This window comes from Lithobates pipiens, unplaced genomic scaffold (assembly GCF_037356315.1).
Source record: "Lithobates pipiens isolate NorthernLeopardFrog02 unplaced genomic scaffold, aLitPip1_a1.2 Scaffold_27, whole genome shotgun sequence".
Classification (NCBI taxonomy): Eukaryota; Metazoa; Chordata; class Amphibia; order Anura; family Ranidae; genus Lithobates; species Lithobates pipiens.
This window is the reverse complement of record NW_027507788.1, coordinates 87,798,088-87,919,983: the sequence shown is the minus strand read 5'-3', so window position 1 is coordinate 87,919,983 and position 121,896 is coordinate 87,798,088. Positions and strand designations below refer to the sequence as shown.

General features: G+C 43.3%; 1 protein-coding gene across 1 annotated transcript; it reads right to left on the bottom strand.

The window, feature by feature from the left end:
• Positions 1 to 8,253: 8,253 nt before the first annotated feature.
• Positions 8,254 to 91,783, bottom strand: RRAS (RAS related). The gene is made up of 6 exons (XM_077457186.1): positions 91,567 to 91,783; positions 43,419 to 43,506; positions 27,082 to 27,184; positions 19,939 to 20,047; positions 19,466 to 19,584; positions 8,254 to 12,069 (listed from the first exon to the last, which is right to left on the bottom strand). The coding sequence occupies exons 1-6, from the start codon at positions 91,666 to 91,668 to the stop codon at positions 11,982 to 11,984; spliced, it is 609 nt and encodes a 202-aa protein (XP_077313312.1). The 5' UTR covers positions 91,669 to 91,783; the 3' UTR covers positions 8,254 to 11,981.
• Positions 91,784 to 121,896: the final 30,113 nt, after the last annotated feature.

Below are 121,896 nucleotides of genomic sequence, written 5' to 3'. Positions count from 1 at the left end.
TGCACCAGATGTTGACATTTTTTTTTTTTTAGCAAATTTCAACACCATTCGGGCTTTCCTGTCTGCTTTTTTTTTTTTTGCCTACATGGCTCTCACTTATGCCTAGTACACACGATCAGAAAGTCGGACAAAAAATACAGTTTTCAAAGCAATTTGTACGATATCATCGCTCGTATGCAACTTTCGAGAGCCGGTCGCGACCGTTCATCTAAACTTATCCAAAGGAGCAAACATAAAAATCTTTTTCGTATGATATGAGAACATACAGTTTTTGTTTAATCACTACAGTATTTGTCTGAAAAAAATGCAAAGAGCAATACTATGCGTTCTCAGAAATTAAATAATACAATACTACACATTACATCGCTTCTAAAGTTGCACTCTTTCGTATGAAAATTTTTGTAAATTTAGTAACGTCTTCATTTCAATATGAGATGCAACGAAAAAAAGAAAAGGAACGATCATTCATCAGATATTCTCATCGTGTGTACGAGGCTTTACTATCCTGCAAGTGCAACATTTTTCAGAAGCATGCAACTAAATGTGCCCTTTGTTTCCTTGATTTTAAAAATACTTCATACTTGTTCCTGGTTAGTGACTCAAACCTTACTGGCCCAAGGTGTTCATAGTACGAGCCAGACAACTAGCATCTTCACAAGAGGATTGGCAATGGTAGTCCCAATGAAAATCTGAACAGCTGCCTCTTGTACTGTAAGCAAGTCTTTGTGATGTCTAAGATTTCAGACCTGTCAGGGGTATTTACTAAAGGGCCAAGAAACCACAAAAGAAAACTCTGACTGCTACGGGCAACACAAGCAGCCTTGTCTAGTACAGCCTTGGACAGAGTAGTAATCTAGTTAATAGTCCGATATTAGATTACTGCAAATATGATTGTTGGTTTGGGGTTTCTACATATTACTTTTCTTTTCCATAAAAGTGATCTTCTCACCTGCATTAGTGAAAGCAAAGCTGGAATCCGTCAGCAATGGACACCATTTTTCTTTTTCGGTCACATCATGATCTTTGCTCGTTGCTCAGCCAGGCTGTTCGTGACCTCATGTTCTTCCCTAGCCACAGGTCATTTTAAGACCATGAGACAGATTTGTAACAACAAAGTTATATCAACCTGATTCATTCTCTAGAAAGCTAAAGGATAAAAGCTGACAGATTGCTATGAGCAACAGTTCTACTTTTGCTCTCGTAATGAAATAACTCTGTAATGAACTCTGTAATGAACTTTTCCATTTCTGTTAATAGTCTTCGTTTTTATGTGCAGCAATTTCAAAGAGCCACTGTGCCCAAATTACAATTTATTTACAACTGGTTCATGTAAGATGTGTTTTAACCCCTAGTGATAAATATATAAAAAGTTTCAGGAGCTTATCAGTACAGAGGATATTTATAACCAAGATGGCGCGGGGGAAGAGGGTGATATTTTTCAATAGACTGTTCTTTGTAAGATGCCAATGACATGGCAATATCCCTATCTCTGTATAAATTTGATCCCCTGCTTCATCTTGAGAATCTGATAAATTCCTGGAAACTCTTCATATTCATCAATGAGTGTTTTTATGTAGAACAGATTGCATGAATTATATTTTTTAAAAGTGTCCCTTTAAATACAGGAAACTGACATCTTTTTCTCAGTTGGCATTAACTTGGCAAAGGTTTAGTGTGCCTTTGTTTTTGGGTGTTGATTGTAATTGAATGGCGGCATTAGCCAAAATATGGACCCCCATTTATGGGGTGAGGGAAACTACACCTCCCAGCTTGAAGCCAGTTCTGAGACCTGTAGTTCCTCAGCCGCTGGAGGCATTTGGGTTTCCCTAATTCTGCTGGGCTCTAATCTTAGTTGCAATAATCATATGAATGACTTTTGTATCATAGTGTAAAGTAAAAAAAAAAAAAACACTTTGAGACAGTGCTGGGAGATTATGACCATACGGTGACAACATTGTATCTGAAACATTTTGGTTTTAATAAGCAAACTGACTTTGTAAGTAGAAAAATATGGGTGTATAAATTATTTAAGTGAAATAAAAAAAATAAAAAAATAAAAACTAGCCAAATTTCCATGGAATAATTATTACCCCTACTGTAGGGGTGTGTTTTATTTTGAATTCATTAGCTTGGTTTAAAGAAAAAAAATAAAAATTGTAGAGGAAATAATGTAAATTCTATTTCTCTGTCCATGTTACCAAATGTATTTCTGAACTAAAAAACTCATAACCGCTCTCTGGCGCCCCCTATCACTTGCTCCTTTTTATGTGTCCTAATCTAGAACTTTTTTACACTGTGTACTGCGTGTAACTTGTTCTTGCCTCAAAGGTATTGTTACAATATTTGAATTTGTGTTCCTGTATGGATGTTATTATATATTTTTATCGTTAATTAGTGTCTGTTTTTTCCCTCAATATGTACAACTCACATTGTATAATGTGTACACAAAAGAAAAAAAAAAACACTTTTTCTTTGCATACAGTTTGTGCTCGTTTTCTTTCTTTGTGTTTTTTTTTTCTCTGTGACATCGCAGTAGACTTTCTAATTACCAACTTTTTTTGGCGTTTGTCTTTGGGCAAATAGGTACTTAGATATTCTAGAGTAAAATGGCAGCCAAAACTTTTTCTTTTTTTTCCGTTTTCAGGCATCGTAGGGAAGATTTAGAACCTCCGGTAGGTATTTTTTCTTTCTGGTATTTGTGTCCCTGTTGGAGTGAGTGATTTTCTGTTCCAGTGACACCCTGTAAGCAGTTGTTTTGGATGAGTTGGGCAACGTGTAGATTTGAATTGTTGAGAAGAATCAGTAAAGCATACTTTTGGTCATTTTTTTTTTTTTTTCCCATCTATGAAATCTTCTACCTTTGTTTTGTTTAAACTTTGTATATAAAAAAAAAAAAAATGCCAGTAAATACATTTTATACAGCCCACTTCCTGTTTCTTGTCTGGTAAAAAGCCTAGGCTTATGACAACATGCACAGCTCTCTCTCTCGTTTGCCAGGAAGGGAGGGGAGATGAGTTGTAAGAGGGCCAATGAAAGCTGCAGAGCTGGAGGTGTGTGTCTGCGTGAATCCAGGACGTGAACAGACAGCCACTTCAGCTGCCCACAGTTAAAATGGATGCAGCCAGACTCCGTGGAGGGAGATTTCTACAACATATTTGGCAAGTACACAATCACGGTATATATACAATAATATGCAAAGTGGTTGGAGGGAAGCTTCAGAATGGCAAAGATGTTTATATTACAAATGTGAGCAGACTGCAGTTCCTCTTTAAGCAGCTTGTTGTTATAACGAGCAAATATAACTTACTTTTTTTTTTTTTATGGACAGTGCTACAATACCCTTGCTTACACACCTCGTTTACATGAAGATTAACTTTGTAAAGGAAATTTTTTAATAAAATGCAGTGGGCTGCTCCCACAGTACAAGGGGGTTCATTAGCTCATTTTGTTTGGGGATGAGAAGCAGCAGAATTTAAGCTTTTTTTTTTTGTAGAAAAAATTGCAGGTATGAAGAAAAAAAACGTGCATTTATTTTATTACAATGGAGCCTGTCTAAAGCATTGTATCCACAATCAGCAGATCACGGGTGCAATGCCAGGATCCTGCAGACGAACTGCACACTGTCTGCCCATACTGCAGTTAATGAATTGCAGGAAGAATTATTGAACCACTAGAGTGTGAGTTCAGTGAGAACTACAAGCAGTCGGCTACAGTGGCTGACGGTACGTGTAGTTGGTCTATTCACAAAATCGCATGAACTAATGATGTAGCCACGTGGAAGGAGCCCTTGTGTGGTTGCACTGCTTTTAAATTGTGATGGTGGGTACAGGTAGAAGAGCCCCTGCCTGGAGGAGGCAGCAGCAGATGTAACATGTTCCAAAGCTGAACTTAGCCTTTAACCACTTGAGATCCGCGCTATAGCCAAATGACGGCTACAGGGCGGATCTCCTTTTCCGGGACTACGTCTATTGACGTAGTCCCGTGTACGAGCGGCCGCGCTTCCCCCGAGGGGCGCGCGCGGCGCGCTCTGTGATCGGCGAGTCCATGAGACTCGCCTGATCACCGATCCGTGCAAGGGGTCGATCCCGACCCCCTATCATGTGATCAGCTGTCAGCCAATGACAGCTGATCAGGTGACATAACGGAGCCGGTAATCGGCTAGTATTCCTCCTCGCGCTGACAGCGCGAGGAGAAAAAAAAAGCCGATCACGGCCAGCAATGCAAGCGCCCACCTGCCCCCTGCCAGTGCCCACCTGCCCCCTGCAGTGCCACCCTAATAAAAAGTAAGTGCCCCCCGTCAGTACCACCCAGCAGTGCCCACAATCTGCCTCAAAGGTGCTGCACCCCAGTGCCGCCCAGCAGTGCCACCTATCAGAGCCACCTATCAGTGGTACCTATCAGTGCCCATCCGTGCCATCTTATCTGTGCCCATCAGTGCCGCCTTATCTGTGCCCATCAGTGCTGCCTTATCTGTGCCTATTAGTGCCGCCTTAACTGTGCCCACCAGTGCAGCCCATCAGTGCCCACCAATGCAGCCCATCAGTGCCCACCAATGCAGCCCATCAGTGCCGCCTAATCAGCGCACTTCAATGAAGGAGAAAAATGACCCGTTTGCAAAATTTTATAACAAACTATTAAAACATGATTTCTTTTTATTTTATTTTTTTTTGCATCTTTTTTTGTTTGTTTAGCAAAAAATAAAACTCCGAGCTGTAACTAAATACCACCAAAAGAAAGCTCTATTTGTGGGAAAAAAAATGATAAAAATTTCATTTGGGTACAGTGTTGTATGCCCGCGCAATTGTCATTCAAAGTGCATCAGCGCTGAAAGCTGAAAATTGGTCTGGGACTGAGGGGGGTTTAAGTGCCCAGTAAGCAAGTGGTTAAAGTAGAAATCTAGGCTAGAACTAACATAGCTTCAATGGCTCCTACCCCCCTTCTAACTCCTATACTAAAAACCTTGTAGAAGGAAGGTGCATATATTTAAAGTGAGTCTAAAGCAGGGATATGCAATTAGCGTACCTCCAGCTGTTGCAAAACTACACGTCCCATGAGGCATAGCAAGACTCGGACAGCCACAAGCATGACCCCCAGAGGCATGATGGGAGTTGTAGTTTTGCAACAGCTGGAGGTCTGAAATTTGCATATGCCTGGTCTAAAGGCTCAATGTTTTACCTTTTATGCATTCCTATACATAAAGGTAAAAAAAAAAACCTCTATGTGCAGCCTGGAGGCTAGATTTATGCTATTTCAAGTGCATAGCAACACACAGGTATGAACAGGCCCATGACATTTCTCTTTCAGACTGGTGCAGAGATGTGAGCAAATTGCATAAACAATGGAATTTCTACTTGACATGCATTTTAATGCAGCAAAATTAAGGTTTTGCTGCATCCAAACTTGCAAGTTTTAAATGGTGTTTTAGGGTATATTTCATTCTCTTATTTTTTTGGCCTGCACCAATAATACTCTTCGGGCGTGGTGCTTACAGCAGGGGATAAACTAAAGGCAAAAAGACTGATAACGTTTTCTCCTGAGCTAAGTGAATGTGGTGAAAATTCACTTTGCAAAGGAATACACAATCACAACCAAGAAAACGAATTAAAAAATAATTTTTTTTTTTTATTATGGACATGTTTGGATGATTGAATTCAGTAGCGCTTGACCTCATTCAATGAACTCTGGGGAAAATTCTCTAGTTAATGAACAGCCTTATTTGCCTTCAGTAAATTAACCCCAGAAAATAGTTTAGAAATACGCCTTGCTACACCAATACCTTAAGCTGGCGCTACATTATCCAATTTACCTTCAACGATGTAGTGCAAAGGCCTGTCTGATTGCATATAAATGGTTTGCCCTCATAATTGTACAGTTTTTGTAAATCTAAAAGGAAGACTAAACACGAAAATTGTATAATATATATAGCAAGCTTTAGAGATCCTATTACCAGAGAATTCAAATTCTCCCATAAGATTATATAGACTTGCCAAATCTTATGGATGTGATTTACCTGTAAAAAAAAAAAAATAAAAAAAAAAAAGTCTCTTGCGTTGACATCCTGAGACTGCTGCTGGGTGCCCTTGTCTTCGATGTGAGGTCAGTAGCCCTAGCTGACTAAAGCTGCCACTTAAAACCGTATTAAATCCAAAAACAAAAATGTATTGTGGTTTACTAATTCTTAGATGTAGCGAAGGCATTTGTTTTCTTTTCTTAGGCTTTATAAGGCTAAATTTTGAGATGGTAAGCTAGCCATAAGTGTTATTTTTTTCGCTTTAAGGCAGGGATATGCAATTAGTGGACCTCCAGCTGTTGCAGAACTACAAGTCCCATGAGGCATAACAGGACTGAAAGCCACAAGCATGACACCCAGAGGCATGATGGGAGTTGTAGTTTTGCAAAACCTGGAGGTCCGCTAATTGCATATCCCTGCTTTAAGGGATCAAGCTGTCTAGCATAAGTGGCAGTTAAAGGGTTGAGATCAACAATTTGATAAGTGCTTAAATTTGTCACTTTTAATTAACTTATTTAAAACCTGTATTCACAAAAAAAAAAGCGCTACTGTCAAAATGGTTTATCTGGAGTATGGCTTTAGGCTCCAAATACACTTGCGAATGGGGCTGTGTGTGTTTTGGTGTAGAGGGAAGCTCCAAGGAAAGTAATGGATAGTTGACAGCATCTACTTGTAATCGCTCATGGAGTGATTAACTGCAAATGATTAGCCCTGGACACAGACAGACAGTCTGTGACCAAGGCCTCTGCATGAAGATGGTGTCCAGGATGCCTTAACAGCCAGGCAGACCTTGTTCTACTTTTTGGGGGTGAAAGGGGTTTCCCGACTTTAGCATTGGATTTGAAAGCCACACTGTCAGGCCCTGCAGGTTAGATGGAGAGTTCTGGCTGTTGCATGCAGACCGAATACTAAACTGCAATTCTCTGATATGAAACTGAGCGTTCAGTATTGCCTTAGCGGTGGCCACCCTCTGAACCAGAATCCTTATGCTGGAGCAAATTGTGGGATGGCTCTGGGACTGTAGCATTGGAGCATGTAAGCAGATTTTCAAGAGTTTGTGTGAGCTGGGAAAATGCTGGATGGGGCCATGACTAATATCAGGCCTAATTATGCCAAGTGATGGGTTGGGTCCAGTGATGGCACTCGAACTTGAGGGTCCATCTAAAACCCTGAAGACCTACACAGTTCACTGGAAAAAGGGGGCAGGGTCTGCACATTAACTCTGGATACTCAAAATGTAATGTAGATTTAATACTGGGGTGAAGAGCCAGGGTTCCATGGACAAACAACAATTGGTAATGTTTTGTGTCTACAGCAAAACACGGATAGCATAACGAAGGTAGGAAAATGGGGATGTGGAAGTAAGCATCTCTGATGTTTCTAGTAGAAGGAAGCTCATGACTCAGCTTGCAGAATCCATGCAGAACACTTAAACCCCCAGGCACAAGTTGAGTCTGCAGATTCAGAATGGAGGGAAGGTCCTACATTTGTCCTGAGAACAGTGAACCAGTTCACGTGAAACTCTAGCATCATGCCTCATATAGAAAGAGGTCGAACACCAAGCAAAGCTGCTAAGCAGATGAATATGCACCATCGCAGGAGCTGGGAACAATGGTATACACAAGAACGTACCCAAGGTGGTGCTAGTGTACCATGTGATTTTTTATTTATTTATTTTTCCCAGGAAGATCTGCCACGGAGAGCTTGGGGAGCGGGCCCAACCCTGCTGCAGGGGAGGTGTACTGCACATTCCTCCAAACCTTCCTGTCAAGGCTGAGTACTAAAAAAAAAAAGCTTACCAGCCTATGCATTCTTACTGGCCAAAAAAAGCTGTTCATCATAGTAACTGACTAACAGGAAGGGCGAGGGGTAGCACTTTGTGGCAAGCTCCGCCACTGGCAAAAAAATAAAAATAAAAGTCAGAACCTTGCTCGTCAGAAGAACCAGGGTTTCAACCTTGATTTTGCTCCAGGCACATGCAGTATTTATAGATGTTGCAACGTTTCCGATGAGCTGAGGAGGGGGGTTATAGAAATCACGAAGGGTAAAGAGTTGAGTTCTTTATAATCCATCAGGGGCAAAAAAAAAACAAGAAGAGTTAAGGCTGACACCATGAACTTTGGCATTCGGAACTGTATAATAGCAAATAGTAGCAGACTATTTCTGGCACATCAGCAGTTATTTTTCAGTACTTGCAGTTGATATATAGATAGATATATATATATAAAAAAAAAAAAGCTGAATTTTGAACAGATTTACCGAGTTTTTTTATTTTGCATTGAAATATGTTTTAAGTAAATTCATCCCTAATGCCTGGTACCCAGGATGAGATTATCGGATAACAAAAATGAAGAGTTTACTAAAGTGATAAATTCTCGTACAACAGAACAAAAATTCAGACATTATGTAATGTGTTGTAGTGCATGTGTATTGTATTTTGTCTTTGACAAGTGTACTGACTCATATAAGAAACATTTTTGTGCTTGTCCCATCGGCTGAACTGTCACGCTCAGTTCTGGAAAGCTGTGTACGAACGATCAGATTATTGTACGTTCACTTTCAAAGTGGTATCTTTCGTATGATTTGCTGATCGTGTGTACGGGCCATAAGAGGATATGCTGGCCACACAAACACATAACTAATCTGTTGACTTTAATACCTTGACCAAGAACAAAGCATGAAATGCATGAGTTATGACCTTGCTTTCACTTTCAAATCGGCATCATTGTTCTCTCATTAATAACTAAAGCCAGAGACAGCCAGGCAACCTGTACTGCTAGGAGAAAATGAAAGAGGCGCTCCAGTCAATTATGAAAAAAATTAAGTCAGCAGCTACAAATACCGTAGTTGCTGACTTTATAAAAGGACACTTAACTGTCCTGGGATCTCACAATGTCAGCACCTCAAGCCAATGCTTCAATCGGCTTTCGGGTGCAGACGTTGTACGTAAGGGGACCTGGCAGTGAAACCTTCATGCTTTACAGCCAGTTTGCCACTGCCCATGCACGAGTCACACTATGCTTTCTGAGTAGTCCTGCCCTCTTCTGGAAACCTGTGCATTGCCCAGATGATAGCAGGGGGAAGAAAGTGGGGCTGGAAATGTCATAGATTGTGAATCTTACCCAGAAGTAGGAGCAAGTACCCACTCTCTCTTCTCCCCTTGGCTGGAGCTCCACTTTAACAAGGAGAACCTGATTTTCTCTGGCAAAGCTTATGTTAATAGGAATGCCCACACCTTTCAACCAAGCTTTAAGTAGTGTGCTACAGGTTAGGTTAAAAGCTAGAGCCAAAACTCACATCATGTGGAATATAATATTTGAGACAGAAACTGAATGCTGCTTTGATGGCTTCAAGAAATCTGCTGAAGGCTCATTGAAGCTGGTGAGTGTTAATAAAGGAATGCTGATGGCTGTAGGGGAGTAGAGGTGTTTCACTAAACTCCCTTTCCCCCTGCACTGCAGATGTAAAGTTTTTATAGCGTTACACACAGAAATGTGTAGGCTGCCAAGAAAGATACAAATATGTAATGAAACGCATAAAAACCGGGATGTTTTAGGGAATATTCCATCCATTTCTTGCCTACGTGGAATGTTCCCCAAAAGTAAATATATCACAAACTTGCACAGCTAAATGCTACAGACAAAAAGGATACATAAACAGACATTAAAACGTCACCCTAAACAATGTCAGAATTAGCAGCAGCTAAAGTTATATAGAAATTGTGCTTGCCCCTCTACACATACCAAACCTCCATCCTAGAGCTTTCATGGGATATGCAAACTAATTAGGAGCTATGAAAAGATGACCAGGCTTAGGCTCCGATTTAACATAACAAAAGAAAAAAAAAGTCAACTTTTCATATACGGTCAGGTTCTACAACTCCAGCCCTGGCAATTTTTATGGCACCTCTACTTACACACTTTTCTCCATTTCAGGGTGAATTTGAATGGGTTTACATGAATCCTATTCTTGCTGCAAGATGTGTTTATACCACTTATATACTTGTCAGTCCAGACTTTTTTGGTAAGAGCAAACTAAACAGTTTAAAGACTATTCAAACGCAGAAGATTAAAGTGGTCCTCAACACAAAAAGCAAAGATGGGGATAGGTTAGAGGGAGCAAGAACCCTCGAAGATATACTTTTCTTAGAATTCTTATAAAAAGTAATACTTTACTACCCGCAACATTAAAACTATATATCTTCAGTGTGAGATCATCCACAGCACTATCCTAGGTGATTAATGATGTCATCACAAGGGGGTAGCCAGTCCATTAAAGGCACCGCAGCATACACTCCCCATCCATGCATCCAGCCCCTTTTAGGAAAGTGTAGCATGGGCGTTTTTTTTTTTTTTTTTTGAAGCACTGATTAGAGCCAGAAGCTCTAATGAGCATTAAAATAGGGTGAGCTCGGGGTACAGAGAATGTGCTCAGAGCCTACCCAGGTGTGTGAGAATAATGAATGAATATTCACTATTCTAACACTGGTGCAGAGGAGAATCAGTCAGAAAGGAAAAGCTTTCTGTCCGACTGCCAAGGGGGAGGAGACTGAAGCCACCAAACAGGGGAAGGAGAAGCTGCTTGTGATGCCAGCGGAGGAGAGCAGGGGAAGCTGCCCGTGATTGCCTGCCATGGATGGGGTAAGTGCACCCACCAACCAGCCTGGGGGGGGGTTTGCTGGTGCACTGTTGGCCAAACAATTACCACCACTCATCACCATACTGCCCACTGTTATCCTTGCTGAAGAGGAAGCTGTACCTATGGAATTGTAGTGCAAGGATCTCCCTGTCTCCACCTCTGCTTCTGTGTCTTAACATTAGTCAGCAGGGGGCAGCTCTAGGATGAGGAACCCTGCTACTCTAATATGACCATAACCAGACAGACACAGCATGGAGCTACACACAGTTGTAGGCTGCCTGCAGCTGATGCTTTTTTTAGTTACTGACAATTAAATTGTTTAATGATTGTTTGCATTTTTGGCACAGCAGCCAGTTTTAATCCTTTGCTTCAGTGTGGTGTACAAGGTGGATGAAATAGGAAAAAAAAAAAAACAACCATCCTCCAATAAAACACGTCTTAGGTAGTTCTATTTCACGACCAACAAAAAACATGTAGAGATCAGGGATTGACAACAATCTAGTTTTAGCCGTTTTGTAGTGTAACTGACACTGCTAGGTAAAGAGGCAGTGGGAAGCAAAAGTACAAAAAAAAATTATATATAATACAGTCAACCATTACCGCTAACAAAGTAATTAAAGGGTCAGTCCACCCAATGACACAGGCTTTTTTTTTTTTTGCTTTTCTGAGATCACTGTTCAGAATCAGACATTTGCAGCTTCCAGCCCCTCCCCTCAAAGTAAACAGCCATAATCATGGCTGCACCAGGAGGAGACAGCTAAAACTACCAGTGCAGAGATCACAGCACTGGAGTTCCCATGAATATAAAACACTTATGGGTGATTCAGCTGATTAATAACTAAAATACTGGTTTGAGTGGAATGGCCCTAAAGAAAAAGTGTGTCTGTATGATTAAAGCTCAGATAATAGGCAGGAGACTCTCCAATATTGTCTCCAGCAGGTAAGTTCAGCACGTAGATAAAGCTTGTGGAACACTAAAATAAACATAAAATATATATATAAAATATATATACAGAATATATATTTACATGCAGATTCCCAGCATTAAAAACATATTGAAGCATCGGCACAGATGAAAGGAGTGTGTGCAAACTGCATTTCTTTGTAGTAGAATAAAGCATCTGTCCCCGCTGCCGTCACAGCTACTGCCCAGGATGATGGGAGAAAGTAATGTGATGTCTCCAGGTTTCAGCAGGATTGGCCTGGATCAGGGACCAATCATGGGCAGGCTGATGGCATAAACGCTGCGTGCTATCCACAAGTGGCTTAAACTTTCCCATCCTTTTGCTGTGTCTCTGTTGAGGACATCTGGGGAGGGTAATGGGCCAAATGGTTACAGAATCACACATGGGCAGCTCTTGGATTCTTTCTTCTTGGGGTTAACAGCTGGGGTTGGTGGGCTTTCAGATTCTTGAAATTTTCTGCAAAAGGCAATGACAACAAGTTAGCACCATATAAAAGATATCGGTTAGAAATCACCACCCATTTTTTTGTGACATGTTGACTTCAAGTCACTCATTAAACTGGAGACTAGCTTAATACACAACAAAACGGGGTGACAGATAGGGGTTCAGTCAATTACAGTACATACATTACACAAATCTATAAACAGCTTTCAGTACCCATGTGTGATCAGTAGCAAGGTTTCAATATAAAATGGTTGATATGCAGCATAACCATTCTTATTAAAGTCAATTTAACCACTGTAAGACCTACGTTTTCCCTGCAGGACTTCAGATTAACCCTCCAGTGTGTATCTAGTAGAAACAACTCCTGCTAAGAACCTTTATTTCCTTTTTACAGTTAAAAAGAACTCTATAAATCTCTCATAGTAGAGTGTGGAAATAGAAATACAAGCGATATGTAAAAGGGAGCAAATTAAGAGATGTTCATATACTGTAAGTAGAAGTCCACCCCAACAATAAAATCCCTGCATCTACAGGCAGCCATAATCTAACACTAACCTACCTATCCCTGTAAAGAAGAAATCGGTATACAGTGCCTTGCAAAAGTATTCACCACCCCCCATCATTTGTGTTTTTGATGCCCCACAACCTGAAATTAACATGGACTGTTTGAGGATTTGCCTTTTTTAACCACTTGCCAACAGCCGATATACATCTTTACTTTTAGGACAGATATCGTCGTTATGGCAGAAGCTAGCTTCCATAACCCCCGGTATCCTTGCATTCAACTACAAGATAAAAGTGGTCTCTGCAGTGGATTCGCCACAAGATCACTTTTATGGGCAGCGAGAGAGGGCACAAGAGCAATAAGCCTTGCCCTAGAACTCCTCTAAAAAATTCTACAGGTTGCATGTTTTGAGTTTAACGTCACTGATGGAGATTAAGGGTAAAAGTTATTCCACAAGAGGGCGCAATTTTGAAGCGTGACATGTTGGGTATAAATTTACTCAGCCTAACATTCTTCACAATATAAAAATAAAATTTGGGCTAACTTTATTGTTGTAGTGCGCTTGTAAGACCAATGTGCAAATAAGGTATGACAGACAGTATTGCAATGACCAGCATTTTATTCTCTAGTGTTAAAAAAAATAAATAATATGTTTGGGGGTAATTTTCTAGCAAAAAAAAACTAAGTTTTTAGACTGTAAACATATCTAAAAAAATAGGCCCAGTCCTTACGTGGTTAATTTACAGAACATGCCCACAACTTTAAAGTTTTTTTTATAGTGAAGCAAACAGAAAAAGTCAATGTGCATAACTATTCACCCCCCTAAAGTCAATTCTTTGTAGAGCCACCTTTTTGCGGCTATCACAGCTCCAAGTCGCTTTGGATAAGTCTCTATGAGCTTGCCACAGCTTACCCCTGGGATTTTTGCCCATTCGTCTTTGAAAAACTGTTCCAGCTCCTTCAAGTTGGATGGTTTACACTTGTGAACAGCAATCTAAGTCTGACCACAGATTTTCTGTTGTATTGAGGTCCGGGCTTTGACTAGGCCATTCTTACACTTTTACATGTTTCCCCTTAAACCACTCAAGTGTTGCTTTAGCAGTGTGTTTGGGGTCATTGTCCTGCTGGAAGGTGATCTCCATCCTAGCCTCAAATCACACACAGAGTGGTACAGGTTTTGCTCAAGAATATCCCTGTATTTATCACCATTCATCTTTCCCTCAACTCTAACCAGTTTCCTAGTCCCGACTGCTGAAAAACATCCCACAGCATGATGCTGCCACCACCATGTTTCACTGTGGGGATGGTGTTCTTTGGGTGATGTAGTGTGGGGTTTGCACCAGACATAGCGTTTTCCTTGATGGCCAAAAAGTTCAATTTTAGTCTCACCAGACCAGAGCACCTTCCTCCATACATTTAGGCAGTTTCCCACATGCCTTTATACAAACTCAAAAACCTGGCATTTTGTTTTTTTTGGTGAAAGTAATGGCTTTCTTCTGGCCACTCTGCCATAAAGCCCAACTCTCTGGAGCGTACGGCTTATTGTCGTCCTATGTACAGATACTCCAGTCTCTGCTGTGGAACTCTGCAGCTCATCCAGGGTTACGTTAAATCTCTGTGCTGCCTCTCTGATTAAGGCTGGATTCACATCTATGGCATTTTTAGTGCTTTTTGCATTGTGCAGATTTGAAGTACAGAACATGGTCCATAGGAAACGGACTGCAGTGCAAATCTGCAAAAAGCACTAAAAATGCATCGGTGTGAATCCAGCCTAATGCCCTCCTTGCCTGGTCTGTGAGTTTTGGTGTTGTGCCATGTTCTTTCCATTTGGTTATGATAAATTTGATGGTGCTCCTAGGGATCAAAGATTGATATTTTTTTATAACCTAACTGACTTGTACTTCTCAACAACATTGTCCCTTACTTGTTTGCAGAGTTCCTTGGTCTTCATGGCAGCTTTTGGTTAGTGGTGGCTCTTGCTTAGGTGTTGCAGCCTCTAAGGGGGCCTCTGGGGCCTTGCAAAAAGGTGTGTGTATGCAATGACAGATCATGTGACACTACTTTTTCACTAATTATGTGACTTCTGAAGGTAATTGGTTGCACCAGAGCTTTTTTATGGGCTTCATACACACGTTCCAATTATTTTTTTATTTCTGAAAAATAGTTATGTATATATTTTCTTCACCAACTTAGACTATTGTGTTCTGATCCATCACATATAATTGTTCGCTATGTCCTCTGCACCCGCCTCCACAGCGAAGCCACACTGACAGCCCAGCATGGGGGTTGGATCGGCTGTAGAAAAGTTATGTATACCGATTTCTTTTTTTTTTCTTTACAGGGCTAGATAGGTTAATGTTAGATCGTGGATGTCTGTAGATGCAGGGGTTTTATTGTTTGGGTGGACTCGAAGTCTAGTGACCCAAAGCATGCAGCCAGTGAAGTGCCTTGCGCTTACTCATTCCAGGTCAGCAAGCAAACAAGCCAGGAAGAGGATGATAGAAGCGCTTGCACCTTCCAAAACAAATAGGCAGTGGCCTATATTCACCCTGGCACAGTGATAAAGAGAAGCCAGCTAAAGTCTCGATTCAAATATGAATAACAGAGGAACCACACCGCATTCTTGTGCGGATCAAGTTGCACCAATGACATGCATGCACTTTTTTGGAGCTACACTGCAACCAAATCACACGTTGATTTTGTACTATGTGATCTGGTGCAGGCAAAAGCACTGCATTTGGGGCATCACTGACTTTGTAATGACACCAGAGAATTGCAAGGGCAATGTGATTGGAATGCAGTGCCAGAAATGCAAACGGATTACAGCATTTCCCGCATTCCATTAGTGTACACCTAAACTAAAGCAGAAGTCTTAAATATTTCCTCTACAGGGCAATTAGAATGGGGATGGGAGCAGATGTGTATGTTTACCTATCTCAGGGTGCTCCAGTCCGGGTCAAGTGATCGGCTTCCAGGGCCAGCTTCAGGGGATGGGAGGGACAGCAGACAATAGATGCCCCATAGTAAATATATCAGTGATGTCACCACATAGGCATTGCAGCTCTTATTTCTGCTCTCCTCTACCCCCTGAAACCTGCCGGCTTAGAGACCATATGACTGGACCAGAGTGCCCTGGGAATAGGAAAGTATAGAAATCTTTCTTCTACAGGACAGTTGGTATAGGCCAGTGATGGCTAACCTTGGCACTCCAGATGTTTTGGAACTACATTTCCCATGATGCTCAACTACACTGCAGGGTGCAAGAGCATCATGGGAAATGTAGCTCCAAAACATCTGGGGTGCCAAGGTTCGCCATCACTGGTATAGGCGTTAGGACTGGGGTGGGAGCAGATTTAGCCGTGGTTAACAACAGTGTTTTGAAGTTAGGCTACTTCAGAGCAGTGTGATTTCATGTGCAGCTTGCCGATATCTGTGGGACTTCATATAACAGATATCAATGCAAATCACACTGAAATTACACAGAGAGTGCAGGAACCTTTTTCTGAGTGGCAGCATATTAAATGGTTCCATTGCCGCGAATTGAGTGACTTGGAACTGTCAAGTCACATGACAAGTCACACTGGTGTGAACCAGAGCTTAAGATCAGAAAAAATGCTTATACTTTATATTAGTAGAGGATACAGACTAATGGGAAGGTTAGATTTGGATAGAGTTAGAACCCGTCAGGTTTGTTCTACTGGGTGTCTCAGTTTGGTAGATCTGCTCTAATGGTCCTGATCACTGCTGTGGACAGGAAAGTGAGACTAACTCCAAAGTTTTGAGCAGACACCAGAACATGAATAGGAGGGGGAATCTTCCAGTAGGGACAGTGGTTTTAATCCTCCAAAAATGTAAAAAATAAAATTGGCTTTAGATATATTTTAATTTAGCTCGGTATATATTGGAGGAGTGTCTCTGGGGGTTAAACTGATCTAGTGAACTTAACAAGCTCTGAGCAGAGCATACCATAGCTATGAGGTGAGGTCACTGTGGTCTACAGCCAGAGGGTGGAGAGGGAGATTGCAGGAACATGTTCTGCTTTTCTGCGCTCTCATTACAACATGAAGGCCTTGCTTTGCTCCCTGCTCACCTTCCCATTCTACTTCCTAAACCATCAATTCTCACATCCCGTTTCAAACTTAACCTTTTACAGCAAGATGCATACTGAGAATACATTTGGATTTAACAAAAAAAAAAAACACAACAACAACCTCTTTCCCCCCACCCTAGTATTTGGATAAAAGGAGGAACAAATAAAATCCTCATTTTATAAGTTTTTATTGCTGCCTGTGTCCCCACTAGGAAGACCATCATCACCGGGAAAGTCCGGGTCCAAGAGTTGTAATAAAACTGAAGGCAAGGAGGAATCCTCAAAATGGTGACACTTGATCTGGTAGGAATATGCTTTAGTCTAATTCACATCTAGCCAGGATGCTGCCTGCGATTCCAAATCGCAATGCTGGCAAACCGCAGAACGGGTGTCATTCATTTTCAAATGGCACCTAAACGAGGTGCAGTTTTGCCATTATAATTCGTGCTCCAATCTCAGCAAACCGCGTCCAGCGAAGCTTGTTGCCCAAAAAGGAGCAGCGGCTTCTTTTGAGGGACAACCTTCGCACAATGCAGTCTGCCTCGATCGATTTATCTCACTGCATTTAGGTGCCATTGAAAATGAATGGCATACAAACACGCATGCTTCATTTTGTCAGCATTGCAGTGCGATTTGTAATCATGGACATTGCGCCCAAATCGCGAGATGTAAATGGGGCCTAGGAGTTTTCCCTTGAGAGATTTTCTTTCCTGTAGGATACAAAGTAAAGGGAATCTTTCTGATGGGACAAACTGCACTAAAGTAACCTGACGGGGGCCTTAAAGCTCATTCCCACCATATGTGTTGGGTAGAGTTGTCCAACAAAGACAAGGCAATTTGCTTTATGCCCCAATTAGTTAATTTCATGCCAATGCGGTGTGTTGGTATGCAATGAAAAAGGCAAAGAATTTTTATGCAGCGTATTACACTGCACCATGCTGCGGTGCATACAAATGAATAAAAAAGGTAATTTTTTTTTAATGCATTTGTATGTAAACTGTGCAGATCTTAGCAGCAGTCTGCAGGAACCATCTGACAACGGTCAAAGTGTTTACATTTATAATCCATACCTTCTAAACGTATATGTGTTCTAAGGGCCAATAGACATGGGTTTTAGTTTGATTTCTACAGGCAACTAGTGCAGCTCAGATACAGTGTGATTGTAAAAGCAACTTGAAGCAGTTTGGTATAACTCAGAAGCAGACCTCTCTTCATGCATCTCTTTAAACAATATGATTACAGTCTTTTATGTGTATTTGAGCTGCGGTCTGCGATGTTTGGGAATTTATTTTTTATAAGCATCATACTTAGATAGATAGATGCAGAATCTGTCCCCCACCAGCTCTAACACCTAGAGCCGAGCAATCCAAGGCAGTGGATTGCTCGGTTCTCAGAGCTAGGTGAACTGTCAGTCAGTGGCTCTCTGCTCTGCCCACTCCTTGCACTCACTGGTGCGCTGGGCTGTGGAGGGGGTGGGACCGGATGGCTCGGGCTCCCAACATCCACCCAGGAGCCTGGACTGGCACCCGGGTTCAGCGAGAGGCTGAGCCGGGTGATGATCCAGGCTCCTGGGTGGATACCAACCATATGGTCACGATCTTTCCCCAGCCTGGACCGGCTCTGTGACATCAGTGGGCTTCAGCCCTCTGTCTGCTAAAAACGAGTCACAGGAGTGCAGAACAAACTGCTCTGATCCACAGGAGCTTTAGCTGTACTTTAAGTTAAAGCAGAACTTCACTCTCAGTCAACATGGACTATTTTTAATTCTATACACATACAGTCAGTCTGTCAGCTCATGGCTATTAGTCACAGATTCTTTCATAAAGGTCAGTAATAACTGGTTCTCTTTAACCGATTGCCAACCAATCGCCATAGCTAAACATCAGTCCCTTTAACAGCTACAGCAGGTACGTGCTCCTGCTGCATGGCGGGGGAGCTGATGTGCATGGCCAGCGGCCACGATATCCGCTGGCCACCAGCAATCGCTCCACAGAAAGCCAGAATGGGAATCTGTCAATGTAAACAGACAGATCCCCCATTCTGACAGGGAAGTACAGAGTGATCGTCTGTTCCTAGTGATTAGGAAGAGCAATCTCTCTGTACTCCCAGTCAGTCTCCCCAGGGAACACATTTAACTCCTTGATCGCCCCCTAGTGTTAACCCCTTCCCTGCCAGTCTCATTTATACAGTAATGTGTAAATTTTTTATAGCACTGATCGCTGTATAAATGTCACTGGTCCCAAAATAGTGTCCGTTGCTGGTCCCAATATTGCTAGTAAAATTAAAAGTTAAGACATAAATCTATTCCCTATTTTGTAGACGCTATAACTTTTGCACAAACAAATCAATTGCGCTTTTTTTTTTTTCACCAAAAATTTGTAGAAGAATATATATTGGCCTAAAACTGATGAAGAAATTTGTTTAATTTTTTTGAATATTTATTATAGCAAAAAATATTGTCTTTTGTTTATAGCACACAAAAAATAAAAAAAATAAAAATAAAAAAAAAGGTCAAACGCAGATGTGATCAAATATCACCAAAAGAAAGCTCTATTTATGGGGGGGGGGGGGGGGGATGCCGGTAAAGCGGCACACGATCGTGCAATTGTCAGTTAAATGTACATAATGCCATATTACAAAAATTTTCATGGTCATTATGGGGGAAAATCTCCTGGGGGGCTGAAGTTGTTAAGCTCTCAGATAGAACTCAGCATTCACACACACCTCATTGGAAAGAGACATCTGGACGCAATGACTCAAAGCTCCCTATAGGTCCAATCAGTGCTTTTAGTTATTAACAACCCCCATATTACCTGATTGCCCTGACCAGCTCATGGAAAGACTCATCTACGTTTAGTCGGATCTTGGCTGAGGCTTCCATATAAGGAATTCGGTTTTCCCGTGCAAAGTTCAGGGCTTCCTCTTTGGTCACCTGTTTATGGGAAGCAGAAGTAGTAAGCTACTAGTTCCAGTCAGTAAGGGGAAATACGCATTAATACTTCCTTAATATGAAGGCCACAAAACCACAAATAATAATCTTCGCCAAAGTACATTTCCATTTTAAGATGATAATATTTCTACTGACAATAACCAGAAAACTCTTTTTTTACTATTTATGATCTGTTAAAATGTCAGTCTATAAATGAATACATACAGTAAATAATCATACAAATCTTTACTTGCACCTGCCTACTATATTACTAGAATCAAAGTATAAGAAATAAGTTATTGGTGTTGCTCTTTCTGTAGATATGAACTGTATGATGCGTCTCATGGCTTTTATTACCTGTCTTTGAAGATCCAAATCTGCTTTATTGCCAACCAGAATCATTGGAAACTCATCTCTGTCTTTAACGCGGAGGATCTGCGTGTGGAACTTGCTGATCTCATTGAAGCTGAGTAAAAAAGAGAAGCAGAAATGTTTTTTGAAGCAGTACATTATCTCTGAGAGAGCACATTATTATAGAGCTGGACACACACTATACAGTGGACTGTACAATTGCCTTCAGATGTAACTATGTTATGTTAGGAGCTAGCCAACTGGATATCAATGAAATGGGCTGTAGAGGTGGGACCTTGCATGTCAATCCAGACATTGTACATAGGTGATGTATGGGCAGATTCACAGTACCCCATGACACTCTGGAACCAGGGCCATGGTTTGCCATCATCGGTGGGACATGGACAATGCAGACATTGATTGGACTAGATTTACTTAGGGAGTAGTTATAACATTTTAATAAAAATGCCTATTACTGCACTACACGGCACTTCACTTCACTTTCTTCACTTTGTACACACGCACGCACACACGCACGCACACACGCAGCGCGGGGGGGGGAAAAAAATCGCATGAGATTCGGATGAGAATTGCACTGCATTCCTGTTTAAAAATTGCATGTGTTTCTTTGCAGTGCGATTTGCGGTCATTTTGTACAGGCGCATATCGCACTGCAAAGTAATGGTTTCAGTATTGGAAGCATATTTACGAGTACTGAAAATTCTCGGTATCATCACAGATACCGGTATCGGTGCATCCCTATTTTATATACAATAAATTCTGCTAATCAGTCTTCCAATTACTTCAGTAGCAGCACTGCCTGGTGGGACATAACTTTGAGCAATGGTGGCTCCACAGCCTTGCTGTCATTGGTAATCACATATTATTAAAAAGGCACAAGAGGTGCAGCTACACTCAGCCCTGAAAGACTCAAAGGAGGTACATGCTGCGCTCCCTATTACTTCCCTCCACCAAGTAGGAATTAGCTTGTTTCCACACTTCCACCAGAAGTCTCCAGCTGCATATTAGTGAGGTCATCAGAGATACAGTATGACATCATCCTGCTAGTTCCACAATAATATTATAGCCTGAGCAGAGAGAAAGGATGCTAAAGAAAACAAAATCTAAATAGCAAACAGCCATTCTCATCCCCATCTATTATACCACAAGACCAATTAGTGCTCATAAAATTCTAGGAAGCAGCTATTTAAAGCATCCAGACAATGCAGCCGCCAAACCTTATTACCGCCCCTTAACATCAACAAAAATTAGGTACCAGAATATTCTCAGAACGGGAATATCTCCTCCACAACCATGCCAAAATATGATATCCTCCCATAGCTTCAGTCTAATTTCTGCCCTTTAAATCACAGATAACTAAAGAAGCCTATGGACTTTGTTCTTTTTATTAGAGATACAGTATATGAGAACAACCTAAGGTATTTTTTTCTTAAATAATAAATATTTGAAAATGGCATTTATTGTATAGTTTGCTTGCATCCTGGTGATAAGGTGGTGCTGTGCATGGGGTGAGACTCGCTGCTGGTCTCCCTCATTGCAGCTCAGATTGAACATGACTAATGTCAACAGACCCTCTATAAATGGAGCACATCAAACAGAAATTAGGCTTCACATTCCATGATGTACAGATCATAAATTCTTTGATGTGTACCAAGGAGTGCCTAGTGCAAAAGTTCACATTACTAAAAAAGGTCTTTTTGAAATGTTTTTGGTTAAGAGCATCAAATGCATTTTGGGGTAGAAGGGCCTCCCCCTTCTTCAGGGCTTGAGCAGTAGAGGTTATTAGAATCATGATGGGGATGTACTAGAGGACCTATATTAACCACTTCCGGACCACTGCACGCCGATGTACGTCCTCACTTTGAAGACGGGATATCGTTGTTATGGCAGCAGCTAGCTGCCATAACCCCAGTATCGCGGGGGTTTAAATTTTAATCAGCGGCGGGAGAGGGCCCCCACGATCCGGAGGAGGCAATTGGATCCTTCCTGTGGCTGTGCATGGAGATGAGGGGAAGATGGCCCCCACCCATCTCCATGAAACTGCAGGGCGGAAGCAACGTTAAAACATCACTTCTGCCCATTGTTCTTAAAAAAGGGCAATTTAAAAAAAAAAAAAAATTGAGACAATTTTTTATTTTATTTTTTTGCATTTTTGTGTAAATATGAGATCAGGTCTTTTTGACCCCAGATCTCATGTTTAAGAGGTTCTGTCATGTTTTTTTTTCTATTACAAGGCATGTTTACATGCCTTGTAATAGGAATAAAAGTGACAATTTATTTTTATTTTTTTTAAAACAAAAAATAAAAAAAAAAGGTAAAATAAGAAGAAAAAAAAAAACCTAATTTTTAAATGCACCCCATCCTGCCGAGCTCGCGTGCAGAAGTGAACGCATAATAAGTAGCACCCACATATGAAAATGGTGTTCAAACCACACGTGAGGTATCGCCGCGATCGGTAGCGCAAGAGAAATAATTCTAGACCTCCTCTAACGCAAAACATGCAACCTGTAGAATTTTTTAACTGTCGCCTATGTAGGTTTTTAAGGGTAAAAGTTTGTCGCCATTCCACGTGTGGGCGCAATTTTGAAGCGTGACATGTTGGGTATCAATTTACTCGGCATAACATTATCTTTCACAATATTAAAAAAAAAAACCTATTGAAAGATTTCCCTTCAATTCCTGTTTTGGTAGCAACCTAAAATGTTGGGGTTTCCCACACTTTTAGTACCAGCTGCTGACAAGGTCTGTGCTTGTAATCACACTGCAAGAAATACCATTAAAGGTCCATTTAACTTCTAGTCCATCCACATTGTTTTCAATCTCAAGCCCTGAACTGGACCCCCGAAACATGTTGAGTACTATTTGGATCGTCCCCCTGACTTTTATCGGAATAAAGTCATATTTAGCCGTAGTGTGGCGCTTAAATTTACATTTTTGTAACAGTAAAAACCTGACAGGAGCTCTAACCATCCCCACTTGTTTCAAAAGAAAAAACTAAAGTTTTTCTTTTGCCTAAGATGCACTCTAAAAAAAGAGGCTGCCATTGCTAAACTGTATCTGAACATCGTCTCCGATTTCAATATTTTCTTCTGTACTGCCCAGGCAAGCATGCAGCATTTAAATTCAATACTTGAAGGCAGTAAAGGGGCACTCACCAATGACCTCACAGTAGTAAAAAATGTTACAATGACAAAGTTATTTGCCACCATTTTACTGTTTAAAATAAAAAATAAAAAAGTAAGACCGCTGAACAAATACAGTGTGACAGAAAGTATTGCAACGACTGCCATTTTAGTCTCTGGATGTTAGGGGGAAAAAAAAAAAAAAAAATGGAAAAAATGTTTTTTTTAATTTTCTAGCAAAAAAAAAACTTTAACTTGTAAACACATCTTAACAAGTAGATCGGTCCTTAAGTGGTTACCTTAAGTGGTTAAAAGGCATGAAAAATCCTAGTGTTACCTAACAGCACTAAGCACAGCCTTAATATAGGTCCTTTAATTTGTACTGAAATGCTAAAATACTCTGCATGTGGCTGGGTGTCACTTTGGGGCACAGGGGATCTGAGAGGGGGTTGGGGACTCTACAGGATACCAGGTTGTTTTGTGGGGGGGGCATGGGAGCTAGGGGTAATTGTAGGGGACTTTGGAGGGGGCTGTCAATGTTTCCAGGAGGCTCAGGCCTATCAGGGGCACTGTGGTAGACTGTAATGCACTGTAGGGACTGGGCGCACTGGGAGACACTGCTAGAGCTGGGGGCACTATTCTGGGATGAAGGGCTTGATTATGGACACTGACACGCATACACCTCTACACAGGTTGAACTGGATGGACAATTGTCTTTATTCAACTCTACTATGAAACTATGAAAGGGCTCTACAGCAAGCAACTTCTTGGGGTAGAGGGGAGGTTGTGAGTGGCATAATGGACCACTATGGGAGACTGGGTGGCACTAATGGGAGCTGGGAAACACAGTGGGAGGTGAGGCAATCTGCAGGTGGCTAGAGACCCTAGAGAGGGAGTCAACAGCCTGGCAGGGTGCCACAGCCCAGTGTTTAGGAACCACTGCTCTAGTGCAGGGTAGTGATGCACCGAAATTTCGGCCGCCGAAACATATCGGCCGAAAATGCCCTTTTCGGCAATTTGCCGAAAGAGAAAAACGGCCGATAATGGAGCGTGGCCTGGGTGGGGGCGGGGCTCCGCCCCCTGCCCCTGGTGATGCCCATCATGGGGGGTGTATAGCACAGGAGAGCCGCCTGTTTGATCACAGCGCCGGGAACATCACAGCTTTCATTTCAATAGTTGTGTGTTCCCGGCCGCGCGCCGTCACACGCAGCCCCCCCCCCCCTTGTCTGGGCACTTAGATTATCCGTCCAATCCTGCGGATGATCTGTCTATCAAAGTGCCCGGACAAGGGGGAGGGGCTGCGTGTGACGGCGCGCGGCCGGGAACACACAGCTATTGAAATGAAAGCTGTGATGTTCCCGGCGCTGTGATCAAACAGGAGGCGGAGGCGGCTCTCTTCCCTGCACAGGCTGGCTGCAAAATTACACACTGGCTGCAATGGGACACACTGGCTGCAATGGGACACACTGGCTGCAATGGGCTGCAAAATGGCACACACTGGCCTGCAATGGGGGGACACTGGCCTGCAATGGGGAATGCCTCCTGTACCAAGTCACCAGTCTCTGACCACCTCCTGTACCACGTCGCCAGGCTCTGACCACCTCCTGTACCACGTCGCCAGGCTCTGACCACCTCCTGTACCACGTCGCCAGGCTCTGACCACCTCCTGTACCACGTCGCCAGGCTCTGACCACCTCCTGTACCACGTCCCCAGGCTCTGACCACCTCCTGTACCATGTCCCCAGTCTCTGACCACCTCCTGTATAAAAATATTTTTTTAAAACAGTCATTTTCAGTATTGGTGTGGTTTCGGTATCGGTTTTCGGCCTAGTGTATTTTTCATTTTCGGTATCGGTTTCGGCACCAAAAAACCCATTCGGTGCATCCCTAGTGCAGGGGCCTCCAAACTTTTCTAAAACTAAGGGCAGGTTTACCGTCATTCAAACTTTAGGGGGGCTGGACAATGGCCATTGGAAGTAGAAATTGTCCTGGTTTCAGTGGGAGTAAACAATGCATCTTTGTTATTGGTGGGGAATGGTGCCCAAACGCCAAATGTTATCAGCAGGAGGGATATTGCCCCATCATTGGTGTCAAGTTTGGTAAACAGCTTCCCATTGTTAGCGTCAATGTGAGAAATGGTGCCCCATTGTTGGTGTCAGTGGGAGGAAAGGTGCCCCAAAGGGGAGTCAGAAGTCCTCATCATGCATCTTCCTTCAGAGATGATTTGTGATATCAAATGATATGCTCTTGAATGTGTAGTGTGGAGTCAGAAGTCTTCATCAATAAAAGCTTTTTGAAATGTTTAAATCAAATACAGCCTTTAAAAGGACAAGCAAAGTGCTACATTAAGCCCCCAGGCAAGTTTGCAGACCAACTGCTCTGGTGCATTGCAGCTTGAAGGGGGGGGGACCTTACCCCAAAAAGGGCTGTATTTGATGAAACATTTACATTTCAAAAAGCTTTGTTGGGTGATGAGGACTTCTCACTACACATTCAAGAGCATTTCATTTTATATACTATACTTCCATCACAGATCATATTTGAAGGAAGATGCATTTCATTGTATATCCATCAGAACCAATTCACACTTCTATGGGCTCAGCGCCATCACACACACACACAGACATGATACATTTATAGGATATACAGTAATCAAAATATGGAACATCAAGAAAGTAAAAATATGAATTATAAACACAAAATGTGTACCTAATGAAACTATCCATAGTTTAACAAACTGAGGGGAACATAAGGGCTGCCATTGCATTCTTCTAAACATGCTAGCTACCTGGCTGTCTCTGGCTGTAAAGAGACACTGTCACTTTGCACATTCAAGCAAGTCTGTAAAACGACCTACTGATACTCACCTGAGATCCCTCTCCGATTAAAAAAAAAAAAAAACCCTGGGAGGCATTTATGTCCAGCCTGGCCACACGCTTCAATTTCTCCATTCATCTAATTGTGTGGATGGAGAAATCTTCCCTGGTAGCCATAGCCCCGATAGCTACCAACAACCTACAACTATCAGAATACTAGAACAGAGACTGCATCTGTTAGAAAGTAGTCACTGTTCGGCCGACAATTTGTTTTGCACAGAGTGGCCCCGATCATCCTCTTCTGCAGTCCCTTGGTGGCTCTCGTGGCTCCTCCCCGCATCAGAGAACCCCCTAGGATAAGCGCTCTGAGGGGGGTTATCTTGCAGGCGTGCTCCCGAGTCCAGCATTTGCGTCCCTAGTCATGAATGCTGGACTCGGCCCCAGCGCCCGCATCATTGGATGTGATTGACAGCAGCGGGAGCCAATGGCTGCACTGCCATCAATCCATCCAATCAAGAGGTGGACAGTTCTTCCCCGCCAAGGCGATGAAGGGGCTCAGGTAAGTAAAATGGGGGGGGCTTGGGGGGCCGGTGACTGCCAGGGTGTTTTTCACCTTAATGCATAGGATGCATTAAGGTGAAAAAAATTGTGGGTTTACAACCCCTTTAACCACTTGATGACTACCTACTGCACTTTTACTGTGGCAGGTCGGCTCTATTGCGTGAAACTACATACCTGTATGTCATTTCGTGCAATAGACATGGGGGGGGCGCTTGCGCAGGATGCCTATCAGCAGGTACAGCGGACCCGATGTCTGCCGGCCACCCGTAATCATTTCCCAGAGAGGCAGAACAATGATATGCCTATGTAAACTAAGCAGATCTCCTTTCTAAACAGGGAAGAAGAGAGAGATCTTGGGTTCCTGCTAAGCCACAACACCGATCTCTGTCTTCAACCAGTCATAGCAACCCCCACACAGATAGCAAGCACCAGCTAGGCACACATTTAACCCTTTGATCGCCCCTGATGTTAAATAAGTGCCTGTAATTACTAGTATAATTAAAGCTATGAATGGAAGAAGCGTGTACCGGAGAGGAACATTTGTTGATATCCTTTACAACGTGTTTATGTTTATACAGACTTCCTACATTATGAAAAAAGAATGAAGGATTCCTTTTTTATTACTGTACCTTCCTCTGTCATTAATTGCATATATAAGGAGAAAACCTTCTCCCGTCCTCATGTACTGCTCTCTCATCGCTCCAAACTCCTCTTGTCCGGCTGTGTCCAGAACTAGAGAGAAAAAAAGATTAAAAAATATATGTTATATACAAGCATTGAGTAGGTGATACTAGAGAACACACACAAAAATCTTATGTAAAACAATTAAAACATTTTGTAACCAACCTATATGCATGTAGCTCTGGGATTTGTGGGCATGAGCCCAGTGCGGCATTGGTAAGGGTCGGGTCAGATGGGCAATTCTCTTGTAGTGATTAATTGCTGCTACATATTATTACGATCTGTACATCCTATAAAAGCGCTCATTAGCAAAATGTTATGGTTGTTGCAGTTCCCAATAATTTCCGATTTTGGGGTTACCAGGTGGGAAAACACTCTTGACACTCCAACAGGTGAAGTTTTTATTCCCGGGAGCGAAACTGTGCATGCCTGGGAATAACCATTTTTTTCTGTGCATAGGAATGAAGAACTACCATTCAAGTGTTGACCATTCTGACAGTGTGAGGCCCTGTCACGGTGCAAGTTTGGGTAAAAGCAAAAACAGAATTTGCCCTTATGCAGACTTGTGGGGCTCCAAAGTGTTTATTGCGAGCAGAGAAAACGGTTTAAAGCTTTCTTTGAGTTACGTAATCCTGGATAAGGATCTGGAGCTTGAAGGCTTCGTCCTACTCAAGGTAGTGTCCAAGCCTTCCTGGATACTTGCAGGGTGTCTGTGTCAAGGTGCACACTGTTTTTAAGCCAGAAGCTGGCCATAAGTCAGGGCCCTTGTGTGGAGATAGATGTGTGCCCTTTTTTGGAGAGGTGTGTTTGCTCCAGATATTGGAGGGAGGGGATTCACTCGAAAAGCAAGAATCCATGTTGGGGAGACTACTGAGCAAGTATTCAGGAAAGAGAGCTGAGGCAACTAGCAGATTCAAGGGTCTAGAGGGATTTGTAGATCTCCAAAGAGTAAGAATCCAGGGTGCCAAGAAATCCCCTATGTAGAGGTCAGGAGAGAGCCTGTGCAACCAAGTGCTTCTACAAAGAGGCTGAGTGAGCATGGAGAGCTTGGCCAAAAGGGACCAGTACAAATTGTAGTGCTACCGACAAGAAAGCCAGGTGACTCTGTATTTTTCATTGTTTGATGGCTAAAACCCTTCAGTGGGTTTTCTCCAAACAATGTTTTTAATTTCACTTTCATTTGCTTTTCCTTTTAATAAAAGTGGGCCAGAAAGTAGGATGTGGAAACCTTGCCAAAAGATCTGAATTAATGGGGTGGGCAACTACATGGCAAATTAGGTTCAATGTAGAAAAATGTAAATTAATGCATTTGGGTGGCAAAAATATGAATGCAATTTATACACTGGGGGGAGAACCTCTGGGGGAATCTAGGATGGAAAAGGACCTGGGGGTCCTAGTAGATGATAGGCTCATCAATGTCATGCAATGACAAGCTGCTGCTAACAAAGCAAACAGAATATTGGCATGTATTAAAAAGGGGATAAACTCCAGAGATAAACCGATAATTCACCCGCTCAACAAGACTCTGGTCTGGCTGCACCTGGAGTATGATGTCCAGTTCTGGGCATCAGTCCTCAGGAAGGATGTACTGGAAATGGAGCGAGTACAAAGAAGGGCAACAAAGCTAATAAAAGGTCTGGAGGATATTAGTTATGAGGAAAGGTTGTGAGCACTGAACTTATTCTCTCTGGAGAAGAAGAGACACTTGAGAGGGGATTTGACTTCAATATACAAATACCGTGACCCCACAATAGGGATAAAACTTTCTCGCAGAAGGCAGTTTAACAAGACTTGTGGCCACTCATTAAAATTAGAAGAAAAGAGGTTTAACCTTAAACTATGTAGAGGGTTCTTTACAGTAAGTGGCAAGAATGTGGAATTCCCTTCCACAGGCGGTGGTCTCAGTGGGGAGCAGCGATAGTTTCAAGAAACTATTAGATAAACACCTGAACGACCACAACATACAGGGATATACAATATAATACTGACATATAATCACACACATGGGTTGGATTTGATGGACTTGTGTCTTTTTCAACCTCACCTACTATGTAACGATGCAACTATCCCTTAAACTGCATTTTGGACAGACGCTCACCATCACCAAGTTTACCCACCCCACATCACAACAAATATAACCAATGTACTGCATGAGTAACACTAGGTATCCCTACTGCCCATATAAGACATTCAGCTTCCATCATCACCAGCCTAATTTGTTCATTTTGTCCCCAAAAAGGTTTCCATAAATAAATTAGTGGTGAGGAAACAGCGAGTGTCAGGGCACTGGTACAAACAGCAAGAGTGATTCCACAGAACAACAAGAAAGACGGTGTTACTTTTCCCATGCAGAACAAAAAAAAAAAAAAAAAAAAAAAAAAAAAAAAAAGACACCGACCCACTTATAGCCCCCTTTGCTGTGCTTCTCCACTATTCTATTCCTCCGTAGCAGCTTTTGCAGAAACATAGTGCCTCATGGTCCAAAAATGTGAGAGAATATATATTTGTATTTAATCAGCACTGTCTCAGGGAGGGCGGGACGAGTGCCATCAGATTACTTACAGGAGAATCTCCTGTTTACTCTGGGACGTCTGCAATAGGAAGTCCCATCTCCTGGGCTGCCATTGGACGACTGTTCTGTCCATCATAGGAAGCAGTACTTTGTATTAAAGAGGCCGCCAAGTAAACAGGAAATTCTCCTGTATGTAATGTGTTGGCGCTTGTGTCCTGACCCTCCGAGGCTGAAGATGGGCATCAATCAGGTTGCATTCATGGCAATGGTGAGGCTGCATATGGGCACTGACCCTTACTTCACAGTTCTTTATTTAAAATTTAAGTTTTCCCGAAACTTCCCTCTTAAAGTGAAGGTGCGTGTTAGATGCCGATAAATACAGTAAATCCAAACAACACACCCAAGCTCATCTCTTCACCACACACAGCCACAAAGGCAAGAGAATTCTTGTTGGGCAGTGTATTAGTGCTTGGATGAACACACTTAGACTGAATTTTAATGGTTCAAAGAATGTCAGGCAAAATAGTCGGCCCTCATGCATGTTCACTTCATCAAATCTGGCACTCTTTGAAAAAAGTTTGGACACCCCTGATTTAGGTGGAATGGTTCAAAAGGTAGGTTTCGTTCAAATAAGGTGTAAGCAGACAGCGGAGTCCATTTACTCTCAGCTGCTCATAGAGCAAAGCAGACACGGGGAGATACTGAGTGGACTTGGATGTGTCATCTGCTTACTCTGATCAGCAGGTGGATCAGCTCAGATCAGGGACGGACTGACCATTCGGGCAGCTGCCACTAAGGGGACCCATCAGGGTTGCCAGCCTCAATAAAACCAGGGACAGCATGCAAGAATCTGTTTTTTTTTCTTTCATTTAAATCCCAAGATTATAGCTGCCCCGCCTCTCCAGTACCTTTTCAGTGTGTGTTTATGTATACTGTGTGTGCATACTGTGTGGCCCCATAATCTATTGCTTGGGGGCCCAATAATCTCCTATTGCCCGAGAGCCCCATAATCTCCTATTGCCCAGGGCCCCATGAGTTGTCAGTCCGCCCCTGGCTCAGATCATATGTGGTTCACAACATAATCCCTGTGTGAAAAGGGGTCTAAAAGATAAACGCTTTTGGAAAGTAAACACTAAACACAACCAAATAGACGCATACAAACAATACAGAGAGACAAAAGTAAAAGAAATTGATTTATATCCCAAAAAGGAACAATGGGGAGCGGTGGCTTGCCTTGGCCAAAGGCAATTCTCTGCTATGAGTTTGAAAAGGGACTCCCATAGGGATCTATTTTATAGGGACATTTAGAACTATATAAGTGAATGTTTCATCACTCGTGACTTGTACTGCAAGTTTACTGGCCCCTTATGAGTAAGAAAGGGTTTTGAAACTCTTGGTTTTAATTAAGCTCATTGAAACTGAAGTTAAGTAAAGACATGTGCACCACAATCAACCAGCTGTAGAGACATACATGACATGACTGTAAACAAAGAGAAGATTGTAACATAATCTACCAAGTCATTGTCAGCAACAGGGCCAAGTGCTTCAGGGCCAAGAATTCCAAAACTACAACTTTCTTTACTGAAAATGTAGTATCAAGTCACAAATGTATGGTTTCAGAAGCTTATGTTAATGAGGCCAATTCTCAGGGACTGTTTTAGTAAGATTAGACACTTGTACGTCTATGCCAGTGATGACGAACCTTGGCACCCCCGATGTTTTGTAACTACATTTCCCATGATGCTCAAGAACTGACAGCTCAGCACTGGATCGGGTTGGATCGGCTTAAAAAAAAAAAGGTATATATACCGATTCCTTTACAGGGTTAGATAGGTTAGTGTTAGATTGTGGAGGTCTTTAGTGTTAGGGTGCACTTATCCTATAATACTCCAATCAAAAGAGGTTTGCATACACATGGTTATGGAAATATCAAGGGTAGGCAGAGGCATTTTAGGAGTTAATTTAAAGGCACATCTAAACACCTTATACAAGATAATTAAATAATGGCCAAATTGGAAAACAATGTCTACGGAGTCTGAACAAGCCTTCTCAACCAGTTCAACAGAGGAATAACTTTCCGGTCTCAGGGAACCCCTGCTAAAAATTATATCATCTACAACTCATGATGCATTGGTGTCATGGTGAGTGGGAAGAATGCCGACAGCTCAGATTGGAGCCGCTTTATACCAACAATCCAATGATAGTACAGCAATCTCCCTTGTACTATTGTGTTCTAAAAGAGAGGCAATCCCACCTTCAACAGAAGCCTCTCTTCTGTCAGACCAGCTGCCGTATACTCAGTCCGAATGTTGGCCAGTTCCTACTGAACCAGTCAATTACACCTGGCATTCGGCCCGTGTGTACTAGGCTGTACATTTGCGGTCACAAGGAAGAATTACTCCCTTTACATGTAGCTAAAAAGATCAATGGTGTCAGTGGGAACTTATCAGAGGCAGAAATTGCTCAAGGATCTACTCACAACATCCGGGAGGAACCCTAGGGCTCCATGGAACCCTGGTTGAGACACCCTGACCTAAACAGTAACTGTACCAGAAGGGATGCAGTCATTTTTCAGATGGAAAAATATATATATACGGCTCCTTTGTTTCTAAAATCAACTTGTCCATCCAGGTGATGCTGACAGGGCAACCAGATCCTTGAATTTTAGCCAATTCAGTGGTAATTGGCCAAAATTTGAGACGTGTATGGCTAGTTTTCAACATGAGGGATTCTATGGACCAATTACTTTTGTGCCCCTGCCATGCTACTAAGCCTACACCTTACTATTCGATTAGGAAAAAAAAAAAAAAAAAGAAAAAAAAAAAGCTAGTCAGTTTTCTTATTTAAAATAGAACTAAAGGCAAAACTTTTTTTCCCCTTTTGGATAGAGTATGTGAGTGTTTTAATTCCTGTCAGAATTTTTTTTCGTGCAAATTAAGGGAATTCCTTGGGGGACACCCAGGTCACCAGAACTAGTGTCCCCATTGGAAGTTTTCCCTTCTATTACTTTTCTGGGGACAAAAATTTGTAGTTTTTCCTTTCACTTTCAATGATAAATGGTTCAATGGTGAACAGGACAAATAGCGAGGATGAATCTCCCTAATGGGAGGCACAAACTGCAATAAAAACCTGACAGTGTCGAATCCCTGTCCACTCTATCCAAAATGAAAAAAATAAATAAAAAAGTTTTGCTTTAACGATCTTCACCAGACCTGGAAACATTCTAAAGCCTATAGGTCACTATGGATTGTGGAGGAAAAGTCAAGTGATGCCATGCATAAATATATGGTTTTGCTATTGTTTTAACTAACATGTGCGGTCTGCAGGACTCCCCCCCCCCCCCCCACCCCTTACGTAGGCGAGAAATAGAGGGAACAATGATGCACGCCCAGTGTTCTAGGACTCCATCATCTGAGAAATGGCTGAAGGAGGATTGAATTATATATCCATCTCTGCTGTCTAGTGTCATTGGCCACCTTAAAAAGGGTGTACCCAAGACATACACTTTCATGACTGGATGCAACAATTCCTTTTCTTTATTGCATTTTAGAATTGCATGGCAGCAGAAGCTCTCAACCAAAGTCTAAGGTTATAAAGTTATAATTCACACCAGCCACTCAATGCAGAAACTACCTACAGTGCAGCCTGGCAGGATCACCACAGTGCTCATCTCTGCGCATCACACTAAACACTTAAAACCGCACAACTAGCGGCCGAATGTCGCCGCTAAAACGATAGTAAAGCGGTGCTAAAAATTGCACCACTTTAACGCAGACACCCTAGATGGCACAGTGTGAAAGGGCTCTTAAAGTAAAAAAAAAAAAAAAAAAAAAAACCCACACACGCTGACAGACCGACCTAATAGTCTTTTCTGCCATAAATGCCCCCCCCCCCCATCAGTGGTAACGTACAGTGAGCCGTGCATGCGTAGCTCAGGAGTACATTTACGGCATCCATGCTGTTACGGCATGCTTCCTGTGTGCATGTGTGGGAAATGGGAATGATGTCACCACGGTCCAGCCATTTAAGTGGTCGAATGGAATGATCCTGGAAGGTTAACTGTGGAAGCATCTGAGTACTGACTCCACAACGCTGGAGGGCATCCTTTTGACAGGTGTAAAGCATTGCATACTAGCTCATTATGACAAAAACCTGCAGGGGGCCTGGTTAAAAAAAAAAAAAATTCAAAGCGTTAAATACCTCTAACTTGTAAAAGGTTGACAAAGTGTGTCTTCTCTGCCGTGAAATACTACGCAGTGTATGCGGAACACTGCTGTACTCCACCCATCCCCTACTCTTCTCTGTTTGTTCCAAATACATACACGGATTTCATTCCAAGCTGTTGCCTCAACATCCAAAGGCTTACCTGCACACTATGTAGGAAAAGGGTTCTGGGGGTTTGCCTACCTACATCATTACAAACGTAGCTCTATGAAGCTGCCCCTGCAAGACTTTTACAACCCTAGTAATAACACGGAGAGTAATACTTTTCTCATGGTGGTGTGGGGTTAATTTGATGGTTTAGGTCAGTGGTTCTCAGCCCTGTCCTCGAGTAACCCCAAAAGTAAATTTTTGCAGGTCTTCCTTTATCTTGCACAGGTTATTTAAATCAGAGTCAATGGCTTGATATTTTGGGCAGATATTTTAATGTAAGAGAAATTCCCAAAACATGGTCTGTTGGGGGTACTTGAGGACAGAGTTGAGAACTGCTGGTTTAGGTGACACTAGCCACATTAGTAAGCTTGCAACAAGAACCAAAGTACACAATACATTTTATGTGCACATTTACATTTTAGCGCACACTTTTTCGGTGTTCCCTTCACAGTCCAAGGAACATCCTGAAAGCATGTCCTGAAAATGTAACCGTTTGTGCAAATAATGTATGATAGAAACTACTCAGTTTGAGGTAACTTGGACATAGTCCTTTGAAAGATAAAAGACGACCCATAAATCACAACAGCTCTTTAGGAGGTGCTTGCAGGGAAATAGTGCCGCTCTTTCCTATTCACTGGAGATGATAAAGTGAGGTTTACACAAAGACAGCTCTGGATGGAAGAATTCCCTCAGGTCGGGAATGTCTTATCTAGCTTCCTTAGAAGAACTTATTTGCAGAGATCATTATGTCAGATTCCTGACATTCCAGGAAAACTCCCCCGGGCCCTTTATAGTACCCTAGAGCCTACAGGCCCCACCATCTTCCTCCCTGGAATGCCTCTCCCTCTAGCACTGCGTGATTACACACTTCACACCACCCTATGAAGGAGTTCCTTCAAATGTAGCTCATGGAAAAACAATGCTAGGGAGGTCCAACAATCAAGATCAGAATTAAAGAGATTAACTGCATGCTTCCCTTGCATGTGTCCAGAACAAGGAACAGAGACTGCAATACAGGGGTGAATCTAACAAAACTATTGCCTGAGCAAAATCTTTTCCATGTTTAGAGACTACAACCAAGACCGCAAGTTGGGTCTAAAACTTAGAGCATAAAAAGTAAAATGACATCCCACCTCCCAGCTTTTGTGGATGGGATATAGGGGGCACTTCCATAGACCGTAAATTTCATCCGCTTCTGGACAAAGCAGTCAAATATTTGCTTAGTGAGTGGCTCAGCCTTAAGGCCTGGTTCACAACCATGCAGGCTGCGGTTGATGCATTTTCACTTTTTTCCTTCATTGATGAGTTTTGCATTTTTAAAAAGGGGTATGTTGTCTTGCAGGCAAAAACAGCAGAAATGCATCAAAAACGCACAGCATTGTTTAACCACTTCAGCCCTGGACCAATTGTCAGCCTAAGGACCAGAGGTCTTTTTACAATTTCGCACTGCACTGCTTTAACTGGTAATTGCGCAGTCATGCAATGTTGTACCCAAACGAAACTTGCGTCCTTTTCTTCCCACAAATAGAGATTTCTTTTATTGGTATTTGATTGCCTCTGCGATTTTTATTTTTTGCGAGATAAATGGAAAAAGACCGAAAATTTTCGAGAAAAAAAAAACATTTCTACTTTTTGTTATAAGAAAAATCGAATAAACTCAAATTTTAGTCATACATTTAGGGCAAAATTTATTCAGCCACATGTCTTTAGTAAAAAAAAAAAAAAATGTCAATAAGCGTATATTTATTGGTTTGCGCAAAAGTTATAGCGTCTACAAACTAGAGTACATTTTCTGGAATTTACACAGCTTTTAAATTATGACTGCCTATCTCATTTCTTGAGGTGCTAAAATGGCAGGGCAGTACAAACCCCCCCCCCCCCCCCCAAATGACCCCATTTTGGAAAGTAGACACCCCAAGGAAATTGCTGAGGGGCATGTTGAGCCCATTGAATATCTTTTTTTTGTCTCAAGTGATTGAATAATGACACAAAAAAAAAAAAAAAAAAAAAAAAAGTTTACAAAAAGTTGTCACTAAATGATATATTGCTCACACATGCCATAGTTATATGTGGAATTGCACCCCAAAATATATTCTGCTGCTTCTCCTGAGTACGAGGATACCACATATGACTTTTTGGGAGTCTAGCCACGTACGGCACCCGAAAACCAATCACTGCCTTCGGGATTTCTAAGGGTACAAATTTTTGATGTCACTCCTCACTACCGATCAGTTTCGAAGGCCATAAAATGCCAAAATAGCACAACCCCCCCCCCCCCCCAAATGACCCCATTTTGTAAAGTAGACACCCCAAGCTATTTACTGAGAGGCATGTTGAGTCCATTAACTATTTCATATTTTGCCACAAGTTGCAGGAATATTACAACTTTTTTTTTTTGCACAAAGTTGTCACTAAATGATATATTGCTCACACATGCTAAGGGCACAAGTGAAATTACACCCCAAAATAAATTCTGCTGCTTCTCCCGAGTACGGGGATACCACATGTGGGGGACTTTTTGAGAGCCTAGCCACGTACGAGACCCCGAAACCCAAGCACCGCCTTATGGATTTAAATATAAAACGCTACCAGAAAAAAACTGTTAGCGATCGCAGAGATAAGGCCTGACTCTGCGAACGCTGCAGTTATGTGTTTAGTGTTTTGTAAGTGACAGTGATCAATTGATACTGCACTTGGGTGGGCTGGGCGGAGGGGCAAAACGCAGGTGCTAGCAGGTATCTGGGCTGATCCCGCTAACAATGCGTTTTTTTGGAACCCTAAACTGCTGGGGACGCTAGTATAGATCTGATCAGTCAGATATTGATCTGTTCAGATTCTATACCACTACGGGAGGTGTATGCTTTGCGCGTGGGTGTTAGCGGTACTGGCACTAACCTAGCGCTGCCTGGGGCGACGCAGACCCTGACCCTAAAACCTAATTGATATCACCCGCCGGGTGATCAGGGGGTTAAACCTTTATTGGGTAATAAATGGTGGGTGCCCTGATGCTATAAAAAGCAAACTAACCAGAGTCACCTGTAACACTTATACGTGATTACTGGTGAAAGGGTTAACTAGGGGCAATCAGGGGGTTAAAAACTTTATTAGGTAGTATATGGGGGTCCCTGGCGCTATATAAAAACCTGACGGGGAACCTAAATAACTAACTGGCTAACCAGCGTCACCAGTGACACTTATACGGTGATCGCTGGTGAAAGGGTTAACTGGGGCAATCAGGGGGTTAAAACCATTATTGGGTAGTATATGGGGGTACCTAGCGCTATAAAAACCTGGCGGCGAACCTAAAAATATAACTAGCTACCTAACAGCACCAGTGACACTAATGCAGCGATCAGAAAAATGATCGCTTAGTGATACTGATAAAAGGGGGTGAAAGGGTTAACTAGGAGCAATCAGGGGGTTAAAACCATTATTGGGTAGTATATCGGGGTACCTAGCGCTATAAAAACCTGGCGGTGAACCTAAAAAAATAACTAGCTACTTAGCGGCACCAGTGACACTATTGCAGCGTTCAGAAAAACGATTGCTTAGTGACACTGGCAAAAGGGGGTGAAAGGGATAACTCTAGGGGCAATCAGGGGGTTAAACCTTTATTGGGGGGTAGAGGGCTACCCTGGACCTAACACTAACTGCCCTGACAGTTTTTACTGTCACAACTGACACTAAATGCAGTGATCAGTAAAATGATCACTGCAATCAGTGACACTGACTGGGAGGGGGAGGGGATCGGGGGGTTTGTGTGCCTATGTGTGCCTACATGTCAGTGCACTTACTTTCACTGTTCTCCTCGTAGTCCGGTCAAAAAGAGCGCCCGAGGAGAATGACCTCACTTCCTCCCTGCCTGTGTTTACTATACACAGCGGGGGAAGCTTCTCATTCGCCAGGAGCGATCGAGAGGGGATGGCCAGAAACCAAAGGCCATCCCCTCATCCCGGATCGCTCCTGCAGCGAAACGGACCACCGCATCCAGTGGGAGGGGGTCCAATTGGACCCCCCACCTGCTGGAAGGCGAGAACGTACATGTACGTGCTTGTGCCTGTCGGTGCCATTGCACCGACGTACATTGCCATGTGGCGGTCCTTAAGTGGTTAAAGTGCTTTTGATGCCTGTCCATAGAAGTCTATAGCCCTGTACACATGGGCTGAACGTCAGGACACTGGGCAGTTATAAAAATAAAACAGCCGACATTCAGGCCCATGTGTAGGTCAGACAAGCATGCTAAAAAAAAAAAAAAAAAAAAAAAAAACGCAGCCGACCGACTCCCGATCAGCACTCTCAGCCAATGGCAGAGAGCACTGATCGCCGGTGGTGTCCCCAGTTTTCATATTTTGGGGGGGGGGGCCCAACCATAAAATGCACGTTTATATATATTTCAGCAGAATGCACTCCAGAGGTCTGGTTACAAATTTACCGTTGTTATAGTCTCCACTACACTGACCTACCTGCTTCCTACCCCCCTTTGTTGGGAGAGAAGGGCGTGCCACATCCTAAGCTCTCATGCTGGGACCTGTAGTCTTTCACTTTTGGGGTAGGGGGGAGGTTTATATCCTCCAAAAAGGACTACCAGTTCCAACATTAAGTCCTCAGATCCAAGGAGGTTACTCCCTCCAAAAACTGAAGGACTACAAGTTCCAGCATGAACCCTGAGATCTAAAGATGTAAACCCTTAGATCTCACAGGTTCGTGCTAGGGCCTGTAGCACTATTTGGGGGCTTTGGTGAAAGAGTTCTAAACAGACCCTTAAAATCTCACTTTTGAGACAGAGAAAGGGAGCAAGTACAGAGATTTCCCCCTCCCCTTCTCTGCAGCCTCAGCTGCACTGCAGTCTGAATGAATGCCAAGTGCTCTGTTCTGAGCAGCCTATTATTCATTCACAACCTGAATCATAGTAACCCCCCCCCCCCTTTCCCCTACAGCATCCAGAAGAAGAGGACAGTGGGAAGCAGTCAGTGCTGCAGGGAGCCATCACGGGGTGAATCAAGACAGGTGGCAATCCTCTCTCCTTCCGCATCCAGTCCGGCCGGCACCTCCTACCTGGGGCCGGGGACCTGGGTGCAGTGCCTCTTCTGCAGCATTCTCCTGAGCCGACATTCTGGGACCCGTGGTGCCCTTTTCTCTTGAGAAGCGAGCTGGGCAAGACGGTGCAAGACATACCGGCCAATATCACTTTCAGGTACAGGTGGAGTGATCTACCGCACTGCAACTCCCGACAATTAAATGAAAACCCTAGCCTGCATCAGTGTATTGCTATAGAAGAGGCCGGAACTTTAATTTTTTTGTTATTCTTTTGCATGGAGATGGGTTTAGCAAAGAGGTTTTTTTTCCCAGTGGTCTCTCTCCTGGCTTTCCAGTACCATCCAGCTGCGTATGAGCAAGCCGGACATTACTGGAGAAAAAAAAATAAAAAAAATGGTCAGAACCCAGGGGCACTCTCCACTATGCTTTCTTTACAAGGACTTTTCATCAATTTCTAACATATAAGGGGCATAAGCTACAGTTGTGCTCATACGTTTACAGACCCTGGCAGAATTTATGATTTCTTGGCCATTTTTCACACATAAAAAAATGACAATTTTTTTCACGCATGGTTAGCGTTTGGCTGAAGTCATTATCAACCGTTTACCCTTTTTAAAATCATAATGACAACAGAAACTACCCAAATGACCCTGATTAAAAGTTTACATTTTGGCGTAATAACAAGCACACAACGTGACACAAAGGGGTTTGAATGGCTATTAATAAAAGTAAGCATCCTCACTTGTGATCTGTTTGCTTGTAATTAGTTTAGGTGTATAAAAGGTCAATGAGATTCTGGATTCCTGACAGAATTTTGTGAACATATGCACTGAAGACCTTACAAATCTGAGCCAGATACATGATGGAGAAAAGCCCAGGAGGTTTCTACACCCCTGGTAGAATGAGCTCTCACTCTAAAAGGGAGGAGCTAAACATTTCAGACCATAGGCCTGAAAAAACAAAACTGACAGGCCCAATTGGCAATGGAAGCTTTGGAAGCTGCCTGCCCCTTCTTGGGTCCTTTTGGTAAAACAAAAGGAGTCTGATCCACAGATCTAGACAAATAAACCTTGACTGCCCGGACAACATCCAAGGAATACAGTTGTCTCTCTTCCACCGAACGAGGCTGAGAGAAAAAAAAAAGGAAGGCAAAATAATGTCCCGATTTAAATGGAAGGCTGACCCCACTTTTGCCAAAAAAAGATGGAACAGGTCTTAATACGACCCTGTCGTGGTGAAGAATCAAGTAAGGTTCCCTGCACAAAAGGGCCTCCAATACCGACAGCCTTCTAGCCGAGGTGATGGCCCTCAGAAAGGCTAGCTTTTGTGACAGCAAGTCTAATGGAATTTCCTTGATAGGCTCAATTGTTTGCTTTCTTTAAAACACAGAAATTACCAAGTTCAAGTCCCAAGGACACATAGGTGACTTAATGGGGGGAAGCCCTCTGCATAAATGTTCGGACCAGCAAATGGGAGGCTAAAGGCCTTTGGAAGAATACCGACAGGGCCAAAATCTGACTTCCGATTATACTCAAAGCCAATTTGATTTCCACAGCTGACTGTAGAAAAGAGAATTCTCCCAATCATCTATTTCCGGGGATGCCATTTTCTGGCTTCACACCAAACAATACAAGTCTTCCAGACCTTATAATAGATATTCCTAGTGACAGCTTCTGGGTCAGACTGGTGCCCCCAGAATGACTGGGAACCCCCCTCTCTCTGAATCATGTGCAACAAAAATGTGGCAGGAGAGGGACCGGGGGAAAAGCATAAACCAGGGCATACTGGCTCTATGGAACTACCAGAGCATCTGCTTTGATTGCCAGAGGATCCCTAGTTCGAGACAAACTTCTGTAGATTGTTGTTGAACCTGGATGCCAATAGGTTGACCTCTCGCCATCCTCAACGCTGGCAAATTTCCTGAACACCCCTGGGTGTAGAGACCATTCCCCCAGGCTGATAAATAACCTGAAGTACTTCCTGCATGGGAGGGGTTATATAGGGGATCACTTCCTGTCTGAAGACCTTTGGGCTATCAGTGTCCATTCACCTGGAGATGGAGTATAACCCAGCAGGTAATGAATAAAAACACACACACACACACACACACACACATTTCTTCATACATGCATATTTTGCTAGGTTTCATCACTTGAATCAGTCGTGTGTACCAAGCACGCTACACATGACCAAAAAACCTTTGTGAAGTATACAGGACGTGTAGTAAGCCCCGTCAGGTTTATAAAACATTGTTCAGACTCCAGTTACAGAGATACAAAGTAATATTCTTACTTTTCTACCTACACTTTCATTCATCTTAAGATCAAAGAAATGAACATGTCAGTTACAAGTAGAACTTCATCCCTTAGGTGGCCATAGAGGGATTGGAAGGGTTGGGGGCTGTCTGGATGTCTGCATTAAACAGGGGTTTACTCTGCACACATTTGCAAATACATGCTTAAGTTACAGAGCCCTGTTAAGGAACCCCAGTATTTTCTGTAGTCCGAATTCTACAATTTTAAAAGCCACCACAGTGGAAGCACATGCATTATGATGGATAGGCAGAGGGCAAGCGAGCCTGGAGGGAACCCACTCCTCAAAAAAGAAACATCACAATTATTGAATAAAATAAAACATAGCATAAAAATAAAATAAAAAAAATAATACTTTTTGCAAGACAGTACGACCAAAATATATTGCCTTGTCTGATAGATTGCCACTGGAGTCCTCTTCCACTCCTCCATGAAGACATCACAGAGATGGTGGATGTTAGAGACCTTGCACTCCTCCACCTTCAGTTTGAGGATGCCCCACAGATGCTCAATAGGGTTTAGGTCTGGAGACATGCTTGGCCAGTCCATCACCTTTACCCGCAGCTTCTTTTGCAAGGCAGCAGTCCTCTTGCAGGTGTGTTTAGGGTCAATATGTTGAAATACTGCCCTGCGACCTAGTCTCTGAAGGGCGGGGGATCATGCGCTGCTTCAGTATGTCACAGTACATGTTGGCATTCATGGTTCCCTCAATGAACTGTAGCTCCCCAGTAACGGCAGCACTCATGCAGCCCCAGACCATGACACTCCCACCACCATGCTTGACTGTGGACAAGACACACTTGTCTTTGTACTCCTCACCTGGTTGGCGCCACACAAGCTTGACACCATCTGAACCAAATAAGTTTATCTTGGTCCTATCAGACCAAAGGACATTCCAGTAATCCATGTCCTTAGTCTGCTTGTCTTCAGCAAACTGTTTGTGGTCTTTCTTGTGCATCATCTTTAGAAGAGGTTTCCTTCCGAGGAGACAGCCATGCAGACCAATGTGATGCAGTGTGCGACGTATTGTCTGGCCATTGACAGGCTGACCCCCCCACCCCTTCAACCTCTGCAGCAATGCTGGCAGCACTCATACGTCTATTTCCCAAAGACAACCTCTGGATATGACGCTGAGCACGTGCACTCAACTTCTTTGGTGGACCATGGCGAGGCCTGTTCAGAGTGGAACCTGTCCTGTTAAACCGCTGTATGGTCTTGGCCACCGTGCTGCAGCTCAGTTTCAGGGTCTTGGCGATCTTCTTATAGCCTAGGCCATCTTTATGTAGAGCAACAATTCTTTTTTTCAGATTCCCTGAGAGTTCTTTGCCATGATGTGCCATGTTGAACTTCTGGTGACCATTAGGAGAGAGCGACACATTTAACACACCTGCTCCCCATTCACACCTGAGACCTTGCAACACTAACGAGTAACATGACACCAGGGAGGGAAAATGGCTAATTGGGCCCAATTTGGACATTTTCACCTAAGGGTGTACTCACTTTTGTTGCCAGTGGTTTAGACATTAATGGCTGTGTGTTGAGTTATTTTGAGGGGGCAGCAAATTTACACTGTTATACAAGTTGTACACTCGCTTAAGTGAGATACTGTGTACATACACACAAAAGATGTGTTATTTTTGTTTAATAAAGTTAATAAATGAAAATAATTTGATAATAAAGTTATTGCTGAATAAAAAGACTCATATCCAAAATTTTACATTTAGGGCAAAATAAGTCTCTTTGTGATAACAGACTAGAGAGCTCAGAATTTCTGACCAGAACATCAGGTCCAAAATTCTTTCAATGGCAGAGTTACAAGCCAAATGGGGTTAATAGGAGAACTTTGTTATTAAGGTTTACATATACGTGGTGATCTGGAAGAAAAACAGCACATATCTTTGTCAGATAGACAGAAAATAAAAATACCATCTGTATCATCACTTGTGAGAACAGCCTGCACTCTGTTAAATAAAGGCAATACTGTGCAACAATATCTACACGTGTACGCTTATCTTTTGCTGCCATCATGGGAGTTAGGGAAACCACTTACTGTCCAATCGTGTCTGCTTTCCATCAATGCTGCATATCTTTGTGTAGGAATCCTCAATGGTTGGATCATAATCGGAAACAAAGTATGACTGGAGAAACAAAAATGAAAAAAAAAAAAAAAAAAATTATATATATATTAATAAGACTTTTTAAGTGTGAAGCATAATCACCACCACTATAGTCTACCAACAATAAGCTATAATGTAAAGCTCTCAAATGTCTTAATTTCCGAGTTGGAATAATAATTTCCCGATGTCAGACAATTGCTAAACAGGATTTACTTGGAAACATTTCCACTGCCAATTCATGGAAAAAAAAAAAAAAAAAAAAAAGACAGCGCCCCCTATGCTTCCCCAGCAGGAAATCCATCTGTGCTCTTGAGCAGAGCTTCTAGGTATGTGACAATGTTTGGCCCTGAATTACTTATCTCAAGGCCCATTACTGTTGGCCACTGGCAATCACATATACACAGGCAGGCTCTGATACCAGAGCTAACTCAGGGTGAACTCCAGCAGTGGGGTGAGCATGGATGGAGAATACCTTGCTAGTGCAAAGGGGAAGATAAAGGAGGCATGGTCACATTCAAACTATATCTAAAGCCAATCAAGTAGGGAATCATTAAAACCCCCCTGCTTGTTTGCCATCCGTGTCCCACTGGGAAGATTATTATTTTTTTTTTACTTTATTTCATGAAGACACAAGAAAAAGTGAGAAAGACCCCTAGGGAAAAGGATGATCTCCGAGGGCACAGAAGACTTCCCACTTCTGTTCATTCTTAAAGCGGGAGTCCGCCGGGACTCCGCGTTTTTTTTTTTTTTTTTTAAAGCCAGCAGCTACAAATACTGCAGCTGCTGACTTTTAAAATAGTGACACTTACCTGTCCAGCGCGCCCGCGATGTCAGCACCCGAAGCCGATCTCTAGATCGGTACTCTGGTGCTGCCGCCGCCATCTTGGGTATGGGAATCAGGAAATGGAGCCTTTCGGCTTCATTTCCCGGTTCCCTACTGCGCATGCGCGAGTAGCGCTGCGCAATAAGGACGGTCCCCGCTGCCTCTTGGATCTGTGTGTTTCCCAGCAGGCAGCGGGGCACTTGCGGAAGGGGGCGGGCACTTGCGGAAAGGGGCGTAATCTACGCCCCTTTCTGCAGAGAGCTATCCCGGAAGTGGGTGCAGTTACCTGGATTATCCAGGTAACTGCACCCCCCTCCCCCCTGAAAGGTGCCAATTGTGGCACCGGAGGGGGGGGGGGGAGGATTCCGATGAGCGGAAGGTCCATTTAAGGGTGGACCTCCGCTTTAATTTCCAGTCCTGGTCACCATACCAAAGAGGATAAAACTTTTTTTTTGGGGGGGGTTGTTACTACTCAAACCAAAAAAAAGAAACATTTTGACTTTAGGGACAATTTAAAATGAACCTGTGGTCAGCTTATGGTAATACATCGGTCATCTACACACTTTTAACAAGAATGTTTGCAGCAAGGCACACAATATGGTAAAGCAGATTAATGTTATGTATATTAGCATGTTGCAGACAACACATATTAAATGCAACTCCAATTAGGAAGTCAAGATTTGCAAATTACACTGCACCGAGTTTAAAGGACTCTAGAAAATAATAAAAACACAAGTGCGGACACTCTAGGGTGCCAACACCAACAAGTTGCTATCATTTTACTAAGTCTACCACAAGTACAGGTGCGCTTAATTTCCCTTTCCTTCAAGGTAAAGGCCCAACCATGACATCATCTGCCTGAAGTTTGCATGTTCTCCCTGAGCATGCGTGGGTTTCCTCCGGGTACTCCCATTTCCTCCCACACTTCAAAGACATGCTGATCTAATCCTGTCTAAATATGTCCCCAGTATATGTATGAATGTGTGTTAGGGACCTTCAAGTGTAAGCTCCTTGAGGGTAGGGACTGATGTGAATGTACAATGTATACGTAAAGCGTTGTGTAAATTGACGGCGCTATACAAGTACCTGAAATAATAATAATAATAATCCTTCCTACCTGTACCTTGTGTTTTGCACCTGCATATAAGTGGATTGTGTAACTTTATGGTATCATTTGTTGCTCTGTACGTACAGCCTATAGTAATGCAAGTCATCACATTCCAATGTCAGCGGTTTTTGTCAGTGTTCAAACATGAGGCACACTGCATGGTACTGCACAAGTCAGTGCACGATCTCAGGCTAATTTAAAAACTGACATTTGAAGAAACTACAGCTCACAATCCCCGCGTCTCTCTCCCTGGGTGCTAGGGCAGGTGAGAAGTACACAGTAATTAGATCCGACAGACACAAACAGGCAGAGAATTTGCAGACACACAAAAAGCTCAATAACGTGATTTTTTACATTAGCGCTCCCATACTTGTGATGTAACACAGGGCAGGTGGCAATGCATGCATTGCACACTATGCAGCCTGGGAAAGGATGGTGGTATGTCAGCAGAAGTCTAGGCAATTGGAGGGCAAACGGGCTGTTCTACCAGCATAGACAGAAAACGGACCACACTGTTCCCGTGTCTAGCATGGTCAGTTTGAAATAGATAAGCAGAGGGACTGGCATGATCACCAGTTATTTCACACAAAGAAAGCAATAAAAAAGATAACACAATACAGTGGAATATTGGTTTGCAAGTAATGCGGTTAACGAGTGTTTTGAAAGACAAGCAACTTTTTTTTGTTTTGTTTTTTATTCTGACTGTTTGCAAGTGTTGTCTTGCAAAACAAGCAGAATTCAAGCTAATGGGTGGTGCAGTACCACATTTGGCCAGGAGGTGCGGGGGCACCAGGGACACTTGGAATGGTATGGAGCCATTCGGAAATACTCGGACTGACTTGGAAATACTCAGAAACACTCCGTTCCCGAGTATTTCCAAGGCTGTCCGGCGCCCCTCCCCCCACCTCTGGCCACATGCGGTACTGCATGTAATAGAAGCAAATGCGGGACAAAATATCTTAGTTTCCACTGACTTCTATGGAGAAACTCGCTTCGATACGCGAGTCCTTTGGTTTACAAGCAGTCTCCTTACTTACTTTTACTAACAAAAGAACATGGTACAGACACACACCAAGAATATGAAACGCTGGGATAACACTCCAGGCACATAAAAAAGTCTGGCGTTGTGCACAGGTCAATTACAGGTTTTGTCCAGGGGAGAGGAGCAAGCTGTAAATTCACCGGATCCTCTGCTGACCAGCAAAAAGGTGCTCCCCCACAATCCAGCAGTGCACTGTTCCCTATGCCTTCATGTCCAGAGCAGGTCCATAGGCTTGAGAACGTCAGAAACAGACCCCTGCACAATAATTGTGGGGGGCAGGAGACACAGGGACCAGTCTTGTTAAGGGAGGATAGGAAGATTAGGCAAATGTATCTCTGTTCTCCAATCCCCATACACAAAAACGAGCAGTTGACCCGTGCAGTGCATACACAGCCCCACTGCATTGCAAAAAAGTCTCTCCTGGCCGGAGTTGGGCTTTAATACACCACACATGGGAAGTACATTTATATGCAATGCAGATAGTGCTTCTTTTGGTGCTCAAACCCAGTACCCCAGTGGTGCATGACAGTACTGCAAGCCAAAATTACCAACTTCACCAAGTTATTAATTCTAGAATCCAACTACAGTTCCATCTCACCCAAAGCCAAAACTGCTCTCCCCCACCCTCCAAAATGAGTAAGTGGGAAAGCATATGCATCCAGAATGCATTAGAACTACACAGGCTCCAGTCTGCAGAGCCCTGCTTGTTAAATGTAAGATCCCATTTACAAGCATTCAGTGAAGTAGGCAGACGGCCATAACACAGCAGGCCTCTCAGGGACACCACGGGCTGCCAGACAGCAGCAAACAAGGTGCTGACAGAAATAACTACCTTGGACTTTGTTCACATCCTGACACAAACAAACAAGTCACAGCCATAGCGCAACAACATAAGCCACTGCAACATAATATTCAGATTACCCCATGGAAGGTCTGCTAAGGAATTCATGGTAAACCTTAAGAGTAGTGATTTTATGGGATTGCCTTGAGCTGGCCATACATCAGTAGACTTCTGAACAAACATTCATATAACATTTGAACGATAAATCTCACAGCACATTTTGCAGTGCCAAAATGTCATTAGAAAGTACTGCAAAATATATTTTACGTTAACATTTGAATTTGGAATTAATGTAATATTCTCAAAACGAAGACAGCATTCACCGTTAGGAATTAAACGTTTTCCATTCTGCTCTTTTTTTAATTTTCTCTTAACTGCAGTCAAAAATAAACAGATTTTACCTCAATAACCCAAAAATCCAGAAAACTGACATGAAAAACAAAAAAATTCCTTCTAGTGTAAGACCAGTTTTACAGCTGCTAGAGTGTACTGGTCTTCCAAATTTAAGCGAAATTTTTTGTAAGTTGAACTATAGGCAAAACACTTTCATTTTGGAGAACGCAAAAGGGGGTTATTATAGCCATTGTCAGATTATTTTTTTTGTGGCCATCTGCGTCCTATTGCAGAGATTTACCTTCACTTCCTGTACCATAGTGAAACTGGGAAAAGAGGAAATCTCAGCAAATTAAAGCGGGAGTCCACCAGGACTCCGGGTTTTTTTTTTTTTTTTTTTTTTTTTAAAGCCAGCAGCTACAAATACTGCAGCTGCTGACTTTTAAAATAGTGACACTTACCTGTCCAGCGCGCCCGCGATGTCGGCACCCGAAGCCGATCGCTAGGTCGTCTGTCGGGTCCTGCCGCCGCCATCTTGGGTATGGGAATCAGGAAATGGAGCCTTTCGGCTTCATTTCCCAGTTCCCTACTGCGCATGCGCGAGTCGTGCGGCGCAATCCGGACGGTCCCCGCTGCCTCTGGGAACTGTATGTTTCCCAGCAGGCAGCGGGGCACTTGCGGAAAGGGGCGTAATCTACGCCCCTTTCCGCAGACAGCTATCCCGGAAGTGGGTGCAGTTACCTGGATTATCCAGGTAACTGCACCCCCCTCCCCCCTGAAAGGTGCCAATTGTGGCGCCGGAGGGGGGGGGGGGATTCCGATGAGCGGAGGTCCATTTTAGGGTGGACCTCCGCTTTAAGATAATCCCCAGGCCACCAGAACTAGTGTCCCCATTGGAAGATTTCCCCTTTATTACTATTCCAAAGACAATCCAAAATTTGTGATTTTCTTTCACTTTCAACGTTAACAATAGACAGGACAGAGACATCTCCCTAACGGGGGAGCAGACCGCAATAAACACAGACATGCCTTCTAATCTCTCGCCGTTCTATCACAAAAAAAAAAAAAAAAAAAAATTTTAAAATGAGCCTTTAGTTATTCTTTTAAAAATTGATTGCAAAATATTCAAAACTTTCAAATGTTACTGGGTCCTTTGTTTATGAAGGAGAACAAAAACGAATCTTCTGAGATATGATTTGGTTCTGCAGAAGGGTGTCTTTACTGGGATAGGAAAATCAATAGGTTGAAGGTTCTACTCCTCACTAACCTCAAGTGAATTAATTCCACATAATCTAATGGGAACCACAGGAATGACAGATAAATATTCTTTAAAAAATGCTTGTTGCATAAGATACCCAGGAAACGACTCTACCAGTATTTTGATACGGATCCATGATGACACCACAGTGAGATCAAACATTAAAAGTATTGTTGTTCACTAGCAGCAACTTGGCTTGACTGTATAAACAGGAAATAATATTCTTTTATAATAGATCATTTGCTTTCTGATCTCCAAAGAGGGAATTGACAAAGGAAAAAAAGACAAAAACCTAGAACTTAACCACTTCAGCCCCGGACCAATTAACAGCCTAAGGACAAGAGGTCTTTTTACAATTTCGCACTGCGCTGCTTTAACTGGTAATTGCGCGGTCATGCAATGTTGTACCCAAACTAAATTTGCGTCCTTTTCTTCCAACAAATAGAGCTTTCTTTTGATGGTATTTGATTGCCTCTGCGATATTTATTTTTTACGATATAAAAAAGGAAAGACAGAATTTTTTTTTTTTTTTTTTAATTTTCAACTTTTGTTATAAGAAAAATTGAATGAACTAAAATTTTAGTCATACATTTAGGCCAAAATGTATTCAGTCACATGTCTTTAGTAAAAAAAAAATATATCAATGAGCGTATATTTATTGGTTTGCTCAAAAGTTATAGCGTCTACAAACTAGAGTACATTTTCTGGAATTTACACAGCTTTTAATTTATGACTGCCTATCTCATTTCTTGAGGTGCTAAAATGCAGGGCAGTTTTGATTTCACTCCTCGCTACCTATCACAGTTTTGAAGGGCATAAAATGCCAAAATAGCACAACCCTCCCCAAATGACCCCATTTTGGAAAGTAGACACCCCAAGCTATTTACTGAGAGGCATGTTATCTGAGAGTCCATGAAATATTTTATATTTTGCCACAAGTTGCAGGAATATTACAATTTTTTTATTTTTTCTTGCACAAAGTTGTCACTAAATGATATATTGCTCACACATGCTAAGGGCATAAGTGAAATTACACGCCAAAATAAATTCTGCTGCTTCTCCCGAGTACGGGGATACTACACATGGGGGACTTTTTGGGAGCCTAGCTGCGTACAGGACCCCGAAATCCAAGCACTGCCTTCAGGATTTAAATATAAAATGCTACAAAAGAAAAAAAAACTGTTAGCAGATCGCAGGGATCAGGCCTGACTCTGCGAACGCTGCAGTTATGTGTTTAGTGTTTTGTAAGTGGCAGTGATCGATCGATACTGCACTTGGGTGGGCTGGGCGGAGGGACAAAATGCAGGTGCTAGCAGGTATCTGGGCTGATCCCACTAACAATGCGTTTTTTTGGAACCCTAAACTGCTGGGGACGCTAGTATAGATCTGATCAGATCAGATATTGATCTGTTCAGATTCTATACCACTAAGGGAGGTGTATGCTTTGCGCGTGGGTGTTAGCAGTACTGGCACTAACCTAGCGCTGCCTGGGGCGACGCAGACCCTGACCCCAAAACCTAATTGATATCACCCGCCAGGTGATCAGGGGGTTAAACCTTTATTGGGTAATAAATGGTGGGTTCCCTGATGCTATAAAAAGCAAACTAACTAACCAGAGTCCCCCGTAACACTTATACGGTGATCACTGGTGAAAGGGTTAACTAGGGACAATCAGGGGGTTAAAATCTTTATTAGGTAGTATATGGGGGTCCCTGACGCTATATAAAAACCTGGCGGGGAACCGAAATAACTGGCTAACCACCGTCACCAGTGACACTTATACGGTGATCGCTGGTGAAAGGGTTAACTAGGGGCAATCAGGGGGTTAAAACCGTTATATAGGGGTACCTAGCGCTATAAAAAACCTGGCGGTGAACCTAAAAAAAATAACTAGCTACCTAGCGGCACCAGTGACACTAATGCAGCGATTAGAAAAACGATCGCTTAGTGACACTGGCAAAAGGGGGTGAAAGGGTTAACTCTGGGCGCAATCAGGGGGTTAAACCTTTATTGGGGGGGTAGGGGGCTACCCTGGACCTAACACTAACTGCACTGTCACAACTGACACTAAATGCAGTGATCAGTCAATAAATGATCACTGCAATGAGTGACACTGACTGGGAGGGGGATTTGTGTGCCTATGTGTACCTACATGTCAGTGTAGTGTTGGTGCACACTTACTATGTGTTCTCCTCGCAGTCCGGTCAAAAAGACCGCCCCGAGGAGAATTACATCACTTCCTCCCTGCCTGTGTTTACACTAAACAGGCGGGGGAAGCTTCTCATTCGCCAGGAGCGATCGAGAGGGGATGGCCAGAAACCAACGGCTATCCCCTCATCCCGGATTGCTCCTGAAGCGAAACGGACCGCCGCAGCCAGCGGGAGGGGGTCCGTTCGGACCCCCCACCCGCAGGAAAGCAAGCGCGTACATTACGTGCTTGTGCCTGTCGGTGCCATTCTGCTGACGTACATTGCCATGTGGCAGTCCTTAAGTGGTTAAAGCAGCAATAGGGCTCCCATGCGCATGCTCAGGAGTGACATAATCGCAGCTCCGGACACTCACATAGCCGAAGTCCGCAAACCCAGAAGGAAGATTTAAAGGGGAGGGGGGGGGGAGGGGGGGTGAAAGCCCTGCCAGCAATGACAAGGCTCCGTTCTAAGCAAAGTATTTCATAAGGTACACATTATGCAATGCATACTAGCACATTATGCAAATGTATTACAGGGGAAAGTTGTTTTTTTACTGCAGAGGTTTACAACTTGGTATGGAAATCTTTACATACATACTTTAGTCCAGGTTGGACCAAAGCAAGTACATACCTGTTGAAGCATTTCTTTGAACACAATAGATAGGCAAAAGGTGACTTCACCATCTACACCCCATTCATTCATGAAACACTTTGCATTGATTGAATAAATGCACAGGGGTTGATTTACTAAACCCGGAATGCAAAATCTGGTGCAGCTGTGCATGGCAGCCAATCTTCTATCTTCAGCTTGTTCAATTACAGAAAAAAAAAAAACCCAACAACCTGCAAGCCGGTTGATTGCTATGCACAGCTGTACCAGATTTTGCACTTTCCAATTTTAGTAAATCAACCCCAAAGTGTTCTCTGAATGGCGTCCATGCTGAGCGAGCGACTTCCTGTTTTTAGTAAGGGCAGGGCAGGCTCTTGGCATTGGCCCCAGAAGCTAATGGAAATCATTGTAGAAGTGTCTAATGGTGCGTGACCCTCAACATAAATCCATGATTAGCAGACAGGCTTTTGTGGACAGCTAGTTCACAACAAGCTCCCCCACCTTCTCACCCTTCAGTGCAGGCATTTTTATGTGGCATCTTACCTGCTTATTTAAGAAAAAATTAAAAATAAATCACAACAGGAAACTAATTTGCAATTGAGGAATTTAAGGCAATTTTGCTCAAACCCTCGATAAATAATAGATTTATTGTGGGAATGGTTGTTTGTTCTTAAGATAAAGTTGACTATATTTCAATGTTTTAAATAGAAAAGTTATATATTTACATGAACCCAACAAAAAGTACTGCGGTCATTTCATGCCAAAATTTTAAATGTTGTGTATATATTTTATTCTATTTTTATGTGTACAGCGTTTGGGTGTTGCATGCCATCTCATGTTCCTTTTAGTATTTTTAAATAGGTGGTCAACAGTGTAAGAACTTCCTCGGATAGAACAAGGATGGTACAAAACATTACTGGCATGGTAAAAAAAAAATATATAATAATAATAATAATAATAATAATAGAGAGGAAAGACTTGTTGACAACTCTAGCACTACCTAGTTTTTAGCATAGGCACGGATGGTGCGGGTAGAGCTTGTATATCAAGCCCCTCCAGAGCATACAACCCAGGATGGATTCACTGGTGGCAACTGCCAAGTAGTACAGGACAGTAGTCAAGAATATAGTCATTGTTGGGCCAAAGGGTCAGTTACCAAGGAAAGGAATCAGACAGACAATCAGAGCAAGGTACCAGGATCAAAGACAGAGGCGAGGTAAAAAAAAAAATAATAAAAAAAAAATGAATTATATATATTTATATTCTGGTTTCCATTGCTGGGCTTAGGTATAAACCTATGTTGGGGTAAATGGTCTGTCAGCCTATAAAAATGAATCAGATTCACATCAGCAATGGAAAATGTAAGTAAATCTCAAGAATGCTGGAGATAAATCACATGTGTAGATTAGACTGCTTTGCAAAATCCCTTCCAAAAAGAATATTTAGGCTCGGTTCACACTGGAACCGGCTGCAGATTGCACAGGAACATTGTGTGTCCCCATCCTCTGGTTCAGGGATGAAACAAGGCCAGATCTTCGCCCGAATTCGGCCCTGAAACTGAGCCAAAGACGCACACAGTTTGTGCAGTGCGCTCTGCGGCTGCCCCGGAGATAGGTGAACCGGCTCCACAGAGAGCCAGTCACAGTCACCTGCTATGCGAATTGGATGCGGAGAAATACGCATAGGTGTGAACCCAGCCTTAAAGTAGAACTATAGGCAAAACTTTTTTTTTTACTCATTTTGGATAAAGGGAGGGTTAGGACTAATTTTTTGCCATCTCTGCCGCATTGGGTAGATTTACCTTCACTTTGGGTGCCATAGCCAAACAGGAAGTGAAAATCCCTGAAAATTAAGAGAATCCCTTGGGGACCCTCAGGCCACCAAAATTAGTGTCCCCATTGGAATATTGCCCCTTGATTACTTTTCTGGGGCCAACCCAAAATGTGTGTTTTTTTTTTTGTTACACTTTCAAATGATAATAATGGTAAACAGGACAAATAGAGAGGAAATCTCCCTAACAGCAATACAACTCTGACAGGTGTTCTAATCCATACCCACTCTGTTCAAAATGGAAAAAAAAAAAAAAAAAAATTTGGGACTTTAGTTATACGTTGAAGGGGTTGTAAAGGTATAAAAGGTTTCACCTTAATGCATTCTATGCATTAAGGTGAAAAACATCCGACAAAGCCACCCCCCCCCCCCCCCGTTTTACTTACCTGACCCCTCAAAAGTCCCACGTTTGCCCCCGACATCCTCTTCGCCGCTCAGCTTGGCCATTGATTGGTTACAGTGAATGGATTGAAAGCAGCGCAGCCATTGGCTCACGCTTGCCTTCAATCACATCCAATGATGCGGCGCTGGTCCGAGTGACATAGTGAGCGGCTCTGGCCACCGTCTGTATCACAGGAGCGTGCCCGCAAGCACTACTCACCATGTGAGGGAGCTTGCATGAACGTGAGAAGTCCTTGTAGGGGGAGCCGAGACAGCCGCTGAGGGACCCCAGAAGACCAGGTTCAGGGCCACTCTGTGCAAAACGAGCTGCACAGTGGAGGTAATTCTAAGTATAACATGTTTGTTATTTAATAATTAATATATATATATATATATATATATATATATATATATATATATATATATATATATATATACACACACACACACACACACACACACACACACACACACACAACCACTTTAAACTTGGGTGGGGTTTAAGCATTAAAAGACATCATGAAAGAATACAAAATAACAAAAAGCTATAGCTACTATAAAACTAAGACAATATACCTATTGTGTAAATTCAATTCAGGCGTTACAGATAAAATGCTGGAGATGTTTAAAGGGACAGTCATACACATATGGTGGGCTTGCCCAAAAATCCATACCTTTTGGACCAAAGTACACAAAATCACCACCATGGTTACTAACTGCCCGATAGAGCTAATGCCAGCTCTGCTCATTCTCCATAACTCCCCCATTCTAGCGTACTCCTACAGAAAATTTTTGGGACTACACATGCTTAACGCAACTAAGCTATGCATTCCAATTCATTGGGACTCTACTAATATACCCTCCACGCATGAATGGTTAAACAGGGTGGGGAAGGTAGCTGAAATGGAGGAACTCAATCATATTGCAAGACACTCCCCCCACAGATATGCCCAGATTTGGGAAAGGGGGGGATCTACTTTCGCTCTACGGAGAGGTTTAGAGACTGCATGAGGACAGACCCTCCCTACCACACAAACGGCTTCGAGAAATCTGGCTTTACCCCCACGTGACTTAGTATAATACCCAAGAACGAATAAAGTTCCATACATGCACCCCGAGTATAGCAAAAAGGGGCAGACTACCATGGATAAAGCCACCGTCACATAATCTCACCAACCTATCTCAGGTGCAGTGGAGCCCATTGCCCCACTACCCTACCCCCTTTTACAACCCCCTGATTGCCCCTCCAACCCTCCCTACCCTTTCCTCCACCACCCCCCCCCCCCCCCCCACCTTTACTTTGCCCTGTCAGATGCAGACATCCCAATGCCCATACCCCTTGCTTCTCACACTGAACGTTCAGTTGAGATCGCCTCTAAGCACAGACGACACCCATTCAGCTCCAGACAGACGGATTGACACACTTTTAGGGTGACCCTGCTGAGACAGCAGATTTGACAATTCAGGGGCCTAACCCCCTACAACCACAACACTAATCTCAACGAAGCCCAGAACGTGGGGAGCTGTCTTAACGTTGATGATGTATCAATCTAAGGATATTGACTTGAGAGTAAGATTGTATTAAGACTATAGCAGTTTCTGTTATCTGAACCTAATTTGTATGTTTTGTACATTCTCTACACTTTGTACTGACATTCATTTCCGAAAATAAAAACCTTTATGGAAAAAACAAACAAACTAAGACGATATAATGATTAAAGTTATGTCATAAGTTTATTCCCAAATCTAAAAAATAAGGGATTTCCTCTTGAAGGACAGTTGAATAGAACCATGTACACCATCCCTTTAGCTCCATGGGCCCAGCTGCCATGCAAGTGCTGGCTCTGTGACCTTAAGCTGGCCCTGAGTCACACCTGAGAAGGGTGTAGTATGTGGTTACCAGGCAGTAAATAACTTTATCTAGTCTACAACTCAAACATCCTGCTATTTGTATGGGCCATAAATCAAACTGTCTGGAAGCAGGAAGAAAATGGACCTTGACTTACCAATAAGGGAGTTGGGTTTCCGGTTGGATGCTGTCCCAAGTCTTCTCAAGTTTCTAAGAATTGCAGAATGTTAAGAAGTGTTGACCACCCACAATCAACTACCACTACTGTGCTGCAAGACAACACTCCTCCTGCCTTAGTTCACCAAGTAAACCTGACCCATTCAAGGCTCTAGACTGAGTGCCATAAATACTCATGTACATTTTAAAGTATTGAACTAGTAGGGTTTTTATTCACAAATTTAATAAAGGGCATTTTGAAGAAATGTAAAGTATTCAATACGGTACTCTATGCTGATGTACTGGTTATGAAAATTCCCATGTGTTTAGCAGAACAAAAAGGGGACAAATAAGTTCACTGCTAGGGTTTATTATAATACAGGACTTATATAGCGCCAACAGTTTGCGTGGCACTTTACGTTAGGGCAAACAGTACAGTGGCAATACAGGAGTAATCAGAGGGCCCTACTCGTTAGGACCTACAATCTAAAATGGAGCCAATGAAATTTAAATAAAGTTGTTAGGTGGAGGCAGGAAAGGATTCAGTGGACAGAAAGTTGGATAGATTGGGGTAGGGAATGTCAAATGAAGGGAGAGGCTTGGGAGAAGTCCTCAAGGAGAGTATGGGAGAAAGTGATGAGGGAGAAAGAGTAGAAGGTCTAGTGAGGAATGTTGTGCCATTGCTCTTGACAGAGAAGTCAGGGGAAGGGGTGCGTGAGGGAGGAAATAGGAGCTTGGTTTTGGACAGTTTGAGGAAATGGTGTGACATCCAGACCGATATGTCTGTTAGTAAGTGGTGCACAAGGAGACTGATGGAATGAGCTGAGGGGTTTACATACATGTCAATGAAAGCTGCAGATTTAATACTGAAAATGACTAAGGCTGGGTTCACATATATGCAGAGACAGTTTCTGTGCAGAGCCCAGTGAGGTTTCCATTCAGTGATTCAAGTGCAGATTTGACACTTAAAATTGCATCTGAACGGGACTGAAAATAGCACAGTACCCCTTTTTAATTTGCACTGCAACCATGCCGCATATGTGAACCAAAGCCTTATATGTCAGCTTAACAATTGGTTTTGGGGAGAAATATATATATATTTTTTTTTATTCCAAAGATTATTCTGCACTCCAGAAAGCTCCCTCTGTGCAATTGGGCCATTGCAGCCCCCTAAGCCACCCAAGGCCACACGCTCGCCCCTCCACATGCAATGCACTTTTGATGCCTACAAGTCAGAGCTTTGGTAAGAGGACAGAACTGGAACATGTTGCTATGAAGAATAAGACAAGGCTGGCCATACACTAATACAGTGATATGCAATTAGCGGACCTAAAGCTGTTGCAAAACTACAAGTCCCATCATGCTCTGCCTCTGGGTGTCATGTTTGTGGCTGTCAGAGTCTTGCTATGCCTCATGGAACTTGTAGTTCTGCAACAGCTGGGAGGTCTGCTAATTGCATATCCCTGCACTAATAGATTCCTTCATCCACACAAATGTGGTGAATGGACAAATCCCACCCAAGCTAGGACAACGTATTCCAATAGCTATGAGTGCGGGCTGTCAGAGTGCCTGAAAAGTGCTTGCAGCTAATAGGCTGCAAGTGCTGTTTGGCCAATTGTTTTCACCCCTTCCTTCAACTGAGTTGTCAATATGGCAGGATTTTTAATTTATTTATTTTATTTATTTATTTTTTGTTCGGGATTCCTCTGAATTGGCCAAAAAGTGTAACCCTGTATGGCCAGCTTTAGCAATAAGTTCTTCCTCTCTAGGGCTTAGAACAAGCTGCATTTAAAAGGGGTTAGGTAACTTTTTTCCAAAAAGCTTCCTATGCAGGTAAGGTGCCTTTAGATAAAAGACAAACTGTGCAGCTTTTGATTAAATTTAAACAACGTCCTTGGTATAGGTCAGTGATGGCGAACCTTGGCACCCCAGTTGTTTTGGAACTACATTTCCCATAATGCTCAACCACAATGCAGAGTGCATGAGCATCATGGGAAACGTAGTTACAAAACATCTGGGGTGCCAAGGTTCGCCATCACTGGTATAGGTGAAGACCTTCCATGTACCTCCTGAAGCCTGTATGAAAAACTGCCAGATTTGGCATTATATATCCAGCCTTGTTGCTAAGACATGTTCATCCAAATGAGACCCCCCTTGCATGCTCTCCGTCGCAGTAGCTCTAATACTACAAAAGGAGTAGATCGTGGAGGACACATGTGCGTGGGTTCGAGAGCTTGCTCCGTGATGGCGAGTATAACCAGTAACAACTGGAAGTCTTAGCAACATGGCAGAGCAGGGGTAGACCATCTTTGGAAGTTTTTGGGCAGACATATACATGGCCTTCACCTATAGCAAAGGCATTAGCCAACTTTAGTCAAAGTGCCAGCTTGTTTTTATCTATCCGCCACTTTACCTTCATTTTAGTGTTGCTATTCGGGCGCTAGAGGGGCGGTTTTAATCCCCCCCCCCTGCTAGCAGCCAAAAGGGGTTAAATCTGGTATCATAGTGCTGCCCCATTGATTTCAATGGGGAGCAGCGCTGAGTTCACCACGCCTAGGAAGCTGCTGGCAGGACTTTTTGTGATGCCCTGCCAGCGCACCGCTCCAGTGTGAAAGCCCGAGAGGAGCCGCTTTTTTCAGGCCTCCAAAACGCTGGCAGTGTGAAAAGGGTCTTAAACCTGTAAAGTCAAGTGGGGGGGTTGGGTTATTTTTTGTTTCAGCCTAAAGTTCAGATTCAATTATTTTTTTTGCCCCACTTTGGCATTCTGACAAGGTTTTTTGTATTTCTATCATGGCTAGTGTTTCTTGGAGAACATCAACAGTTGGCGGCCAATCAAACCTGGAATTGGTCTACCAATCAGCAATGGTATTCTGCAGCAAGAAATGACAGATTTCCTGTATCTGACAGTCTCATCCCTACAGGCAGGCATGGGAAAAGCTGCGTACGTCTACAGGAAGATTTCTTCCCCTTCCTTTATTCCGTGTCTGTGGCACTCTGAGTGCAGCAATAAAAATAGCAAAAGGAAACAATATATTTGGCGGGCATGCAAGTCTTTGGACAGAAGGAAGGAAAACTCTCAAAACACACAGAGAAGACCAATCAACCATAAAGCATGTCTGGTGCTCCCAACACAAAATCTAGTAAAAATAAAAAATAAAATAAGTGAATTGTTAGGGTGACTGGTACATTGAAACCTCCTCACCGGGCGGCTTATTAAATGTAGACCTTGCATCATATATATTTTTCATGTTAAACAATATGTAATGCTTAAGTAACACTTGTATTACTTTCCACATAGATCATAGCACTCCCCCCAACTTCATCTGTTTTTCTCCCCAGAAGGATGGAGCCATTTTTTAGTCATCATCCACTGCCAGCATCTACTTTCTGGATATCCAATTCCTGAGTTTGTGCAATTCCTGGTTGTGTTCACTAAAGTCTCGCTTGCATCCGTTTAAAGGCCGGTTCACATTGTGACGCAATTTGAATGTAAAGTCGCATGTCAACTGAAAAGACATTTCAATTGCAGCTGTTACACGCAATGCGACAGAAGGTTCCTGCACTACTCTGATGCAGCTTTCATGAGACTTGAGTGCCATAGACTCTGTAGACAATGGGGTTGCAGCACCCTTACCTGACAACTGCTACAAAATGTACCATGTTGCATTCTAATCACTGGATGAGAGGAGACAGGAAAATCTTCCTCCTTTCTGTAGCAGACCGATGCCTTTGCCTTTTCCTTTGCAGAAACAAAAAGTCATTTGACTATAAACAATTAGGAGTATGGCCACGTTCAAGCTCATCAACTCACTGTATTCATGACCAGTGAAACTGCAGAATTATTTTTGCTTATTTACACTGGTCCAGCTTGGCTCAAAGTAAGTATCTATATCTGTAGGGCCACCGGGGATGCTGAAAATGACTATTGCAGTCCGCATTTCTTAATACAGTAGTCGTGATCTTACGGGTTTTCTCAGAGTGGCTCCCCCTCTGTACATTGAACACACTGGTCACTTGCTTGGCATTGCCACCATTCACAGAATATCTTGGATTTTTTTTTTTCAATAAATACAAGATGGAGAGAGGGTACGAAAGGACCATCACAATCTTCACCTCTTCCAGTTCGAATGCATTTTACGAAAGGAGGAAAAAAAAAAAAAAACAAAAAATAAAAAAGGCGCTCCATGAAAAACGGTGGTGCCAAGTAAGCAACCCTCTGTGTTCAATGTGCCAAGCAACTAAAGCAGCACCCAGAAGATTTTGGACATCACCGTATGTAGTGCCAAATACTAGCGATTTGCCACATCTCCAGCTGCACCCCCCCCCCCCAAAAAATTCAGATTATACTTGCATCGAGCCAAGCTGGATCAATATAGGTTCGCAAGACTGTCAAAATCAATGAGAGGTTGAAATATGCAACGGCGGCACTCTGTTCCCAGTGACACTTGCTTTTAAAGTCATATGCCATGAATGCAAACAAACACTGGATGCAGTCACCATTCAACATTTCAACCGGCTTCAACAAACTCAAAAAATGGCAGACCGACTTTTGTTGAGCCAGGTGGTGCCAATAGGGCCACCCATGGCACAAATTGGCTAAGTGGTTAGCACTTCTGCCTAGCAGCACTAGGGTTGTCAGTTTGAATCCCAAAACATGGCACTACAAAGACATGGCCCTAGAATGTATGTATGGATGGGAGTTAGGGCCATGAGATAGTAAGCACCTTGACGGCAAGGACTGATGCAAATTTTATAATCTCTATATCTCCATCTCTGCATAAATTGATGCACTCTAAAAATAAATACATTTGAACCATCCATGGCAGCAGCTCTGACAGGGATTTCCTTACTCCTGACATTCTTCAGAGACCATGTAACCTGGACCACAGGTCACGTGACTGACAGTACATACTTAATCTGGTTGAAAAAGACCATCCAGTTAAAAAAAAAAAAAAAAAAACCCACACCACTAAAGCATGGCCCGGCATCGTAAAAATAAATAAATAAACAAACACCTTCCTGATGCCTGAAGAGACAAACTAAAATTCCCTGGCTCAAATTTACCTATAAAAATATCAGTGTCCAGTTAGATTATGTGCATTTAGTAAAGAATCCAGGCCATTTCATAAAAAAGAAAACACACACAAAATCACCGACCAGAACCAGCTCTAAATGGAGTCTAGTTGAAATTTTCACAGCTCTTACTGTGAAGAAGCCTTTCTGTATTTGGAGATTAAAGCTCTTTTCCTCCAGATACAAAGGGTGCCCTCTGTGATGACCTTAAAGTGAACAAGTCAACACCAAGTTCACTATATGGACCGCTTACGATCATACCCCCCCCCCCCCCCCCAAAAAATCTCCTCTTTTCAAGAGAGCATAATTCAGTTCCTCCAATCTTTCTCCAATATGTTTTTTGTGAACTGGTGCCCAAATTATGCCTAATATTATAAAGTACCATTTTGAACGCTTGATTGTTTTCATTTAGGACAAGGGATAAAAATGTAATTCAAGTCTGCATAAGGACAGGCCCGCTTTACAGCAAACTAGAAAGCCAGAACAATCATCATCCACACTATCTGTGCTCCAACTGTTTTGATTTCTATATGTTAGAACATCCCGTCAGACAGTTTTAATTAGTATTTGGCTAATAGTCTTTCTTTACAAACAAAGGGCTGCTGAACTAATGCCATGACATCAACGGACCGCGTAAGTCTCTATGTAGTATGGTTTCCCTTCTTACATACATACTTATTTAGAGATGAGCGCCAGAAAAAGACGTTCTCTCCATTTCCTGTTTATTAACAGACAGCAATGGTTTATTTTTACAGATTGCTGCAAGGAAGAGCAGACCCATTGTGGGTTTAGGCCAAGTCAAGGCTCTGCTAAGCAGTGTACTCTGCCCTTCAGACCACATGTATGAGATACAAAGACCCTAAAATGTGTGTGAAGGCAAAAAAAAAAAAAAAAGTTCCCCTAGTTTTGGATGGAGTAGGAAAGGGTAAGAAACTCTTGTGTTTTATTGCCATCTAAACCCAGAGAGATTTCCACTTCCTGTCCTGCCGAGTCCCCCCCACCCCCGCCACACAGGAACAAAGGAAAATCTGCAACAAGGACACCAGCAAAAACAAAACTAACACTGGGGTTCATGTCTTTAAGGGCTCTTGCTCATTGGAGTGTAACTGCTGCCTTATTTCTATCCCCCCGGGTAGCCCACAGGTATGGGTCATAGCTGGGGGATCCCCAGTAGGCAATCGTGCCAAGCGGTTGCCCTGCTGCTTACAGATAACAGACAGTCCCTCAGTTGGCACTGGTGGCATTCAGATAAACAATTCCCACTTTCTCAATGAATACAAAAGTGTTCTCCGATTGCAGGAGGTGGGGATTGTGACACCACCGATTGACCTCCTCCAATCAGAGAGCTGCAAAACGATCCGCGCCTGGCACCTGTGTGAAATGGGAAACCACCAGTGTTCACAATGCAGCAGGGCAGCTCCTCAGCACAGGACCCAGAAGCCAGTGGAAAAAAATCACTAATAGCAGCGCCTCATATAAATGGTTTTCCGCTTCCCCAGTTGAAAAAAAAAATAGAAGAATAAATGAAAATAAGATGATACATTAATGCATGACCAGCTTAACACAGTGCATACTTGCTTGCTATTCACTGTTCGTGTATCTGGTTATGCAACAATGCACAACACAAATAACCTAATATTACAAACGTTTATTGGTGAGGTTAGTCCTGACCGCAGTTCTGCTAATAAAGCACAGCTGACCTATAGTAAATGTCTAGCAAAGAAAAAAACAAAAAAAAAACAAACACTTTCTGCTGTTTATATAGAAGCGACGGCATACTTTTTTTTAATGCCGAGATGATTAAAGGGATCCTTTTTTTACTCGCTCCTCCACTACTTCCTCCTCTGAAAATCTTTTCATCGGCATGCCTTTCATTTGTACAAATCACTCTCGTAGCCACTTGGAATCTTTGAGAGCGGTAAGGCTTTTGTTTGAAGAGCCGCCTAATTTAAGAAGATCTGGTTGTGACGAGTCGGAGTTTCACAAATAAAGCAAATGATTTTAATGGATGCAGCAACTTTTTTTACTATGGATGGTAGGCAGAGGTTTTATGGTGTCAGTGTAAAGCAAAAAGGAAAAAAAAAAAAAAATAACCCCCCCCCACACCCTCTTCAATGTTTACATCACTCACCACAAATAAATGCAAAAAAGTCAACCAACTGAATGCAACCTGAATTCAGAGTCAGCATCATTGGAAACCAGCACTGCTCCAGCTAAAGCAGAAATCCACGATTTCCAAGAGAATCGGTTTATATTCGGTTTGTACACTGGGTGAAAATGCATTATAGAAGGTCACAGTGTGCCCCAGCATGTGTTAGAGCCCGTTCACACTGAGGCAGCACGACTTGCAGCGCGACTGCCTCAGGCGACCGGGATCCGACTTTAGCGGCGGCTTGTGAAATGACTTCTGTATAGAAGAAGTCAATGCAAGTCGCCCCAAAAGTCGTACAGGAACCTTTTTCTAAGTCGGAGCGACTTGAGTCGCTCCGATTAGAACGGTTCCATTGCATAGAGCGGGACACGACTTGTCAGGCGGCTAAGTCGCCTGACGGGTCGCCCCTGTGTGAACCGACCCTTAAGGAAAGTGTTTGGGCTTCAAGAACAAAATAAAAAATCACACACACACACACACACACACACCTCACAGTGTTAAACAAAACAAAACACACAAACAGCAAGACTCCATTCACACAGGGGCAACTTTGGATCCGACTTTAAGTCGCACTACATGTAAAAATCAATGCAAGTGAATGAGAGCCTGTACCTGTACTACTTCAATCTGAACTTCCTCCGGTTCCTCTTAAAATCCATACCAGACCTAATGGCCTGGTATGCACCCGGGGGGGGGAAACGATGCCTTTTTTTTTTTATTTATTTAAAATGTAGCATGAAGTTCCCCCACGAGAGCTGATTATTCCGCGAGATTGTCGCTTCAATATAGATGGAGATCCGACTTGGAGGTGACTTCCATTGAAATCTATGGGTACAAGTCGCCTAGAAGTCAGATTGAAGTAGTACAGAAACCTTTTCTGAAGTCGCTCCGACTTCAGTAGTGTACATTAAGACGCCTCTCATTCACTTACATTGATTTTTACATGTAGCGCGACTTGAAGTCAGATCCAAAGTTGCCCCTGTGTTAATGGAGTCTAAAAGTGGGGCTCCAGGCTCCTTCAGAAAAAATAAAAATAAAATTTAAAGCCAGCAGCTAAAAATACTGTAGCTGCTGACATTTAATATAGGGACGCTTACCTGTCCTGGAATCCAGCGGCGTCTTCACACCAGTCGATCTTTCAATCTGCTCTCAGTTGCTGCCGCCACCATTTCTTTTAAGGGAAACTGGCAGGAAAGCCTTGCAGCTTCGCAGTCAGCTCCCTACTGCACATGCACAAAGCGTGCTGCAGCTTGTGAATGACCTGGCAACGGTGGGGGGGGGTTCTGAACTTTCCAAGTGATGAAAATAATTTAACAAAGTCCATATCTTGCCTCCTAAACACTAGAAGAACCTACAAAACTCACAACGCAAACATCCTCCTCCTAGCAACTTCAGGCCTGAGAACAAAAAAAGGAGAAATCAGGAGTACCATGCTAAATGTGGAGCATGGTTGCACTTGCCTAGTAATGGGCACAGAAAAAAACTCAATGACAACGATGCCCAATACAAAAACTGTGGCAAAACTGCAGAGGGCCTGGGAAGACATTGGCATAGTAGAAATGTCTTAAGACACAAGTGTCAAACACAAGGCCCACAGGATGAATCCTGCCTTCTCCATGCAGCCATAGGGGCTCATCTCTTTCCCTCACTCTCTTCCATGAGCTTATTTTATGCAACAAAGAAAGTAGTGACAAAAGGATAAAAGACTTTTTATAGCCCTGTTCACACAACGGCAACTTTGCTGTAAGACTGCCAGGTTTGACTTCAAAAGAGACTTCAAGACTTTGGTTGTAGCCAAACATAGCATTACAGTAGAGCTGCCACGACGCGTCGACGTAATCGACTACGTCGACTAAGAAAATACGTCGACGTGCGTGCAGGGCGTCGATGCGTCACAGTGGGGGCAGTGCTTAGCATTTACCGCTCCCCTCCGTGCCGCCATCCCCCTCTCTTCTCCCCCTCCTTGCCGCCGTCCCTAGGGGTGCAACGGATCGTCACCGATCCGTGCGCACATGCCGCGATCCGCGGTCTCGGCCTTAGGAGAGGCCGCGGCTTCGGCCTAGCTCCGAAGCGGCGGCCATCTTTCTACACCCAGGCGTTTACAATGTGATCGCTCCGATGGAGTGATCACTTGTAAACAAACCGGCGTCATGACATGACGCCGGTTTCTCTCTCCCCTCTCTATACGGATCTGTGCAGTGGAGGGGAGAGGTCGGATGGATGCAGCCATCCCACCCTACCATGCTCTACTCTACTCTGCTCTGCTCTGCTCTGCTCTGCCCTGCCCTGCCCTGCCCTGCCCTGCCATGCTCTACTCTGCCATACCCTACCCTGCCCCCTACCCTGCCCCGCTATACTATGCTATGCTATACTCTGCCCTACAATGCAATGCTCTGCAATGCCCTGCCCTGCAATGCCCGCCAATACTCTGCCCTGCAATGCCCGCCAATACTCTGCCCTGCAATGCCCGCCAATACTCTGCCCTGCAATGCCCGCCAATACTCTGCCATACAATACTCTCAAGGTTATCCAAAGGATGAATTAGCTAATCAAAAAAAAAAAAAAAAAGAACACTACATTCATTAAAAAATTAAAAATAAAAAAAAAATAATCGGATAGTCGTTGACTAATCGAAGAAATAATCGATAGATTAGTCGACAGACAAATTAATCGTTAGTTGCAGCTCTACATTACAGAGTGTAAAATTCCCTTTTCATGTACTAGGCCGATTATCTGCTCATCATTCTGAGCTTTACGCATGTGTTGTCTTCACAGAATAAGCAGTGCTGTAAATAAAACTGTAACAATGCGATGTCCAGTCTGCCCATGTGCTCGGGGCGTGTGCAATATTGGGTGGCAACAATGGGACACTTGGGAGATGTTAACAGCAGGGATAGCCACCTACAGGAGGTATATAGCATAAAAATGAATTTTAGTGCAACATAACAAGAGAATACCCTCCAACAGGAAGGGACTATTGTAGGCACATCAGACAAATCTCTATACATCTATATCTACACACATACACTCAAGATTAAATAATATTTAAAGGATGGCTTCTACATATACATATACATATATATATATATATAGTGGCAGCCCAAAATAGGGCTACCAAAAACCTAGGACAGACTGGAAGATGAGACATCCAACGTGTTTCAAAATTCCAAGTTAACCGGTATACTCAGGTTAGTATATATGTAGGTATTCAAGCCACATATGCTGCTTATAGTCACCGCATGGCAACAGTTTGCTGGTCCTGTCGAATTAGGAGTGGTTGGATTTGATCAGAATTTGGCTGGTTGCTTCGAATCCAGTGGTTTCACTGGTTGACAACTTTTCTTCTTTTTTTTTCTTCTTTTTTTTTTTTCTTTTTTAAACACTAGCCCGGCCTGATCCTTCCTGTACAGATATTAAGCTTAACCTCCATTAAGGTCCTAGATGACCGATTTGGCCCTACTCTGCTGCCCTCAGTGTCCCCATACACTCGGTGCAGCGGTCTCAACCATATGTCTGGGTGAAATTTGGCAGCAACAAAACCTAAAGTTTATACATTTTCAGTATTTTCTTATAAGAAGCAGCATATGTGGCTAGAAATCCTACATATAATTACGTGAGCATCTCTGAAGAAGACTGTAAACTTGCAATATGCAACGGATGTCTCATCTTCCAGTCAATGTCCTAGGTTTTTGATCGCCCCATTTCGTAGTATTAGCTTAAAGTGGAGTTAAGCACTCCTTGCCCCCTTACATGCCACGGTTGGCATGCAATTTGGGGCGGGTACCTAGTTTTGACAGGTACCCAGCTTCCACTTCCTGCTCTCGTCGCCTAGGGAGAAGGGGATCCATTAACTGCTTAAGGACCGCCTCCTGCACATATACAAATCGGCAGAATGGCACGGCTGGGCACAATCACGTACCTGTACATGGGTCTTTAAGTGCCCAGCCGTGGTCCTGAGCTCCGTGACCCGATCGCCACTGGTGTCCCGCGATCACTCCTTCATTGCCAATGTCATTTACACAGGAATCAGTGCAGTTAAATAGCACTGATTGCTGTATAAATGACAATGGTCCCAAATGTGTGTCAAAAAAGTCCAAAGTGTCTGCCATAATGTCGTAGTCACAAAAAAAATAAAAAATTATATTAATAAATATATATATATATATATATATATATATATATATATATATATACACACATACACACACGCACTATAAAACTATCCCCTATTTTGTAAACGCTATAACTTTACTTTTGCGCAAACCAATCAATAATCGCTAATTGCGTTTTTTTTTTTACCAAAAACATGTAGACGAACACGTATCGGCCTAAATTAAGGAAAAAAAACTTTATGTATTTTTGGGGATATTATAGCAAAAAGTAATATTGAATTTTTTTCAAAATTGTCGCTCTATTTTTGTTTATAGCGCAAAAAATAAAAAACGGCAGAGGTGATCAAATAAGAAAGCTCTATTTGTAGGGAAAAAAAAAAAAAGAAGGACATCAAATTTTGTTTGGGAGCCACGTCGCCCCACTGCGCAATTGTCAGTTAAAGCGATGCAGTGCCGAATCGCAAAAAGGGGCTTGGTCCTTTGGCTGCAAATTGGTCCGGGGCTTAAGTGGTTAAACGCTATGCATTTTCACACATTGCAGGCTACCAGAAAATGGCTCAGGTGTGAACCAAGTCCAAGACTAAAGCGCTACAAAAGCAACTCCCTAAGGGTCCTTTCACACGGGGCGGATCAGTTCTGATCCGCCCCGTGGATATCCGTTTGCTCAGCGGGGATCACTCCGCCGATCCCCGCTGAGCAGGGAGATGACAGCTCCGTCTCTGCACACTGCGCAGGGACGGACCTGTCACAGCGCCGCTCTCCCCTATGGGAGATCGGATGACGACGGACCGCAGTGCCCGTCGTCACCCGATCCGCAGACGGATGGAAAAATAGCTTTTTCCTCCGTTACACTTTTTCGGATAGGAGCGAGTCGGATGTCAGCGGACTTGTCACCGCTGACAACCGACGCTCCATAGAGCTCTATGGAGCACCCGTTCAGGTCCGCCTAAAAAACTGACAGGCGGGCCTGAACGGGACGTCAGTGTGAAAGAGGCCATATTTTCAACTAGACAAGTTAAACCAGGTACTGCTTTATACGTTTTCCTACATTCCAGAGTAACGAAAGCACTAAAATATCCACGTCTCCCCAACAGGATGTTTTGAGCCTCTAACAGCACCAGAGTCCTTTCACACAGGCTTTCCGATCAGGTCCGCCTGTCAGTTTTTCACGCAGACCTGATCAGACACTCTATTCAGCCCTATGGAGCGGAGGATGTCAGTGGTGACATGTCCACTGATACCTGCTACTATCTGATCCTGTCCCTGAATTCCAGACACATTGAAACCCTAATTGTCCCATCCGGCTGACGGATCGGATGAAAAACAGACAGGTGGTTCATTTTCATCCGATCTCCCCATAGAGGAGAGCGGGGCTCTGATAGGTCCGTCTCTCTACAGATCTGTCAAAAACTGAACCCGCCGGGCAGAAATCCTGTGCGAAAGAACCCTTACTGATATTTGAAATTCAATATCTGCATATCGAATGGCATTAGCCAAGGGGCTACCCGGACAATAGAAAGTGTGTGCAGAACCCAAAGTTATCCTTTAACCACTTTCAGACCGGACCATTTTGCTGGTAAATGACCAGAGGTCTTTTTACACTTTGGCACTGCGCTGCTTTAACTGGTAATTGCGCGGTCATGCAATGTTGTACCCAAACAAAATTTGCGTCCTTTTCTTCCCACAAATAGAGCTTTCTTTTGATGGTATTTGATTGCCTCTGCGATTTTTATTTTTTGCGATATAAACGTAAAAAGACCGCAAATTTTGAAAAAAAATGATATTTTCTACTTTTTGTTATTAGAAAAATCCAATAAACTCAATTTTAGTCATACATTTAGGCCAAAATGTATTCAGCCACATGTCTTTGGTAAAAAAAAAGTCAATAATTGTATATTTATTGGTTTGCGCAAAAGTTGTCACATCTACAAACTAAGGTACGTTTTCTGGAATTTACGCAGCTTTTAGTTTACGACTGCCTATCTCATTTCTTGAGGTGCTAAAATGGCAGGGCAGTACAAAACCCCCTCAAATGACCCCATTTTGGAAAGTAGACCCCCTAAGGAAATTGATAAGAGGCATGTTGAGCCCATTGAATATTTTATTTTTTTGCCTCAAGCGATTGAATAATGACAAAAAAAAAATTTTTTTTTTTTTTTTTTACACAAAGTTGTCACTAAATGATATATTGCTCACACATGCTATGGGCGTATGTGAAATGACACCCCAAAATAAATTCTGCTGCTTCTCCTGAGTATGGGGATACCACATATGTGGGACTTTTTGGGAGCCTAGCCGCGTACGGGGCCCCGAAAACCAAGCACCGCCTTCAGGCTTTCTAAGGGCGTAAATTTTTGAGTTCACTTCTCACTACCTATTACAGTTTTGAAGGCCATAAAATGCCAAGATGGCACAAAACCCCCACAAATGACCCCATTTTAGAAAGTAGACACCCCAAGCTATTTGCTGAGAGGCATGTTGAGTTCATGGAATATTTTATATTTTGCCACAAGTTGCGGGAAAATTACAAACTTTTTTTTTTTTTTTTTTTTTTAACAAAGTTGTCACTAAATGATATATTGCTCATGCATGCCATGGGCATATGTGAAATGACACCCCAAAATAAATTCTGCTGCTTCTCCTGAGTACGGGGATACCACATATGTGGGACTTTTTGGGAGCCTAGCCGCGTACGGGGCCCCGAAAACCAAGCACCGCCTTCAGGCTTTCTAAGGGCGTAATTTTTTGATTTCACTCCTCACTACCTATTACAGTTTTGAAGGCCATAAAATGCCAAGATGGCACAAAACCCCCACAAATGACCCCATTTTAGAAAGTAGACACCCCAAGCTATTTGCTGAGAGGCATGTTGAGTCCATGGAATATTTTATATTTTGCCACAAGTTGCGGGAAAATTACAAACTTTTTTTTTTTTTTTTTTTTTTCACAAAGTTGTCACTAAATGATATATTGCTCACGCATGCCATGGGCATATGTGAAATGACACCCCAAAATAAATTCTGCTGCTTCTCCTGAGTATGGGGATACCACATATGTGGGACTTTTTGGGAGCCTAGCCGCGTACGGGGCCCCGAAAACCAAGCACCGCCTTCAGGCTTTCTAAGGGCGTTACAGTTTTGAAGGCCATAAAATGCCAAGATGGCACAAACCCCCCCCAAATGACCCCATTTTGGAAAGTAGACACCCCTAAATTTAGGGGTACACTAGTGAGACTAGGTAATAAATGGCGGGTGCCCTGAAACTATAAAAAAATAACTAACCAACCAGCGTCACCTGTAACAGTTATATGGTGATCACTGGTGAAAGGGTTAACTAGGGGGCAATTAGGGGGCTTTATGCGGTAGTATATGGGGGTCCCTGGCGCTATAAAAAGCTGCAGCGAACCTAAATACCTACCTGCCTAACTAGCGTCACCTGTGACACTAATACAGCGATCAGAAAAACGATCGCTTATTAGGCTGGGTTCACACTGGAGCGATGCGGGAACGCCACGAATGCGCGGCGGGTTCCCGCATCGCATGCCTCCCGGCGGCAGTTCACACTGCCCTATGCGAACTGCTGGGAGTGTCAGTGAAATGTTACTGACACCCCCAGATCAGTTCGCATATCGCAGTGCGATCTGCAAACTCGGATCGCATGGTGTGAACACCCATGCGATCCGATTCTGCTGCGGGCCAAAAAAAGGGTCCCGTGCGAATTTGCGGCGGGTGCGGCGAATGGCTGAACTCGAATCGCACAGAGATCGGATGTGATTTGCACTGCAGTGCGGTGCGAATCACATTCGTTCTCATAAACCGCTGCAATGTGAACCCAGCCTTAGTGACACTGGCGACGGGGGGTGATCACGGGGTTAAACCTTTATTGGGGGGGTTAGGGGGGTACATTAGAACTAAAGGGGGCTAACTCTAACTGCCCTAACAGTTATTACAGTCACAAATGACACCAATGCAAAAAAAAAAAAAAATGACATTGGTGTCACTGTGACTGGGGGGCAGGGGTAATTGGGGGGGTGATCGGGGGGTAAAGGGGGGGTGTGAGTGTGCCTGGCATGTTCTACTGTGTGTGTGAGTGTTGGTGCAACTTACTGATCCGCTCTCCTCCGTGTCGGAACGAAAAATACCGACACGGAGGAGAGAATACATCACTTCCTCTCCTGTGTTTACATTACAGGAGAGGAAGTGATGTCACCGGGGATTTCTATTCGTCGGGAGCGATCGCGAGGGGGTGGCCATGAATGAATGGCCGTCCCCTCGTCCGGGATCGCTCCCGAACGAATACCGACCGCCGCAGGCACCGGGCGGGGGCCCGATCGGGCCCCCGACCCGCGGGAGGCAAGGGACGTACATGTATGTCCTTATGCCTGCCCGTGCCATTGTACCGACGTACATCGGCGTGCGGCGGTCGGCAACTGGTTAAATGTTTACATGCAAATGCAAGTTATTCTCAGATATATAGAATTTCTCAGTTCTTCGTAGCACTACTGTACAGGAAAAATTTGGCTACCGTAGCGTTTTCATAGAACTATTTAAAATGCTGGCAGCTACACTCCAACATATTTACAGCTAACCATACACCCCCCCCCCCCCCCACCCCGCCATAACAGTTCAGTTCTGCATTGTTAGGAATGTATTGGCCACATTCCAACAATCTTACCTTACCGCAGGCTGTGAAATATTAGACAGTGACATCATAATAAGCTTTGAGATGAATGAGTCAGCACACATTGTGAGGTGGTTTAAATTATCACCTACTCATTGTCTCCAGAAGTATACCATGCACCTTTTACTAGCCTCGGCATGTTACTATTTTCTCTTTGCAGCAACTGATCTCAACTCTATCCTTATGTACAATCTGTAGCTCTCTGCTCACATGCAGCGTTAGTACCTTGTATTCCAATGTGCCTGCAGGGGATGCATTTCAACGTCATGTGTCAGCATCAGCACATAAAAATAAAACAGTTATTTATTTATTTTTATAATATATAATGATGTCATAGGAATCAATCTTACAGACCGATTATAATACAACATGCCTGGGTTTAAAAGAAAAGAAACCTATCACACACACACACATATACATACACACAAAGTCCACCTATTAATTTGCTTGGTATCATAAATTACTAATCAGCCAATCACATGGCAGCAACTGAATGCATTTAGGCATCTGGACGTGGTGAACGATTTGCTGAAGTTCAAACTGAATATCAGAATGGAGAAGAAATGGGGATTTAAGTGACTTTGAACATGGCATGGTTGTTGGTGCCAGACGGGCTGGTCTGAGCATTTCAAAAACTGCTGATCTACTGGGATTTTCATGCACAACCATATTTAGGGTTTACAGAGAATGGTCTGAAAAAGAAAAACTATCCAGTGAGTGGCAGTTGTGTGAATGAAAATGCCTTGAAGTCAGAGGAGAATGGGCAGACTGGTTTGAGATGATAGAAAGGTAACAGTAACTCAAAATAACCACTCGTTACAACCAAGGTATGCGGAATACCATCTTTGAATGCACAAAACATCAAACATTGAGGCAGATGGGCTACAGCAGCAGAAGGCCACACCGGGTGTCAGTCCTGCCAGTTAAAACAGGAAACTGAGGCTGCAATTCGCACAGGCTCCCCAAAATTGGATAATAGAAGATTGGAAAAACGTTGCCTGGTCTGATTAGTCTCGGATTTCAGCTGCAACATTCAGATGGTAGGATCAGAATTTGGCGTCAACACGAAAGCATGGATCCAGCCTGCCTTGCATCAACTGTTCAGGCTGGTGGTGGTGTAATGCTGTGGGGGATATTTTCTTGCAAGGTTGATTTAATTTGAATCACTAGTAAAAAAAAGCTTGAATTAAATCATAATTTTTAAAGAGCAACTCATCTGTCCCGCAGAGAGTGGCTCCTCCTCTGACCCGCTGTTGAATCACTGACAGTCTCATTCACTTTAATAGGACGGCTGGTGATGCGTCAGTGATGCAACAAGGCGAGGGACGTGGTGGCAGCAGGTGAGCGGATGCCCGCTAACAGGTGCTGCCGTGATGCATCTGAAATGACAGGCGCTCTTTAAAAAAAAAAAAAAAAAAAAAAAAAAGGTAAAGACTCAATCTTGCTGGTAGGTAGAATCTTTACAAACAAAATCCTATTTAGAATAATAAGCTGTCAGGTTTATAAAACAGCGATATCAGAACCGAATACTGTAAATTAAGACAATACTATTACATATTTTATTTGCTTAAACATCAATGTTTAGTAACTGAAGTGCATAAAGAAAATATCTTGGAGAAAAAAAAAAAAAAAAAAAAAAAAAAAAAAAAAAAAAGGTACCAGGCCTCGTATCTCTTTGTTGCATTGCTTGAATTTTGCACACATACTTGCTTTACCCCCCATAGGTTGAGGAACTTTATTGATGTATATCCCAACACTGGGTCTCTTTTACAGCCTTCTGCCATTTTGCTCAAGGGAGGAATAAAGCACATCAAGTTAAAGCGGGATTCCACCCTAAAGTGGAACCTCCGCTGATCGGATCCCTCCCCCCCTCCGGTGTCACAATTGACACCTTTCAGGGGGGAGGGGGGGTGGAGATACCTGTCAAAGACAGGTATTTACACCCACTTCCGGGCATAGACTCCCATGGGAGTCTATGCCATTTCCTGCCCTGCCGCGCTGTCTGCTGGGACACACACGGGTCCCAGTGACAGCGCGGAGATTTCCTATTGCGCGGCGCGACTCGCGCATGCGCAGTAGGGAACCGGGAAGTGAAGCCGATTCGCTTCACTTCCCGATTCCCTCACCTAGAATGGTGGCGGCAGCAGCCGAGAGATCGATCGGCCTCGGCATCGCTGGAACCCGGAACAGGTGAGTGTCCATTTATTAAAAGTCAGCAGCTGTAGTATTTATAGCTGCTGGCTTTTAATTTTTTTTTTTTGGTGGAATCCCTCTTTAAGTGCAGAAAGATCACAAGGTTTATAAGCTGCTTAGAGGGTTTCACTTTCATTTTTACTGCTTGCCCTTCCCCCTCACATTTACAGCCCGGTACAGATGCATTTCTCTGCAATCATACTGGTTGTAGACTAAATAGATTTGCAAAACAATGGGATAAAGGAATATTCCTCAGCTCTAATTTTATTTCATGGTTACTGAAAAATTGTGTGAATGCATCAATGCAGTGCATGTTATCTCTTAACTTGGATTGATTGAATGAGTTTATCAAAAATGTAAATATTGCAGATTAGACAGCCTTGTGCTACATAACCAAGCTCCATTTCATGCTGAACAAACTAAAAATTATTAAATGCATCTTAAATACAAAATTTTTTTTTTTTAAATAAATTAAAAAGAATATATATGTGTGTGTGTGTGTGTGTGTGTGTGTGATGATGCACCATGTTACAAAGCTAAAATTATCTCAACACTGGTTTCTGGAACATGACAATGAGATCTCTGTACTCCAATGGCCTCCACAGTCACCAGATCTCTAGGGCTGCAACTAACGATTATTTTAATAATCAATTAGTTGGACGATTAATCGGTTAAAAAAAAAAAAAATTATATATATATATTTTGCTGCGATTTGCATTTTTACATATTGTTTTGGCCATTTGTTGTTGGGCAGATTAAACAAAAAACATAAATTGCCGCAAAAACGCATTATTACATGCTTTTCTGCAGCTTCTCCATTGAAGTATATTGAACCAAAAAAACGAAATAGCACCGTTTTGCGTTACAAAAAAGTCCTTGTCTTTTCCAAATACGCAGCAGCTGAATAAAAAAAAAAAAAAAATCATGGATGTGAACGTGTCCCATAGGAAACCATGTAAATGAACTGTAGTGTGTTTCTGCGAAAAGCACCAAACAATACAGAAGGTGTGACCCAGGCCTGAGATGTTTAGTAACATAATGGAGTTAAAAAAAAAAACTAAAATTAGTATAAAAAGAGCAAATAATCGCTAGTGTAAAGGGTTCATTTTTTACTATGGGACAGTGAAAGTAATATTTCACATCATGGATGTGCAGCCGACAAATCTGCAGCAACTGCGTGATGTTATGTCAATATGGACCAAAATCTCTGGAGGAATGTTTCCAACACCTTGTTGAATCTATGCCAATGGGGTCCAAACCGGTATATCTTTATGTGATAAAATTGAAGAAATTACACTTTTCTACAATCTAAAGTAGTGATTGTACAGCTTGTATAAGTGTAAATGTGCTGTCCCCTCAAAATAAATCAACACAGCTATTAATATCTAAACAGCTGGCAACAAAAGTGAGTACACCCCTAAGTGAAAATGTCCAAATTGGGCCCAATTAGCCCTTTTCCCTCCCTGGTGTCATGTGACTCGTTAGTGTTACAAGGTCTCAGGTGTGAATGGGGAGCAGGTCACTGGAAGTTCAACATAGCACCTCATGGCAATGTAGCTCTGCTACATTGTTTTATTGTATTTGTTCTATGTGTATCTCATAGTTTTAGCAGATGCTCTCCAATTTATTATTCACCTATGCACTTTACCACATGATTTTTTTTTCATTTTTTTCACCTCATGGCAAAGAACTCTGAGGATCTGAAAAAAAGAATAGTTGCTCTACATAAAAGATGGCCTAGGCTACAATAAGGTTGCCAAGACCCGGAAACTGAGCTGCAGCATGGTGGCCAAGACCATACAGAGGTTTAACATAACAGGCCTTGCCATGGTCCAAAGAAGTTGAGTGCACATGCTCAGCGTCATATCCAGGAGGTTGTCTTTGGGGAATAGCAGAGGTTGAAGGGGGGGGGGGGGGGGGGGGTCTGGCTGTCAGGGCTCACACCATATGTCGCACACTGCATCAAATTGGCCTGTATGGCTGTCCTTCCAGAAGGAAGCCTCTTCTAAAGATGATGCACAAGAAAGTCCACAAACAGTTTGCTGTAGACAAGCTGACTAAGGACATGGATTACTAGAATGGCCTGTGCTCTGATGAGACCAAGATAAAACGTATTTGGTTCAGATGGGGTTAAGCGTGTGTTGCGGCAACCAGATGAGGAGGACAAAGACAAGTGTGTCTTGCCTACAGTCAAGCATGGTGGTGGAAGTATCATGGTCTGCGGCTACACGAGTGCCCCCGGTGTTCTGACGAGAAAGGTCCCCCCCATCCAATAGTGTCCTCCCTGTACTGCGCAGGTGCAGCGCTTGTGCAGTACGGAGGACAAACGAGTTGCCAAAAGTGTCTGAAGATTAACAGCTGTTCATCAGCTCCACACAGCACCTGCGTACTTAATACTACATGTGTCACACACTCCTGATGCTTGTGGGGGGGGGGGGGGGGGGGTGGATTTGTCAAATGGGCGTATTTACAGAACTGAAGGGTGGGTTTAGCAATGTTGATGGGCGGGTTTGGTGGACTGTAACATTGAACTACCCACCCTTATCACCGCCCCATCTCTGGCCATTGTGTAGGCACACCGCCCCTTGCAGAGTTGTAGGAGCATCAGGAGCGCGAGACAGAATATAGTATAAAGTGCACAGGCGCTGTGTAGAGCTGATGAACAGTTGTTAATCTCCGGAGACTTTCAGCGTCTCGCACACTACCCGATGGGGGACATTTCGACAGGACACCGGCACTGTGGAGCTACAGTTCATTGAGGGAACCATGAATGCCAACATGTACTGTGACATACTGAAGCAGAGTATGATCCCCTCCCTTCAGAGACTGGGCCACGGGGCTGTATTCCAACATAACGACCCCAAGCACACCTCCAAGACGACCACTGCCTTGCTAAGGAAGCTGAGGGTAAAGGTGATGGACTGGCCAAGCATGTCTCCAGACCTAAACCCTACTGAGCATCTGTGGGGCATCCTCAAACTGAAGGTGGAGGAGCACAAGGTCTCTAACATCCACCATCTCTGTGATGTCATCATGGAGGAGAGGGAGAGGACTCCAGTGGCACAACTTGGGCCCAATTTGGACATTTTCACTTAGGGATGTATTCAGTTTTGTTGCTAGCGGATTACACATTAATGGCTGTGTGTTGAGTTATTTTGAGGGGACAGCAAATTTATTCTGTTATACAAGCTGTACACTCACTACTTTACATTGTAGCAAAGTGTAATTTCTTCAGTGTTGTCACATGAAAAAATATTTACAAAAATGTGAGGGGTGTACTCACTTGTGAGATACTGGGGTTGATTTACTAAAGGCAAATCCACTTTGCACTACAAGTGCACTCACTTTAGATCTGAAATGAGGGGAAGCACTGCTGAGTTTATCATCCAATCATGTACAAGAGAAAAAAAAAAAAGCTGTTTTTTTTCCTTGAAAGTCCCACCCTCAGAGCAACAGCGGCTGCCAAGTGCACACACACTATATTATATATATATACATACATATATATACACACACACACATACATACATACACACTTCACAGCAAAAATAGCGTGTTCAGGGAGCTTTCCTGTTTCCCCTAAAGGCATGAATTCTGACAAAACATGGGACAGATGATCTGTAATGGCGGGACAGATGATCTGTAATGAACTCTATTTTGCAGCTGTGAGTACATTATGTTAATAATTTTGGACTAATTGTACGAGGTTATGCTATGCATGACCTTTTCTTTGATGGGATACATATAACATGAATAATCCCGAAAGAGGAACAACTTGAGGCTGTTGGAACGATTCCCTTGCCTGCTACCATCTGCTTAATATTGTGACTGAGCACTTCTGAACTCCATAATTAAGGGTCTCTGTATTCATTAACCACTTCCCGACCGCCACACGACGATGTACGTCGACAGAATGGCACGGGCAGGCATAAGGGCGTACATGTACGTCCCTGCCTTCCCGCGGGTCGGGGGCCCGATCGGGCCCCCGCCCGGTGCCTGCGGCGGTCGGTATTCGTTCGGGAGCGATCCCGGACGAGGGGGCGGCCATTCATTCATGGCCACCCCCTCGCGATCGCTCCCGACGAATAGAAATCGTTCGTGACATCACTTCCTCTCCTGTAATGTAAACACAGGAGAGGAAGTGATGTATTCTCTCCTCCGTGTCGGTATTTTTCGTTCCGACACCGAGGAGAGAGGATCGGTGAGTTGCACCAACACGTCACTACACAGTAGAACATGCCAGGCATACTCACACCCCCCCGATCACCCCCCCAATTACCCCTGCCCCCCAGTCAGTGACACCAATGTCATTTTTTTTTTTTTTTTTTGCATTGGTGTCATTTGTGACTGTAATAACTGTTAGGGCAGTTAGGGTTAGCCCCCTTTAGTTCTAATGTACCCCCCCTAACCCCCCCAATAAAGGTTTAACCCCGTGATCACCCCCCGTCGCCAGTGTCACTAAGGCTGGGTTCACATTGCAGCGGTTTATGAGAACGAATGTGATTCGCACCGCACTGCAGTGCAAATCACATCCGATCTCTGTGCGATTCGAGTTCAGCCATACAGATAGTATGGCTGAATTCGCATCGCACCCGCCGCAAATTCGCACGGGACCCTTTTTTTGGTCCGCAGCAGAATCGCATTGCATGGGTGTTCACACCATGCGATCCGAGTTTGCAGATCGCACTGCGATATGCGAACTGATCTGGGGGTGTCATTAACATTTCACTGACACTCCCAGCAGTTCGCATAGGGCAGTGTGAACTGCCGCCGGGAGGCATGCGATGCGGGAACCCGCCGCGGATTCGTGGCGTTCCCGCATCGCTCCAGTGTGAACCCAGCCTAATAACCGATCGTTTTTCTGATCGCTGTATTAGTGTCACAGGTGACGCTAGTTAGGCAGGTAGGTATTTAGGTTCGCCGCAGCTTTTTATAGTGCCAGGGACCCCCATATACTACCGCATAAAGCCCCCTGATTGCCCCCTAGTTAACGCTTTCACCAGTGATCACCATATAACTGTTACAGGTGACGCTGGTTGGTTAGTTATTTTTTTTATAGTTTCAGGGCACCCGCCATTTATTACCTAGTCTCACTAGTGTACCTCTAAATTTAGGGGTGTCTACTTTCCAAAATGGGGTCATTTGGGGGGGGGGGGGGGGGGGTTTGTGCCATCTTGGCATTTTATGGCCTTCAAAACTGTAATAGGTAGTGAGAAGTGAACTCAAAAATTTACGCCCTTAGAAAGCCTGAAGGCGGTTCTTGGTTTTCGGGGCCCCGTACGCGGTTAGGCTCCCAAAAAGTCCCACATATGTGGTATCCCCGTACTCAGGAGAAGCAGCAGAATTTATTTTGGGGTGTCATTTCACATATACCCATAGCATGTGTGAGCAATATATCATTTAGTGACAACTTTGTGTAAAAAAAAAAAAAAAAAAAAAATTTTTTTGTCATTATTCAATCGCTTGAGGCAAAAAAATAAAATATTCAATGGGCTCAACATGCCACTTATCAATTTCCTTAGGGGGTCTACTTTCCAAAATGGGGTCATTTGGGGGGGTTTTGTACTGCCCTGCCATTTTAGCACCTCAAGAAATGAGATAGGCAGTCGTAAACTAAAAGCTGCGTAAATTCCAGAAAACGTACCTTAGTTTGTAGATGTGACAACTTTTGCGCAAACCAATAAATATACAATTATTGACTTTTTTTTTTAACCAAAGACATGTGGCTGAATACATTTTGGCCTAAATGTATGACTAAAATTGAGTTTATTGGATTTTTCTAATAACAAAAAGTAGAAAATATCATTTTTTTTCAAAATTTGCGGTCTTTTTACGTTTATATCGCAAAAAATAAAAATCGCAGAGGCAATCAAATACCATCAAAAGAAAGCTCTATTTGTGGGAAGAAAAGGACGCAAATTTTGTTTGGGTACAACATTGCATGACCGCGCAATTACCAGTTAAAGCAGCGCAGTGCCAAATTGTAAAAAGACCTCTGGTCATTTACCAGCAAAATGGTCCAGTCTGAAAGTGGTTAAGAGTGAAGATGAGCTCAGGCGTGTTCGCATGGTTAACGTGCAGAGCCCGCCAGGAAGTCTGCATAGCGCTGCGCTCATCACAGGCCATGAGACATTGCCCTGATGCACCCCGGTGTGCGGCTGCAGAGATCAGGCAATGTCTCACCGCCTGTTAGAGTAGCACTGCGCCACCTTCCTGGCGGGCTCTGCACGTGGACCATGCTAACACGCCTAAGCTCATCCCTAGTTAAGGGGCATACATTTTAATGGTGGTGGCAGTGAAGGAGTGTTCCCGATGGAAAGTCACTTTAAGTTGTCCAATACCAAATGGAGAGCCATCCAAAATGGAAGTTTAGCTTTAAGCACTCCTCCCCCCCTCGTTCACCGCTCAGGTGGCTGACATTGCTCCCAGATTTACTTCCAGGTATCACTGGCTCCGGATCCACGATGACGTCACCTCTGTGCGTGAGCTGCAGGTAACGGCACATGCTAACTGAAGAAACAGCACCTACGTGCCATTGCTTCAGTATTCATGTTTCCCGAAGATATCAGCATATGAAAATATAGGGGACATCTCCTAAATCGTGCAGGTTTAGGAGATATCCAAGGTAACTACAGGACAGATTTATTATTTTAATAATAATAAAAATTTTAAAGTTTACAATCACTTTAAAAACTGCTGTTAGGTTTATATGAGTTTCAATTCCTTCAAAATTATAGTGGGGGGGATGAGAATTCTTAAAAGGTATACAGAACTTTTACCTGCATTAGAAAGAAGACAGAACTCAGAATAAATGCCCTAAGGTAATAGATCAGAGCAGGGTGGGGCAAGCTAGATAAAGCACTAGATGACTCATGGCAGGAATCTGTCCTCTATAGAAAACACAGAAGTCTCAGCATAATCCCCCAACACAGGCTGGAATGTTCACTGTATGAAACAGGGTTAAGCCCCCTACACAGATTTTCTGCTGATTTTGGTCTTCAGGTTTACCGAAACCATGTAGTGCAAGGGCCTGCCTGATTGTATACACACTGACACTCCTAAGGTTTGACCTCATATTACATGGTTTTGGTAAATCTGAAGGAAAAATAAAAACAGCAGAAAATCTGAGTGTGTATGGGGGCTTTAGGCTGCACACATTGGGGATGATTTGCTAGAACTGGAGAGTGCAAAACCTGGTGCAGCTGTACATGGTAGCCAATCAGCTTCTATTTTAGCTTGTTCAATTTTTAACAGCCATACACAGAGAAAAAGGTCTTTCCTGCAACCAGGGGTTGGAAAGTAAATTTGCTTGATTATCCCCCTCCCCAATCAACGCAGACAGGGTTGGTGCAGGAATCCTTCCTGCCAGGCCACTGTCTTCTCCCCCCCGCCAACAAATAGAGCTTTCTTTTGGTGGTATTTGATCACCTCTGCAGTTTTTATTTTTTGAGCTATGAACAAAAATAAATAATGGCGGACACTTTTGGCACCATTCACATTTATAAAGCAATCAGTGCAATTAAAATGCACCGATTACTGTGTAAATGTGACTGGCAGTGAAGGGGTTAACACTAGGTGGCGCTGTAGGGGGGTTAATTGTGTCCTGGGGAGTGATTCTAACTGTGGGGGGAGGGGCTGTGTGTGACATCACTCATCACCACTTTAGATTACAGGGAGTGGTGATCAGTGACAGTGTCACTAGGCAGAACAGGGAAACGCTTGCTCACATTAGTATCTGCCTGTTCTTCAACTCCGAGACGATCGCGGGTATCCCGCGGTCCGATTCACGGAGCTCGTGGTGCACATGCACCTGCTATACAGACCTCGCGAGATCAGGCACATTAACGTGATTTCGTGTAGCAGAGCCAACCTGCTGCAGTAAAACTGCGGCGGCTGGTCCGCAATCGGTTAACCGAATCAACCCCTTGGAATATTTATTTGCAGGCTGTGCTAAAATAAACAGATAACCCCATCCAAGCTATACAGTGCAAATGGGATGATCTCCTTCTGCAGCCACTGTCTGTCAGAAAACCCAAACAGCAAATGTATCCAATTGGTTCTTTCCATTTTTATTTTTTATTTTTTATTTTTTTAAGGGAGGGTCCTTAAAAGAGAAGTAAATATATATATTTTTTTTATTCCCCTGAACCATACTTACCTTGGTGAATGCAGCATCGGTTTGATGCCGCGTCTGTCACCCGCTGCCTCTACAGTGAGCAAACACCACTGATTACTTGGTTTTCAGAGCTCCGTGAGCAGAGAGCCAGCATCAGTCACAGCTCTCTGCCCCCCTCACTCATGGGAGCGGCCGTCTCAGGCTCTCAGCGGCTCGCCAAGAGGCTGAGACAGGTGTCAGTCCAGACACATAGTCGCAATGGCGTGGTGCCTGGACTGAAAATTGGTGAAGGCATCAGAGAGCAGTCTAAAGCCAGCTCTCTGCTAAAACCAGGTCACAGGAGTGCAAAACAAACTGCACTCCTGTGATCCATAGGAGAAGTACAGCCAAACAAGCTTTGGCTTTACTGCTTTAAGTTTTGACAGGCACCCATTCTCACTTCTGCTCGGATCACCTAGGCGGAAGTTCTCCTCTCTGCAGTCTTTTGGGACATGTCCCAGAAGACTGCTGGACCATTCAGCAGGTATCGTCTGATTTGCTTGTGCGCAGCTGGCTGTGAAGCCGCAATCCGTCACAACTGGGTGCCCACAGTTGAAATGCCGATGCCAGGGAGAGGAGAGGGAGAGGAGCGATGCTTCGGATGACCACTTTGCCGGATCCTGGGATAGGCGAGTGTATATTTGTTAATAAAGTCAGCAGCTACACTTTTTGTAGATGCTGACTTAAACATGTGGAACGTCTCTTGAAGGATGTCGGGCTGCAAGTGGCCGGCAGGGCCACCCAAGTAGCTCATTTGTTGCTGGTTCCTCATGAACCGGAAGGAATTAGTATAGTGGTTATGCAATTTTACGATTGGCGCATGAACATATGCACACCCATCTTTTCAAAGAAAGGTAAAGGTGGTGGCTGTTACCTTAGGTTTAGGAACATCTAGCACACTTTTACAGAAGCTCTGAATATACAAATATATTTCTTCCGTTTATAAGGTTAGGATCCTTTAGGCCAGGTTTACATTGTTGTGCTGTGATAACCAGTGTTAATTTCATCAATGGAAACGTTTGTCAAAAATGACAAGCACAATCACAAGTACAGTAGATCTTCGTCCACCGACAAAAACTGACGTTTACCCTCGTGAACCAACTTCAGGTTTTTCATGGAGCGACCCCCATTTCCGCAGTCTGCTCCCAGCAAGCATTACAGGCAGGGCTGGGACAAGGGGTAGGCAGGAGGGGCGGCTGCCCTGGGCACTGTGGTTTCATGTGAGGTGGGGGGGGGGGGGGCACTGAAAAGAGATTGGGGGGAGGGAATTTGTGTTGGAAGGGAGAATTTTGGGGGCAGCAGGGGATAAGAAATTTTAGGAGGGGTGTTTTTTTTTATTTTATTTTTTTAGGAGGATCTGTGTTGGGAGAGTGGATGGAGGAAGAGGATTTGCGCTAGAAGGGTGCATGGTAGGTGTGGGGGGGAGGGGGGTCATGCTAGTAGGGATGATTGGGGGGGTATTGAGAATGTGTACATGGGTAAATTTGCGGGGTAGAGGATTTGTGCGATGGGAGGAGGGATTTCAGCAGGGAGGCAGATTTGTACTTGGAGGGGGGGGGGGGGGTTATGCTTAGGAGGTAAGCATGCAGATTAGTGCTCAATTTTTTTTTGGGGGGGGGGGGGGAAGGGGTTTGCTGACATATAATGCTCATATCTTGGTGGGCAGTGGGGCACTGTTTGGCATTTCCGCCCTGGGCTCTATATGTCCCGACACTGATTACAGGCCTCTGACAACTGCCAGTGGCATCCAGGGCACCCTGTAGCATTGCAGGCCATCCCTCAAACCACCATCCAGAGCACTGTGCAGCTTTACAGGCCTCCTCAAACCACCATCAAGAGCATGCTACAGCTTTACAGGTCTCCTCTGACTACCACCCTGAGCTTAACAGGCCTCCTCAGACCACCATCCAGAGCACTGTGCAGCATTGCAGGCCATTCCTCAGACCACCATCCATAACACGCTACAGGTCTCCTCTGACTACTGCCCAGAGCCGCTCAATATGAATCTGTTTGTTCAAACCTTAATACCATAAATAAGGGGAGGAGGAAGAGCTGCTGACGTAATGTGATGCGCCCCAGGATATCTGTCAAAGACAGGTATCTCCTCCCCTACCAAAAAAGTGCCAAATGTGGCACCGAAACTCCGCTTTAACTGGTTTTTATTAAATAGCTGCAACTAAGAAAAAACGTGTCAATATTTTTCAAATGGGTGTGCCATTCTGTTTGAAATATATTATTGGCTGACATGGATATCTGCCCTTTGTACATTAATGGTTTTGAGCGCTGCTTTATTAAAAAAGGCCTGCAAGAGTTACAATACGATGTTGAAAAAAGCATTAATCAACAATGTGCAGATGTGCCCTATGGCAGCAGAAGACTTGAGCAATAACTGAATTACACTGAAAGTGAATCACAGTATACATAAAGTCCCCGTCGGCAACAAGGCGGAGCACTCCCTGTATTTACAGAATCAGAGGACACGGACGTAAAGTGAACATGCCAGGATGAAGCTGGGCTAGTGTTATTTTAGAGACTACAGAACTAAAAAGGAACCCAAAAAAACACATGGAAATGATCTTTCAGCATTTATACCCATAAAAGGGCTTGTCTACACGGGCATCAAACCCAGAAGGAAGCCAAATGCAGCCAACGCATGCTTTAGAGGCACTTTCAGGGAGATGCATTTACCGCATATTCACACTGCCTTCCCATAAAAAAAAAAAAAAAAATTGTCCAGACACGTACTAGGAAACACTACACTTCTAAGAATACAACACAATGTGATGCACGCCAAAGTAAATAACGAATGCAAGTGAACCCAGCTTGATATGATCCTCTTTAAAATTTCAAACACCATGTTCCTGATTTCTCTAAAAACTTTACTAACACATGCCAGTAGTACAAACTCCTTTTGGGAGAGATAGTTAGCAGATTTTTTCCATCTGTCATAAACATAAATGTGTTAAAGAGGAACTCAACCATCATATCCTTTTTAACCAAGGAAGCTGCCATCTTTTTTTTTCCCCCAAAAAGAAAGGAAGCTGCCATCTTAGCCTTTGATTTGCAACTGCCATGGTTCTGTACGTGATCAGTAATGACACCAGCCATTTGATTGACAGACAGTTTGGTTGACATCACAAGCAAATATGACAGTTAACAATCCCAGGAATAACAGTTTTAACTTTTTTCTTTTTTTAATTGATGGGTTTATTTCCACTTTAACAATCGCAGCACATCTCTTCAACAAGGTCAGCTACAGAAGTAGCAGATGTCTGCCCAAGAACATGTAAGGAAACATTAGTCTGTCCCTGATGACTAAGACTCATCACTATCCTCACACCACTCAACCAAACTCAAAAATGATTGAAGGTGGATGGGCACAGTTTACTACATACTTCAAGCAGGTTGCATAGATATTCTCCAACAGGTAAGGTGGAAACCTCTAAAACACAACTCCAGACCGGATGAAGTCCCCAGTTTGTTAATTCTTAGATGCTGTCATTAGCGTTTTCTATTCCAGAAGCAATCTTTTTTCCCCCATATCTACCCAATAGGACTGTCTATCATCAACTCAAGTCTTCTTGTATGACCCAACAGCTAAATGTTGTCAGTATCTACATTCATGGAGGGGTATTTACTAAGATTGGAGCAGAGAGAATCCGGAGAAACCAGCTTATAGCTTTCATTTTCAAAGCTTAAAGTGGACTACTGAAGCCATTACTGATACTGGATCATGGATCCGGAGCACCTTCATAATAGGAAAGTATAGGCATCTTTTCTTCCACAGGGTAGAGAGAATAGTCTTAGAATGGAGGTGGGAATACGTTTAGACTTTGTTTTTGACAGCGCTTCAACTGAACACACAGAGGCTAGAAGCAGATTCGTTACCATGCACGACTGCTCCAGTTTTGATAAACACCCCTCTCATGGTGTTGCAGTCTGAGAAGATTTTAACATGATGAAAGTCTCCAGTAAATCAATGCTTGAATAGCGCTCATTAGTGTGTCAGAAACAATCTTTTTGCCCCCTCCCAAAACGTATGACTAACCCAAGCCGTCCTGTCCAAATTCAAAACCTGAAAGCTGTCAGCAGGCATCTACATAAGATGGAATTTATCCAAACTGAAGCAGCGGGGATCTGGAGCCGTTGTGCATGGCAACCAACCATGCTTCTCTCTTTAAATTTTCAAAGCCTAACTAAAACAGGCTAAAAGACAAGTTCTTATCAATTTCCCACTTGGTGTTCTTTTCCAATAGGATGGGAAATGTTTTGGCCATTCTTTCGTTTACGATTCATGTGATCTGATCTTACCATATGTAAATAAATAAATAAATAAATAAACCTCAGGGATTGTCAGTTCATAAGTGCAACAACCCAAGTCAACTAATCAAAAAGCACCTTTTATGTTTCAGCCCATTGCGAGGAACCGGAGACCCGATTCCTAATTGGTCATCATGACCTAACTGAAAGGCACTGCTCTTCCACGCTAGAATTCAAAATGTGTTAAATACACTGTCCACCTAGAAGTCTGGGGGGGACGGGGACTTATTAAACCTACTTGCCCAAAGTACAGACTCATATAGATTAGTTATAAACCACTTCTGTTTTCATTCTGGTGTGTGTGTGTGTGTGTGTGTGTGTGTGTGTGTGTGTGTGTGTGTGTGTTTTTAATTTTTCCCTCTTCAACACTAGTGTATTCCTCTCAGACAATAAGTGTCCACTAATTTAAAATTACAATTGTTTGATCAGTTAAAATCCATTCTATTTTGATCATCCACTCAGCTAAAACATTTGGATTTAAACGTTTATTAAAAAGGAAAAAAAAAAAAAAAAAGGAAATTGCTTTGTGTATGGTCAAGGACAACATTCATATCTTTTTCCTATAAAGTGCAGTTTCAATATTTTAAAGCCGAATACCAGGAATTGAGCTCCTTTGTATAAACTGAAGGCACACTGAGTTAAGTCCAAAGCAGTGAATGACATCTCCTGAACATAGATAGCTATCACTGTAGTTTCGGAGACCAATGCTGATCCTTCAGGTCTCAGCATCTTCGATTAGTAAGGCTCCAGTCACACTTGTGCGACTTAAACATGCGATTGTCACTGTGACTTTACAGTGCAACTTGATGCAACTTTGGATGAGTACAACTTTGGTTTTACAAATGTGATTGTTTTAATTGTGTTCTACAAAGTCGTTAGACATGCAGAAGGATCCAAATTGGTTGAAAAGCGCTCGACCGATTTGAAATCTGTGTGAAGAATAGCTGGTTGTTAAGGAGCAGGCCAAGAGGCTGGCTGCTGCATCTGTAACAACTGATGACTCAGTTGTCAGTGGGTTTCTCTTCTGGTCTAGTATGCATTTGAGACGAACCCCATGCCAAAATGTAAAAAAAAAAAAAAAAAAAAAAGAAGAAGAATATACCAGGCGGACAAGGGCCTCTTTCCAACAACCCAGGCAGGTGGCTGTGGGGCTTAATCGGACTCTGGAAGCCCCTTTAACAAGGGGTTCCCCAGATCCCGCCCCCCCCGTTTGGATGAGTAGAGGTACATAGTAGCCCTAACCAATCACGAAAAAAATAAATAAATAAATAAATAAAAAAAAGACAAAAACAACTAAACACAGGTTTTTGAAAAGTCCTTTACTAAAGAAAAAAAAAAAAAGAAAATCTCCCCCACTGTAGATCCATCCTTAATCACGATGCCTGCCGCCAACCCCAAAAAAGAAAAAAATAAGAACTCTCAGGTCCCAGCTCCACCATCCGACAGCTCTTAAATAATTAAGGGGGCAGGGCCATCTGGTGGCACCGTCCCCTTATCGACTAAGGGCATACTAGGTCAGTGATGTCACAAGGGGCAGGCACCATCCAGTGATGTTACAGGGGTTATTCAAGAACTGTCAGCTGGCTGGAGCCTTCATCGGAACCAGAGGTGCCAGCTGCCCGCCCTCCCCCCCTTTTTTGGGTCAGCGGTGTAGGCGGATATCGTGACTGACGATGGATCTACACCAGGGAACATTTTTAGTCTTTTTTCTTTTTTTTAAAGGAATTGTCAAAAAACTGCCTACTGTAATTTTTTACATGACTTTTTTTTTGGGTGAAGGCGTGGCATGTGGACTGGTATGGTTCAGGAGGTCTTTCCAGACCTGCCACGCTGCATGCTTGATTAAGGGTCTGGTATGTATTTTGGGAGGAGATCCCTTAAAATCCATACCATTGTCTGCATTCTTTTGTTTCTTTTGGCTGTCAGTGGGGAAACCCGATGACAGCTGATGAGTCATTAGTTGTTAAAGGACACAGCGGTCTGCTTCCTAGTCCACTCCTTGACAACCAGCTATTCCTTCACACAAAATTCGGAGCGCTTGATACATTTTCCCACCAATTTGAAATCCTTTAGTTCTGAAAAATCTCAAATTCATTTGAAAAACGAATAAAGGAAACAAAACCAAAAAGCAGTTGAACAAGTCTAAACATTGCACACAAGTCACATGTGTATCATGCAGATGTGACTTTTGAGGATTTACATTGAAGTCTATGTGAACTTGTTCACAAAATACAAAGGATTCTCTGAATGGGCAGCAGAGGGAAGGGACAGACATAGCTGCTCTGTGTGCCTCTCTCCCCTTTCTCAGGGATGAGCCATAAACCTGTCAGACACAAATAGAGATAAGTTCAGGTGAAGGAATGCACCTCTTTGGACTTACTCATAGTGTGCCTTCACTGTATACAAAGTGGCTGAATTCCTGGAATTCAGCTTTAAATATCACACCATAAAGCCGGAGGTGTGAATGCAATCTAAGCCTGATGTCAGATGAGCGAATCTGCCGCTAGAAAAAAATTGCCAGTAGCAGGATCCCTAAAAGGCAGACTGTCTGTCCCTATGAATTTGCTCCCTCTGTAGCCAGACGCAGCGAGTGTCTTCTCGGTCCTGGCCTAAAAACTCTACTGAATCTTGACTGCTGATGAGAGGGACATCTCAAAGGCTCAGCTACAGTGACAATGATTCCAAAGAGACAGAAAGGCATTCTCTTAGCGATTCTGACAAATTGCCAGCGGCAGAGTGGCCCATCTGACATTTACCTAGTAGTACTCCTAAGGCTGGTGTCAGACAGGTGATATATGTGCAGCAATCTTTCCCCCCCTCCCTTCTTGGTCTGAAGGACGGCGTCAGACATGCGACTCTGCCCCTAGCAATCCCACTGCTGTAGATTTGTCAAACTTGTCAGGATCACTAAAGAGGCTACTTGTTTGTCCCTATGGAATCGCTCCCTCTGTAGTCAGATGCTTCATCAGCAGCACTTGGGCCAGTGAGAGACATCTCACTGCATCTGGTTACAGAGGAAGCCATTCACAGGCAGCCCTTTACTTAGAGATCCTGATGGCGACTTGTGTCCACAATGGTCATCAGCATTCAGCCATCTGTACAGAGTGCAAATTTCACCGGATTTCCGATAAATCAGGCAAAATTTGCTTTGTGGATAGCCCCGCCCAACTGCCTTTGACTGGAGGGAAAAAAAATTAAAAAAAATCAATGGAGCTGGGTGAAAATCTGTCCAATCACTGCAAACATACAACAGTCCAGCAGGGGGAATTGTCCATCTATGCCAGGAGTCTCCAAACTTTCTAAACAAAGGGCCAGTTTACGGTTCTTCAGGCAGGCCAGACTTTGACCAATGGGAGTAGAAAAGATGCCGACGTCAGTGGGAAAAAACAACGCCCCCATTGTTTGTTTCTATGGGAGAAATTGTGCCCCATTATTGGTGTAAGTGGAAAGAATTACGCCCCATTATTATCATCATTGGGAGGAATTGTGCCCCCTTTGTTGGTTGAATTCTGCCACATTGTTGGTGTCACTGGGAACAAATGTGCCCCGTTTATTGGTGTCAGTGAGGGCAATTATGCCCCAAGGGTCGGATAAAAGCAATCGGGCCCCCTGGCCGCAGTTTGGAGACCACTGATCCATGCATTTTAGTGTGAATGAGGGAAATCGGTGGGTTCAAATCAACCATCGTTTTCTACTGTATTGACGAGAAAACTTGGGCGGGATGGAAAAATTGTCCTTCTTAAAAAGTACACATTTCTAACAGTGAATGTGGTTTTCATTTGTGAAAGTTCATTTATTCCAAAAACGAATGTTAAAAAAGGCAAACAAAAGACTTTGAATGGCATTCGTCAAGTCATTGGATGTACAGAGAATGTTCATTCAGAAATCTGCCAGCGATTGGCTAGCTGGGCACTTTTTTTTTTTTTTTTTTCCATTCAGGCTGTAAAAATCGAGTCAACCCTACACACAAAAAAATAAAATATATATATATATATATATATATATATATATATATATATATATATATATATATATATATATATATATATATATATATATATATATATATACACACACACACACACACACACACACACACACAATAATGGCAAATACAACTGACAATTCAGCCAAGAAATCAGAACCATAAGAGTGTTGATCATTTTGTTATTAAATTACATATAAGATTTATAGAATATGTAAATATGTTATATTATTTACAAAAAAACATACTTGGCCAATTATATTTTGTATAGACACACTATTATGTAGTGATATATTTTTTTCCCCTATATCTCTGATCAACATAATAAAATATATACATAAGAACTACACTACATAATAGTGTGTTTATATAAAATATAATTGGCAAAGTATGTTTTTTTTGTAAATAACATATTTACATATTAAATTACATATAAGATTTATATAATAACAAAATTATCAACACTGTCATGGTTCTTATTTCTTGGCTGGATTGTTCAGTTGTATTTGCGTCTCAGAAGTTTGCGGTGTGTGGATGGTCATTGGCGTGTGAGATTTTTATATTATTACAATTATGTTTCTTACAGATATACAGTATTCTGTTTCATATGTACACGATATATTCTAAAATGCAAATATATTAAGGGATTATGTAAATGTTTATGCATACATTATATTTGTACATGTGTATAGAATTTTCCTTCTGAACCCACAGTATATCTGTGTAATTATACTTTGTATATATGACGATTGTTGTGTATAGATTGTGTTGATGTGAAGGGTTTGTTCTTGCAGTGTCTCGGTGGGACATCTCCCCCTATGGACTCCCCCCGTCCCTTTAAACTCCCATAGAGAAGAATGGAGAGGAGAGATCTCCGGAGGTGGACGGACCCCTCCCGGCTCCCCACTTGTCGGAGTGGAATGAGGGGCCCCGAGGTGGGGGGGGGGGTGAGGGGCCCCGGGCAGGCTCTGGCATCCTCGGGGGTCTCTTACCTGGATGAATTGGATGGTGAGGGCGCTCTTGCCCACTCCTCCTCCTCCCACCACCACCAACTTGTACTTCTCCACCGGGGCGGACGACTCCTTGGTGCTCATGGTCGCTCGGTGTGTGTGTGGTGTGCTCGGCGCCGGGAATACAGAAATCACAGAGCGGAGAACTTTCACCTCCACAAACTTTCCATAGAGTCCGTCCCCGCAAAAAAAAAAAAAAAAAATGGCGGCCCTGCCCTATCCTGAGCTCCGCCCTGGGGCGGGGCCGAGTCATGAATATTAATGAGGAGAGGTGTCCGGGCCTGTGCACACACTCTTCCCTATTTGGTGAGGGGCCGCGAGCCGGTCATTGGGGTTTCCGAGCGGTCCTAAGTCCCGCAGAGCCGGCCACAGCTCATCCTATATGGGGGCAGAGCTCCCAACTGTCCCTGATTTCGAGGGACTGTCCCTGAGCAATGTCCCTCTGCCCCCCTCGTTTTGGTCTAATCTATATAGTTGTATATAAAATGCACTTTTTATCTATCAAAAAGTGTTTTCCAACGGTAAACCCAGACATCTCAGGTCTCCCGGAATGTGCGGGAGAATCCCGCACTTTTGCGGTGGTTCCAACATACCAGCAAGCGCCTCCCAATCTCCCGGGAATGATCAGTGCAGCGGGGATCAGCTGTGATCACCCATCTCCTTTGTATAGACTTTTAGCTGACAGCCGCTTCTCCTTCTCCCTCCTGCGGCTGTCAGCTAAAAATCTATACAGGGAGATCGGTGATCACAGCTGTTCCCCGCCGCTCTGATCATCCCCAGCTGTTCTGTGTACTCCTCCCCCGGCCCCCTCTGTGTCCTTAACCACCCCCCTCCCCGTTCTCCTCTGGCCCCCTCCATGTCCTTTTCTACCCCCGTTCTCCTCCGGCCCCCTCCGTTTCCTTATCCACCCCCCCGTTCTCCTCCGACCCCCCCCCATGTCCTTCTCTACCCCCCTTCTCCTCCAGCCCCTTCTGTGTCCTTCTCTACCCCCGTTCTCCGGCCCCCTCTGTTTCCTTCTCCACTCCCCCCCATTCTCCGGCCCCCTCCATGTCCTTCTCTACCCCCGTTATCCTCCAGCCCCCTCCATGTCCTTCTCTACCCCAGTTCTCCTCCGGCCCCCTCCATGTCCTTCTCTACCCCAGTTCTCCTCCGACCCCTTCCGTGTCCTTCTCTACCCCCATTCTCCTCCAGCCCCCTCCATGTCCTTCTCTACCCCCTCCATTTCTTTATCTACCCCCGCCCCGTTCTCCTCCAGCCCCCTCCATGTCCTTCTCTACCCCCGTTCTCCTCCAGCCCCTTCCGTGTCCTTCTCTACCCCAGTTCTTCTCCGGCCCCCTCCATGTCCTTCTCTACCCCGTTCTCCTCCGGCCCCTTCCGTGTCTTTCTCTACCCCAGTTCTCCTCCAGCCCCTTCCGTGTCCTTCTCTACCCCAGTTCTCTTCCGGCCCCCTCCATGTCCTTCTCTACCCCAGTTCTCCTCCGGCCCCCTCCATGTCTTTCTCTGCCCCGTTCTCCTCCGGCCCCTTCCGTATCCTTCTCTACCCCCGTTCTCCTCCAGCCCCTTCCATGTCCTTCTCTACCCCTGTTCTCCTCCGGGCCCCCTCCATGTCCTTCTCTACCCCGTTCTCCTCCGGACCCCCCCATGTCTTTCTCTGCCCCATTCTCCTCCGGCCACTTCCGTGTCCTTCTCTACCCCCGTTCTCCTCCGGCCCCCTCCATGTCCTTCTCTGGCCCCCTCCATGTCCTTCTCTGCCCCATTCTCCTCCGGCCCCCTCCATGTCCTTCTCTACCCCCGTTCTGCTCTGGCCCCATCCATGTCCTTCTGTGCCCCGTTCTCTGGCACCCTCCATGTCTTTCTCCGCCCCCCATTCTCCTCCGGCCCCCTCCATGTCCTTCTCCCCCCATTCTCTTCCGGCCCCCCTCGTCCCCCACAGCTGGCTCCCCTCCTCTCCTCTCCTGCCGGCTGCGGGGGGAACTAGTTAATGGACGCTCCTGCATCCTGCGATAAATGAACAGCGTAAACTGTGCTTACTCTGCTCAGTTTATGAATGGACAGGAGCCTTTGTCTCCTGTTCATTCATCTTTAGTGCTGAGAAAGTGACTGGGGAATGTGTCTGTCTCAAAGGGGAGATGACAGGGGTCATCTCACCAAAGCCCCCCCCCCCCCCCCAAAAAAAAATATATATATATATATATATAAAAGTGTAAAAAAATAAAAAAACTACTGAAACCACTCTCCCCTGCCCTACCAACACTGTCCACTGCCCCAACCCCCTTCCCCCAAAAAGCATTGTGAAAAACAAAATAAAAAACAGAGGCACTGTGAAAAAATACTGAAAAGGTGATTTAAATAATATTTTGCTGCGGGGTTGGGGGGCGTTTGCAGGCGCAAATCATCACCTCCCTGAGATTTCTGCAGGTTGGGATGTCTGTAAACCTTTCATCTGAACTCTAAATTGTTGCATTTGTAAATTCCAAAAAGCCAATATAAAGGAATAGTAGCACTAAAAAAATGCAGTTGTGGATTTCATAAATTTTTGGGGGGGTTAATTCTCCTTTAAGGGGGTGTGGCAGGAGGCGTGTCCTATGCCTACATACATTTGCTAGTAGGTGTCTCTCATTCCCATCTCAAACTGTTGGGAGGTATGTTTGAGCGCACATCACATCAGGGAAAGAAGTCTTCGAACCCTTTTTTAAAATACACAGAGGTGTCAATGCATGGGGGCACCATTATGAATTAGCAGCACCACATTTATGCGTGGGTCAGGAACGCACACAGGCACACGTCAGCAACCTGCACATATATGAACTCACATCTAAGCATGTCAGGAACACTCACAAAATTGCATGCTTTCCCAACTCATAGAGAAACAAGCTTCACTTTACCAAATGTGTAATCAATTGTTAATGGTTCCCCCACACATCTGCAAATGCACACATTTTCACACACACACCAAACTTGCATGGTGCCGTGCATTTTTGGAACAGAGTCAGGGACTTCTTTTCTGTGCTTTTTACACATAGTGTAGCCATTGAAATGAATGAGCGGCCTTACATATCGACACACATAAAACCCATGCAAATTTTCCCCCCATGCACACAGTATTGTAAACCAAAGGGTAAGGGCTTCACACCCCACAGATGCAAACAAGCACAATCGCATTCCTGTGCGTTGTTTCAATTTCAATTTCATTTAAAGGCAGATACTTTTGACAATATAGTGTATTTGAACCAAGCCCAGTGTCTAAAGCACCGCATTTAAATGTGCACATCTAAATGCAGCACCATAGGAACCACACAGCTGCAATAGCCGCACAACAATCACAGCAAAACACTCCTTTAAAAATTGTGCAATGATTGTTGCCCTAAAAAGCAGGAGCTTATTTTTGGGTGACAAATGCGCATAGGCCAGGCCATTCAGGTGATTAGGCTATCCCTACGTGACACGCAGAATCCTGTGAGAGCAATGCCTCGTACACATGATCAGACTTTCCGACAACAAAACCATGGATTTTTGTCCGAAGGTTGTTGGCTCAAACTTGTCTTGCATACACACGGTCACACAACGAACGTAGTGATGTACTAGACGTACTACGTGGTTTTTCAGCTCTTTAGCGCCACCCTTTGGACTCCTTCTGCTTATTTCATGTTAGTGGAATTTTGGTGAGTGTTGATTCGTGCTTTTCTTTTTGAGCTTTTCAGTTTGTGCGTTTCAGTTTCTGAACGTCCTTTCGTGAACCAGCCATGTTGCAGAATGAATCGGAGGAGATAACATGTTATAGATCATTGGCCTTGGAGTTATTGCTTTGACATTATTTTTTTGGTTGAATAATGATTTGTTATATTTTCTATATGTTTGAATGCATAGAATGCACTTTTTGGTTAAGTTCTATTGGCAGATAGCATGTCTATTTTTTTTTTTTTTAATGCACAATAAAAAAATTGTGGAGAATACTTGGCTATGTGTTTTACTTCAAATCACAGTCTGGAAGTAGGCAGTTACAAAAAAAAAAAAATACAATGTAAAATTGACAAGGGACACCAACATAGTTGTATCTTTGTTCTTAAAACAAATGCCGCGTACACACGATCGGACTTTCCGGCAGAAAAAGTTAGATGGAATCATTCCGTCGGATATTACGATCGTGTGTGTGGGTTTTGTGACGGAACCGATCCCACACTCCGATTGAGGGCTTCAGTCTATATACTGCTTCCTAAGTCTTTATATAGAGATCAGACATTCCACCCGCTCACAAGCACAAAGCAAGACGACACTCGCTTAGCTGCTCAACATGGACTGATTTATTAGAACCAAAATGCCAAGTATTTATAATAGGGTAGATGACTAAAACCTAGTATACAGGAAACGAACAAAACTCTGGACAGACGCACTCCGGATTAGATGAAAAATGAAAATGCCTTTATTTCTTTAAGTGAAAAAACTCCACATCACAGCAAAAGGAAAAAGCATAGAACAAAATTTATGACGCGTTTCACGCTAAAACCAGTGCTTAATCATAGCTAGCTTTTGTTCAAAATGAAAAACAAATATATACTATATAGGAGTCAACACGTGATAGTAAAATCAAGAGTGGAAAGCAGTGACTGATGGACTATCATCGTGAAGTCTCCACACATGTGTCTCCTGCACTTGATCATTAGGTGACCAAGAGTGTAAAAGTGAAAAGAAAAAAGAAAGAGAAAATGAGGAAAAAGAAAAAAAAGGAAAAAGGAAAGAAAAGGAAACAGGGGGGGGGGGGAAAGAAAAGAAAAAAGGGAGGAAGAAAGAGAAGGAAAAAAGAGGGAGAAGGGGAAGAAAAGACGGGGGGAGAGGGGAGGGGGGGAGAGGGGAAGGAGTGGAGGGAAAAGGGAGGATGAGAGGAAAAAAAAAAGAATAGTAAAAGAAAAGAGAGAGGGGGGGGGGGAAGGGGGGAGGACAGGGGAAGGGAAGGAAAAGAAAAGGGGGAAGAGGGAGGGAGAAAGAACAGGAAAAGGGAAAGAAGAAAAAGAGAGAGAGAGAGAAAGAGAGACCCCTAGTTCTGAATCAATTGTGTCAATATATGTGAAAAATGGTTGAATGAAACAATATGTAAATGTGTGAATGATAGTGATAGTATTCAATAATGATGATAGTGATAATATTAGTAAATACAACTGGTAAACAAATGTATGTAAACGGTGAAATGTGAAAAAATAATGAAAGAAAATAAATATTGATCAATTCTAATGAAATCAAAAAAATCAGTGATGATTATTTATATATTATTTAAAGTGTTATAAAATACCCATAAAAAGTAATAGAGATCGACATCCATTAATCTTCACAATGCTGACTAAAACCTAACCTAATTAGCATGAGCTAATTATCTAAATAAACACTCAGACTAGTTGACTGAGGGATAAGACTTTTCGGCTCCTAGCTCACTATCAATTCAATTGCAGGTTAATTAGCACATACAACAAAACAACAATAGGTGAAATACTCTTTAGAATCTGTGTCAAGCCAGACTAGACTCATTTACATTATACAAGACACAGACAGGTGGCTGGAGGTGATGATATCAGCATCTAAGAGTTTGTGTCCCAATAGTGTGATTCAGTCTATTTCATATTTACATATCCAGAGTCTGTTTGTCTTGGAGGGGCCCCGGACCTGAATCCAAGTGACACCACCTCAGGGGTCCCCAGGCATACAGCTCACAAAGAGCACCGTTCTCCCAAATGCGAGGGTCCATAATCACAAGGCAAGACTCGCATTCAGTCCCCTCCAAGAGCCTCGGTCCCAGCTAGGTCTGTCACAGGCTTCATCTGACTTTTTTCTTCAAAAAAATCAGACAGACCTAGAAATAGAATATGTTTCAAATCTGTCCAACGGAATCAATTTATATTGGGAAAACCGTTTATCTGTGTGCTGGTCCGATGGACCAAATACGACGCAAGGGCAGCTATTGGCTACTGGCTATTGAACTTCCTTTTCTAGTCCTGTCGTATGTCATCATGTTTAAAATGAACGGACTTTGGTCCGTTTGTGTGTGGGCAAGTCCGTTTGGTTGAAAGTCCGTCGTAACTCCGTTGGGAAGACTGTTGGACCTTTTCTGCCGGAAAGTCAGTTCGTGTGTATGCGGCATAAGGGATAATGGTGTTATGGTAACTTGCACAAATAAAAAAAATATATATATTATATATATATATATATATATTATTCTTGATATCACTAGAAAAAAAAAAGCCTTTGAAAATTTGTTTGCAATAACTCCATCAGTATCCCCAGCAAAGCAGCGTCATTATTATCCCATTAAATTCTCCATTACGAACACTAGTTTACAAGACCGACCGCTTCTGCTTCCGAGAATGCGTGTTTGTACTTTGGACTTTTGCCCTCTGGACTTGTGTACACGCGATCGGAAAATCCGACAACACACATTTGTTGCCGGAAAATTTGAAGACATGCTAGCCAAAATTTGTTGGCGGAAAGTCCGACAACAATTGTCCGATGGAGCATACACATGGTTGAATTTTCCGCCAACAGCCTGACATCGAACAATTTCCCATCAGAAAATCTTATTGTGTGTACGGGGCTTTAAATAAACACTAAACAGCACTTTGATTTTTGGGTGAAGGACCACTTTAAGATGGCAAAATAGACGTGGAAAAAGATCATTCGTACAACAGACTATCATCCAATCCCACAAACTGACTTCTCTGCCTATGTCTGTCTGTTGTTAGGCTCACTTAACTAAAACTACACATGATTTTTAGACAAATGAATGAGCGACTTCAAATCCCACTTTTCAAGTCTTCTATCTTACGTCTAGCCTACCCCGGATAATGTGAGGCTGCTTCTGCACACAGCTGGCTCCATATAAGGTGGGCTGATCTGTCTGTTAGTACAGCAGGACACTTATGAAAAATGGATCCCTCTGGAACGTGACATAAAACATCCAAACGGTGTAATACTGCAGCTTGTACACATTCTCATATAAGCAGTGCAAAGCAGGGATGACAAGGTGCAGGGCTCAAGGACACCAACCAAAAACATAGCTCCCAACTGTCCCTGATTTCGAGGGACTGTCCCTGATTTGGAGCAATGTCCCTCTGTCCCTCTTTCCTCCTCATTTGTCCCTCATTTTGGTCTGATCTATATAGTTGTATATAAAATGCACTTTTTATCCTTCAAAAAGTGTTTCCCAGTGCTAAACCTTTCATCTGATTTGAAAGTTGCTGCATTTGTACATTTTAAAAGACAATATACAGACAATATAAAGGAACAGTAGTGGTAAAAAAAAAAAGCCCTTGTGGATTTAATGAACCTTTTTTTTTTGGTTAATTCTCCTTTAAGGGGGTATGACAGGGGGCGTGTCCTATGCCTACCTACGTTTGCTAGTAGGTGTCCCTCATTCCCATCTCAAAATGTTGGGAGGTATGCAAAAACCAAGTATAACTAAACTTTACTTCCAGCTTCCAGTGATGCGGTGGTTAAATCCCTCCCCAGCCGCTCTCATCTTCTACTTTCGTGTGCCAGGTTTTCTGCCCCAAGATTGGCCAGCGTGGAGGTGTGGGCAAGTCCATTCATTTAGAAGGTCCGTCTGAACTCTCCCGAAAGTCCGTCGGGAAGACTGTCGGACCTAGTCTGCCGGAAAGTCTGGTCGTGTGTACAGTTGCTAGTCCACCTGTGTGTCATTTAATCTCAGTATAAATCCAGCTGTTCTGTGAAGCACTCAGAGGTTTGTGACCAAACAGCATCATGGAGGCCAAGGAACACACCAGACAGGTCAGGGATAAAGTTGTGGAGACATTTAAAGCAGGGTTAGGTTATAAAAAAAAAATCCCAACCTTTGAACATCATATGGAGCACTGTTCAAACCATCATCCAAAAATGGAAAGTTATGGCACAACTGCAAACCTACCAAGATATGGCCGTCCACCTAAACTGACAGGCCGGGCAAGGAGAGCATTAATCAGAGAAGCAGCCAAGAGGCCCTTGGTAACTGGAGGAGCTGCAGAGATCCACAGCTCAGGTGGGAGAATCTGTCTACAGGACAACTATTAGTTGTGCACTCCACAAATATGGCATTTATAGAAGAGCAGCAAGAATAAAGCCATCGTTAAAAGAAAGCCATAAGACGTCCCGTTTGCAGTTTGTGCGAAGCCATGTGGGGGACACAGCAAACATGTGGAAGAAGGTGCTCTGGTCTAATGAGACCAAATTTGAACTTTTTGGCCTAAAAGCAAAACGCTATGTATGGCAAAAAACAAACAATGTACATCATCCTGAACACATCCCAACCGTGAAATATGGTGGTGGCAGCATCATGTTGTGCTTTCCTTTGGCAGGGACAGGGAAGCGGGTCAGAGTTGATGGGAAGATGGATGGAGCCAAATACAGGGCAATCTTAAAGGAAAACCTGAAGGAGTCTGCCAAAGACTTGAGACTGGGCCGGAAGTTCACCTTCCAGCAGGATAACGACCTTAAACATACAGCCAGAGCTACAATGGAATTGTTTAGATGAAAGCATATTTATGTGTTAGAATGGCCCAGTCAAAGTCCAGACCTAAATCCATAAACATGGAAAAAAGCAAAGCAGCAGAGGTGCAGGATCAGTGAAGTGGCATCTCTTATTGGGTGAAAACATAGTACACTTACATGTAAACAGCCTGGAGAGCAGAGGAGATGCAGTATGCAACACCATGACAGATGACAGCAACGCAGATGTAATGTTAAGCCTCCATACAGTGGAGCCAAACCAGCTAAAGAAGGAGAGATGTGGCAGCATCTATGGCCACCCTGCATGCATTTCAGAGCCAGACAACGCAGCTACAACTAGTTTCATGTTTATGACTTAAAGCAGAACTAAAGGCAAGAATGCTCTCTTATGCGCCAACAGTCCAGTGCCCAAGAAATTCTATTGCTGGCATCTTTTTCTTGCCTTTTTGCAGGTATTGGTCTCTGGTCTTGATTGGCCAATGTGGCAGGACATCACCCCCGTACACGCATGGAAATTATTAACATCAGTATGCCGCGTACACATGATCGCACATTCCGACAATAAAATCCATGGGATTTTTTTCCGACAGATGTTGGCTCAAACTTGTCCTGCATACACACGGTCACAAAATGTTGTCAGAAATTGAAGTTCAATAGCCAGTGCAGCTCTTCTGCTTGATTCCGAGCATCTGTGGAACTTTGTGCATCAGAATTTCCGACAACGGATTTGTCGGAAAATTTGAGATCCAGTTCTCAAATTTTGTTTGTCGGAAAATGTCAGACGGAGCCTACATGCGGTCGGAATTTCCGGCAACAAGCTCCCATTGAACATTTCCTGTCGGAAAATCCGACCGTTTGTGCACGGCAGTACACTGGCACTATGCCAGAAATTTAAACAGTGCTGTGCATGCGCAGCTGCATGTACATTCTGCAAAGTTTCTTCAGCAGGCTGCAGACGGGACTTTGCATGTCTCTTCTGCAGCCTGCTTATTCACATTTTAAAAAAATTTTTTGCCTTTAGTTAAAGTGTTGCAGACACCGGATGGTAATGGAAAGCAGATATGGCACAGCAAAAGTTGAGCGCTCTGTTCCAGTCTGGAAGGGGAAAAGCCTTATACAGGTAAAGCATTGATTATTGAAGCGGACCCTCAGTTATTTTTTCAACTCTCCATCTATTAATTAAATCCTCTGCCCTTGTTGTTTTAACTTTGGATAGTCATTTTTTTTTTCTGCCAATAAATACCTTATACAGTCCACTTCCTGTTTCTTGTCTGGTAAAAATCCTAGGCGTATGACATCATGCACAGCTCTCTCTCTCACTCGCATGAGAAGTTTGCCAGGAAGGGAGGGGGATGATTCATAAGAGGGCCAATGAGAGCTGTAGAGCTGGAGGCGTGCCTCTGTGTGTCTGTGTAAATCCAGGAAGTGTACAGGCAGCAGCTTCAGCTTCCCACAGTTAAAATGGTTGCAGCCAGACTTAGTAGGGGGATATTTCTGCAGCCTATTTGTCAAGTACACAATCACAGTATATATAAAATAATATGCAATGTGGTTGGAGGGAAGCTTCAGAATGGCCAAGATGTTTTTATTACAAATTATGTGAGCAGACTGCAGTTTCTCTTTAATAAAAGATGCTTTATTTAATCATTGGGGCATCATCACACGTACAGTATGTAGCAAAAAATGAGACAAAGAATAAAGTACCCGAGGGACAGTCTTAGCCTCTCTATCACATAATATATATATATATATATATATATATATATATACACACTAATTTCTAAAACGATGTAAAGAAATTTCAGTAGGAGGGGTAAGCAGTAACAGGTCACATATTTCTTTCATTACAGGCTTCATCTAATCACAGGTTACCTTAAAGCAAACCCAATTGCTAAGGACAGGTCTGATTTAATCACACAGGCAGCCAGGCATTAAGGAGGCAGACAGAGGTTAGGAAACTGTGCAAAAACCTGCCTGTCATCTTTAAAAATCATGTCCCCTGGTTCCATGGCATGAGGTCTGAAGTAAGTGCTGAGATCTGACAACTGAGATATGGAGATGTTGGTATCCAAAATGTAGAGTAGGTCATGTGACTGAACATGATGATGGAGGGGTATGTCACCTGGAGAGCCTGATATTTCACTTAAAGGCTAACTCCACATTTAGGCCTCATGCGCACGGACGTTTTTACAGCCGCTTTTAGGAGCATTTTTTACCAAAAAAAAACAAAAAAAAACACCTGTGGCCTCATGCCCACCAAGGTATTAGGGAGCTGTAAGTGGCATAGGCGTTTTTAAGTTTAAAAAACCCCCAGGACCAGCGCTGAAAAAATGCCAGATGCCGGTAAAAGGTGTTAAACGTGGTTTAATGAGGCTTAACGGGTAAGGGGGGCCCTGCGCCCCCAACCCCAAAGCACCTTGTCCCCATGTTGATGAGGACAAGTGCTTCTTCCCGACAACCCGTTGGGGTCTGCGGGGGTTATCGAAATCTGCACACAGCGGATCCAGAATTACACCGTGAGATTGCGTCGAGTCAAAATCGGAAGAAGAACAGAGGGAGAAGACCCAGCAAAAGAGCGAGAATCGCACAAGAAGTTATGACACATGTAGTTCAGAAAATGCAGAGATTTGACAAGCTCAAGGTGCCAAAAAGAGGGCACACTAGCCTTTGTGATAGCTTTATTAAAAGGATAAAACAGAGGTATACTCACAAACAGCATGAATTAACAAGAAGACCAGTATCCACAATCTCCTGGACAACTAGGTAAACCGAACGAGTCAAGAGGGTGTGTGTTCCCAAACATAGACAGTGTGAGTTCAGAGACATGCACTTGCACCAACATGGAAGTCATATTTGTAGTAGCGTCTGTGTCCATGCAGCCAATGGGGGTTATTTACTAAAACGTGCAAAATCTGGAGGTGCTCTGCAGAGAAAAAAATCTTTCAGGTGCTATTGTCAAAGCTTAATTGAACAAGCTGAAGTTAGAAGCCGATTGGCTACCATGCACAGCTGTACCAGATTCTAAATGTTCCAGTTTTAGTAAATCTACCCCATTGTGTCTCAATTGACATGAATGGGACTGTCTGCATGGGAATGCATGGAACACCTGTGCATCCACATGGAGGTAAACCCAGCCCTGCATGGGCATATGGTTTAGTTCTCCCTGTGTTTCACACTGGGGTGGCGGGTACGTTAGCGGTAAAGCGCTGCTAGTTTTACTGCGCTTTTCAGACGCTAGCGTGGCACTTTTAACCCACGCTAGCAGCTGAGGAAAGGGTTAATAGCGCCCATTTCGCTGTGCTTCAGCATTGATTGAATGGGCGGGGCTGGTGGAGGAGCAGTGTATACACCGCTCCTGCACCGCCCCAAAGATACTGCTTGCAAGACTTCTTTTCCTGTCCTGCAAGCGCACTGCTCCAGGGTGAAAGCACTCGTGGATTGAGAAGTGCTTTACAGGAACTATTTTTTTAGAACTAAAATGCCTGAGAAGCGCCCCCAGTGTGAAAGGGGTCTAAATGTTGCTAACTCACCTCTACCATTTGCATGCAAAACATAATTGTATACTCTGCTCTTGGAATGTATCACATGCACCTTGCAGCAAATGCTAAGAATGTTTTCCCTGGAAGCTGTTACTCACAGCTTGTTGTAACAAAAAGTCCCTAATTGTTTCCATTTTTTTTCATGATTAATTGACTATATCAGAACCCTAAACACTAAGGTTAGATTCACATTTGAGTTTCTTTAAAGCGGTTCTTCACCCTAAAGGGGAAGTTCCGCTAATCTGATCCCCCCCCCTCCGGTGCCACAGTCGGCACCTTTCAGAGGGGAGGGGGGTGCAGTTACCAGGATAATCCAGGTATCTGCACCCACTTCCGGCCAGACCGCCGCAGACCCCCGCAGACGCCCCCCCCCCCGTTGTGTTCTGGGAAACACACAGTTCCCAGAGACACAGCGGGGGACCATAAGAGATTGTTGTATATAAGAGCTGTAATGCTTCACTTCCCGATTCCCTGACAGAGGATGGCGGCGGGGACAGCAGCGAGACAAGCAATCGCTCGTCATCTGCCGCCGACATCGCTGGACCCTGGGACAGGTAAGTGTGATTTTATTAAAAGTCAGCAGCTGCAATATTAGTAGCTGCTGGCTTTTAATATTTTTATTTTAGGTGCAGAACCGCTTTAAGCATTTGTGGAGCGCTTTTTTAATGCATGTGGTTTTCAGGTGATTTCAGGCTTGAGCATTTTTGTTTTAGCTAATAGAAAGCTGCAAAAAAAAAAAGTGGAACAGAGTGGCATAATTTTGATCTCTATAGATTTCAATAGAAATGCTTTACAATTGCCTGAAAATGCACGAAACACCTTTTTTTGCCTCTCCTTTTTCTATTTTTTAAATAGAAAAAGGAGAGGCAAAAAAAGGTGTTTCCTGCATTTTCAGGCAATTATAAAGCATTTCTATTGAAATCTGAAATCTATACAGACCAAAATTATGCCACTCTGTTTCAGAGGCTCATATACTGTATCTTTTTTGAGCCTCAAGCTACCAGTTGGCCCCCACGCCAGCCCCTGCCCTTACTCCATCCAGGTCGTGGCCTCCCTCTTTTGTCTCCCTCCTGCAGTCGCTTCTCCTACCCGCCAATCAGAACTTAGGACCCACGACCAGTCGGGACTTAGTCACATGCCTAATGAAGGGGTCCTGCATGGCTCCAAAACTTCACTTGTATTTATTTTTTTTGATACTATGTGATTAAAATTTTGGACCCAATTTTGGAGATCCTGGTGTGCTGTTGACACTTCCTTCTCATGATTGCAATCCGTTCCAGCCGTTGGTAATTTCAGCACCCAATTTAAGATACAGCCATTTGTGCAGGCACGGGTGAGTTGGCAGTATTGCATTGGACAATCAGGACTTAGGACTCCTGCCTTCTGATTGGCCAGGAGCTAATGTCACACAACTGCGTGGGCTTTGGGCACAGTGCTCTGCGCCTGAGCCCACCCTTTTTGAAGCCATTTAGAGTCTTTGGCTCTAATCATGTGCTTCTAAAAATAAAAGATAAACCCCATTGGAATCCATGCGCCCAGCACCCCGCATGTGGATTAGGGGCCGAACGCATGGATTATAGGGGTGGTACCCCTGCAATCTGCATGAGCGGCCACCTCTGCCAGGAATACAACACTCAGGTGTGAACAGGTAGAATGAGATACAATGGGAATCCTGTTATGTGTTGAAGCGCTCTAAGAAAACTGGGTTGGGTTGCTCAGGCGTGAATCAGGGATAATAAACAAAAATATAAGTGTTCAAAGTGAACCTGTATGATGTAGAAATCATCAAAACTTGGCACTGTCAAGAGCTAGCTCTTAGTTTACTCTGCTCCCCTGATCTAAACCACTACTATGTACAGTAATGTTGCTCAACTCCCTACCTCATCCAATCAGAGAATGCCTTGCATTTGTTTAGAAAAATGCAAAACATTCTGTGAATGGTGGCTTTTCTGATGGATCCCAGTGGTCGGTAAGCGGCAGGGCAGCTACTCCAGGCCCAGGTACATAGCGGCAATTAGACATGTGCTATTCATTTCATTATGAATCGAAATTCAGACTACATTTCAGTGATTCGGCTGTATCCAAATCAAAGTAGTAACAAATTTCAATGAATCCAAAATAAAATATAACCTTGTATTCCTTTATTTCATTTGGATGACATGATGCCATAGTTTGGGCCTTTTGTTAATGTTTGAAGCATCTGAATCAACATAACAAATGATCCAAACTGATTCAGATCAAATTTATTTTTTTCTATTGAGCGTAGCGTTAATATTCGAATGAGATTCATTTTGTACTGGGTTGAGATTATTTATTACATTTTTATGTGTGTGGCCCAACAATAAAGTCTGTTGGGAATGGGAAGACAATTGGGATTATATATTGTGCAGAAGTGATGCATTCTGGTTGTGCTGCCTGATTGCCTGCACTGCTTGTTCAATAAAGTAAATTAGTGATTTAGGGCCGGTACACACCATGGGTGTGTTGTGTGTTTATGTGCAATTCACACCACATGCAAAACGCACTCCATTTGCGATCTGCAGCGGGTGTCAATAATAAATGAATGACATCCCAAATGGAGGTCACAAAAGCAGAGTGTCCACACCGGATCCCATGGTACAATGTAACGCAGCGCATTTCTAAAAAGTAGTGCATGCACTCCTTTTGGTGCGGTGTGATTTTATCCCATTCAAAATGAATGGGCTGAACCTCAAAGCAAATTTTCTAATTGTCGGTCAGTTCCACGGCCTAATGCAATTCTAATGCCGCATACACACGATCGGACTATTCAAAGGACTTGGTGCGGCGGACAATCCGACGGACTTTGCAGCTGAGGTCCGCCGGACTTTTTCAAATGAACGGACTTGGCCACACACGATCACTCCAAAAGTCTGATGGATTCGAACGCGATGACTTAAGGCCCGTACACACGATCTGACTTTTTGACAACAAACATGCAAATTAGTTGTTTTGGAGCAACATCCGACTGTGTGTACGCTCTATCGGACAAACTTTTTCGGTTTTTATCTGACTTTTGTTGGCTGTGCGAACGGACAAACTTTCTGGCAACAAAAGTCTGATGGAGCAAAGTCTGATCGTGTGTACAGAAAACCATAGGACTTTTGTACAAAGTACACACATGCATGCTCAGAACCAATGCAAAAGATCAGACAACAATATAGAAGTTGACCAAAGGTGGCGGTAAAGAGCAGAAAAACCGCGTGATTTGGTGAAAGTTGGCTGAAAAAGTCCTGCCGTGTGTATGCAATACAAGTTCTCGGCCGATGCCCTTTGTACAAAAATCCACAGGAAAGTTTGTACAAAGTCCGATCATGTGTATGAGGCTTAAGAATAAGGAAGTTCATAGCCAGTAGCTGCCCTAGCATCGGTTTTAGTCCATCAGACTAGCACACAAACGACAGGATTTTTCAGCCAGACTCGAGTCCGTCGGAAAGATTTGAAGCAAGTTTTATTTCTAGGTCTGCCAGACTTTAGGGAAGAAAAAGTCCACTGGAGCCACCAAACGATCGAATTGTCAGACAGATTCCAGCCCGTGGGACCAAGTCCATTGAAAAGTCCGGTCATGTGTACGCGGCATTAGGTTTGAAAAATTCAGGGCCTAACAACATTAATGCTGCATCAGAATTCAGATATTTGATTCTAAAGCCTCATAAGCCTCATACACACGATAGGACTTTGTACAAACTTTCCCTTAGATTTTTGTACAAAGGGCGTCGGCCCTGAACTTGTATTGCATACACACAGCAGGACTTTTTCAGCCAACTTTCACCAAATCATGTGTTTTTTCTGCTCTTTACCGCCACCTTTGGTCAACTTCTGTATTGTTGTCTGATCTTTTGCATTGGTTCTGAGCATGCCTGTTTGTACTTTGTACAAAAGTCCTATGGTTTTCTGTACACACGATCAGACTTTGCTCCATCAGACTTTTGTTGCCAGAAAGTTTGTCCGTTCGCACAGCCAACAAAAGTCCGATGAAAACCAAAAAAGTTTGTCAGATGGAGCGTACACACAGTCGGATGTTGCTCCAAAACAGCTAATTTGCATGTTTGTTGTCAAAAAGTCTCATCGTGTGTATAGGCCTTAATTCTGAATATTTTCGTTATATATACGAATGACTAATCTCCCGAAGCAGCGCATTAACACATTAAAACAAATATAGCCAATCTCATGAAATAACAAAAGAATTAGCAGAACTTCCAAAAATACAAATCGATTCAGAACAATCAGTATATAACAAATCATTCCAAAAATGAATCATTCTAACATAACGATTATGACAAAACAAAATGATTAACTTCAGCCTCGGAGGATTTTACCCCCTTCCTGACCAGAGCACTTTTTGTGATTTGGCACTACGTCGCTTTAACTGATGCGGTCGTGCGAAGTTGCACCCAAACAAGATTGACGTCCTTTTTTTCCCACAAATAGAGCTTTCTTTTGGTGGTATTTAATCACCTCTGTGGTTTTTATGTTTTGTGCTATAAACAAAAAATGAGAGACAATTTTGAAAAAAACTGAATATTTTTTATTTTTTGCTATAATAAATATCCCTAAAAATATATATAAAAATTTTTTTTCCCTCAGTTTAGGATAATATGTATTCTTCTACATATTTTTGTTTAAAAAAATCTCAATACGTGTATATTGATTGGTTTGTGCAAAAATTATAGCGTCTACAAAATAGGGGATAGATTTATGGCATTTTTATTGTTCTTATTTTTTTTTACTAGTAATGGCGGCGATCTGCAATTTTTATTGGGACTGCGACATTATGGCGGACACATCGGACACTTTTGACACATTTTTGGGACCATTGTCCTTTATACAGGGATCAGTGCTATTATAATGCACTGATTACTGTAAAAATGTCACTGTCAGGAAAGGGGTTAACCACTAGGGAGCGATCGAGGGGTTAAGTGTGTTCCCTGGGAGGTGACCACAGGGCGAAGTGACGTTACAGAATGCCGTTTCGCCCAGCTGTGCCATTCCGCCATAGTAAAACTGCGGCGGCTGGTTGGCAAGTGGTTAATGACCCGAAACTAAACAAATTTTTCTGTCGTGCGTGTGTCTAGCGGCAATCGCTGTAGTAGCAGCAACTACTACAGTGATTTCCAGCTTCCACAGGGATCCCGCAGATATGGAATATGAATATTTACATTGGTCCAAGCTGTATCAATGCAATCAAGTCTATACCTGGAATTTAGCTTTTAAGAATTTTGTGGCATTTTAAGAATATACAGGCATTGTCGCAAACTCTGAAGGTTTGATTTTCTAAAAATATACACACAAATCTCTCACAGCGAGGTCTGGTTCTTGTTTTGTAAAATCCTGTTTGGAGAATTTGCTGTGGTCTGACTTAGTGAAAGTGGTTGTATTTGTGTTACATTATACTTATGATTGTGTGCTGTGAGGAGTTGCAGGGCCCGGTGGACCCCTGCAGACACAGCTCTCCCAGGGGAGGTGTAGCTATGACTCCATACATTCTTGGTGTGTGTGCTGTGTTCAGGAAGTGACTCACTGCTCTGCACTCCTCATTAACCTATCCCTGGCTTCATAAACTATGAAATTTAGTGCTGGAGGCCTCAGCCTGCAATCTGAGGACCGCACTGGGTTAATTCAGCTTACTAGTCCTGAAAACCACCCACACATGAACTGTGTCACTGGAACAAGGATGACAAAGGGTTCAGCCTTACTTACAGGCTGTGCAAACGTCACACTGTGAAGAAGGGCAAGTAAATACAAGAGGATCATTGTTACCTTACCCTGAATAGGTTACATACCTGCCAGCTATTTATTTTCCTGCTGCTACTCCAGGATTCAAAGGTCTTGATTTTAAAGGAAATCTATCTTAAATAAAAAATATGTTTGATTGTGCTTGTACCACAATGGGGAGAATTAAAAGGATTTTTATTATTATTATTATTTTTATACAGGATTTATATAGTGCCAACGGTTTGCACAGCGCTTTACAACATGAGGGTAGACAGTACAGTTACAATACAATTCAATACAGGGAGTATCAGAGGGGCCTCGTTAGAGCTTACAATCTAGAAGAGATGGTCCAGTGAAACAAAAAGTAATTACTGCATAGCTCCACACTGTCCCTGATTTGGAGGGACTGTCCTTGATTTGGAGCATTGTCCCTCTGTCCCTCATTCCACCTCATTTGTCCCTCATTTTGGTCTTATCTATATAGCTGTATATAAAATGCACTTTTTATATTTCAAAAATAGTTTCCCAGTGCTAAACCTTTCATCCAATTTCTAAATTGCTGCTTTTGTACATTTTAAAAGCCAATATAAAGGAATAGTAGTGGTAAAAAAAAGTCTTTGTGGATTTAATTAACCTTTTTTTCTTGTTAATTCTCCTTTAAGGAGTATGGCGGGGGCCGTGCCCTCTGCCTACATACATTTGTTAGTAGGTGTCCCTCATTCCCATCTCAAAATGTTGGGATATGTTACTATGGGGGGTGAACTGATGGAGAAAATGAAAATACAGTTGTTAGGTGTGGGTAGGATAGGATTCGCTGAAGAGGAGGGTTTTCAGAGATCGTCTAAGCCCCTGTACAAACGGTCGGAGATTCTGCCAACCAAATCCGTCGGTACTAAATCTGACGGATTGTGTCCGAAACTGTTGCATACACATGGTCGGACTAAGTTGTCGAAAAATCCGATCTTTCAGAACGTGATGACGTAATTTCGTTACGATGGGACTAGATTCAGGCTAGTAGCCAATAGCTTTGATGTAGGAATTTGATCTGAGCATGCGTGGCACTTGGTCCGATCAAAATTCTCTACACATGATCGGATTACATCCAACCGTCCCAGTTGGTCGGGAAATAGTTCCAACATGTTGGAAAATTGGGTCCGACGGAGATTCGGACGGAATCAGTCCGATGCATACCACACACAGTCGGTTTATCTGATGACACGGTCCGATAAGACGCATTCCGACGGATTCTCCGACCATGTGTACGCGGCATAAAAGCTAATAGAGTAAGAGATAAACAAACAGGTTGGGGTAAGGAGTTCCATAGGATTGGATAAACTCTGGAAAAGACCCGGAGGCAAGCAAAGGGAAGGTGACAATGGAGCTACAGAGCAGGAGGTCTTGAGAGGAACAAAGAGAACAATTTGGTTGGCATTTTGAGACTACATTAGTGATGTAGCTGGGGGCTAAATTGTGTATGGCTTTGTAAGTTGTTGTTAGTATTTTGAATTCAGTTAGTTGGGTGAGCGTAGGGTTGTCACTTCTTTTTAAACCTGAACACAAATTAATTACACAGGTTCTGAGGCTAATTTAATGCAGATAATGCGCCAATTGAGTTTAATTAGCACCTTAATCAGCCACACAAATATTTGTTTGGTTTTAAAGCGATGAGGTGGCAACCCCTGGTGAGTGGGAGACATTGGAGAGATTGACAGAGAGGAGTAGCAGACACAGAGCGATTGGTAAGGTGGTTGAGTCTGGTATCAGCATTCATAATGGAGTGAAGGGGAGATAGCCTATGTAGAGGTAAGCCAATGCGGAGGGATTTGCAGTAGTCGAGGCGAGAGCTGACCAGGGAGTGAATTAAGAGCTTTGTTGTGTCTTTGAGGGGGCAAGATTTGGACAACAATAGGACATAGGGCTGAGAAGAGAGTTCAGAGTCCAGGACTACACCTAGAACCTTGGCATGCGGGGATGGGCTGATAGTTGTGTGATCAATTTTGACAGAGAGATCAGTTTTGGATAGACTGAGTTTAAGGAAGTGGTGTGACATCCAGACTGATAATACTGATATATCTGTTAGTAAATTAGTGATACATGAAGAGACTGAGGGAGTGAGCTGAGGGGTAGAGAAATAAATTTGGGTTTTGTCAGCGTATAGATGGTCTTTGAAGCCATGAGAGGCTATCAGCTGACCCAGGGAGGAGGTGTAGATTGAAAATAGGAGAGGCCCAAGAACAGAACCTTGGGGGACGCCAACAGAGAGAGGAAGAAAAGAGGAGGAAGTCAAGTTGTAAGTAACAGATAAGTAGGACGAGAATCAGCGAAGAGTACAGTCCCAAAGACGGCGCATGGAGTTTTTGGAAGAGGAGGGGGAAGTCAAACATATCAAAGGAGCAGAAAGGTCTAAAAGTACAGAATAGTGTTCTAATGTGCAGAAAATCTAATAGGGTGTATGGGGTCTAAAGCCTCGTACACAAGATCAGATTTACGGCAGGGAATTGTGTGATAACAGACTGTTGGCCTAAAGTCCGATCATAGAGCCACGTACACACGATCAGATTTTCTGACTGGAAATGTGCGATGACAGGCTGTTGGCAGAAAATCCGACCATTTGTATGCTCCATAGGACAATTGTTGTCTGATTTTCTGCAGACATATGTTGGATGGCAGGTTTGAAAATTTTCCGCGGACAAATGTCTGATGTCAGATTTGCCAAAGTGTGTACACAAGTCTGTCAGACAAAAGTCCAAGGTACAAACATGCATGCTCGAAAGCAATAACAAGTCAGAAGTCTTGTAAACTAGCATTCGTAATGGAGAATTAACATTCGTGGCATGTCAAATTATGAAATCTCGAAATGCAGCGCACATTCTCTTCTTCTTTAATGGAATAATAATGAAGCTGCTTTGCTGGTGATACTGAAGGAGTTATTGCAAACAAAAAGTCTTTTTTTTTCTAGTGATATCAAGAATAATATTATTATGATTTTTTTTTGGGCAAGTTACCACAACACCATTATCCCGTAGTTTGAAGGCCCCTTTCACACTGGGTCGCTTTGCGGGCTCTACAGCGCTAAAAATAGCGCCTGCAAAGCACCCTGAAACAGCCGTTGTTGGCTTTCACACTGGAGCGGTGCGCTTGCAGGATGGTCAAAAAAGTCCTGCAAGCCGCATCTTTGGAGCGCTGCAGGAGCGGTGTATTTACCACTCCTAAAATGCCCCTTCCCATTGAAAACAATGAGGCATCGCTGCAAACCCACCTTGCAGGCGGTTTTAACCCTTTTTCGACCGCTAGCGGGGGTTAAAACCACCCAGCTAGTGGTCGAATAGTGCCGCTAAAACAACGCTAAAGCGCAGCTAAATAAAGCACCGCTTTACCGCCAGCGCTCGCAACGCTTCAGTGTGAAAGTAGCCTTAAGATCAAAGATACAACTATGTTGGTGTTCCTTGTCAATTTTACATTGCATTTTTTTAAATGTAATGGCCTACTCCCAAACTGTTATTTGAAGTAAAACACATAGCCAAGTATTATTCTCCACATTTTTTTTTATTGTGCATTAAAAAAAAGAAAACAAATAAAATTAGACATGCTATCTGCCAATAGAACTTAACCAAAAGTGCATTCTATGCATCCAAATATATAGAAAATATAACAAATCAAATCATTATTATTCAACCAAAAAATAAAAACCTCATGCATGTGTCCTGCTTCTTAATATAGGGGGTAAACAATGCCAAGAGTTGGTGAAAGCAGGGGTCTGTCATCCGGAGATAATTCAAAAAAACATCTGGATTATTCTCCTTGAGCTCACACAGCAAAGGCATATGACATAATTGTTAGCGATTAATAAAGCAACCAATTTTTGGGCCAATAAATCCTCCTCCTCCTGTTTCTGCACTGGACCTGGGTCAAAGCAATAACTCCAAGGCCAATAATAAAAAACACGTTATCTCCTCCGATTCCGTAACATATCTGGTTGACGAATGGCTCTTCAGAAACAAACTGAAAAGCGTGAAATGAAAAGCGCAAATCCACACTCACCAAACTTCTACTAACACGAATTTAGCAGAAAGAACCCAAAGGGTGGCGTTAAAGAGCTGAAAAAACACGTAGTACATCACTACGTTCGTGTTTGTTAGCTGACAATTCCTTGCCCTTTGTATGCCAGACAAAATCCAGGCACACACCTTCGAACAAAAGTCTGAAGTTTTATCTGCGGAAAATCCGATCGTGTGTATGAGGCTTTAGTCTTATGCCATAGGTGCTCAGGAGCATGGTCATGTTTTTTCAGACTTCTAGTGTCATCTGTTTGCCAAGGTTGAAGGGGACAGGGCCTGATTCTGTGTGTATTGAGAGGGGCCAGTGTGTCCAGTTCCACTCAGAACAGGCCTCGCCATGGTTGACCAAAGAAGTTGAGTGCACATGCTCAGCTTCATATCCAGAGGTTGCCTTTGGGAAAAAGACATATGAGTGCTGCCAGCATTGCTACAGAGGTTGAAGGGGTGGGGGCTCAGCCTTTCAGTATTCAGACCATACGCTGCACACTGCACCAAATTGGTCTGTATGAAGGAAGCCTCTTCTAAAGATGATGCACAAGAAAGCCCACAGTTTGCTGAAGATGAGCAGACTAAGGAAATGGATTACTGGAAGCATGTCCTGTGATCTGATGAGACAAAGATAAACTTATTTAGTTCAGATGGTGTCAAGCGCGTGTGGTGGCAACTGCATGAGTGCTGCCGGCACTGGGGAGCTACAGTTCATTGAGGGAAACTATGAATGCCAACATTGACATACTGAAGCTGAGCATGATAACGACCCCAAACACACCTCCAAGAAGACCACTGCCTTGCTAAAGAAGCTGCGGGTAAAGGTGATGGACTGGCCAAGCATGTCTCCTGACCTAAACCCTATTGAGCATCTGTGGGGCATCTTCAAACAGAAGGTGGAGGAGTGCAAGGTCTCTAACACCACCAGCTCCGTGATGTCGTCATGGAGGAGTGGAAGAGGACTCCAGTGGCAACCTGTGAAGCTCTGGTGAACTCCATTCCCAAGAGGGTTTAAGGCAGTGCTAGAAGATAATGGTGGCCACACAAAATATTGACACTTTGGGCCCAATTTGGACATTTTCACTTAGGGGTGTACTCAGTTTTGTTGCTAGCGGTTTAGAAATGAATGGCTGTGTGTTGAGTTATTTTGAGGGGGCAGCAAATTTACTCTGTCATACAAGCTGTACACTTACTACTTTACATTGTAGCAAAGTGTAATTTCTTCAGTGTTGTCACATGAAAAGATATAATAAAATATTTACAAAAATGTGAGGGGTGTACTCACTTTTGTGAGATACTGTATATATATATATTTTTTTTTCAGCAGAGGCTCAAGAGAATAAAATGTTGGGTGTTGCAATTTTTTATGTCAAACGGTATTTGCGCAGCGATTTTTCACTCGATTTTTTGGGAAAAAATACACTTTGATGAATTTTAATGCAAAAAAACACAATATATAATCCCAATTTTGTTAACATATAAAATATGTTACACTGAGTAAATAGTTACCTAACATGTCATGCTTTAAAATTGCACACGCTTGTGGAATGGTGTCAAACTACGGTACTTGGGGGCGTGTCCAAAATAGCAGAGTGACCGGATGTCTTTCCCGAAGCTCTGCTGGAGTGATCTCCTAATATCATTCGTACCTGTGTCTGGTGCTGTCCTGTGCTGTTGGATTGCAGGGTGGATGCCTTCTAAATCCTCTGGCCATGGGAGGCTGCCATCTTGGCCAGCTGCCAGGAGGATCTGATTTACCCAGGATATATCCTTTGCGGATGGCCCCAAACTCTGTCCTAGACCTGAGTGGCGGCAGCCCGCCAACATGGTGTCCCAGACGGACTCCTCGGAGGAAAGCGCCACTTCCCCGCCAGGGATTCCGGAGGTCATGGCGGCAATCATGTCATTCTGCTATTGCCCTATGTCAGACGATGCTCACAAGTAAGATTGAGGCAGTGCAGCTACACGTGGGCTGGATTCCGGCATTCCGGCAGGATATGGACAAGGTCCGCTCCCGCCTCAATACTGCAGAAGGGCAGATAGGCCCGTAGGGGTGCATGATGGAGCTCTACACATGCTACAATCTAAAATTAAAACCCTGGAGTACAGAGCTGAATATGCCAAAAATCGCTGTAGGAGAAACATCCACATCATTAGTCTGACAGAAGGGGAAGAAACCATTGGTCTGACAGAAGGGGAAAAAACCCTACAGTCTTTGTGGAAGAACTTATGCACTCCCTGTTACCAGCGGCTCAGTTATCACTCTACTTCACGGTGGAGAGGGCACACCATATGCTGCCACAACCAGGGCCAGAAGGGGCCCCTCCATGCACCTTCATACTCCGGCTCCTCAACTTCAGAGACCGGGACGATATACTGCGGGCGGCAAGAGCTGCGGGTGAGCTCCACTACCGGAATAATTGGCTGATGATGTTCCCTGACTACTCTGTGGAGACACAGAAGCTTTGCAGGTCCTTTGACTCAGTTAAAGCTGTACTCTGTACCAGAGGGCTTAAATATAGTATCCTTTTCCCAGCCAAGCTGAGAGTCGTCGATGGTGAGATGGTCCAGTTCTTTCTCTCCCCCAAAGATGCTGCAGGCTGGCTAGAGTCCTTACCCCCGCGGGGCTGAAGATCCTGGACACTGCTGCAATCTGAATACTACTTATCTGCCTGTTGTTCCTGAGCTGTGATCCCTAAGATTCTTTCATTTTTTTTCAGTTGGTGGGAGACCCCTTTACTTACCTTGTTTGCCCCCTCTGTTTTTGTCTTGGGGGACTTTTGGGGGTCTCTTCCCTTATATTGGGGTTACTCACAGACTACAGAGGTCATCGGCCTGCTGCGCCTGCACAGGCCCTTTTAAGATTTGTGCCCCTGGCTTAGTCCAGGCGATTAATCTGACTCAGGTAATATTTTTCCTCTTACCAGCACCATCTAATGGGAACTCTCTATTGCTACTATCATTCCCAGAAGGTTGTCAGGACTGACTACAGTTATGGATTGCTTCTCACTCTAGTTTTGCTACACGTCTCCTGTGTTTCAGTTGCCTTCAGGCTAGTTGCTGGGGATCCATGCTGTCTCACACTATGTGGGATCTGCGGTTGGGGGGAAGGGAAGGTCAGCAGTTGCAGACCAATGGTGGACAAGCGAGTTTCTTTTAGTCTGTTATTTTCTTTTATGTGAGTTTAATATGTACAATTGTATTATTGTTCCTTTATGGCATGGTCTGTTGTTCCTTGATATATTAAATGGCATTATGTTACTGATATGGGGTGCAATTGGGAATGGATTGGCCCTGTTTGGGAAGGTTCCTCTGGCTGGGGTGCCTTGGGGTGTTGGAGTGCGTGCTAGCTTGCATTGGCTCAGGTTCATCTATGTGGTTCTAATCTTATGACAGCTGTATCTAGAATGTCCGGGGGATTAATTCCGCTGTCAAGAGATCCCTGGTGTTCAAATACCTCCAAAAACACAACCCCAGATTGTTGTTTTGCAAGAGACACAGTTAGTGGAATTTCGTATCCTAGTTCTCAAACAGGCATGGGTTGGCTCACACTATCACGCCACACACTCCGGCTACTCAAAGGGGTCAGTATACTGGTACACAAATCTCTTCCCTTTAAGCTCTTGGACATTAGAACAGATCCACAGGGGCGATATATAGTGATGCATGCTTTAATAGAGAATGTACCCCTGGTGTTAGGGGGCTTATACTCCGGCGGATGCCTCCTTACTTGGGGATATCATGTGAACTGTATTGACATATGGGGTGGGTGATGTACTGTTCCTGGGGAATTTCAACATGACCCCTACACCAGATCTGGACAAACTCTCCTCTACCGCCCATTGTTCCCCCGACCTGGCTCAGTGGATGGGTTTGTTCGCTCTGATGGATGTCTGGAGACACTTTCACCCCGCTATCCGGGTGTTTACATGTCATTCGGCATCCTGCTGGACGTTCTCATGCATTGACTTAATACTTGCTACACATACCTTGCTCAACACAGTTTCTGAGGTCACCATCCTTTCCAGGGGTGTCTTGGATCATGCTCTGGTGAGGGTTGTAGGTAAGAAGGGAAAAAACTCTGGACAGCCGCACTCCGGATGGAATCTGTAGTAACTTGTGCCTTTATTTTCAAGTGAAAATTATATCACACGAGCCACAGCAAAAGGTAACGTAGAACAAAAAAATACTGACACGTTTTGCACTGAAATCAGTGCTTATTCATAGCTGGTGAGGGTTGTACTGAGGATAGGAGAGAGGGGAGAGCGATTGTAGAGGCTGTCCAGATACTGGATAGAGGATCCTGCATTCAAGTCATTCATTTGGAAAGTCTGTCAGAACTCCGCCGAAAGTCCGTCGGGAAGAGCGTCGGACCTAGTCCATCGAACAGTCTGGTCGTGTGTACGGCGCATAACTTCAGTTTGTTCAATTAAGCTTTGTAAAAAAAACAAAAAAAAACTGGAAGCTGATTGGTCCTATATATGTTTGATTTTATTTCTTCAGCGTTCAAGTGTTTGTGCCTTGTTATAAAAATGGTTGGGTTATGGAGAGAGGTTATGAAAGATGTCAGACGTGTGGCAATCTGAACAAACTCTGGCAGAGTTTCAATGTTCTATGAATTTCTGTAACAATCGCCTTAAGGCCCTTCAACATTGGAGACAATTCTGCCATTTTTCTGGATAATGCTCAGATCAATGTCAATAAAGATCCAGATGAGATTAAGGAACACAGATGCTGGAGAGAGGTAGTTACATATGGCTGAATGATCATCATTATAATTAAATAAGGATAATATGACTGTCTGCTGATGTCCATTGCTGCAGGCCTACAGGGAGCACTTTTTCAGTCTAATCCATCCATCCTGCTAAGGATTTACTGTATGCAACATAATGCTGCAAGCAACAGATATACTGTACATTGTAGCTTATAGCAACAAGTTGGCTTTACCTAAGCCAGCTTGGGCTATACTATATTGGAAAAAGTGCTATATAAATTAGTTAAATAATTAGTTGATTAAAAGAAAAAATATATACAGAAGCAACTCATGAGGACAGCTTTCAGGCCCTCTTTGAAGGGTCTATCTATCAAAAGTGTACTTGTATAACATTAAAGAAGTTTTGCACTTTATCCAAGCCACTTCAGTTCCAGTATGTGTCCGGAAGATACCACATTTATATCCACACCTTAGGGCTGCATTCGCACGTGGGCAGTTTGAATCGTGGGCAGATTTGCCATGATTCTGCCTGTGATTTCAAAACGCCCAGGTGTGAATGACAAATTGCACTACGCAGATTTCATATCCCATGAATTTGAATGGCACCTAGAAACGTGGTGGGGTTCTGGCAGAATAAATCTTGCTGCAATCGTGGCAAACCGCTTCACGTGAAGCATGCCGCCCAAAAGAAGCTCCTGAATTTTTTTTAGCTAACGAGCCTCACAAAATGCGGATTGCCTTGACTGCACCACAATTTATCCTGAGACAATAATGGGAGAACCACATCATGTTTTTAGGTGCCATTTAATTAAATGGCATCTGAAATGTGCATTTTGTTATTCACACCGGGGCTTTTTTAAATCGATGGCAGAATCGCGAAAAATCTGTCCATGATTCAAAATGTCCATGTGGGAATGCAGCCTAAAGCCTGCCATACACTAGCAGTTTTTTGTCTTTCAATCTAACAGGCTGAACGAAAAAAAAGAAAACTTAAGAGCTCAGGAGTAAATCCCATACTAACAATTCAGCATTAGTACAGTGATCCCCCTGCTGCGCTATTGTATTCTGACAGGGGCTGCCACCCCAACCAGAACACACCAGTTAGTGCTCCCAGCCACTGGCTGAGAGTGCTATTCAGATGCAGATCGGCACACCTTTTTCGATCATGCCCCTTCAAGAGAAGCTGGACATTCAGAATGTATTCGCCCCATGTATACAGGGCTATAGACACCTCAATTAAATCAGAATGGGATCTGTAGATGTTGATTGTCCAAGAACAAGTTGGGAGGTTAGAAAGTTGTGGAACCACCTTGTTCTAGTTACATCCCATCTTTTGTGTCAGGAATTTGCATAGGTGTTAAGCCTCGTACACACGATCGGATAGTTGGCCAACAAATCCATGGAATTTTGTCTGAAGAGCATTGGCTCGAACTAGTCTTGCATACACACGACCACACAAATGTTGGCCAAGAATTATGGACGTAGTGACGTATTAGATGTACTATGTGGTTTTTCAACTCATTAGCCCACCCTTTGGGCTCCTTCTGCTAATTTCATGTTAGTAGAAGTTTGTTGAGTGTTGATTCATGCTTTTCTTTTCACATTTTTCATTTCGTGCTTTTCAGTTCACACTTTTCATTTCATGCTTTTCAGTTTGTTTTTGAACGGCCGTTCGTCAACCAGACATGTTGCAGAATTCGGAGGAGATAACAGGTTATTTATTATTGGCCTTGGAGTTATTGCTTAGACATTATTTTTTGGGTTAAATAATAATGATTTGATTTGGTATATTTTCTATATTTTTGGATGCATAGAATGCACTTTTTGTTTAGATAGCATGTCTAATTTTTTTTTAATGCACAATAAAAAAAATTTGTAGAATAATACTTGGCTATGTGTTTTACTTCAAATGACAGTTTGGGAATAGGCAGTTACATTTTATAAAATACAGTGTAAAATGAACAAGGGACACCAAAATAGTTGTATATTTGATCTTAAAAACAACGGGGATAATGGTGTTGTGGTAACTTGCCCAAAAAAAAAAAAAAAAAAAAAAAAAAAGCATAATAATTTTTTTATGTCACTAGAAAAAAAAAGCCTTTGAAACTTCATTTGCAATAACTCAATCAGTATCACCAGCAAAGCAGCTTCATTTATTATCCCATTAAAGAAGAATAGAATTGTGCACTGTGATTGGCTGGAGCCACGATTACGCCACTCCCGTGCATGCGTGTGGGAGCATACGTGCTGTTGCTCCAGTTTGCTTCAGTGCGCATATGCCGATGACATCGGCACATGCAAATACAGAGGATATCTCCTAAACCAGTTTAGGAGATATCAGGTTTAGCTACAGGTAAGCCTTATTATAGGCTTACCTGTAGCAAAGAGTGTGTTGTAAGCGTTTACAACCACTTTAACATCACTACCCTGGCAATTTGACACACTGCATACTAATCCAATAGAAAGCACTAATCCAAACATGTGGCTAGGGAGGGGTGCTTAGTAGCACAAAACAGAGCCCCATGGCTGCAAAACACCATATGCCCTGGATGCTTTTATGCTTCAATTGACCATGTGAATTGACTTGAAACCAAATGCACGTAATCCTTGTAATAAAAATCTACCCTCATTTTCCACAACGGTCCATGGGTAGAAAAAGACGCTCTCCCTATCATTCCTCCCTCCCACCCCACTCTAATGCCACGTACACACGACCGGACTTTGACGGATTAGGTCCGACGGTCTTCCCGACTGACTTTCGGCGGAGTTCTGATGGACTTTCCGAATGAACGGACTTGGCCACACACAATCACACCAAAGTCCAACGGATTCGAACGTGATGACGTATGACCAGACTAGAATAAGGAAGTTCATAGCTAGTAGCCAATAGCTGCCCTAGCGTTGGTTTTTGTCCATCGGACTAGCATGCACACGAACGGATTTCTCAATAGGAACTGGGTCCGGCGGAGTTCCGGCTGAAAAATGTTTTTTTCTAAAGTCAGTCAGATATTTGGACAGCAAAGGTCCGATCAAAATGCACGACGGATTCGTTCCTTCGGACCTTGGCTGTCAAAGTCCGGTCGTGTGTACGCGGCATAACACATCCAGCCAGGCATTCAAGTTTTCTTACCTGGTAAAGCAATTTGTACCCAGAGTTGGCTTTATAAATAAAGGGAAATACATTATATTTTGTGTAAATTTTCGTGCATTTTGCATACATCAAGTCAATTACACATGTTCTATGTATTGTTGAAATGGTTAAAAGTGCTATATAACCATTTATATTAATGTCCAAATGTGCGCAAAATAATCAAGCACTTACACTAAGGTTAAAAATTGTTCCAAAATGTGCATTACAATGCTGGCAACATTATAGTGAGGAGGGGTAAACAGCGAGGAAGAGCACAGCAGCATGGGAAGGAGAGGTGGATGTGTATGGATTGGGGGTCAGCAACCCATAGATCATGCTCTACCAGTATATCATGACCAGATGACTGGTAGATAGCGATCTGGGCTTGCTGACCCATCCATCCAGAGCATCAAACAGAGTGCCATGCAGAGGAACTCCTTGTAAAGTTGGAGCTGTAGTAGGGAGCAAGAGCCACATAAGCCAATGCCTCTTCTGTAGTCCCGTTGTTCTGTCAAAAAGTGTCCGGGCATCGAATAGTGTCCGCCCTGTACTGTGCAGGCGTAGCACTTGCGCAGTACGGAGGAGAAGGAGACTCCGAAAGTCTCCGAAGAAGAACGGCCCCTGCGCACTGAGTCCAGGTTGAAGCCCCACCATCCAAGTGGACAT

What these genes read in the sequence shown, in the direction of transcription:
- RRAS (XM_077457186.1), bottom strand. Translation starts at nt 91,668, where the DNA reads ATGAGCACCAAGGAGTCGTCCGCCCCGGTGGAGAAGTACAAGTTGGTG. An exon ending in TCACCATCCAATTCATCCAG is followed by an intron (nt 43,507 to 91,566) that starts GTAAGAGACCCC and finishes TTGTTTCTCCAG; the next exon opens with TCATACTTTGTTTCCGATTA. An exon ending in AAAGCAGACACGATTGGACA is followed by an intron (nt 27,185 to 43,418) that starts GTAAGTGGTTTC and finishes TTTTCTCTCTAG; the next exon opens with TTCTGGACACAGCCGGACAA.